This window comes from Leucoraja erinacea, chromosome 5, assembly GCF_028641065.1.
Source record: "Leucoraja erinacea ecotype New England chromosome 5, Leri_hhj_1, whole genome shotgun sequence".
In the NCBI taxonomy this organism is placed as follows: domain Eukaryota; kingdom Metazoa; phylum Chordata; class Chondrichthyes; order Rajiformes; family Rajidae; genus Leucoraja; species Leucoraja erinaceus.
In genome coordinates, this window is record NC_073381.1 from 48,039,164 (window position 1) to 48,183,342 (window position 144,179).

The window sequence follows — 144,179 nt, forward strand, 5'->3', positions numbered from 1 at the left end:
CGCTTATCCGTGTCTTCCAGGGATGTTGCCTGAACCGCTGTGCTATTCCAGCACTCTGTGTTCTACAGAAGATTCCAGCATCTGCAGTTTGTTGTGTCACCCAAAGTTCTCAATGCTCTTTATCTATTTTGAGCAGTGGTGGACCAAGGATTCCTACAAAACAATGGCAATGCTACACCATGGCATTGAGAGCTTCCTTAAATATTTTCCTCTGCCCATCTGCTAAATGCTTGCAACAATGGAGCTCGCAAAAGAGTGTTTATTCCAGGAGCTGGTGCTAGACATGAAAATAACATTGCTTGCTCATCAGTACCAAAACGTAGTTGAGGCATTAGTTGTAAGGAAATTATCTGGGCCAATAAACCTATTAAGGCTCTAAGGCTGGGCCAATAAACCTATTGGCTTATCCTTGGAGAATCTTGTGGACAGAATTGCTGACAGAATTGGTGACTCATCTCCAGCGTTTAAGGTATTTGTTGGTGGTAGTATGTGCCAAATGGAGGCCAGGGATCAATGCGGTCCAATAGACCATAAGCTTGATGACAGCTTTAGAGGTCTTGATCTATAAACAGTCTTTTCTTCAGACAGTCAAAAGTGAATTCATCGTCAATGTTTGTCTCTACTGACAATGAGTTCCTCAAAATGGGAAGTACTACATCTTGTGCAAGGGTTCCTCAAAATGGGAAGTACTACATCTTGTGCAAGGGTTTTATTGTGGACTTTAGTTGTCTGAGAATGGCATTTTCTTGGGGCAATCAAATTAGAGAAGGATAGTTTGTGGTCCCTCTCAATTGACAAGTCAAAGTATTTTATGAAGTCAAAAGCAGCTGTGGCCTTGTTGATACTACTCCTTGCATGCCTCTTGGAGTTGTTGTATATAAAAGATCATATCTCTGGTGCCTCTAGATGGACAGAATGCACACTATGGACCCAAGAGCAGGTTTTAGAGGAGGTGGCTGGATACCGATTTGGTCATGACTTTTACTGTGACGTCTCTCTGTAGTTACCATGATTGGATTTGTTGCCTTTTGTGAAAATGGTCAACATCATGGTATCACTGATGGCCCCAGGCATCTTCTCCTATTCCCAGATACATACACACAGAGCCACCATCCTACTCTATGACATTCAATTGAATTGTTTCAGTCTATCCTTGGACCACAAAGGTATGAATTAGACACATAAAGCTGGAGTAACTCAGCAAGTCAGACAGCATCTCTGGAGAAAAGGAATATGTGATGTTCGGGTCGTGACCCTTCTTCAGACTGAGAGTCAGGGGAAAGGGAAACGAGAGATATAGACAGTGATGTAGAGAGATATATAATAAATGAATGAAAGATATGCAAAAAAAGACAGCGTTCTCCAGAGATGCTGTCTGACCCGCTGAGTTACTCCAGCATTTTGTATCTACATTTTAAACCAGCATCCATAGTTCCTTCCTACACATGATATGAATTAGAGCTATTTTGTAAATGCACTTACGTAAGAACTAGAGTGTTTTTTCCATCGGCAAGTATGAGTAACAGCAGTCAAGATTGTACCTCAAGAAGATAAGAAATTGTTAAAAGCACAAATAAACTGATTGTTATGTAAAATGATCTATATTAGCTAACAACAGAGAAGGAGACATTTTAGCCCATTAAGTATATGCTGGTTTATAGAGCAGTGCCATTTCTCCACTAAATCCCCCTGTAACCTATTCTGCTGTTGTTCCCATTTGAAATAAAAGAGAATGCAGGATATAGCCATTAGTATGATATCAGGAGAGTCTGGGAGCCATACAACTCTGCATCCTCACTTAATAACCACTAATTCATGCATTGTTGGTTATGAACAGCTAAATGTTTATTAATAGGTTTGATAATCGTTTTTCCATTAAAAATTTGCTTTTATTGACAATTCTGTGTTTACAAACGAATCCTATATTAAATAGGATAGGAACATTGAATTAAACCAAGCCCTGAAGGTACAACAGTTCAGAGAGTTAACATATAAGGTGCTTTGGGAGTGTATTCATGACAATCAGTCTGCACACATCAGAAAACCTAATTGGTCTCTTCATGATTATGAAAGGTTGTGATGATGAAGATGTGAAGACTGTCTTCATTTATATGTAAAAAGAAAATTACAGATTATAAATGTAAGATGGGGGAGAGTGGTGAGAATTTGAGAATAAAATGTAGACGTTTTGAATTGTCTTTAAAGGAGGACTAGATAGGAAGAATGGCTATGATGGAATAGGCCATGCAAGGTTATACTGACAGAGTTCGAGGAAAGAGATGGAAGGAGCTGGTGTGAAACATAAATCCTTGTACTATGTGACTAAGCTCAGTCCTATTTTCATGCTGTATGTTCAATGTATATTTTACATAATTATTACTGTTTGTGTGAGTTTGCTGCATGTAAAATTGGCATATTAAAATAGTACTTTATTGTTTGTTCAGCCCTTTGTGATGATTTTCTTGAATATTTTTCTGCACAGTTGCCATAATTCTCTTTTCCAGATACCTCAGAGTGTACTACCCTCCACTTGTGTCTTTGGGGGGTTCCACATACTAATCGCATCTCGAACAGCCAGAGCAGACGCAAGTATATCTTTTGCTGTGGATATGGAGCAGCTTCTCATTAAGGCCACCAATGCTACAGGAACAATCTGAAATTAGCACAAACCATCACTAACACGTATAAAGAATGACATACCAACTCTTGGTGACATAAACACTTTCACAGTAAAATTAATGGTAATTGTAGAAGGAAATGCTTCAAGATAAATTTACACTTGAACTGCTCCTTTTCTTTTACCATTTATAGTCTTTCAATTACACTTGAGACATGTTGTATGCCCATAATTGATAGGCCAGGGCATTGAATATAAGAGTCAGGAAGTCATGATGCAATTATAAAATACTTTGTTTAGGCTGCATGTGGAGTATTGCGTGCAGTTCTGGTCACCTCATTTACAGGCAGGAAAGGATATGGAGGCTTTGGAGAGGGTGCAGAAGATACCTGGATTAAGTACAAGGAGAGTCATAGTCATAATGCATGGAAATAGACCCTTCTGCCCAGCTAGTCAATGCCGTTCAAGGAGCCCCATTTACACTTGTCCCATCTGCCTGCAATTGGCTTACATCCCTTTAAACCTTTCCTATCCGTAATTTGAGGTTGGACAAACTTGGATTATTTTCTGTGGAATGCCAGAGGTTGAGAGGAGACCTGAAAGTATGTAAAATTAAGAGAGACTTTGTTAGGGTAAACAGTCAGAACCTTTATCCAATATGGAAATGTCAAAGATGTACAGGGCAGAGCTTTAAGGTGAGAGGGGCAAAGTTTAAAGGAGATTTACAGGGCAAGATTTTTACAAGGAGCGTAGTGGGTGCTGGAATAAGGTGTCGGGGTGGTGGAGAGGAACATGCAAAAGGGGCATTTTAGAGGCTTTTATAAGGACACATTGACATGCAAAAATGGAAGTATTTGGATCATGTTTAGGCAGATGAGATTAATTTATCTTGACATCATGTTTGGCATTGGCATTATGGGCCGAAGGGCCTGTTCCTGTGCTATACTTTTCTATGTTCTACATTATATTGTTTCCCATGTTTCCGGATCTAATTGTTGTTATATGAAGTTCTATGAAAAATTCTAAAACTGTTAAGGGTTAACATTATGCATCCAAAAATATGAAAAAATTGTATTGTCATCTACCCAGTTTTGCATTAAACATTCCAAGGTTCAAGTTCCGTCTAGATAAGCTTCCCGACCAAAGTTTCTCACATACTTTATTGCATCAAGATAAAATGATGTTTAGTTTCTGACTAGCCAATCTAAGGTAGTCAGAATGTCAATGTAATACCCATAGCAGTTAAATTTTGGCTGCTTTTCATCCCTGGGGCTTGTTTTCAGAGATAAAAAAATGAAGACTGTCCAAACTTGTTTGACATTGGTTCTTTATATCTCAGTGAACTGAAAGTAATTTCCTTTAAATTTGTCTGGCCTAGATCCAAATCTTAAGCCTCAGGCATTCACTCTTAGCTATAGGTCTAGTCCATTGTTAAAATGTTCTTTTTTTACTTCTTTCAGTTAATGATAATAAAGAAAACTGTAACCCCCAGTAATTTGAGGGCATGGCTTATTCACCAGCAGTCCTAAACCTAGTGTTATGCAACCTGTGTACAATACTTTCGCGTTCATGGTTTATTGGTTAATGCTGGGGATAAATATTTAGGTTTGGACTATGATACACGGAAGTGAATGCAAATATCTTATATCAAAAGAGACAAGTTTATTTTTGATTAAGCATTCAGGCAGTTAGAGAGATATTGATTTGTTTGCTTTCGATATTCATGACATGCACGAACAGGTAAACATTCATTACGTAGTAATAGACGTTCCACATGGATTAATTGTCTACAGGATGCTGATATTACCAACATGCCAGCAACAGGGAAATGGTAAGAATCCAGCAAAATCAGAGCAATCAATTCATACTTTAACCCAGATTTCCAGTGTCTGTGGGTCAGTTTCTGAGAACAGGAACATTCTTGGACTAAAAATAGAAAAGGCTGGGAACATTCAGCAAGTCAGACACAGCATCTCTAAAAAAAGAAACAAGTTCTGGCAAAGGATTTCTGGCCTGAAACATTACATCCTTCCCTTCTTCTACAGCTTCTCGCATTTTCAGTTTTTATTTCAGATTTCCTCTATCTGCATTTTTCTGACTTTTAAACTTCTGTAGAACTGATTTCCCCCCTTTAGAGTTTATTATCCTTACCTTGCTCATAGATGCCGCATGCTGAATATGTTCTGAAATGTCCACATTTTTTACTTTTTCACTTAATTCATCTGTTTCATAGATAGATTTTAACAAAGCCTTAAAACATTGAGATTTGGTTTGGACAGTAAATATCTAAAAGGAGAAAACAGCGTAAAAAACATATGCACACACAGACGCACCCACCCACAATGTGCAGAATGTTAATTGTGCACATGTATGTTAATTGACACTTATCATGATTGCCACTATTTACTGAACTTCAGAGTTTTAACTTACCTTTCTAAATTCATAGAAATGATAAATGTTAGCATTGGGAAATACCATTTTCTCTTATCACCTGTTGTTATCACTCCGTATGATCAGACCTCAAAGAACAGGGGATAGATAGAAACATAGAAAATAGGTGCACGAGCCTGCACCGCCATTCAATATGATCATGGCTGATCATCCAACTCAGTATCCTGTACCTGCCTTCTCTCCATACCGCCTGAACCCTTTAGCCACAAGGGCCACATCTAACTCCCTCTTAAATATAGCCAATGAACTGGCCTCAACTAACTTCTGTGGCAGAGAATTCCAGATTCACCACTCTGTGTGAAAAATAATTTTCTTATCTCGGTCCCAAAAGTTTTAAAGGATTTCCCCCTTATCCTTATACTGTGACCCCTTGTCCTGGACTTCCCCAACATCGGGAGCAATCTTCCTGCATCTAGCCTGTCCAACTCCTTAAGAATTTTGTAAGTTTCTATAAGATCCCCCCTCAATCTTCTAAATTCTCGTGAGTACAAGCAAAGTCTATCCAGTCTTTCTTCATATGAAAATCCTGACATCCCAGGAATCAGTCTGGTGAACCTTCTCTGTACTCTCTCTATGGCAAGAATGCCTTTCCTCAGATTAGGAGACCAAAACTGTACGCAAAACTCCAGGTGTGGTCTCACCAAGACCCTGTACAACTGCAGTAGAACCTCCCTGCTCCTATGCTCAAATCCTTTTGCTATGAATGCTAACATTCCATTCGCTTTCTTCACTGCCTGCTGCACCTGCATGCCAACTTTCAATGACTGGTGTACCATGACACCCAGGTCTCGCTGCATCTCCCCTTTTTCTAATCGGCCACCATTCAGATAATATTATCTGAAATGCATTTCGTTGTCTCTGTACTGTACACTGACAATGACAATTAAAATTGAATCTGAATCTGATAATAGTCTACTTTCCTGTTTTTGCCACCAAAGTGGATAACCTCACATTTATCCACATTATACTGCATCTGCCATGCATTTGCCCACTCACCCAACCTACCCAAGTCACCTTGCAGCGTCCTAGCATCCTCCTCACAGCTAACACTGCCCCCCAGCTTTGTGTTACCCGCAAACTTGGAGATGTTGCATTCAATTCCCTCGTCCAGATCATTAATATATATTATATATAACTGGGGTCCCAGCACTGAGCTTTGCGGTACCCCACGAGTCACTGCCTGCCATTCTGAAAAGGATCCATTTACTCCTACTCTTTGCTTCCTGTCTGCCAGCCAGTTCTCTATCCACATCAATACTGAACTGCCAATAACATGTGCTTTAAGTTTGTATACTAATCTCTTATGTGGGAGCTTGTCGAAAGCCTTCTGAAAGTGCAGATATAATATATCCACTGGTTCTCCCTTATCCACTCTACTAGTTACAAAAAATTCTATAAGATTCATCAGACATGATTTACCTTTCATAAATCCATGCTGACTTTCCAATGATTTCACCACTTTCCAAATGTGCTGCTATTCCATCTTTAATAACTGACTCTAGCCACTACCGATGTTAGACTAACTGGTCTGTAAATCCCTGTTTTCTCTCTCCCTCCCTTTTAAAAAAAAGTGAGGTTACATTAGCTACCCTCCAATCCTCAGGAACTACTCCAGAGTCTAAAGAGTTTTGAAAAATTATCACTAATGCATCCACTATTTTTGGGGCTACTTCCTTATGTACTCTGGGATGCAGCCTATCTGGCTCTGGGTATTTATCGGCCTTTAATCCATTCAATTTATCTAACACCACGCAGATTATTTATGTCTTCCTTAGTGAAGACAGAACCAAAGTAGTTATTCAATTGGTCTGCCATGTCTTTGTTCCCCATGATCAATTCACCTGTTTCTGACTGCAAGGGACCTGCATTTGTTTTAACTAATCTTTTTCTCTTCACATATCTGTAATGGTTATTAGTAGCTCAATGGTGTTCGATTAGGAAACAGGGAAGTGCGACGAGGGATGTGCGACCATTCAATTTACCTAACACCACTTCCTGACTAACCTGGTGAGCTAAAGGCTTTGACATTGACATGGTGTGTTTCACAACCTAGGGATCAATAATGAGGTAAGGGTTGGTGGAGATTTAGTTACAAATCTCTGTTCATGCTGTGGCATCCAACTCCTCACCAGGCATATTTATTTGGACAGCATAACAGCCAACATAACAGCATAACAGCATCCATTGTTTGTATTCCTGTATTCAATTAGACATTTTAAGCAAGGAAATTCAAACACTTGCCAAAATGTACCAGAATAAAAATGCAGAAGTAACAGACATGAGATCCCATTGCTTTTATTATCCATAGTATTCTTGGACAAAGGATTTAATGAGAATCTATTTTTATTGTCATAAACCAGCTAGTATTTAAATTTGTGAGCCATTTGTGATCATTAAAGTAACATAGTTTTCCTGTTTTTTCAGCTTACCTGGAGGATGTGCAGAGCCCGGCCAAATAATTTGGAGTTACTAACTTTGAGATCAATCATGTAATTATGATAGACTTTCCCTTTCAAAATATGTGCACTTGTACTAATTGCATTCAGCATCCATTTTGTACACAGTTCACGGTGAAACATCTGTGACAAATGACAACATTCTTAATATTTTTTATGTAGCAGTAGTATACAGAATGGTTTATATGAATGGGTAGAGGCAACATTTCTTTTACCTGAACATAGCTCCCTTTGTACTTGGACAAAGTCATGGGCCAAACGACACTGACTATGATGGAAAATAATTCCCTTAGCTGTTGCTATCAATAAATTAAAAAAATGGAGATGAAACATAAGAAAGCATAGACAAGAAATGACAATCAAACTTAGTTTTAGTTCATAGATACAGCGCGGAAACAGGCCTTACGGCCCACTGAGTCCGTGCTGTCCAGTGTTCCCCGCAGACTTACACTATCCTACGCACGCTAGGGAAGATTTACAATTATATCAAGCCAATTAACCAACTAACCTGTACGTCTTTGGAGTGTGGAAGGAAACCGGAGCACCTGGAGAATACCCACGCAGGTCCTGGGGAGAATGTACAAACTCCATATAGAGAAGCACCCGTAGTCTGGATCAAACCCAGGTCTCTGGCACTGTAAGGCAGCAACTTTACCGCTGCGCCATCATGCCACTCTTAAGCAAACATTTTACACAGTTACTCACAATTCTTTAAGGTGATTTGAGTTGCAAATGTCTCAGGCATTTATCAGTTGTAACTTGTCCTGCCTTTTATTTTTCTCTCCTCAGTTCCAGTGACAGAAGAAGCATTTTGCTATTTGAATTATTGAGTATTAATTTTATACTTAATGTTTGCATCTCAGTAAAAGAAGTGAAAGAATTTAGGTTCAACTCTGTCTTACCCAGAATGGTATCTAACTCATCTTTAATATAGCAAGAAATGCTTTTGGATGAGTTTTCACAGAATCGCTCAATCACACAGTGGTTACAGCATAGAAGGAGTTCATTTGCCTCATTGTGCCAGTTCAATGTAAAAGTAATCCAGCCAGATTCACTCCCTACCTTCATTCAATAGATCGGCAATATCATTCTTTCAGATACTTATCCAACTCCCATTTGGATACTACAATTGTATCTAGCCTTCCCTATAATCCCTGGCAGTGCATTTTAGACGATGACCCATTGTTAAGTGAAAACGCTTTTCCTTGTGTCATTTTTGTAATCACTTTCTTGACCACTTCAATATGAACAGTTTCTCTCCAACCACTCTCTCTATACCTTTCAAAATATTAAGTATCATATCTACTGCACTTTCTTACGTTCCAAAGAAAACAATCCCACCTTCTCCAGTCTGTCTGCATAACTCAAGTCCATCATCCCTGGAATTATTTTATAAATCTTTTCTGCATCCATTCTCAGCATATCTTTCCTGAACTGTGGTCTCCAATTCATGAGGAACCAACCATGCACTACTATGGAGGGCAAACAAGATTTTACCTATACCACACATACTTGATATACAGTGCATTCAGAAAGTATTCAGACCCCTTCACTTTTTCCACATTTTGTTATGTTGCAGCCTTATTTTAAAATGGATTAAATTCTTTTTTAATCATCAATCTACACACAATACCCTAGAATGAAGAAGCGAAAACAGGTGTTTAGAAAAATTTGCAAAATAATTAAAAATAAATAATTGAAATATCACATTTACATAAGTATTCAGACCCTTTGCTATGACACTCAAAATTGAGGTACGGTTCATCCTGTTTCCATTGATTATCCTTGAGATGTTTCTACAACTTGATTGGAGTCCACCAGTGGTAAATTAACCATATAATATAACCATATAACAATTACAGCACGGAAACAGGCCATCTCGGTCCTACAAGTCCGTGCCGAACAACTTTTTTCCCCTTAGTCCCACCTGCCTGCACTCATACCATAACCCTCCATTCCCTTCTCATCCATATGCCTATCCAATTTATTTTTAAATGGTACCAATGAACCAGCCTCCACCACTTCCACTGGAAGCTCATTCCACACCGCTACCACTCTCTGAGTAAAGAAGTTCCCCCTCATATTACCCCTAAACTTCTGTCCCTTAATTCTGAAGTCATGTCCTCTTGTTTGAATCTTCCCTATTCTCAAAGGGAAAAGCTTGTCCACATCAAATTAAATTGATTGGACATGATTTGGAAAGGCACACCTGTCTATATAAGATCCCACAGTTGACAGTGCATGTCAGAGCAAAAACCAAGGCGAAGGAATTGTCCGTAGACCTCTGAGACAGGATTCTGTCGAGACACAGATCTGGGGAAGGGTATAAAACAATTTCTGCAGCCTTGCAGGTCCCGAAGAGCACAGTGGCCTCCGTCATTCTTAAATGGAAGAACTTTGGAACCACCAGGACTCTTCATAGATCTGGCTGCCGGCCAAACTGAGCAATCGGGGGAGAAGGGAACCCAATGACCAAGAACCCAACGGTCACACTGACAGAGCTGCAGAGTTCCTCTGTGGAGATGGGAGAACCTTCCAGAAGGGCAACTATATCTGCAGCACTCCACCAATCAAGCCTTTATGGTAGACGGAAACCACTCCTCAGTAAAAGGCACATGACAGCCCGCTTGGTTTGCCAAAAGACATGACAAACAAGATTTTCTGGTCTGATGAAACCAAGATTGAACTCTTTGGCCTGAATGTCAAGTGTCATGTCTGGAGGAAACCATGCCAATCAACTGGCCAATACTATACCTATGGTGAAGCATGGTGGTGACAGCATTGCACTGTGGGGATGTTTTTCAGCGGCAGGAACTGGGAGACTAGTCAGGATTGAGGGAAAGCTGAACGGAGCAAAGTACAGAGAGATCCGTGATGAAATACTTCTCTAGAGCGTTCTGGACCTCAGACGGGCAGAGTTTCACCTTCCAACAGGACAATGACCCTAAGCACACAGCCAAGACAACGCAGGAGTGGCTTTGTGACAAGTCTGTGAATGTCCTTGAGTGGCCCAGCCAGAGACCGGACTTGATCCCGATCGAACATCTCTGGAGGGACTTGAAAATATCTGTGCATGGATGCTCCCCATCCAACCTGACAGAGCTTGAGAGGATTTGCAGAGAAGAATGGGAGAAATTTTCCAAATACAGGTGTGCCAAGCTTGTAGCATCATACCCAGGAAAACATGAAGCTGTAATTGCTGCCAAAGATGCCTCAACAAAGTATTGAGTAAAGGGTCTGAATACTTACGTAAATGTGATATTTCAGATTTCTTTTTAATTACTTTGCAAACATTTTTAAATGCCTGTTTTCACTTTTTTATTATGGGGTATTGTGGGTAGGTTGAGGATTTAAAAAAAAAAAAAAAATCATTTTAGAATAATGCTGTAACGTAACAAAATGTGGAAAAAGTAAAGGGGTCTGAATACTTTCTGAATGCACTGTATGACAATAAACTCGACTCGACAATATTGCCGTTGTAATCAAACCAGTGTTTTGTAAATCATGACTTCCTTAGTCTTTTATTTTATGCCTTTGTTCAAAATCACAGGATGCAATCTGCGTTTTTAATCTTCTCAACCTGCCCTGCCACTTTCAATCAACTATGCATGTACAGTCCCCGATCTCACTCTACCTATTCCCTTTAACAATTATGCCATTTGTTTTCTTTACCTCCCCATTCTTCCTGTAGTCTTCAGTCACCTATCTGCCCATTCCAGTTCAATTTGGTTAGTTTATTGTCACATGTACCGAGGTACAGAGAAAAGCTTTTGTTGTGTGCTGACCAGCCAGCGGAAAGACTATACATAATTGTCTTTCCACCAGCATAGTTCTATTTTGATGAAATCTATTACTATCCTCTCCATGGTTCATAATACCTCCAATCTTGTGACATATGCAGATTGGGAAAGATTGCCCTCTAGGCCCAGGTTAAATCACCATTATATTTATTAAGAAAAGTTCTGCCCCTGGGGGACTTCACTTTCCTCCAGTTCAAGAAACAACTTTTCACAACCATTTATTGCTTCCTATTACTCAGCCATCTTATTTTTAGCTATTTTAAATCCATGGGCTTTTAAGATAAATATTGAATACTTTTTTCAGAAAGAAGGTTCAGAATTTCCTTACATGACTTGCTAATTTGAAATGCATGTAATCTGGTGTTATGCTTGAGGTTAAGGTAACAAGATGCTGATGCCTAGAACGTTTTAAGGAATCATATTATGTTTAACATTCCACAAGTTTTTATTTTCTTCTCTTTCCTGGTAACTGATGCAGGTCGGTGATTTTATATGTAGATGTGGAATTGTAGCCATTGGTATTACAAATATGTAAACTGGTTTGAGGCAGAAAGAGTCTGTGATTGCCTCAGCCATTAGGAGCTAACATACCAGGCGAAATGTCTGAGTTTAATTGATTTCATTTCAGTTTCATTACAGTCTCGTGCCCAGAGTAAGCGAATTGAGGACTAGACTACATAGGTTTAAGGTGAAGGGGAAATGATTTAATAGGAATCTGAAGGGTAAGTGGGCGGCGCGACTCTCGTCAGCAGCGGCATCTGCAGTCCGTCAGTCTTTTTATTATTTTTGTCTCGTTTTTATGTAGTTTTTATTATTTTTTTTGTCAGGGTGTGGGGGTGGGGGGAAACTTTAAAATCTTTCCCCTGCAAGGGAGACCGGACCTTTTCTTGTTGGGTCTCCGTTGTCGTTGGGGCTGGGCAACGTGGAGCGGCCTCCAGCAGGAACGACCTGGGGCTCCAGTTGCGGAGCTGCGGACTACTCACCGTCACGAGGCTGGCCGAGTCCGGAGCGGGTGGAGCGGGTGGAGCTGTGGTGGAGCGCTGCTGTGACCCGACCCCCGGAGATTCGGAGGCTGCAACTGCGGGTCTGGCGGACGGCAACACTGGGAGCCCGCGGGTCCCTGGTGGGAGACCGCTTTTCGGGGCTTCCGCAACAGCGACTTCTCCCGCCCGAGTTGCGGGGTTGAAGAGCACCTGGAGCGGGGCCTTACATCACCGCCCCGCGCGGCTTGGAATGGCCGCAGGACTTTGCGAGCGCCCGCCGGGGGCTCCAACAACAAGACCCGGTGTGCGACCTTGCATCACCCGGCGTGGCTTTAATGGCCGCGGGAAAATCACCATCGCCAGCCAGGGGCTTTGACTTTGACTCTGACATCGGGGGGGGGGGAGTGCAGTGGAGAGATAGGTTTTTTTGCCTTCCATCACAGCGATGTGATGGATGTTTGTGTAAATTGTGTTGTGTCTCGGGTCTTTTTCGTTTTGTAATGTATGGCTGCAGAAACGACATTTCGTTTGGACCTCAACGGGGTCCAAATGACAAATAAATTGTATTGTGTATTGTGAACTTTTTCACACAAACTGTGTGGGTGTATGGAACAAGCTGCCAGAGGAGGTAGTTGAGGCAGGGACTATCCCAACATTTAAACAGCTAGACAGGTACATGAATAGCAAAGGTTTGGAGGGATATGGGCCAAGCACGGGACTAGTGTAGCTGGGACATGCTGGCCGGTGTGGGCTAGTTGGGCTGAAGGCCCTGTTTCCATCCTTTATCACTCTATGACTCTATGATCAATCAGGAACTAAAAAATAACATTGTGTCCATGCTTTATCCGAGCAATTAACTTTATTTTTTACTATCAATCACTAGCTAGGTGTGAATGAAATTAAGTTCACCAAAAATCACATTTCTATTGTCAAAAAGCTCCCCAGTTTTACATATTTTCTAGTATTCTTTAACCTTCTAACTGTAGGCGTTCCAGTACACTCTGCTCTTTCTATTTCATATCATAATTAGAGCCAGAGCACTTGATTTAACTGCCTGAGACATATTACCTAAAGCTATTTATCTCCCTGATTTGTTAACATGTTGAAAATGTTCTCAAAACCTATCTTTGCATTCAACCTAACTGATCAATGACGGAACAACTGCTGGCCCATTTTATAGTTTTCAATCTGGTTCCACTCTCTCTAACTTGCCCAAGGAGTTTCCTATGTTACAGTTGTGACAGCTGAGAAAGGTGAAGGATATACATTTAACTAGCAGATTTTCCTGTTTGTCAGCACATTCTGTATAATTTCATTTCCAAGGAAGAATATGACAGTGAAGTTTTGTTTTGGTCTAAGATAATGATTTAAAATATTTATAGAATGTTCCGTGGAGAATTCCCTTCAGCCTTGTGGCAATGCAAGTAGGTGAAAAGAATGTAAGCTAGAAATGGCCAGAGCATGCTGTATTTTAACCCTACAGTTGGGATTTTTGCCTCACCAAGCTAGGATTATGCATGGGAGCTTCTTTTTTCTAGGACCTCCTGTGAGCTTTACATCTTCTTGTAGAAACAAAGAACTGCAAACACTGGTTAAATACGCAAAAGGACACAAAGTGCTGGAGTAACTCAGCAGGTCAGTGCTTTAGATCTGAAAGGTTGATTTTGTTTCTCTCCACAAATGCTGCCTAGTCTGCTGAGCCTTAAAAAAATACATTCTGTTTTAATGCAAATTTCCTGCACTGCAGTATTTGATTTTCATTCCTTTGACATTGCTTTCGTGAAATATTTTGGGAGACATGGCTAATGAAATGCAGTATTCAAATAGAAGTTGCTGGTTTTGTAATTTTTGTTTGTGCTGTGTATAGAACTAATTCGGCAAAATGTACTATAGCACAGCTGTGAAACCATCACAACATTTGATATGTAATGCTCCACCCATTAAGACATTAATATTACTGTAAGGAAAGAGATTATGGATTTTTTTTAAATTATCACTCAGGACTGAACAATAGTTTACAAAATTATAAGTAACTGTGACCACATAACTTTGTGCGACGGGATATTCAACAAGTTTTACACTTCGCAACTATGTATTTCTTTTGGGCTCGTACTTGTTTCCATCTTTAGCGGTTGTCCAATAATCTGCCTATCAGGGAACCCCCTTGCCTGAGGTCATCTGTCGCCGGCTGTGAGTTGTCCAGCCCTTTCTTCTCTCCCAGTTTTTTTTTTCCTCCCTGCATTCAGCCTGAAGAAGGGGCCTGACCCAGAACATTACCATGTTCCCCAGAGATGCTGCCTGACCCGCTGAGTTGCTCCAGCACTTTGTGTCTATCATTTGTTTAAATGTTTGTTACATAGTCATGTTACAAACTCCTGATAGATATGTAAAATGTGGCTACTCACAGGCATGTGTTGTTCTGCTGTTCCATGTGAGATTGCAAACAAATTGAAAGTTGACTCTTTCACCTGACGTGCAAACTTCTCAATCTGTGCACCATCGTCTTCAAAGGAACAAGGAAATGCCAGAAAATCAGTCCAGTCCAGTTCCAGTCAAAGTGCAGGTGAATAAAAACATAAAATGACTTGTTTTATTCTGAAGATTTCTCATTACCAACCGTCCAAGGTGAAGACAAAGACAACAGTGTCGCTCCTGAGGATTGTGGGAAGTATTGTCTTCAGGAAATGTTCATGGGAGACAGCAAATTCTGGTCCCTGGATTTGATTTGAAAGTTTATATAACGGTTAGTTATGACTGTAAACTAATTCAGGTGGATAATACATTTTTTGTGTATATGTGGAGAGGGTGCATAAGGAAGCTGTGTGGGGTAACTGGTTAGCACCAGAACATGGGTACATCACGATGAAGGTGTCAGACGCATAGTTTGTGCTCCTGTTCATCAATATTTCATATTCCAATCACCTTCTGTCAAGAGCAACCGTAAGCAACATGGCCAAAAATAGAAGCTACAAGGTGATTTGCTAAAGTTGCATGTGAAATATCAGGGAGAACCAGAGGCACATGGCAATTCTATTACTCATTGACTGCATATGGATGTAGCTGGTAAGCTCAGCATTTATTGCACATGCCTGGTTGCCTTTGAGATGGTGATGGTGAGCTGTCTTGACTGTTGCAGCTTTTCTCTTGCAGTGAAGCCCTGTCCCACTTAGGAAACCTGAACGGAAACCTCTGGAGGCATTGCGTCCCACCCAAGGTTTCCTTGCGGTTCCCGGAGGTTGCAGGTGGTTGCCGGAGGTTGCAGGTAGTGGAAGCAGGTAGGGAGACTGACAAAAACATCCGGGAACCGCACGTAGACCTTGGGTGGGGTGCAAAGTCTCCAGAGGTTTCCGTTCAGGTTTCTTAAGTGGGACAGGGGCATTACTCCAACAGTGTCATGTATAGGGAGTTCTGAGACTAGGATCCATCAACAGTGAAGGGAAAGTAACGTATTTCCAAGTCAATGATGGGGCACCTTCAGAAGGCACCTGTCCCATGCTTGTTATCCTTGCTGGTTCAGACAGAATTAAACAAAGCCCTTTGAGAAGGAGGAATGCTGAATAAGAAAGGAAGGCTGTTTATTTCCATGGGGTCTTGTGGAACATTTTTACACATTATTATCATACAAAAATAATTAAAACATATTTCTTGGTCATTGTCCAGCTGAAGCATTGGTAAACCAAGATAGAGAAAGCAGGGCACATTTCTTTTCCAATTGTACCATAAAACTGTTGTAAGGATCCTACGTACAGCTCAAAATCAATACTTGAATATTGAAAGGACCTGGGACCACTGCTTGAAATGGACAGTCACACTCTCAATCAGCTGCAGTTCACTTTTAAAATGCTCATATCTGGAGCAGCAGCAATCCTCTTCTGACAGTGGGCAATGATATCATTGCCAGCTGGCTAATTAAGTTAAAACAAGCCCCTAACTTGTCAGCTGCTTATGAAGTAGAAATCTTAAAAATACCTACCAGTGCTGACATGTCACCTTCTTTGTTTGCCATTTCTTTGAAGCCATTATAGATGAAACCACGCACATGATCGGCATCTGCAAGAACAAAATGATGGCAGCAATGTTTATGGAATGGAGAATGGTTTAATTATCATTCTGCCAATGTTGTTACTCTAATTCTTAAAGCATGGAGCTACTGTATATACAGTGGCAGCAATGGAGGTGACAAAAAGACCATGAATTTCGATCTCAAGAGCTCAGTCTGTCAAAATCCATGTTTCTTGTGCACAATCGAACAGATAATTAAACCAGTCTCCTGAATTGAAGCAGAAATGGATCAATTGGAGAATCCATGAACCACGTCATAAATGTTATGAAAAAATGTGGATTATATCATGGGACAGAATAATATTTATTTGAGAACAAGGCAAGGCATTAAATGTTATGCTATGCATTAAATGTGCTCTTTATAACATAATGCATTGTTAGAGATTTCCTGCCAGATGGCATTGCTGCATCCTCACCAAGGTCACAAATGAGAGCTCTCCATTTCTTTTATTTTTTTTAGTAAAAAGAAGACTGTTTCCTGCTCGAAAAGCAAGAGGCCTCCAAATTCTTCAAACCCCAATCAATCTCAGAGTAAGGCACCTCCTAATTTATCCAAACTAAGGAATTGTGAATTGAGGATATCAACTATTTTCTGAGTAACATTCGGCTTCATTAGATCTTTTCTAAACCTTTGCCCTTTGCACTTATTTATTTTGACTGTGAGCATTTATTACTCACCTCTAATTGCTTTAGACTAGAATAGCCATTCAGACAGTAGTTAAGACTCAACCTTGATAGTGTGGGTCCAGATTCACGAGTCAATCAGGACTGTAAATGTGGCAGATTTTCTACCCTCTAGTGTGATATAGCATCAGATTTTTGTTTTTCCCCTCCAATAATCTAATGGTCATGTAATCAACTTTACAAATGTTTGCTTCTCACTCCAGAATTATTTCCTTTAACTGGTGATAAATTCTTAATTTACCACTGTGTGACGTGACTTCAAAGAGACAATCCAAGGAGAACATTATATATTTCCCTCAAGAAACATAGAAACATAGAAAATAGGTGCAGGAGTAGGCCATTCAGCCCTTCGAGCCTGCACCGCCATTCAATATGATCATGGCTGATCATCCAAGTCAGTATCCCATCCCTGCCTTCTCTCCATACCCCCTGATCCCTTTAGACACAAGGGCCACATCTAACTCCCTCTTAAATATAGCCAATGAACTGGCCTCAACTACCTTCTGTGGCAGAGAATTCCAGAGATTCACCACTCTCTGTGTAAAAAATGATTTTTTCATCTCAGTTCTAAAAGATTTCCCTCTTATCCTTAAACTGTGACCCCTAGTTCTGGACTTCCCCAACATTGGGAAACTCCTGTGAATTGTCTGCAAACTCCAATAAATTCCTTTTAACACAGAAACATAATTTGGAAGTTATTTTCATTTTGCTCAGAATTATATGGCAGTATTATGGCCTTTTTTGGTCTATGAAATGTCCTCTAGCCAAAGACTTGGTTCTGGAACAATGACAATCCATCTTCATTGTTAATTCTGACAAGGAGCTGACTAAATGGCTATTAATTCATCATTACTTGGTCGAAATTATCAAACTCCTTGTCTAACAACTGTGAGGTACTTTCACCATAAGTATGTCAGTAATTCAAGAAGGCTCACAATGACCAGCCCAGTGCAACTAGGAAGGACCATATCATAATGTTGTCGCCAGAGATGTCTATATTCTGTGAATGAATAAAAGGGAACTACTGAGGATGATGCCTCTCATCTGATCTGGATATGTCAGGATGGGTTTCCGGTGAGCAACTCAGTCTTTACCTAGTTTAACTTTCAACTCGAAGAATCTGCTTATTGCAAGTATTTTTCCTTGCACAATTTACTGCCTGAAGATAACAGCAAATATATTTTAGGCTTATAAATGGGCAAAGACATATTTTCTGGAAACATGGAACTGAAAGAACCAAGTGAGAGCTAATGACTCTATCTGGAGATTTGGTAAACATTTTCCTTTCATTCATCCCACTTGGATCATCAGAATTTTCTTTCACATTCAACCACTCGCCATTTTGTAAACTGTGTGTTTGGTTTGTTATGCACAAGACAAGCCATCAAATACCGACACTCATTTTGATGTGAGATTAGATTTACCAAAGAAAGGTACCACAAAACAAAGAACTGAATTGGATTGTAAATTTGCATTGTAAACATTTGACATTTTGTAATCACTACAATGCAATTTTGAAGTATGGCAGTATTGTAATTGAATTTCATGTCCACAGCAGTCTATAACGCAGCTTCTCTTTTGCTAAACTCTTGGTTTACTGTACATCTGCTTAATGCACAGAGAGTATTTGTATTGAAATAATGTCAGCCTTCCTCCCACAACTGACATGGGTTATGCCTTTCTCGAAGAGAGACACTATTTAGAATCCGCCTTTCACTTTAACATCATTTCTTCCATGACTCCTAAAGGCAATCTCGTATCAAAGAGTGATAATTTTCAGCGCATTGGCTTTTCTTCCTACCACTACTTCTTTTCAAAAGTAGTCCTGATAAAATCACAGCAGAGGTCCATTTACCTGCTCCAAATGTTGGTACACATTCACTTGCATCGATGATTCCCATAATACCAAGTGACTTCCATCCAATGTAATATATATGACCATTCTGTTGTAAGCTAAAAATATGACCAAATCTGTAACATGTTCCAGCAAATCAAAGAAAAGCAATATACTGTAATTAGATTAGTTGTTTTCAAACCTATCTGTGGAGAACACCCATAGAAAAAGACCACACTCCTCAAGATTGTCCATTCAGAATGTATGGGCAGCAACTCAAATTTAAAAAAAAAGTGGTACCAGTGCAGAAAATAATGTTTCAGATTCAGCAAATGTGTTAAAAAAAAATCAGAAAACTAGCATATGGTTAAAGATCTGTTGGCACGTTTAATAAAGTTTGAAAATAATTTATGAGATCTAGTCTTCAGGGGAAATATGGATGAAGCACTTATTTTCCGAAATATTTTCAATGAAACAATTGCTTTTGCCCTGCGCTATATAGTAATAATTCTGACTGTCAGCAATTGAATGAATAACCACAACATTTATTTTGATGTATAATATCCTCCCAAATCCTCTGAACAAGTCTACGTTCTTCTTGAGGAATGCTGTGCGACCTTTTACAGTCGGAAACACACAGCAATGGGGTGCAATACTGACATCAAATTCAGACGTTGTCACACTCAAAAGCCCATATAAATACATGTCAGTCTCTGGCTTCCTCTTGACTGATGTGAGTGGCCAACAGGCCTTAGTTCTTGGGATCTCCATCATTCAGCAAAGGTGCATTTGCTGAGGAGCCACCATGTGTAATGTCACATCAATGACGTGTAAGAACCAGGATGATAATCGAACAGTGAGAGGGAAGTAGCAAAGGGACTAAGGATAAGAAGTAAGGAGTGGCAAACATTAAAAGCCATCCAAGGCCATTTGCCTGCCCTGCTGAGTTTCCAATATTTACTGTATATGTGACCTAACCTTGCAGACCCTCATTTTTATTCCTGGTAGGATTCACCACAGCCACCAACAGAAAAGACTTTAAACACCGACTGTGAACTTTTTTCACACAGAGAGTGGTGAATCTCTGGAACTCTCTGCCACAGAGGGTAGTCGAGGCCAGTTCATTGGCTATATTTAAGAGGGAGTTAGATGTGGCCCTTGTGGCTAAGGGGATCAGAGGGTATGGAGAGAAGGCAGGTACGGGATACTGAGTTGGATGATCAGCCATGATCATATTGAATGGCGATGCAGGCTCGAAGGGCCGAATGGCCTACTCCTGCACCTAATTTCTATGTTTCTATGTAAATGATAATTGTTCAATAAAGTAGTACATAATTTGAAAATTGAAAGTAATTTCTGGAGCTTGGTTAGTTACCATTGCAAAAAAGGTGATTTTTTTAGACATCTAAATTGTCACAATCTTTTCAAGAAAAATAATGAAAAATTAGAAAAAAAGCACAGCAGGAGCTTGTGGCAGTTGCATCTCTTAAAATTACAGTTAGGTTATGGACAGTGCAACTCTTTTGCATGGGGTTAACTTATAAAAAAACATATACTGTATAACCACTGGATGGCAGATGTGCTTCTATGAAGGCTTTCATTTATTGTGTTGCAAACAAGTTATTAACCAGAAACGCAGTATCTAATTGCTGTTCATGGTCCATCAAATTTGCGCATATACAGAACAAATTTGCATATTAGTTTAGTTTGTTTAAAGATACAGAGTGAAAACAGGTCCTTCGGCCCAGTGAATCAATGCTGATCACCAATCACCTCTTCACACTAATTCTATGTAATTCAACTTTCTCACCTACTCCCTACACACTAGGGGAAATTTACAGAGGCCTTCAACCTACAAACCTGCACATTGTTGGAATGTGGGAAGTAGGGCACCCAGAGGAAGCTCCCTTGGTCACAGGGTGGACATGCAAACTCCACAGAGACTGCACCCAAGATCGGGATCAAACCCGGGTTTCTGGCATTGTGAGGCAACAGCTCCACCAGCTGCGTACTGTTCCTTAAAATATTACACGTCTTAAACTGGAGATGAAGTTCATTCAGACATAGAATTTAAATAAGACTGCGTTGGAATATTTCATCCTCAAAAGCATGATTGCCGCAGCTGGTCATAATATCTATCCTCTGAATATCCTGCAGCTTAATTGATTGAGGGAGCTTATTGATTTTATATAAGCATTAACAAGTGGCTGGGGGAATAATTTATTGAAAGGAAGTTTTTCTGCTGTCCTTACCTTGCACCAGCCTGGTTCACCAAAGCAGCAAATGTCTCACTGTGAGAATATGTGATCGTCAGGTTTTCTTCATATCTTCTCAGTAAATCCAACAAGCATCTGAAAAATTACAAATGGCAAAATGCACAAAATAAAGATTTTACAAGAACGTATTGAGTTTTATTCTTTCAATATAAAAGAAAATATTATCAGCTTCAAGTCAAAGGTAATATTGGAAATAGATACAGCATCCTGGAACAACTCAGCGGGTCCGGCAGCATCTCTGGAGAAAATGAATAGGTGGCATTTCGGGTCAAAACCCCACTTCAGATCCTTCTTGTTCTCTCAAAATCCATAAACAGAACTGCCACAGCAGAACCATTGTTTCTGTGTGCTCCTGCCCCTCCCTAAATTATTTCCACGTACTTCGGCTCCATCCTAGCCCCACTGGTCCAATCCCTCCCGACCTATGTCCAAGACTCCTCACACGACCTTCATCTCTTCCGTTTTCCAGGCCCTCATTCCCTCATCTTTACTATGGACATAGAACATAGAAACATAGAAAATAGGTGCACGAGTAGGCCATTCGGCCCTTCGAACCTGCACCACCATTCAATATGATCATGGCTGATCATCCAACTCAGTATCCCGTACCCGCCTTCTCTCCATACCCCCTGATCCCTTTAGCCACAAGGGCCACATCTAACTCCCTCTTAAATATAGCCAATGAACTGGCCTCAACTACCTTCTGTGGCAGAGAATTTTAGAGATTCACCACTCTCTGTGTGAAAAATGTTTTTCTCATCTCGGTCCTAAAAGATTTTCCCTTTATCATTAAACTGTGACCCCTTGTCCTGGATTTCCCCAACATCGGGAACAATCTTCCTGCATCTAGCCTGTCCAATCCCTTAAGAATTTTGTAAGTTTCTATAAGATCCCCCCTCAATCTTCTAAATTCTAGCGAGTACAAGCACATTCAAGAGTCTGAAGAAGGGTTTTGACCCGAAACATCACCTATTTATTTTTTCCAGAGATGCCTGACCCGCTGAGTAATTCCATCATTTTGTGTCTATCTTCAGTGTAAACCAGCTTCAGCAATCCCTCCCTACACGTTAATACTGAGAATGCTGCCCATTGAGACTGTGGAAATTGAAATAACTAAATGTGTTCACTATTATTTGCATTGTTACAATGAGGCCCATTTCAACTTGAAGAACATCTCATCACACCAAAACTATCGGACCAAACCAAAGTTTATGTTTTTGAAAAAAAAATAAATAGCTTGACATTGTTATTTTTTTTGCCAATGGCATATGTTTCTAGATGTATGAATGATGGATGAGCAAGAATTTACTGTAAAAAAAAAGACACAAACTGCCAGAGTAACTCAGCAGGTAAGGCAGCATCTCTGGAGAACATGTATACGTGACGTTTCGGTTCGATTGGAGTTAGAGGAAGAAAGTTGGAAGAGTGATGCGAGTGGGACAAATCCCGGCCGGCAAATGACAGGCACATCTGTCCCGTCCCCCCAACACTCTTCCAGCTTTCTCCCCCTTGCTACAATGTCTGAAAAGGGGTCCTGACCCAAAATGCTGCCTGTCCATGTTCAGGAGTAATGTGAAGAAATGTTGAAACATCTGGGGGCTGCAGGACTGTTGGATTTCAATCCATCACTAATTACCCAGGCCTGACATAAGTAGAACTTTGACCTTTCTTGTTCCAAACCAATATTAACACCAGATATATAGATTATGAGAGGCTAATCCTCCCAAAACACAAACCTCACATGACCTTTCTGTTCCATGCCGCAGATGTTGAAAAACAGGCCCAGTACCCAGCACCTTTTAGAGCTGTTGACTTTCGGGTATTTGTAATATACAGGTGCCAGCTGAAGAGATTTTGAGCCTCATTTTGATTGCTGCTCTATCAGTACATTGTCAGAATAACAACTAAAATTCTTAATGGGTCTGTCCCAGTTAGGCGACTTTTTGGGCGACTGCAGGAGACTATGCGGTCGCCACATGGTCGCCACATGTTCGCGGGAGGTTGCCGGGGAGTCGCCTTCATTATGGTCGCTGCAAAATTTTCAACATGTTGAAAAATTAGCGGCGACCAGAATTAAGCCCCCATGGAAAATAGTGAGAATTCTCGTGCCGTAGGTGCGGTGGTAGTGGGTTGCCAGGAGGTCGAAGGTTGTCGTAGGTTCTCATAGGTTGTAGCCGGTGCTGACCTGTGAATTGGCTCATTGGGGAAGAAAACCGTAAACAGTAGTTTTCAGAACCAAGGATAACCGACTGTTATGTTACTGTCTGCCGAGCTGCACAGCTGTGTATCTCTGGCTTCTTAAAAGTTGTCTCCACTACTTCTCCCCCCCCCCATCTCTTAAAGGACTTACGTGACCCTTCCCGTGCACTGTGCTTTCACCGTCTTAATTACAGAGCCAACCTTCCTGTTCATCGCGGTGTGGTCTGTATCACATTGACTTTGCATCGTGTGAATTTCACTCAGACAGCGCTCCCTCTGCTTGCCCTGTCCCCCGCCTGCAATAACGGGCTGGTGAAGGAAGCGATGTGTGTGTGTTCCACTCGGACAGTCGCCGTTCCAGTCGACTGAAAAATCGCCTAAGTGGGGCAGGCCCATTAGTGATGAAATATATAGCACAAAAACAAATGGAAAATTGTGTGGTGCTCATATTTCATATATTATAGAAGCTCCTAAACATATTGAGAACTGAATCAATGAAATAGCGACACCCATACTAAATTATAGAGCTACCTTAATAGATTTGCGTTCACATTTTCTTCCTATCAATGGTACATATTAGAAATTCCATCAATATTTTCAATTATCAATGGCACATGCTTGAAACTTCATTATACATTCACATGAGAGTCAAGAGAAGGAGCATAGATTTGAAAAATTATCTTTAGTATGTTTTATTTTATATTGCAGTCTGGAGAATGTCCTCTATTGCCTTGTGGGAATGCTTTTGGAGAATATGTCCTTTGAAATGCAGTCGGTGACATTTCACCCCACAATGTCCGAGCCGACGAACATTTCAAGTTAAACTAATCTCCTCTGCCTGCACGTGATCCATATCCCTTCGTTCCCTGCATACTCACGTGCCTATCCAAAAACCTCTTAAATGCCACTCACACATGGAATTTTTCTTTGTTATTAATTTTATTTTTAATATAAACTGATGATTCTTCACCATTTCTCTAATAGAATCACTGACCACATAAAATTAAAAAAATCATCCATTTTGGATGCTCACAGCAGTATTAGCAACGGTATGATAAAGGCAGAGACAAAATGCTGGAGTAACTCAGCGGGACAGGCAGCATCTCTGGAGAGAAGGAGTGGGTTTTGTTTCGGGTCGAGTCTGAAGAAGGGTCTCGACCCTAAATGTCACCCATTCCGTCTCTCTAGATATGCTGCTGTCCCGCTGAGTTACTCCAGGATTTTGTGTCTACCTCCGATTTAAACCAGCATCTGCTGTTCTCTCCTACACATGTATGATAAAGGATCATCAGCTTGAAGTTGCAAATCTCTTTCTTTTTCTGCATGCTGTGATTTTACAGTTTCTCTATTTTTGTTTCAGGTTTCCAGCACCTACAATACTGGATTTTGATTTTCTCAGCCTCTCCTCTAATGGCCCCGTCTGCTTGCTTGATGAAATTTAGCAACTCTGCACATTTGCACATTTGCACATTGGAGAGAAATTCTCTACTGATAAGACTGAGAGAAAAAATCCAATGTGTTATCCCATTCTCTTTCACATATTAGTTTTAGTTTTTAGTTTAGTTTAGTTTAGAGGTACAGCCTATATCAGGCCCTTCGGCCCAATGTGTCCGTGCTGACCATCATTTAGGTATGTTACAAAACCTACCTGAATCGTCATTGGGAATCTGCCCAAAGCCATGTTCGCGATTTTGGCGCTGTTTGGAGGGGGCGGGTTTAAAACGCGATTTTTACTAGGCTGTTCCAATCGCAGATGTTCAGCCTAGTAAATCATTAACGAAAAATCGCTGCAAGACCCGGTCGCAAAAGGTATTATTAGTTTTATAGGTCTCGAATAATAGTTATAATAGTTTTAAAATTACTGTCTCACTCCGCAACTTCTCGCAGCCCCAGGGTTTTATAAAGCAAACAATTAAAGGTATGTACCTTATTTTTACATTAAATGGGGCATGTATATAACCCTGTATATAAAGTTATCTATAGCGAGTAGTTCATTTTGGGCTTTTTATATCCCGCAGTATTTTTCTCGGCATTTGAGGGCACTAATCCAGCGCAATGTGAACGTTCTAAACCAGCACGTTCACAGAAACCCACTAGAAAGCCGATTTAAATGGGCATTTATTTACAGCAATTGAACACTAAATTCCTTCCATTTGGCCTATAAATTAATGTAAATTAGATATAAAAATCATGTTATATTGTGAATTATTTGTGAATAATCTTTGGACACTTAGGCTATTTAAAAATGTTAATCTTTCCTTAAGAAATGGGCTTTTGACTATCCAAGATCACAGCTTTTTTGTAATGTCCATTGAAAATCAATAGGGAACAAGATGCTAATTTCCGAGTATGAAAATGGCCATAACTTTTTTAATACTTGAGATATGAAAGTGAATTTGGTGTCAAATTAAACTTATTGTTATGCTTTATCTGATGGGATAAATTGCAGACTTGATTTTTAAAATCTCAAAATTTTGTAACATTGCTACATCATTCACCCATTAATACCAGTTCTATGGTATCCCACTTTCTCATCCACTCCCTACACTGGGGACATTTTACAGAGGCCAATTAACCTACATGTCTTTGGAATGTGGGAGGAAACCAGAGCCCCTGGAGGAAACACATGCGGTCACAGGGAGAAGTGCAAACTCCACATTGACAGCACCCGAGGTCAGGATTGAACCCGGGTCTCTGGCACTGCGAGGCAGCAGCTGCGTAACTGTGCAATCCAATCAACCAGCTGGGCATTCTCTCTTCATTTTTAGATATTGCAGGTGCAAGGAACATGCTCTTGAGACGGCAGAGGGATATTTCAAATAAGAAGCAATTTTATTGATTAATTGGAGTATGTGGGTTGAGAATCACCTGTGTGTGATGGCAGTGTTGTTTTCCAGAGCCTCATGTGCAGCCAGGAGCACCGTCTCCAGCAGGAGTTTGGTGGCACTTCCACCTTTCATCCTGGATGATCCAGTAATCCCTTCAGGCTGAAAGATAGTTCACAGAGATTTATAGCAATGACTGCGTCCTATGCAAATATCTATCTTGCAACATATTTACTGCTCCACAACATGATTTGTGCGTCACTATATAGAACATAGCACTGAGAACAGTATGGCATAGTGATGTGCCTTTGCTTGTTCTCCCGTTCTGAGACAATCTCTTTCTTTAGACAGAATGGAAATGTTGGTATGGCACCTACACAACAATGGGATATGTAGAGGAATAGTGCAAAAACTAATGCGCTTCATTATGATTAACACTAATCACCACCATAGCTTAAAAAGAAAATATGATTTAACTTCAATGCTGCAATTTATCCTGTGTTGCAGTCTCGGAGTCAGTGAAGGGGTTGGGAGAGATGGTGCTAGGGTGTAGCTGAGAATCTTCAGAGTGCTTGTAGAACCTTCTGTATTTAGGGCTGATGACCCAAGGGATGATACGTACATGAGCACGAGGAATAGGAGAGCTGAAAGAGAGATACTTGAGAGGCATCAGATATAATTGTGCCATCTTATTTGCTGCCATGTGCTGGGGCAGCAGGGCGAAGGCAGCGGACGCCAATAGGATCAGCATCCGGAAGGCTGGCTCCATCCTGGGGGCGGAGTTGTAATCAAGGGAGGTGGTCTTGGAGGCGAGGGTGCTCCTCAAACTGCGGGAGCATCTTGGACAATATAGCTCAACCCCTCCATGACACGCTGGTGGCATCAGACTGGTTCCACCAAGATGCAGGGATGAACAGCACAGGAGAACCTTCTTCCCTGTGGCTATCAAACTGTTCAACTCCTCCCCCTTCTGTCGTGGGGTAGACTGAAACTGAAGGACAGTTCAGGGGGGTGTTGGAGGAGGTTCACTTTGAATTTTTTGTCATATGTGATTTAAAGGATCCCAATCTAAATTTTTAACGAAATTGGGAAACTCTTGTGTGATGGATTACTGTAAATTCTTTCTTATGAAACCAACTCTGAAATGGAATACAAATGGTTCTGCTATAATGTGAAGTTCCTTAACACTAAATGGATATAACACGAGTGATGAATTAAGGAACATTGCATGCATTATGTGGGCTGAATTTGTTATAATACCATTTTGATTGGGAACTAGAGAAACACTTAAAAGTTATTTTGGAAATTAATAAACAAAAAAAATAGCTGTCTTGGTTTTAAATAGTGTAGGGGGGAAACCTGCTTCCATGTAACCTCCCTGCAGTAATCATACAACATTGTCTCTCAAGGATACAGCTGCTACTTTGACTGTGAGTGGTCATTGAAACTGACAAGCAATCACTTATTTTGACACTTGTGCAGGATGCTCTATCAAACAGTTTAATATACAGCCTTTAGTATTTTTATTGTGTAGCAAAATAAATCTATTGCTATTGAAAAGACCTTTGCAAATTTGAAACTCTCTATCCCCTAACCCCCTCACCACCATTGACACAATTGTTTTTATAGCGCTGTATTTTATTATACACGGTTTCATTGGAACTGTCACTTTAAAGCAGAATTATCTGTACTCCCGACTCAAAGCTTCAGCTGTTCATTCCCTTCACAGATCCTGCCTAACCCGCTGAGTCCCTCCAGCACTTTGTGTTTTGCCACTTTCACTATAAATTATTGAACAAGTTCAAAGTAACGATGGGAGCTATCTTCAATTCTCAAAGTCAACTCTGCAGTACAACTAGAAAAGGAGTAGTCCTAAAGAAAAGAAAATTAATTAGAATTTTCTTTTCTTTAGGACTACTCCTTTTCTAGTTGTACTGCAGAGTTGACTTTGAGAATTGAAGATAGCTCCCATCGTTACTTTGAAATTGTTCAATAATTTATATCGGTTTTCTAGCAGAAAATAATTGAGGGGCCATACTTACCCCAACAGAAGGGTTGATAATAAATGCCTTCTGTATGTTGTGAAGTTCCTGAAGTCGTTCTGCCACTTGAAGAAATGTCAAGTGCCATCCCTCTATTTTGTCAGGTCTTTAAAAGGAAATGTTAAATAATATTCTCAGCACTGTCATTCATTCAAACAGGAGTGAATATTTCAAGGATCTCATTTATTACGGTACTTTTTACATCATCCAGTGTTTAACTAGATAGTCCAAATTATGGATTTTTAATGGATTTAATTTTAAAATTAAAAATGGGTGGGTCCTTCTTGATAGGCAGATGGTTGAAACAAAGGCCAGAGATTAAAGCAGAAGGGTTGAGACAGACGGCTTGAAGTGTTGGAAATTGTGAAGCCAGAAAAAGGAATCTAGGAGGAGAGGGAGGGAGAGAGAGAGGGGTGGGGGAAGGGGGGGTCTCACATCTGCTCTAATCTCTGGCTTTTGCTCCAACCATCTGCATATCAAAACCCCATCTCCCTTGTGTCTGTCTATTCCCTGCCTCACTTTGTCCTGCCTCTCCTCTCTCCCAGCTTTCTTTTCTCTTCCCAACAATCAGTCTGTAGAAGAGCCCCGACCTGAAATATCACCTATCCATTTTCTCTAGAGATGCTGCCTATTGAGTTACTCCAGCACTAAGTCCTTTCTTGTAAACCAGCATCTGCAGTTCCTTCTTTTGACAGTTTCCTCCAAACCAGCTTTATCATACTTGACCAACATATCTCCTCGCTATTCTTCTGCTTTTGTTCTCCTATCACCCATCCAACTACCTCACTCATACCTGTCTCAATTCTCCCAAACTTCCTGGCAGGGGTCCCTGAACTCAAACATATTCAGCAGAATCATATTTCTAGGAGCATAGAAGACAGTAATGGAGAAAATTCATCTATAAAAGAGATTGCAATCACAGCTGCATAGCAATAAAGAGGAAGAAGATTAGACTTTATTGCCTCCATTGTAGTGAGAAATGTGGGGAATTCACTGTGGTGGATGTTTATATTAACTTTTTTATAGTTGTATGTCTTGTTGCTTTTTTTTAGTATGGCGGAATGTTAATTGAGTTCCACTGTACCTTTTAATAAGCGAGTTTGCTATTCCGAAAAACGCAAGGAATCATGGGATTTGTCAAAGTTCATTCAAGGGAAAAAAAGCACACGGGGGTGCCAGGTAGCGGGAGAGCAGGGTGTAACAGCGAGAGAGGGGGGGCAGATGCGAGGGGCGGAGACAGGGGGACAGCCTGGACTGGCGGAGAGATGCTGAGAGGTGGGAGGTGGGGGAGAGGGGGGGGGGGGGGGGGGGGGGGGGGGGGGGGGGTGAAAGACGTGAATTTTTGTGTTTTGCTCACAGATGTGTTTAGTTTAACATTCCGGGTGCCAGGGTTTGCACGTTGGTTGCAGAGGGGGGGCAATGCCCCCCAGACCTTCAGTCGCGCGAGCCACATTCTGTACACAGCGGCCAGTTAGCGACACATAATTTAAAAAAACTAATTGAAAATAATAAGCCAGAAAATCAAGGAAGCATTTTGAAGCTCATGGAATAAGGGAACGGCTAATGTCGGGTTGACGGCTTCTCTCCTGTTTATTGAGCCCAAAAACTGCAAACGTGGTCGAAGCATTTGACATCCATAAGCACCGACCACAAACTCTAACTCCCATGCTCTAAAGCCTTTCATTCAACATAACCAACCCATAGCTGGATTACAAACGCGCCACATCCTTCCTACTATGTTTTGGCCATTGCAGTTATAGAGGAAACTGACCCAGGCGGGGGATGGGGGGGATTGTCCCAGCGCCGGGGAGTTCTTGCGGAGATGGGATGTCTGGGACCTGCAGTTAAGCCGTGATAGCGAGTTCCTCTCTCCACATCTCTCTCCCCATCCGTCTCCCCATCCGTCTCCCCATATCTCCCTATCTCCCCATCTCTCTCCCCGCTGCCTCGCCTTTACCCGCAGACAGGCGTCACTCTGTAGGAAGGAACTGCAGATGCTGGTTTACACTGAAGGTAGACACAACGTGCTGGAGTAACTCAGCGGGACAGGCAGCATCTTTGGAGAAAAGGAATAGGTGACGTTTCGGGTCGTGACCCTTCTCCAAAGATGTTACCTGACCCGCTGAGTTACTGCAGCATTTTGTGTGTATCCCTGTTGATGACTGGTGCTCAGCTTTCGCCGGCACCGAGGGGGTTAACCGACAGCCACTGGATAAGGTGAGAGGTGCAGCTGACGGTCCCCGGCCCGTTGGTGAACGGGTTCCTCGGGAGTTGGAGCAGTGTCGGAGACCCGGTTCGATCCCGACTATGGATGAAAAACAGGTCTGTATACACGCAGCAGTTCAGGGGCCGAGAATGTTTCTCTCCGGTGACCTATGTCTGGGCATGCGCAGTCGGAATACCGAACCGGGATTCCGCTGGGACAATCCCTCTAGGGGCGCTGCACTGGCAGAAGCCTCTACCTACAGCCTGTCTGTTATTTCAATCTTTTAAAAAAATTTTTAGTTAGTCTAAAGTTTTGTGTTGGGGGAAACTTTTACTTTTCTATGTGGGGGAGGGGGGCAGGGTAAGGGGGAAACCGTTTCCCAGTCTCTTCCTGGCGAGGACGTGACTATTTCTCAGAGTCGCGTCCTCGCCCCCCACCTCGCGGCCTACCAGCTGGATCGGAGCGGCCTTTCCTGCCGGGGACCGGGAACCGGACCAGGGCTGCTACAGCGGCGGCGCAGCGCTGGAGTCACCGCGGAGCGGGCGATGCCTACCTGGGTTGCCGTTTGGAGCTCCGGAGCATTGAGCCGTTGCCCCAACATCGTGGAGCTCTGGTGCGGAGAGCTTCCAACGCGGGCGGCGCTGAACAACATCGTGGAGCCCTTGGCCGCCTTGCAGAGGGCTGCCAGCAGCAGTCTCCACCCGGCGCGGCCTACGGACTTTAGAAGCCGCCGACTCCGACAGGAGGGGGCCGACTCTGGTGTCCACGCCGCTGAGGGCGTCCCACAGCCCCGATGTCGGACTTACAACACCCCGCGAGCGGTCCTGGACATCGGGCCGCCCGTAGCTGCAACTGCGGAGGGCTTGGGGAGGCCCTGACCACGAGGAACAGTGGAGGAAGAGACTGACTTTGGTGCCTTCCCACACAGTGGGAAACTTTGATTCTGCTGTGTGGGGATGTTTTATGTCAAATTCTATAGTGTGTGTTCTTTATTTTTTTATTGTATTGCTGTATGGGAATTTCATTTCACTGTGCCATCTGGCACATGTGACAATTAAATGTATCTTGAATCTTGAACTGGCTTATTTGTACACATGATGATAAACTGATCGTTGAACCTTTAAACTGTCACCTGACATTATAGAAGGGCACTCCCTGATCCTGAAAGAAGATATCAGGTGCCCTTTATCTGGAGATCTGAAGATCTGCAACAATCAAATGCTGAATAAATTACGTGTAAGAAGGAACTGCTGGTTTACACCAAAGATTGACACAAAATGCTGGATCTGGCAGCATCTCTGGAGAAAAGGAACAGGTGACGTTTCAGGTCGAGACCCTTCATCAGACAGAATATTTTATAATGGGTGATTAAATGTAATGCAAACCTACAGATATTTTGTACCTTGCCATATTAATTGGATTGAACCCCACCAGAACAGGAGTAAACTTGTCCAGGTTGTTCATGCAGAAATCTAGTTGACCAGCAACAAATGGAGCCTGTAAGCATGAAATGGAATTCATAATAGTGGATTGACACCATACTTAACCACTAAGCTGCAAGGTACAAATACGCCGCTGTTTTTTAATATATAACTTCACAAACTCCCTTCTGCCTTAAAAATAAAACATTCACATAAGAGTTTGGCAAATATAATTTTCTACATTATCTGCCCATGCTTTTATGATGTGACACCCATAAAGCTGTGCTTATTTTGTTAATGTTTAATTTGAAGATAAAAATGCATAATCAATTAAACAATCATACATGTTTTTAATTGCTGCCTCTGCTCATTATTTTATACATAAAGTAATCATTTTTTGGCAAATGGGCAATAGAATTCAATGCCAAAAGACCAGAGTAATGCCAGTATTGGAGAAACCAAAAAATCATCTCAAACCAAAAATACGCCCAGTGGCATAACAGTAGAGCTACTGCCTTACAGCGCCAGAGACCCGGGTTTGATCCTGACTACGGGTGCTTGTCGGTACGGAATTTGTACGTTCTCCCCGTGACCTGCGTGGGTTTCCTTCCACACTCCAAAAACATACAGGTTTGTAGGTTAATTGGCTTTGTATCAATGTAAAATTGTCCCCAGTGTATGTAGCGAGGCGTTAATGTGGGGGGATCAATGGTCCGTGCTATATCTCTAAACTAAAACTAAACTAAACTAAAATATGGAAACTGTATTTATGGACTTCAAAGGGATAGCCTTGTTTGACAATTACATTTATGGACAGAAAGCAGAGATGGTGCTATTGTGGTGTGGTGTGCCTAACGGCAGCAGCTCGGCTACAGTTGTCCGTCTTTTTTTTTTGTCCTGTTAAATTGTATGTTTTCAGCTTAGTTTTTAAATTATTTTTTTTGGCTGTGTATATGTGGGGGGGGGGGGGGGGGGGGGGGGGGGGGGGGGGGTGGAGGAAACCATTAATGTCTTCACTGTACGGGGACCCGACTCTTTTGGAGCGGGGAGAGCTGTGGTGGCGCTCGGCTGCGACCCGACTTCGGAGCTTCGGAGGCTCCGGCTGCAGGCCCGGTGGACAGGAATATCGGGAGCTCCAGGTCCCTGGTGGGAGACCACTTATCGGAGCTCCCGCAACGGCAGCTTCTCCCGCTGGATTCGTGGGGTTGAAAGGACACGGAGCGAGGCCTAACATCGCCCGGTGCGAGTTAGTGGCAACGGGACTTACCATCACCCTCTGGGGGCTTTAACATCGGAGCCCCAGTTCGCTTAGACGCTGCAGTTGGAACGATGGTTGGTCTGCTTGAACCGCTGGGTTTAAAGGACACGGAGCCGGGGCCTAACATTGCCCGGCGTGGCTAAATGACCGCAGGACTTACCATCGTCCACTGGGGGCTTTAACATCGGAGCCCCAGTTCGCCTAGACGCTGCAGGTGGACCGCGGGTGAAGAATAAAGGGAAGAGATAAGACTTTGCCTTCCATCACAGTGAGGGTGTGTTGAAAACACACTGTGATGGATGTTTATGTAAACTGTGTTAAGTGTGGGTCTTGGGTTTTTTTGTAATGTAAAAAAACTGTAGTAAATGTAATTTTGTGCAAACCTAGGTTTGAATGACAATAAATAGCATTCCATTCCCTTCCCAGACACTGCCTGATCCTTCAGCACTTGGCCTTTTGCAAAAGGTAACTGAGAATAGACAATGCTCCAGTTATTGATGTAATTAAGTTTCAAAAACAAAGTCATGAGGTGTCACAGAAATAATCTACACTAGACTAAGTGGGACCCGTTGGGTCCCAGCATCACACGGGAGGGCTGGTCTCCCAACGCAATATTCCACCTCTCTACCAATTCCAATATTGGTGGCCAGTGGGGAGGGGGGGGGGGCTTTATGGAGCGCTGGTATGGGTGTTGTGGGCTGAAGGGACTGGTTTCCTGAGGGCTAGTATGGACATTGTGGGCCGAATGGATTCTTGGGCTGGCAGCTCAGTCACTCAAGCCTGTTGTGCTGGCAGCTCACTCACTCATGGCTGGTGGGCTGGCAGTTGACTCACGGCTATTCCTTGAAATTCCACTTCAAGCAGGGTGCAAGGCCACCACATTCAAGTGCAGTTTCATACCATTTCAAGCAGGGTGCAAGGCCACTAAAGACAGCGAGTCATGACCTCTCCCTCCTCCATCTTGCAGAGACCTTTGCCATGGCCAATCTTCTGGGTTTTATAGTCCTTCCCCCCCCCAACGAGAATGTGCGTGTGCACTTCATAGCGTGTTTGACAGGAGAGAGAATCTCAACATTTTTTAAACACTAATAATTCTTTTATATTTCATCGATAGGAAAAATCCTCGGCACCTGATGAGCGGAGGGGGACTCTGAGTAAGATGGCCAAAAATCACAGCCGTACGTGGTAGTGTTTTTTCTAAAATCAATATAAAGCGCAAACCAGAAGTGGTCAAGATTAGACTTTTAATTATATAGAAGGCAAGGCAACTTTAATTAGGCAAGGCAACTTTAATTAGGCAAAGCAAATTTAATTAGGCAACACAGCTTTCGCATTTCCAAACCAAAGGCAACACAGCTTTAGCATTTCCAAACCAAAGGCAACACAGCTTTTGCATTTCCAAACCAAAGGCAACACAGGGTTAGCATTTCCAAACCAAAGGCAGCACAGCTTTAGCATTTCCAAACCATATTTTCGCACCACGTTAAAGGCACTGACAGGTCAGTAAAACCACTCACAGTTTAGTAGACATGTGTTCAGTGTTATTCACAGCTCTGACTGAGAAATGTGACCCCCTCGCTCCCCCATCTTGCAGAGACTGACTGAGGCACTCAACACTTCCAGGTTTGTTAAAATTCAGTCACATTATGATCATACCTCCCACAATGTTCCTTGACAAATGATCTTAATTAACTCTTTCTTTGTGCACAATACTAGATCTGAAATAGCCCGTTAACCCTTTGGTTCCTTAATAGAAGGTTCGAGAAATAACCTGTGATAAACTCAATGAATTTGCCTATTAATTTAGTTTGGCCAGTCATCAGGTTCAAGTACTCGAAGACCATTTTCTTACACTTTTCACATGCACAACGACCTTCTTGATTTATACCATTACCTATATTACCACGGTTCAGAGGTCTTCGCATACCTCCTACCAATATTTTCTACTCTTTGCATGCTTTCACTTTAAAATGGTTGCTTTGAAAGGCCAACAATTAGAACCTGATTTAATGGGGTTTTGTTGAAAAATAAACCAAAGATCAATTACTTCAGTCTGCATCTTTCAGTTTATCAAGAAGTCATAGCCTAGGTCTGGAACAGGGGGCTCCTTGTCCTGAGAATTATATGCATGAACACATTCAGTATGTTGGCCAATAAGCAGGGCCGGATTTAGATGAAGAGAGGCCCTAAGCTGTTCCACTTGTGAGGCCCCTCCCAATCCCCCCACCCCACAACTAGAGGAAGATGGTCCACCAGATTGATACCGATTTGCAGCCGAGCAAATGAGATAAGGGGCTAGAAAGCTGCGCTTATTTATTTATTTATCTATTACCAGTGCTGGTGTCTAGTTATTGGCTTAAAACACAATTATTCTGAAATGGAGGGCAAGGAAAATTACTGAAGGTTTGTTTAGAGACTACAGTGCGTTGTGACAGCATATGTAAGAAAGGCCTATGACTGTGTCAAAAATATGATACACCTTGCAGGGCTCTCACTTAATTTTTTTTCTCTGTTGTCAGCCGGGCAACTTTGGCAGCTTTTTAAGTTGCCAAATGACAGTTTAGGTGGTCATTTAAGATGGTTTGCATGACACGTGCGATAATGTGCTCGGACGAAGTGCGTAGTTACCAGTCGGAATTATGTTCAATGAAGCATTCACATATTATTTCTGCTTCAAATAAAGTCGCAAACTAAACATATTCACCAATCAAGACATGATATATACCACAATGACATGCAGCAAAATTATAATACAGTATCTCAAATATTTTTAAACATTGCATGAATGCAATTTCTATTATTTCTTTCCACTTCCAAACAAAAATGTGGTTGGATTATTCAGTGTATGATCAACCTCGGTGAGATCAAGCGCAGGCTTGGCGATCGCTTCGCACAACACCCCCACTCAGTTCGCAATAACCAACCTGATCTCCCGGTGGCTCAGCACTTCAACTCCCCTTCCCATTCCGAATCCGATCTTTTTGGCCTGGGCCTCCTCCATGGCCAAAGTGAGGCCCACCACATATTGGAGGAACAGCACCTCATATTTGCTTGGGTAATTTACACCCCAGTGGTATGAACATTGCCTTCTCTAATTTCAGGTAGTCCTTGCTTACTCCCTCCTTCCCCTCCCATTCCTAGCTCTCCCACAGCTTACTGTCTCCGCCTCTTCCTTTCTTTTTCATGTCCCTCCCTCGACATCAATCTGAAGAAGGGTCTCGACCCGAAACAATAGACAATAGATGCAGGAATAGGCCATTTGGCCCTTCGAGTCAGCACAGCCATTCTATGTGATCATGGCTGATCATCCACAATCAGTACCCCGTTCCTGCCTTCTCCCCATATCCCCTGACTCTGCTATTTTTAAGATCCCTATCTAGCTCCCTCTTGAAAGCCTCCAGAGAACCTGCCTCCACCGCCCTCTGAGGCAGAGAATTCCACATACTCACCACTCTCTGTGAGAAAATGTGTTTCCTCATCTCCGTTCTAAATGGCTTACTCCAAATTCTTAAACTGTGGCCCCTGGTTCTGGACTCCCCCAACATCGGGAACATGTTGGAGAAACTCAGCGGGTGCAGCAGCATCTATGGAGCGAAGGAAATATTTATTTCCTTCGCTCCATATATGCTGCTGTACCCGCTGAGTTTCTCCAGCTTTTTTGTGTACCTTCGATTCTCCAGCATCTGCAGTTCCTTCTTAAACATCGGGAACATGTTTCCTGCCTCTAGCGCGTCCAAGCCCTTAACAATCTTATATGTTTCAATGAGATACCCTCTCATCTTTCCAAACTCCAGAGTGTACAAGCCCAGCTGTTCAATTCTCTCAGCATATGACAGTCCCGCCATCCCGGGAATTAACCTTGTAAACCTACGCTCCACTCCCTCAATAGCAAGAATGTCCTTCCTCAAATTAGGGGACCAAAACTGCACACAATATTCCAGGTGTGGTCTCACTAGGGCTCTGTACAACTGCAGAAGGACCCCTTTGCTCCCATATTCAATTCCTCGTTATAAAGGCCAACATGCCATTCGCTTTCTTCACTGCCTGCTGTACCTGCATGCTTACTTTCATAGATTGATGTACAAGGACCCCCAGATCCCGTTGTACTTCCCCTTTTCCAGTCGTCTATTCCTTCACTCCATAGATGCTGCCTCCTCCATGGCCAGAGTGAGGCCCACCGCATATTGGAGGAGCAGCACCTCATTTTTCGCTTGGCAGTTTACACTTCAGCAAATTGAAATAAGCATGCCACACTTACATCGAGTGCAGCATCAGTTGTGTGTCTCAAATGTAAACATTGATTAGAGCAACAGATGTTAAAATATTAGAGGAGATGGTTAATCAGTTTCACAAGCCAGAAGTGTGTGGGTGGAATCCCATTATGCAAGAGATTTCAAATAAACTTGAAATGTGAATGGAGAATAAGTTGTAACTTTATAGACTGGGCAATGTCCTAGTGGGGTGGAATGAGTTTGATTTTCATCTCATTGATTTAATTTACAGTAATAATCCATCCTCTTGCATTATACAAAGCACTTACATTTTAACATGGAAGAATTGGTACTGAGAATATACTGTACCAAAGGAACATTGGCAGCATATTTCGGAACTTTCAGAAAGAGCTTGAAATCCACCCTACTTACTGACAATCCACATGAAATCCCAATGAACAGTACTTTCTTTTTCATTTTGGTAATCTGCAAATAAATATTAAAATTAAGGATGCAATGTAAATAATAAATCAATCACTTTCAATTGTATTGTATTTTCTTGGTCGACATTCTGACAACAATTAAATGGTTAGAAAATGATCTTCAAAAACATAAATAGCTCAGGAAAAAAATTAAAATTAACAGTTTTTCAGAACAAGGTTTACAATTGTAATTGAAAAAGCACTCATGAGAAATGTAAGTCTGATGCTAATTTTGCAATATCTATTTTATGTTCAGTCAAAAGCATAAATATAAAAAATCACTCTATGGCACTTGGCTGGTTAAGAGCTACATTTTTTATGTGCGTCATCTCATTTTATTTGAAAAATGCTGCCAAATGTATCGTCAAAGATAATTCGCCAAATATAAAGGCATAAAACAAAGGAGCATTACAACCAGGTTGGGATTTCATCTTAGATCAGGAGAATTGTGCAGCAAAATAACATAATGAGTAAATTGTTAGAGATTGTTAGACATGGAGCATTTTGCAGGAATTATGTGGGTATTAGATATTAATAGAAAGGAGAACCAGTCTTAAACCCCTCTCGCCCTGTAAACTACAAGCAATAATCAGGTTTGAAATTAAAACATCAGCAATGTAAATGGACAATAGTCTGAAGAGCACAGGCATCTACCTAACAACAAAAGAGTTCAGTCAAGATAAATGGTTTGTAAACTGACATGACCCAGAGACATTCTCCTAATAGGCAAGAGGCAACTGTGGCTGACAAAGGAAGTTAGGGATGGTATAAAACTAAAAGAGCAGGTGTATAACATAGCAAAGATTAGCGGGAAGCTAGAGGATTCGGAAACTTTCAAAGGACATCAGAAGGCAACTAAAAGGGCAATACAGAGTGAAAAGATGAAGTACGATGGTAAGATGGATAGTAAAAGTTTATTTTGGTATGTTAAGAAAAAAATATTAGTAAAGCCAAATGTGGGTCCCTTGAAGGCAGAAACAGGTGAAATTATTGTGGGGAACAAAGAAATGGCAGAAGTTGCACAGGAACTTTGGTTCTGTCTTCACGAAGCAAGACACAAACAATCTCCCAGATGTACTAGAGGACAGAGGATCTAGGGAAACAGAGGAACTGAAAGAAATTTGCATTAGGCGAGAAATAGTATTGGGTAGACTGATGGGACTGAAGGCTAATAAATCCCCAGGGCCTGATGGTCTGCATCCCAGGGTACTTAAGGTGGTGGCTCTATAAATTGTGGAAGCATTGGTGATCATTTTCCAGTGTTCTATAGATTCAGGATCAGTTCCTGTGGATTAGAGGATAGCTAATGTTATCCCACTTTTCAAGAAAGGAGCGAGAGAGAAAGCGGGGAATTATAGATCATTTAGCCTGACATCGGTGGTGGGGAAGATGCTGGAGTCAATTATTAAAGAAGTAATAACTGTGCTTTTGGATAGCAGTAAAAGGATTGGTCCATCAGCATGGATGTATGAAGGGGTAATCCTACTTGACTAATCTTCTGGAATTTTTAGAGGATGTGACAAGTAAAATGGATGAAGGAGAACCAGTGGACGTAGTGTATCTGGACTTTCACAAAGCCTTTGATAAGGTCCCATACAGGAGATTAGTGAGCAAAATTAGAGCATATGGTATTGGGGATAGAGTATTGACATGGATAGAGAATTGGTTGGCAGACAGGAAACAAAGAGTAGGAATAAACGGGCTCCAGTCAGAATGGCAGGCAGTGGCGAGTGGAGTGCTGCAAGGCTTGGTGTTGGGGCTGCAATGATTTACAATATATATTAATGTTTGAGATAATGGAATTAAAAGTAACACTAGCAAATTAGCAGATGACACGAAGCTGGGGTTAGCAGGTTGCAGGGTGACTTGGACAGGTTGAGTGAGTGAACAGATGCATGGCAGATGCAAGATTATGTGGTAAATGTGAGATTATCCACTGGTGGCAAGAACAAGAAGGCAGATTATAGAAACATGGAAAATAGGTGCAGGAGTAGGCCATTCAGCCCTTCGAATCTGCACCGCTGTTCAATATGATCATGGATGATCATCCAACTCAGTATCCTGTACCTGCCTTCTCTCATCCCCCCTGATCCTTTTAACCACAAGGGCCACATCTAACCCTCTTAAATATAGCCAATGAACTGGCCTCAACTGCCTTCTGTGGCTGAGAATTCCACAGATTCACCACTTTCTGTGTGAACATTTTTTTTCTCATCTTGGTCCTAAAAAACCTCCCCCTTATCCTTATACTGTGGCCCCATGTTCTGGACTTCCCCAACATCAGGAACATTCCTGCATCTAGCCTGTCCAACCCCTTAAGAATTTCACAAGTTTCTATAAGATCCCCCCTCAATCTTCTAAATTCTAGCGAGTACAAGCTGAGTCTATCCAGTCTTTCTTCATATGAAAGTTTTGACATTCTAGGAATCAGTCTGGTGAACCTTCTCTGTACTCCCTCTATGGCAAGAATGCCTGTCCTCAGATTAGGAGACCAAAACTGTATGCAATACTCCAGGTGTAGTCTCACAAAGACCCTGTACAACTGCAGTAGAACCTCCCTGCTCCTATACTCAAATCCTTTTGCTATGAATGCTAACATACCATTCGCTTTCTTCACTGCCTGCTGCACCTGCATGCCTACATTCAATGACTGGTGTACCATGACACCCAGGTCTTGTTGCATCTTCCCTTTTCCTAATCGGCCACCATTCAGTTATAGTCTAATTTCCTGTTTTTGCCACCAATGTGGATAACCTAACATTTATCCACATTATACTGCATCTGCCATGCATTTGCCCACTCACCCAACCTATCCAAGTCACCTTGCAGCCTCCTAGCATCCTCCTCACAGCTAACACTGCCCCCCAGCTTCGTGTCATCCGCAAACCTGGAGATGTTGCATTCAATTCCCTCGTCCAGATCATTAATATGTATTGTAAATAGCTGGGGCCTCAGTACTGAGCCTTGCGGTACCCCACTAGTCACTGCCTGCCATTGTGAAAAGGACCCTGTTTACTCCTACTCTTTGCTTCCTGTCTGCCAGCCAGTTCTCTATCCACATCAATACTGAACCTCCAATACCTTGTGCTTTAAGTTTGCATACTAATCTCTTATGTGGGACGTTGTCGAAAGCCTTCTGAAAGTCCAGATTTAACACATCCACTGGTTCTCCCTTATCCACTTTACTAGTTACATCCTCGAAAAATTCTGTAAGATTCGTCAGACATGATTTACCTTTCATAAATCCATGCTGGCTTTGTCCAATGATTTCACCACTTTTCAAATGTGCTGCTATCCCATCTTTAATAACTGATTCTAGCCGTTTACCCACTACCGATGTTAGACTAACTGGTCTGTAATCCCCCGTTTTCTCTCTCCCTCCCTTTTTAAAAAGTGGGGTTACATTAGCTACCCTCCAATCCTCAGGAACTACTCCAGAATCTAAAGAGTTTTGAAAAATTATCACTAATGCATCCACTTTTTCTGGGGCTACTTCCTTAAGTACTCTGGGATGCAGCCTATCTGGCCCTGGGGATTTATCGGCCTTTAATCCATTCAATTTACGTAACATAACTTCCCGACTAACCTGTATTTCACTCAGTTCACTCCGTTCCTCCATCTCATTTGACCATCTCATGTCCCCTGCTATTTTCGGCAGATTATTTATGTCTTCCTTAGTGAAGACAGAACCAAAGTTATTCAATTGGTCTGCCATGTCTTTCTTCCCCATGATCAATTCACCAGTTTCTGACTGCAAAGGACCTACATTTGTCTAACTAATCTTTTTTTCATCACATATCTATAATGGTTATTATTATCTCAATGGTGTTAGATTAGGAAAAATGGAAGTGCGACGAGGCCTGGGTGTTCTTGTACACCAGTCACTGAAAGTAAACATGCAGGTACAGCAGGCAGTGAAGAAAGCTAATGGCATTTGGAATTGGTGGAGAGGTGGAACATTGCATTGGGGAATATTGCATCACACGGCCTGGTCCTCCAATGCCATATTTTTGCACCAGCCCCCATGGGAAACCTGGTTCCGCAATACAATCTGTTCCCCAAGGAAATATTCCACCACTCACCTGTTCCCCCAATGCAACGGTAGGAGCATTCTGTAGTAGGGGGACAGGGACGAGTTCAGGCGGGAAGTGTCCTGCAGCCAGGGAGGGGGACGGCTTCAGGCTGGGCATGTCGGGGCTGGTGGGTGTGAGTGTGGGGGATGGGGGGTGTGTGTGTGGGGGGGGGGGTTGAGGGGGGCTGTGTGTGTGGGGAGGGGGAGGGGTGTGTGGCAGAGGAGGGAGATGTGGGGGGGAAGATGTGGGAGAGGGGGATGTGGCGGAGGGGTGGGGGAGGGGTGTGTGGGGGAGGGTGTGTGTGTGTGGGGGAGTGGGTGTGCGTGGGGGAGTGGGTGTGTGTGGGGGAGGACAGCCCGCCCATGAACACAGCCCACCCTCGCCCACGAATACAGCCCACCCCCGCCCACGGAAAACAGCCCACACTCCGCTGCTTCAGCTTTATTCTCGGTGGTTTCTGGACGGGCGTCTTCTGGACGGGCGTCTTCTGGACGTGCTCACGGACTCTGCCCAGACTCCGGGGATTTATTCTCCAGCGGGTGCCGGAAGGGGCGTTACCTTCATGGTGACTGAGAGGTGAGAAGACCAATCTGCGGATCTCACGATTTTTTAAACCTTCATAACTTTTGGAATCTGCGACCGATCGGAACAAAACATGGTGCACTTGGAGCAGAGGAGAACGGTGAGTAAGGTGGCAAAAAAATCCTAGCGATATAGGGTACCATTTTTGCACAAATGTAAAAGCAATGCAGACCGGAAGTTGTCAAGATGAGAGTTTTTGTAATAGTATAGATAGATAGATAGATAGATATAAAATTATAAAAGGACTGGACAAGCTAGATGCAGGAAAAATGTTCCCAATGTTGGGGTGTCCAGAACCAGGGGCCACAGTCTAAGAGAAAAGCAGAGGCCATTTAAAACTGAGATGTGAAAAAAACGTTTTCACCCAGAGAGTTTTGAATTTGCGGAATTCTCTGCCGCAGAAGGCAGTGGAGGCCAACTCACTGGATGAATTTAATGGAGTTTGATGGAGCTCTTGGGCCTAGCGGAATCAAGGGGTATAGCGAGAAGGCAGGCACGGGTTACTGATTGCAGATGATCAGCCGTGATCACAATGAATGGCAGCGCTAGCTCGAATGGCCGAATGGCCTCCTCCTGCACCTATTTTCTATGTCTATGTCTATGTTACATAACACATAACACCTGGGCTACATCAAACTAGGCATTAGATGTGTTCAGTTTGATTTATTTTACGCAATTATCACAGAGATCGAGGGAGGTTCCAGACTTGACTGATTATTTTATCACTTAGCTCATCAAACATGGTCTTTGGCAGATTTGTTCTGTCTATCCATAACTGGGATATTTATGTATCTAGAGAGTCAGCAATCATGACGGGGTGGGAGATTACAACCTTCACGTAGTCCGCCCTGTTTTGACGAATGCAATCAACCTGGCGTGCACAATCAATTAAGATCAAATAGAACAAGTTGTCCTACAACTTTAGGCTGTGCACACCATATGCAAGAAGAAGAAGAAGCAATCATGACACTAGTTTTGTGTGAAACTAGCTCCTGGAGTAACAAAATGCTGGAGTAACTCAGCGGGACAGGCAGCATCACTGGAGAGAAGGTTTTGGGTTGAGACCTTTTTTCAGACGGAAGATTGTTTGTCTATCTTCAGTTTAAACCAACATCTGCAGTTCCTTCCTACTAGTTTTGTGCGTCTGGAGTTTCCGTGTTTAGAAGCTTTTAGACTATTCATGTGAATTATATTGTCCCAGCAAAGGTGTTTTTAATATTCAGAAGGTGGACAAAAATGCTGGAGAAACTCAGTGGGTGAGGCAACATCTATGGTGCGAAGGAATGGGCGACGTTTCAGGTCGAGACCCTTCTTCAGATGTATTCAGATGTATTTTTTGTCAGTTGCGATGTACTCTCAACGTAAATATGTAATTGGATGAAACCATATGTCTGCAGCCAAAATATGGCACCAAACTGGCATTATAACTAATTAAATGGAATTCAAACACCTGCTGTTACCTTTGATCTTAAGAACATAGAAACCTGATGTATTTTGTGTTCAGAAAGATTCTCCCATGTTTCTGCAGTTTCTATAATAGTGCCGTCCAAAATGCCTGCTGTGCTGAATAAATACTTTTAAATTTACAGCTGGAGTCTCTATGTGGTTCATTCACAGTTACATAAAGACCAACTACAATATCATTAGATGATATAACTTACTGCTTTTAACATTTTAATCCCAGTTTCTGGATTATCTTCAGGTAGCTCTTGAGAAGTCATGAGAGCTCTGTGGATCAAACAAAACAACACTGATTTTCTGCAGTAGATGTAACTTTTTAAATGTAGTTATAGTTATAGTTGCTGCTTACTTGTCTCCTCCAGCAATGATGTAGTCATAGATTTTTGTTTTGGACAAACTATTGAAGGAAGACTGAAAGCAATAGAAATGGATAAGGTCACTTACATTAGGTCACTTTAAATTACACACTGAACAGATACTGAGAGTAAAATAAAGCAGAAGAGTTAGCACTGTATCCATACATTTAACTTTTGGTGTAGCAAAGGCAAATCAAAACAGTCTGGTGAAAGTTTCCTTGGCCATGGTGGCACAGCGGTAGAGTTGCTGCCTAACAGCATTTGCAGCGCCAGAGACGCGGGTTCAATCCCGACTACGGGTGCTGTCTATACAGAGCTTGTACATTCTCCCCGTGACCATGGGGGTTTTCTCCGAGATCTTCAGTTTAGAAACATAGAAACATAGAAAATAGGTGCAGGAGTAGGCCATTCGGCCCTTCAAGCCTGCATCGCCATTCAATATGATCATGGCTGATCATCAACTCAGTATCCTGTACCTGCCTTCTCTCCATACCCCCGGATCCCTATAGCCACAAGGGCCACATCTAACTCCCTCTTAAATATAGCCAATGAACTGGCCTCAACTACCTTCTGTGGCAGAGAATTCCAGAGATTCACCACTCTCTGTGTGAAAAATGTTTTTCTCATCTCGGTCCTAAAAGATTTCCCCCTTATCCTTAAACTGTGACTCCTTGTTCTGGACTTCCCCAAAATCGGGAACAATCTTCCTGCATCTAGCTTCCTTCCACACTCCAAAGACGTACAGATTTGTAGGTTAATTAACTTGGGTTTGTATACTTGGTATAAGTGTAAATTGTCCCTAGTATGTGTAGATAGTGTTAATGTGCGGGGATCGTTGGTTGGTATAGGCCAAAGGGTCTATTTCTGCACTATATCTCTAAACAAAAAAAGGAAGAATCAGGCAATCCCAATAAGTAATAATGGCATTGAGGACAAATTAAGAGAGTATGTATAAGAAATCTTCCTAGACCAATATATTGAAGAATCAACCGTAATAAAGCTACTTTTGATGAGTTTATTTAAGCAGTCATCTTGCCATGAATATATGGGTGGCATTGAATGGTTTACCAGGTTGAGTCAAGTAGGGGGTTCAAAATTGGATGAAAAGTTATAAAAATAAAATGAAAATTTGGGCGGGTATGGTGGCGCAGTGGTAGAGTTTCTACCCTACAGCGCCAGAGACCCGGGTTCAAACCTGACTACGGGAGCTGTCTTATGGAATTTATCTGATCTCCCCGTGACTGCGTGGGTTTTCACTTATTGCCCCGGTTTCCTTTCACAGGCGTTCACTTTTGCAGGTTACTTTGGCTTTGGTATAAATTCTAAATTGTCCCTAGTGTGTAGTATAGTGATAGTGTATGGGGATCGCTGGTCAGCATGGGCCCAGTGGGCCGAAGGGCCTGTTTCTCTTCTGATGAAAAGCATTGTATAGAAAGATTATAAAAAAGAAACAAAAATATTTGATAGAGCCGGAATAATAAAGAAATAAAATTGAAACACAAATGGATAATGCTAGTGATAGAATAATTATAGCCAGACTGAAAAAATGGGGAGATGAAATAGACAATACACAATAGATAATAGGTGCAGGAGTAGGCAATTCGACTCTTCGAGCCAGCACCGCCATTCACTGTGATCATGGCTGATCATCCACAATCGGTACCCCGTTCCTGACTTCTCCCCATATCCCTTGACTCCACTATCTTTAAGAGCTCTATCTAACTCTCTCTTGAAAGCATCCAGAGAATCAGCCTCCACTGCATTCTGAGGCAGGGAATTCCTCAGATTCACAACTTTCTGGGTGAAAAAGTTTTTCCTCGTCTCCGTTCTAAATGGCCTACCCCTTATTCCTAAACTATGGCCCCTGGTTCTGGACTCCCCCAACATCGGGAACATGTTTCTTGCCTCTAGTGTGTCCAATCCTTTAATAATCTTATATGTTTCCATAAGATCCGGTGAATTCAAAATTCCAGTGAATACAAGCCCAGTCGCTCCATTCTTTCATCATATGTTAGTCCCGCCATCCCGGGAATTAACCTGGTGAACCTACGCTGCACTCCCTCAATAACAAAAATGTCCTTCCTCAAATTAGGAGACCAAAACAGCACACAATACCCCAGGTGTGGTCTCACCAGTGCCTTGCACAACTGCAGTAGGACCTCCTTGCTTCTATACTCAACTACTATTGCTATGAAGGCCAACATGCCATTAGCTTTCATCACTGCCTGTTGTACCTGCATGCTTACTTTCAGTGACTATATGCTTACTTTCAGTGACTGCATGCTACTTTCAGTGTGATAATAAGTGAGTAGAAATAGTAAGTCATACATACAGCAAGTAGAAATGCTAATCTTCCTGAAGTTCCGCATCCGCTCAGCACAATCAGGTTATCTTCAGCATCCTGAAAATATATATCAAAATATTTGTTTAAAGAAAAAATCATTCATACATTTAGTAGTGGCAAAGTACGAATTCACAAATCTGCTCAGATCTTCAATTCCCCCGACTCTGACGATTACTGTATATCAGTAACAAATTCCATTGAGACTTAAAGCCCCTAATCTTTTGTTCATTAAGATGAGACCTATTTTTGTAGACAAAGTGATCCTAATAATGTTCAAAATTAGTTCCAAATTAATAGCCTCTATTGGGAAATCTGTATGATGATGTTAGGGATTCAAAAAAACAATTCTCAAGAAATAATTAGGGACCAAAAATTGAGCATTAACACTTTTTCTGTGGACTCCTGCCATCATGGAGAGTGGAGATTGAAGAGGAAATGAACACAAGGCAATTTTGGGTTAAGGGGGAATGGTTTCTGGTATGGACAGATTTGGAGCAGAGATTGGGACAAATATGAGGAGAGAAAAGAGGATGTAATGAGGGAGACAATCAGAGGGTTAGTGAGAAGAAAGGAATGAGGTAGGTCAGAGAGCTCATCATGGATACTGAGCAACAGTTTGGGAGAGGATTGGAGGTGCGGAAAATAGGAAGCTGATTTGTGGACCAGGGAAGTGGAATTGGTTGTGAAGACATTAGGGTGCAGGGCACGTTTGGGAAGAGGAGTTTGTGGAATAGGTTAGATTGTTGGGGTTGAAGGTTTCAAGGTCAAGGTTTCAAGGTCAGTTTATTGTCACATGTACCAGTTAAGGTACAGTGAAATTTGAGTTGCCATACAGCCATACTAAGTGAACATATATTTGGCACCTGGAAAAAGGTATCACTGTATTGTACTTACTTCTAATAAATAAATAAATACATAAAAAGAGTGAACAACAAGACACACAACCACGTAAAGGTTTTATTATTTAAAATTTGTTTTAATTTATTTTTATTAGAAGCAATTGTACAAGGATAAGACGATCGGCATAATAATTATACAATTATTGTACAGCTTCATTTTTAACCTTATAACCTAAATCAAAACAAAAAAGAAAAAAGAAGTTTTGTAACTTTATACAGGAAGCAAAATAATAGGTTGTAGTCACTTCTTGGAGGAGACATTTATCACAAATAGGAGAGGCATTTGGGAAGATCTTGTTCAATTTGGACTTTGAATAGTAGAGTCTGTGTAGTATTTTAAATTATATCAGGGAGTGCCTAACATTAAGAGAGCAATAATGTATGTATAGAAGGCTTTCCTCCCAGCTATCCTTTGAGATTAATAAACCCAATTCATCTTCCCAAGCATAAGCCTAAGCATTTCAGAAAATGGGATGTGTGCAGTTAAAAGGGTATTGTAAATGTAGGATATTAACTTACTTGTATCCGCCTGTCTATTCATGCATTCGTCTAATATATCTGGGCCCATAGAATGACAGTCTTGTGTATGTGTTTTTGCATAGTCTCGGATTTGAAGATACCTAAAAAAATTACTTGCTTTCAAATGATATTTCTCCTGTAATTCTTGAAACGCGAGGAAAATCCCCTTCTCGTAAAGATCTCCTAGCGTTTTAATTCCTGAGTTTTTCCATTGTGCAAATGCCTTATCTAAAGTAGACGATTTAAACGAGGGACTGTTAGCAATTGGTAAAAGGGAAGAGAAATTGCTCAGTTTGAGACTTGATTTCAACTGTTTCCAAATTCGTAGGGTGCTATGTATTATCAGATTTTGCTCACACGTTGATTTATTCAGATGTAACATAAGCATCCACCCCATTCCTCACTGTGATGGAAGGCAATAAAGTTTAATCTTCATCTTCTTTGATTTCTCGCTGTCGGGGCAGTCAAACCATCCGCAGTCGGGGCGATCAAAGCCCCTGTCACTGACGATCGAAGCCCCCGTGGGGGTGATCAAAACTCCCGCGTTGGGACGGTTGAAATTCTCTCCGTGGCATGGAGCTCCCGAATTGGCCTCTTCTTATCTGAGACCGCGGGCTTCACGGTTAAAGTCTACAGGTCCCGCAGTTGGAACTTCGATCCCCGGAAAAGGTATCGCAAGCTCCGCGATGTTAAAGCCCCGCAGACCCCCGCCGCTTGGAGCGCTGGGTCAGTCTCTAGGAAAGGCTACCAACTCCACGATGTTCTGCCGCAATGGGGACAGAGATATGATACGGAAAAAAATTGCATCTCCATCGAGGTAAGAGATTGAAAAAAAGTTTCCTCCAACCCCCTCCCCCACCCTCCACATAAAACAAACCAAGGAACACTAAAACATACTTTTAACACATAATAAAAAATAACAAAAAAAGAAAGGACAGGCGGACGGTAGGGGAGGCAACCACTGCTGATGGCGCCACCCAGGGTAAAGGAGTAAGTGAGGTTGACCAAGGAGTGGTTTGTGGGAAGTTGGGGAACTGATCGATGAAGGGTACTCAAAGAAATGACCAGAACAGGGCTGAGATCATTAAAGGGAGGCAGTTAATGGGGAGGCCAATCACTGACAACGGCCCAGGTGGAATGAAGTGGATCAATAATGAGTTATTTTGTATATGAGGCCTGCGCCATTTCCATTGTGTGTCATTCGGTGTCTGTGTCCATGGCAACAGAGCCCACATCTATGGATACCTATCGTGTAAAATAACTCCAACTGAAATCCAAAGCAGACTACCCATATATAAACATATTGAATACATTCAGTAATCAGGATTAAAGTTAAACCTCTGTGAAATAGAGTTTAAATAGAATGTTCCACCTTTATCCCTTCCTTTCTTCTTGTGAAACATACACATTTCATTTTCTTTGTGGAGTAACTCAGATGTACAATTTACTGTGGGGTATATTTGATGATTTAATGCTTCCAGCATGGAATGTGACAGAAGCGCAGATTGGAAATTTGAGTACATAGGTTACTGAAACTGGTTCACAGTGCAGGCCATTTATAATCCGTTCAAAGTTATTTGACATCAAACCAAATGAACTGTGAATGGTATGAACTGCTCTCTAAATTGCACCAATGTACTATTTTCTGTGCATTATTCAGCATCAGCAGTGTTGGATTGTAATATTTAGCTCAAAAAACATTTATATATAAAGCCTTATGTTATATTTCCCAATAAAATGACCAGAGTTTATTTTGTCAGAATTGATAGTAAATTTGTTGAGGCTCAACAATTATCATTTCATCACCTACCCTCAGCTTCTCTTGAACTTGCTTGGCAGTGTCCTTCAAAGCCGTTAAGATGGATTCACTGTATAGTGTCTGTCAGTAACACAAAATAAATATTGGCCAGTTGCTGCATATAGTAAAGATTAATTCATAAAGAACATGCAGGAGTGACTATGACAAAAGCAGTTTTGCTGGAAGAACTCAGTCAGTCAAGCAGCATTTGGGGAAAGAGAAACACAATTTACACTGGTGGTTAGCATGGAATCATTTTGTACCTTATAGTTTGTTGCTGAGTCTTCTTCCTTCTGAAATATTTCTTCATCACATTTTTTCAACAGTTGTACAATCTGAACTGAATCTGATAGATCTATATCCTGTGTTATGGGGTTAGACCTCTCTGTGATGGGGAGTGTGTCTTCATATTCTGTAAGCTGCAATGAAAAGAACCAAAGGAAACATCTTTATATTGCTGACCATCCTCAGGAGATGGCAAATATGTATTTAAAATTAAAGCAGTAATTGGATTTGGAGTTGACTGTCGGTACGATCAGTAAGATTTCTAATCATTTTGGTCCACAATCAAAAATATACCAGTCACCAGTCACGATATTTCTGGATGTGAATTCTTTGTCCAAGAATTCACATCCAGAAATATCGTGACTGGTGACTGTTCTATACTTCTATCTCAAGTTTATGTTTCTTTCATCTATCTATATTACTAAATCTCTGATCTTGACCGCTTTTGGCCCACTGTGCTGCGATTTCCAACAGAACGCCGCCACCTACGGCCGTCATTTTTGGCCACCTCGCTCAGAGCCCCCCTCCGCCTTATGGGTGCGGAGGATTTTCCCCATTGATGACAAATCAGAGAGATATTAATGTTTTTTTTTAATATCACCATTCTCTCTTCTGCCCCTGCTGGAGGGAGGGGGAGGGACTATAAAACCAGGATGTGGTGTGCCTCACTCAATCTCTGCAAGATGGATGAAGCCAACGGCCACGTCGCTCTGAGCTCTGAATAACTGAATAAATGTCTACACAACTGTGAGTACCCTTAATGTGCTTTGAAAATGAAAATATGGTTTGTTTGAAGAAAAAGGCATTGCCTGCAAATGGTTGTTTGGGTGCTTTGGCTTGAAGTTGAAAGGCAATACTTACTGCAAATGGTGGCTTCTGAGCTTTGGTTTAAAGTTGAAAGGCATTACTTACTGCAAATGATAGCTTGGGAGCTTTGGCTTGAAGTTGAAAAGCACTACTTACTGCAAATTATGGCTTGGGTGCTTTGGCTTGAAGTTGAAAGGCAGTACTTACTGCAAATGGTGGCTTGGGTGCTTTGGCTTGAAGTTGAAAGGCACTACTTACTGCAAATGGTGGGTTGGGGGCTTTGCTTGAAGTTGAAAGACACTACTTACTGCAAATGGTAGCTTGGGTGCTTTGGCTTGAGGTTGAAAGGCACTAGTAACTACTTACTGCAAATGGTGGCTTGGGTGCCTTGGCTTGAAGCTGAAAAGCACTACTTACTGCAAATTGTGGCTTGGGAGCTTTGGCTTGAAGTTGAAAGGCACTACTTACTGCAAATGGTGGCATGAAGCGGAAAGGCACTACTTACTGCAAATGGTGGCTTGGGTGCTTTGGCTTGAATTTGAAAGGGACTACCTACTGCAAATGGTGGCTTGGGTGCTTTGGCTTGAAGTTGAAATGCACTACTTACTGCAAATGGCGGCTTGGGTGGTTTGTCTTGAAGTTAAAAGGCACTACTGCAAATGCACTTTCTTCCTGTTTGCACTGTATATTGATTTTAGATAAAACGCTACCATTTACGGCTGTGATTTTTGGCCATGCACCCTGCTTTAAATGGAATTTCAAGGAATAGCCGCGAGTCAACTGCTCGCTCACCTGCCGTGAGTGAGCTGCCAGCACATCAGGCTTGAGTGACTGAGTTGTCACCCCAATAATCCATTTGGCCCACATGTCCATACTAGCCCTCAGAAAACCAGTCCCTTCGACCTACAATACCCATACTAGCACTCCAGAAAGCCCCCCCCCCCCCCCCCACTTGCCACCAATATTGGAATTGGTGGAGAGGAGGAATATTGCATTGGAGGACCAGCCCTCCCGTGTTAACATGGGACCCAACGGGTCCCACTTAGTCTAGTATATTACTAATACTCTCATCTTGTTTGTTTGTATGCGTGCGTGTGCGCGGCGAGAACCCCAAACCCTGCCAAAACCGTATGCAATAGCACTAAAAATTTGGCCCACCTTAATCACCATTGGCCTGGGATGTAAATGAAACAAGTTTTGTCCGTATTGATGTTGTATTTTACAGGTCATTGACGTTTTAAACGTTACAAAAATCACTTTTCAAACCACTTTTCCAGTTGCCCGGCCCGTCAGCCGCGTTCGACGTCACAATGACGTCATAATGGGATCCCGAATCTCATTTACATTAAAAAAATCACAATTTAAAAAACATTTTTTTTACATAATACAAATTGCTAAATTAAGATTGGGAAGTACACATATGATTGCCATAAAAGATGAAAGATCATAAATAAGTTTGAAGGAATAAATAAATATTTTTTTAAATTCATGTTAAGAATTTGTAATGCACAACATAAAACAAATTGGTTGCTGGCAGTATTTTAGCTCAGCACATCATTAAAAACTCACCAGAACCTCACATCAGTGTGGGTGAGATTTACGGAGTATTTTATCGTCGACTGATTCATAAATACCTCAAATTTATCTCAATCTTCATGTGGAGGAGAAGGCTGCAAATAGCACATTGATAGCGCATTGGATCACAGCCAACAATTCTGTGTTTTTCACATTAAATCACATGGAGCAAAATCTCAAAATTGCTGTCATATTTATTGTATAATGACAGTGAAAGCAATCTCACTCTCCTTGCTATCAGAAACTCTGGACCCATAAAACTTACCTGGATGTAGCTCATTCTTTACATGGGGCCCCATTGATAATGAAAACATACTGACACCATGTTATTCATACAGAGCTCAGTCATACGAAGATGGCTGCCCAATATGCAGGATTACATTGGACACCAGCTGTCTGGCAACTTTAGTGGAGGCTTGAAGTCCTCTCCAGCATACCCCTATGCAGAGAAAGAGTGCCAAAGAATGTAGGTCATCCGCAGGAATTGAGATAAAAAACCTACTGCATAAAACAGTTGGAGCATTAGGCAGCACTCCAGACATGTATCAATAAGTTGGACTGATCTCACAACGTGCAGTGTGATCAGCTCATTTGTGCAGATGCATTGTTAATGTGGAACATTATCGACTTGATGCCAGGTGTAATGTATTCATGCATATTCATGGCTATGTTAATGAGTTGGTGTTCAATATAAGCAGGAAATGTTGGGTAATAAATCCCTCTCTGATCCAGGCAACTTGCGTGTCAGTTGTTATTCATTCTGCCATCCGGAATGTAACAAAATTGGAGACGAGGATGGGATAGAGTTTGTGAACTCATCCTTTAAATACAGTGCAGGACTGTTTTGCAACATGCAGTATTGTTTAACATTTTAAACAGTAAATACGGAGTTGTGTCGCAGTTGTTTGAGAGCTGGACACGATAGGCCACAGATCCTTCTTTGCAGGGGACTGTAGTTTAAAATGGCAGATGGAAAAATCGTCGAGAGTTTGTCAGGCTATCTCCATGTGGTGTCTACGTGGCAAGATTTCGTCCTTGGGATTGTATGAGAACTTTTTTTTTTTGTCAAGTTCCTCAAGCTGAATAGCCTTTGCACAGCTAGGTTTTAGATGAATTGTTACACTAGAACAGACAAGAAATCAGGGTTTTTGAACGGACTTTAAACAAAAAGAGAACGACACGATGGTAGCGTCCACAGGCTACATCGGAAACCGTGGCACTTTTGACAAGAGTAGAGAGCCGTTCAGCTCCTATATGGAGACAGCAAACATGTTTTTCACGGCAAACAACATAATGGAGATTAGTGGTGAAGGAGAGATAGTGGCTGAAACAAATAAGGCCGTCTGTGAATGCATGAAAGCGATTCTGCTCATGGACATCGGTCCTGAAATAAACGGCACATTCGTGAATCTGCTTGCGCCCATAAAGGCAAAAGACATTATGAAGAAGTTGGAGGAGCATTTCAACCCAAAACCGCTGGAAATTGCGGAAAGCTATAAGTTTGGCACCAGAAACCAGAAGCAGAATGAGACAATCAATGAGTACGTTGTTGCCTTGAAAAACTCAAGTTTACACTGTAACTTTGGAACCTTTCTCGGACGCGCACTACGCAACAGATTTGGTTGTGGTCTAGTGGAAGAACAAATTCAGTCAGAACTCATGAACACTCCAGATCTCACATTCGAGAAAGCATGCAAGATTGCTACCACAATGGAGATGGCATCAAAGAATGCTCACGAGTTTCGTCCACCACGGACTGCAGTGGCCGTTTACAGTCACAAGGCAGTGCCTATGGCCAAACCTAGAGGCGCTAAACCAAAACCAAAATATGGTGGGGAGCCGAGTTCAGCCAGTTGTTATCGTTGCCATGGTAATCACTCATTCCAATTTTGTCAGTTCAAAATGACCAAGTGCTATAACTGCCAGAAGAAAGGCCATATCGCCTCAGCATGTCGGACCAAGCTTAAAACAGGAAATCAACAATCTGCGGGAATCAAGCGACACCAGTGAGGAGTTCACAACTTGGAGATGAACCCAGATTAGAAATGAACTTGGGTTGTACACCATTTATGCAACCAACATCGATAAGCCTACAACCAGCCAAGGCAAGGACTTTTGAACTAAACTATTGATTAATGAACAGTTAATCGATATGTGTATTGACATGGCAGCGGATTGTTCGGTCATGAGCAGAGACCTGTACGAAACAAAGTTCCCACAGATACCATTGTTTGAGAGTAAGGTCAAGCTGAGAATGTACTCGGGCGACGTTTTGGAGACATCTGGACAAATTAACTGTAAAGTTCAGCATAATGGTCAGTCAGTAACACTGCCCATCATAGTGGCCAGCTACAGAAATAAACCAACCCTCCTTGGAAAGGATTGGCTGAGCAGAATAGAGTTAGACTGGAAGAACATTTTCAGCGTCAATTTGTCCAAATCACGTCTTGAAAACGTCATAAGCAAACATGCAAATATTTTTGCTGACAGTTACACGGGAATAACAGGGTACTCTGCACACATTCAACTTAAGCAAGATGTGAAACCTGTGTATTGTCGACCAAGACCTGTACCATATGCACTAAAGCAACAAGTGGTGGTAGAACTCGACAGATTAGAGCGCAATGGAGTACTCGTGAAGACAGACCAGAGTAACTGGGCAACGCCAATTGTAGCCGTACCCAAGGCCGACAAAACTGTTCGACTATGTGGTGACTACAAAGTCACAATCAACCAAGCCGTTGATGAGGAACAATATCCTTTACCAACCTCGCAAGAACTGTATGCAGAACTTAGCGGAGCAAGAGTCTTCACTAAACTGGATTTGTCTCACGCTTATGCCCAACTCAATGTCGATAAGGAAAGTCAGCTCCAAAACCCAACAATGTGTCAGAGCTACGATCATTCCTTGGGATGGTACAGTTCTATGCATGATTCCTTCCAGATTTAGCAACTGTGCTAAAGCCATTACATCATCTGCTACAAAAAGATGTAAAGTGGACTTGGGGAAAGGAACAGGAACGTGCATATGACATCTGCAAAGAAAACTTGACAAGTGACAAACTCCTTGTTCACTACGATATGACACGCGAGATGAAACTTGCTTGTGATGCTTCAAGTTATGGTGTAGGTGCAGTGATCTCCCACGTAATGAATGACGGACAGGAAAAGCCTTTTGCTTTTGCATCCCGCACCCTTTCACCGAGTGAACGCAATTATGTACAGATAGAAAAGGAAGCACTCAGCATTGTGTTTGGAATTAAGAAATTCCATCAGTTTCTTCTCGGCAGATCATTCACCCTAGTGACTGATCACAAGCCACTACTGTGATACTTGGTCCCAAGTCAGCTATACCTTCCATGGCGGCATCAAGGATGCAGCACTGGGCAATTTTACTGTCTCAGGAAGACTACATGGTTGAGTACAGAAGCTCCAAGTGCCACGCCGTTGCAGATGCATTGTCCCGGTTGCCCCACAAGAACTCTGACATAGGAAGTGAGAACTCAATCTACACACTGCAAGTTGTAGATGAAGACTTTCCAGTGACTGCAACAGAAATTGCAACAGAAACTGAGAAATACACTGTGCTGAAGTGGATCTATGAACAGACATTGAACGGTTGGACTGAAATCAATCGATTGAACTCAGTTCTAAACTCAGAGCTGAAGCCTTTCCATAATCAACACCATGCTGTACCTGCTGTAGATTTGGGAGGAACAACAGCAGCAACAGATTAGCAAGAGATAGGACTGATTGGCTCTAGCCCAAGTGGGAGGAGAGGGGTGCAAACAGTTGAAAACTGAGGAATTTGCTCTGTAAATTGGTAAATCAGGCAATTTATCAGTCAATTTAAGCAGGACAGCTCTTTGCGAGCGGCAGTGAGTGAGCGGCCTTGTGCGGGAAGTGCCCTGTGAGAAAAGTGTGAGTCTTTGGCTCGAGAGTCTTTGGAGAGGAGACCATGCAATACGCTTGAGAGGGAGACGAAAGAAGGAGATGTCAGGCAAGCTGATTCAGTGTGATGCTTGCAGTATGTGGGAGGTCAAGGACACCGCTGGTGCCTCTGGCTGCTACAAATGCGAAAAATGCATCCAGGTAGAGCTCCTGAAGGGCCGTGTTGGGGAACTGGAGAAGCAAGTGGATGACCTCCGGTTCGTACGAGAAACGGAGTCGTTCCTCGACAAGTCCTACAGTACGATTGTTACTCCTAAGGTACTGGAAGAGAGAAGGTGGGAGACAGTGAGAAAGGGAGGGAAGCATGGAATGCCAACGTCCCCCCCGGTACATCCCCCGGGTGATGTACCTCTTGTAAACAGGTTCATCCGCTTAGAAGCTGTTGGGACAGAAGACGTGAGCGGCGGACTGGCCTGTGATGCGAATAGGGCTGTTGAGCCAAAACCAAAAAGGCCTAAGGCAGGCAAGGCCATTGTAGTGGGAGACTCCATCGTGAGAGGTACGGACAGGGGTTTCTGCGGCAACAGACGGGATGCGAGGATGGTGTGCTGCCTTCCCGGTGCCAGGATCCAGGATGTCACGGACAGAGTGCAGAAAATCCTCAAGGGCGAAGGTGAACATCCGGAAGTGGTAGTGCATGTCGGCACAAACGATGTCGGAAAGAAGGGGATGAATATTCTGCAGCGTGACTTTAGAGAGCTCGGAAAAATGTTGAAAAGCAGGACCTCCAGGGTTGTTATCTCCGGTTTGCTTCCAGTTTCCCGTGCTGGCGAGAGCAGGAACAGGGAGATACAGGACCTGAACGTGTGGCTGAGGAACTGGTGCACGGGGCAGGGATTTAGATTCTTAGATCACTGGGATCTGTTTTGGGGTAAGGGGGAACTGTACAAAAGGGACGGATTGCATCTTAACAGGTGTGGGACCAGCATTCTGGCAGGCAGGTTTGCCACTGCTACACGGGTGGCTTTAAACTGAATAAGGGGGGTGGGGTGTTGAATGGGACAGTGGAGGATGGAGTTAAAGGGAAAGGGTTTCTTAAATGTGTGAGCGTAGAGACCGAAGGGTGTAAAATGAGGGTAGAAGAAATAGGTAGCAAGGTGAAAAGTAAAAGTGGCAGGCAGACAAAACCAGGGCAAAAATCAAAAAGGGCCACTTTTCAACATAATTGTGTAAGGGGTAAGAGTGTTGTAAAAACAAGCCTGAAGGCTTTGTGTCTCAATGAAAGGAGCATTCGTAATAAGGTGGATGAGTTGAATGTGCAGATAGCTATTAATGACTATGATATAGTTGGGATCACGGAGACATGGCTCCAGGGTGACCAAGGCTGGGAGCTGAACATCCAGGGATATTCAATATTCAGGAGGGATAGACAGAAAGGAAAAGGAGGTGGGGTAGCGTTACTGATTAGAGAGGGGATTAATGCAATGGAAAGGAAAGACATTAGTCTGGAGGATGTGGAATCGGTATGGGTAGAGCTGCGAAACACTAAGGGGCAGAAAACGCTGGTGGGTGTTGTGTACAGGTCACCTAACAGTAGTAGTGAAGTTGGAGATGGTATCAAACAGGAAATTAGAAATGCGTGCGACAAAGGCAAAACGGTTATAATGGGTGACTTCAATCTACATATAGATTGGGTGAATCAAATTGGCAGGGGTGCTGAGGAAGAGGATTTCTTGGAATGTATGCGGGATAGTTATCTAAATCAACATGTAGAGGAACCAACGAGAGAGCAGGCTATTTTAGACTGGGTATTGAGTAATGAGGAAGGGTTAGTTAGCAATCTTGTTGTACGTGCCCCCTTGGGCAAGAGTGACCATAATATGGTTGAGTTCTTCATTAGGATGGAGAGTGACATTGTTAATTCAGAAACAATGGTTCTGAACTTAAAGAAAGGTAACTTTGAGGGTATGAGACGTGAATTGGCCAAGATTGACTGGCAATTAATTCTAAAAGGGTTGACGGTGGATATGCAATGGAAGACATTTAAAGACTGCATGGATGAACTACAAAAATTGTTCATCCCAGTTTGGCAAAAGAATAAATCAGGGAAGGTAGTACATCCATGGATAACAAGGGAAATCAGGAATAGTATCAAAGCGAAGGATGATGCGTACAAATTAGCCAGAAAAAGCAGCATACCGGAGAACTGGGAGAAATTCAAAGACCAGCAGAGGAGGACGAAGGGCTTAATTAGGAAAGGAAAAATAGAATATGAAAGAAAACTGGCAGGGAACATAAAAACTGACTGCAAAAGTTTTTATAGATATGTGAAAAGAAAGAGATTAGTTAAAACAAATGTAGGTCCCTTGCAGTCAGAAACAGGTGAGTTGATCATGGGGAACAAGGATATGGCGGACCAATTGAATAACTACTTTGGTTCCGTCTTCACTAAGGAAGACATAAATAATTTGCCGGAAATAGCAGGGGACCGCGGGTCAAAGGAGTTGGAGGAATTGAGTGAAATCCAGGTTAGCCGGGGAAGTGGTGTTGGGTAAATTGAATGGATTAAAGGCCGATAAATCCCCAGGGCCAGATAGGCTGCATCCCAGAGTACTTAAAGAAGTAACTCCAGAAATAGTGGATGCATTAGTAATAATCTTTCAAAACTCTTTAGATTCTGGAGTAGTTCCTGAAGATTGGCGGGTAGCAAACGTAACCCCACTTTTTAAGAAGGGAGGGAGAGAGAAAATGGGGAATTACAGACCAGTTAGTCTAACATCGGTAGTGGGGAAATTGCTAGAGTCAGTTATTAAAGATGGAATAGCAGCACATTTGGAAAGTGGTGAAATCATTGGACAAAGTCAGCATGGATTTACGAAAGGTAAATCATGTCTGACGAATCTTATAGAATTTTTCGAGGATGTAACTAGTAGCGTGGATAGGGGAGAACCAGAGGATGTGGTGTATCTGGACTTCCAGAAGGCTTTCGACAAGGTCCCACATAAGAAATTAGTATACAAACTTAAAGCACAAGGCATTGGGGGTTCAGCATTGATGTGGATAGAGAACTGGCTGGCAAACAGGAAGCAAAGAGTAGGAGTAAACGGGTCCTTTTCACAATGGCAGGCAGTGACTAGTGGGGTACCCCAAGGCTCAGTACTGGGACCCCAGCTATTTACAATATATATTAATGATCTGGATGAGGGAATTGAAGGCAATATCTCCAAGTTTGCGGATGACACTAAGCTGGGGGGCAGTGTTAGCTGTGAGGAGGATGCTAGGAGACTGCAGGGTGACTTGGATAGGCTGGGTGAGTGGGCAAATGTTTGGCAGATGCAGTATAATGTGGATAAATGTGAGGTTATCCATTTTGGTGGCAAAAATAGGAAAGCAGACTATTATCTAAATGGTGGCCGATTGGGAAAGGGGGAGATGCAGCGAGACCTGGGTGTCATGGTACACCAGTCATTGAAGGTAGGCATGCAGGTGCAGCAGGCAGTAAAGAAAGCGAATGGTATGTTAGCTTTCATTGCAAACGGATTTGAGTATAGGAGCAGAGAGGTTCTACTGCAGTTGTACAGGGTCTTGGTGAGACCACACCTGGAGTATTGCGTACAGTTTTGGTCTCCAAATCTGAGGAAGGACATTATTGCCATAGAGGGAGTGCAGAGACGGTTCACCAGACTGATTCCTGGGATGTCAGGACTGTCTTATGAAGAAAGACTGGATAGACTTGGTTTATACTCTCTAGAATTTAGAAGATTGAGAGGGGATCTTATAGAAACTTACAAAATTCTTAAGGGGTTGGACAGGCTAGATGCAGGAAGATTGTTCCCGATGTTAGGGAAGTCCAGGTCAAGGGGTCACAGCTTAAGGATAAAGGGGAGATCCTTTAAAACCGAGATGAGAAGAACTTTTTTCACGCAGAGAGTGGTGAATCTCTGGAACTCTCTGCCACAGAGGGTAGTTGAGGCCAGTTCATTGGCTATATTTAAGAGGGAGTTAGATGTGGCCCTTGTGGCTAAGGGGATCAGGGGGTATGGAGAGAAGGCAGGTACGGGATACTGAGTTGGATGATCAGCCATGATCATATTGAATGGCGGTGCAGGCTCGAAGGGCCGAATGGCCTACTCCTGCACCTAATTTCTATGTTTCTATGTTTCTATGAATTATCATGTGAGCAGGGATGCGTTAAATGGGGTTACAGAGTGGTTGTACCAGAGTCTTTGAGAAACAAAATTAAGAATGAACTTCATGCCGAACATCCTGGCATAATAAGCATGAAGGAGTTTTGTGTATTGGCCTAGTATTGACAGTGACATCGAGTCACTGGTGAGCAAAAGTAGCGTCTTCCAAAATTGCCGGAGTAAAGCACAAAAAACACAATTGCAACCCTGGTCATGGCCAAGTAGATCTTTTCAGAGAGTTCATGTAGATTTTTGTGAAAAGGGTAATGATCATTTTCTGGCACTAGTAGATAGTCATTCCAAATGGATTGAGGTTAAGCATATGGGGTCAAGTACTGCTACAGAGTGTACCATAGATGAGTTGAGATCAATTTTTGCATGCCATGGTTTACCGGAAGAACTTGTTTCTGATAACGGGCCACAGTTTCATTCAGAACAGTTTAAAGAGTTCATGCAGCGGAGTGGTGTAAAACACCCACTTGTTCCCCCATACCATCTAGCCTCCAACTGGGCGGTGGAAAGGTCTGGTAGAATTGTCAAAGATGCACAGGTTTTGAGGGGTGGTTCAAAGCTCAGCATGAAACATGGCTTGGCTAGTTTCTTACTGAAGTACAGAACCACACAACACACACCAACGGTTTACTCACCTGTAGAACTGTTGAAGAAGAGAAGGCTAAGAATATGCCTGGCTAGTTCAACCTAATTTGGCCTTGAGAGTTGAGCAAAACGAGTTAAGTCAAAATGCCATTTTGACTCCCACAAAAAGGAGAGGTACTTCAAGCCAAATGAGCAGGTTCATGTTCTCAGTCCTCCCAACAAGTCCAGTCGAGACAAATGGGATGTTGGGAAAATAGTGAAAGTGTGTGGAACAAAAAGATACTTAGTTGAAGTTGGAGATAGGATCAAAAGTGTTCATGTTGATCAAATGATTCCAGCCAAAGAAGAACCACAAACTGAACATGGTCCTAATCCCTGAGTTTTTATCTGAAAGTGAGTTGGACGCGACCACTATGATTGAAACACAAAGTTCCGTTAGTACAGACAAAGAAACAGATTTCTCTGGTCAAAGTCAGGGTACTAAAACAGAGCCAAACAAGCCAACAGTTGAGTCAACACCTAAACCTGTTACACCTGTTACTGTTAGACGATCAGGCAGGATCTGTAAACCAGTAGTCAGATTAGGTTGGTAAATTAAGTAACGCACTGTATAAGTAAAATGAAAATGTGTAGATATGTAAAATAAATATATTATGTTTATCATTTAAAATTTCATAAATACTGGTTTAAATCAAGTATCACAACAACAAAATTGTAAATGAGTACTTAGATTTAATACTTTAAAAAAGGAGAGCAGTGTAATGTATTCATACATATTAATGTATATGTTAATGAGTTGGTGTTCAATATAAGCAGGGAATGTTGGGTAATAAATCTCTCTCTCATGATCCAGGCAACCTGCATGTAAGTTGTTATTCATTTTGCCGTCCGGAATATAACACTATGTTTCTGAACCACATCAAAAAGTGCCCAGTTTAACACTGGCATTCCAATGCTTAAACTCGGGCGAGATTTAGGTGCCTGATATTTGGAATGATTAAATGCAATTAGAGTTATCTGAGTTCAAAGTTCAGGCACTTGACTTTATTGTTAGGCAGTACATGTAGAAGTTGTTTTGATGACTGGTTGATAAAATTCCCTCGTAAAGCAGTGTTTGATTAATTGGATTAGAATTTATGCTGACTAAGTACACTGACATGTTAGCATACAATTTCTCTGCCTGCTGCTTCACTGCAAAATACAGCAGGTCAAAATCTGTTCTCTGTCAAATTAAGTAGGGATTTCTGCTGCCATATCCTTGTACTTAACAAGGAGGAAGACTTGTGTTATTAGAACACTTTCCATGGCTCTGGGATCCCAAAGCTGCTTCCTGTCAAAATGAAACTTTTGAAGTGGAGTAATTGCTGTAGAGTAAGCAATGTGTAGTGATTCGTACAAAGAAAATTCCAACAAAGAACGAGAGGATAACAACCATATAATCCGTCTCTCAGTGATGTTGGTTAAGGGATAAATATTGGCCAAGGAACTTGGATTAATGCTACGGGTCTTCTTGAAGTATTGCAATGAGATTATTTATGCCCATCCGTGCAAGCAATCAAGGCCTCAATTTTATTCTCATCTGGAAGATGGCAACTCTGAAAACACAGACTATCCTCAGAACTAGAAATCTTTAATTCTGACTCAGCAGTGAGGTTACTATGAATTGAACCACGGTGACACATTTACTCTCTACTAATACAGGCAATAAAATGTATTTACACCATACAATCAACTTTTTCCAGAGGAAATCCCTTAGTATACATAACAGTAGAATCTTGACCTGGAGACTGGTGATCTCTAATAACTGAACTGCTTGAAATAAATAATGAAAAAATAGCTTATACACAGCCAATGACATGCACAATTTATTTGTTAAAACAAACAAGAGCTTCCTCCTTTACTTAATTCCTGTTAATTCTGCACCTGAAAATGTAACTAGATTGCAAGCAGAGAGGGTTAGTTATAGAATTACCTACCTGGTTTCGGTGCAGAGATTCAATATCATGCTCAAATCTATTTTTCTTCATCTTACTACAACCTTCCAGAGATCAGAGTTTTAGCCCAAGTTCCAAATTCAGAGGTTTGCAAACAAATATTGTCAATGTAGAGCTGCTTCAAAGTTGACTTGGAAAATGGTGAAACTAAATTTGATTTTCCAAATACCGCGACTTATTTTGCAAATGGGGGTCAAAATCCTACTTAATGATTAATCAAGAATTACATGTTAATCTATTGAGTCATAGTATGCAGTAACATTTAGTGATAATGCAGTATGGATTTGCAATATTAATTTGCAGTCTGCCCAACTGCAAATTAAATTATTTTATGCATTTGTCTAAAAGTACATTTTGCTCAGCATTTCTTGATTGAGAAGGGAAGCAATCCAGTGAAACAATCCACAAATTGTTTGCTCAACTATGTTCCAAAGTTCCAGAAAAGAATGCTTGTCGTTTAGGATTAAGTTGCAGGCAGTAGTGCAGCAGTTTCAATTATCTGACTTTCAGTTGGGATCTGAAAGGCTTTAAAGCCACTGCACCAACTCTCTTTCAGGTTCTCAACCAGGTCTTCCAAATTTCTTCTCCCCTCCTATAATCAGTCTGAAGAAGGGTCCTGACCCAAAAACGTCACCTATCCATGTTCTCCAGAGATGCTGCCTGGCCCACTGAGTTACTCCAGCACTTTGTGTCCTTTTGTGTAAACCAGCACATACAGTTCCTCATTCCTACATCTCAATCTCATCCCCTGGATCAGCAATCTCAACTCCCAGCTTGACTACGATAAACCTCGGGTCAAGAGAACAGAAAAATCATCAAACAACACCTATTTGATACACTTTTGTATGCATCAGAGAATATCTAAGCTATTTGGCTGCAAAATTCCCCACATTGACAAACTGTACACTGCAAGAGCCAGGAAGCGAGCAGGTAAGATCATCTCTGACCCCTTTCACCCTGGCCACAAACTCTTTGAAGCTAAACTAAAAATTAAAATGTTTTATTATTAATGTTTAATGTTTTATATGTCATTCTTAATTGTTACTGTTTATCGTGTTGTTACTTGCGAGCGGAGCACCAAGTAACACCAATTTTACTTCGGAGTCACGTGAGTGACTACGTGAAGAACCCCGCTTACGACGCATGCGTGTTATATCGCTACGCGCATTGCAACTCGTCATTGTTGGGAGGAAGGACGTTCCTCCCAAACGGCAGGGTTTTCGAACCTGCAATAGAAAGGTAAGGGAACGTCGTTTATTTCCTTACCTTTTCCTACAGTAAGGTTGTTTAAAGCTGGCAAGGGAGGAATCTGCAAGCAGCAGGTAGCCAGCAAACGGCTACTAGCATGATAGTCCCTTAGCGGGAGTTGGTGCAACTTCAGCTGGGGGGGGGGGGGGGGGGGGGGAAAGAACGCCGACAGGAGTACCCCGCAGTGGTCAGCCTGACATCTCGGACAACAGCCCAAGGACCTGCGCTACGGGGTCCGTGGGGCTGCGGGAGGAAGGACGTTCCTCCCAAACGGCAGGCTGAGAACCAGCACAGGTAAGAGAATTTGTCCTTACCTTTTCTTTATAGACGTCGCTGCCGTTTCTGAACAGCAGCAGGCAGCCAGCAATGGACGTCAGTGCAGAGCCACAGACATCACTGCCGTTTACTGAACAGCAGCAAGCAGCCAGCTACGGACGTCAGTGCAGAGCCACAGACGTCGCTGCCGTTTACTGAACAGCAGCAGACAGCAACGAATGTCGGCACCAGCATCTCCCATAAGGGAGCAAGTGCCAAACTTCACCCTAAACGGGTAGAGGTGCCCGTGAGTACCGGGACCGTGAGGAGTGGCATGATTTTATCGGGCGGCCGGGAGCGACCAGTGGCTGTAGGCATGGGGACCGGCTGCAGGAGAAACCGCGTGCGACTAGTGCCCGAGAGCACCAAGGTCGGCAGGAGCGGTCGTATAATTTAAAGCACCCGCGATCGACTAGTGCCCGAGAGCATGAAAGTTGGCTGGAGCGGTTGCTGGAGGAAATTCTCCATAGTGGCAGGCCCCGGGATATGGAGGATCGCCACAGTGGGCAAAATATAAGTCCCACAGCAGATTCCCATAAAGGGCTGCATGAAATATCATACTCCTCTGAGGAGGGTATTGAAGGTCTGACTGGGTCAGAATCTGAGCAGGTGATGGAGCCACCTTCCCCTATTGAAGGGGAGAAAAACAACCTACTGGACATGGCGGGCCAGTACTTCCAGCAGGAACAAACGGGGAAGGATCTCGAGGCCAGGATGGCTGCCAGTATTGAATATATGTCCACCCATCAACTTCAAGCCAATACTTTTGCTGAAGTGTTGGCAAGGCATTTACCCCCGGGCAATTGTGGTGCTCTTAATGTAGCCAGTGTCAACCGGTGCATTTGGAGACATGTTGGGCAAGCCATTAGGAGTCAGGATATTAAATCCAAAATGCCCTGAAAGGTCTCACGGCGGGCATAACAGCCTTGGCCCGCACGTTAGAAAAGGTGGACGTGACTAGTGACCACAAGGATGCCTTAGCACTATTCTGCAACGTGCAGTTTGAACGGAATAATATTAGAAAGGGAACTGAATAATATTAGAAAGGGGGCCATTCAGCCAGCTCTAGATCCTAAGTTCGCTATACTGTGTAAGCAAAGGGCTATAAGACCTCAAACCCTGTTATTTGGGGGAGACCTGTCCAAACAGGTTAAAGATTTGGATGAGGAGGCCAAGACTTTGGGGCTGATTAGAGCATCCAAAGGATATCTGGGGAAAGATATCAACCTTATGGGCCTCCTAAGAAAGGTCGTTTTTTATACTAATAGTGCAAGGAATTGGAGAGAGGCCAGAGGTACCCAGCAACAGCGTCATTTTTAGGGTTTCGCCCGGGACGACCACTGTGGAAGATGCGAAAGCCTCTACTTCAGCATCTACCCCAACCTCAACCTCAACCTCAAGGCCCTCCACAACCACGAATGAAAACAAGAAATTAACTCAGTTACCACCGATAACCATGGAGGTAGGTGAATCTGGGGCTCCAGAATTAATAGGGAGCACGGAAGTTGGAGGGACATTGCAACTTCATTTGGAAGCATGGTGTAATATAACTATGGACAGATATATCCTTAGCAGTATTAAGGGATATCTGATAGAGTTTATACACAAACAAAACCCTCTAGTACAACATACACCGGACAGAATATACATGCTTACTAAATTGGAACAAGCTAAAGCTCACATAGAACGACAAAGATTATTCACTAAAGGAGTAATTGAACAAACCAAACATGAACAATAGGAATTTGTCTCAAACATATTTATTAGAAATAAGAAAAATGGGGGTTGCCGTATTATTATTGATTTATCAACGCTTAACAATGTGGTGCAATATGTTCATTTTAAAATGGATACTTTTAGCACTGCTAAAGAGTTAGTTTCAGCAGGCTACTTTATGGCAAGTATTGATCTTAAAGATGCTTACTATACAATACCCATCAGAGGTAAATTTCTTAAACCAGCTTTGGCATTGCCGCAACAACAAAAACATAGAGTAATGGCATAGTTGGATGATATACTTATTGTGGGAAAACTTATGAATTGGCATGTCAGGCAGTGGTTGCCACAAAACAATTGTTTGAAGAGCTGGGATTCATTATCCATCCAATTAAGTCAAAATTGACACCATTAACACATTTAATATGTTAATGACTTTACCAATAGGGAAAGCCACAGAGTTACAAAAGGATTAGAGCACTCAAAATTAATAGAGGCCATTTTTGATCGGCCAATGGAGCTAACAATTGAAGCCATAAAAGAATTACAATGGTGGGAACACAATGTTAAGTGTTGCTCCAACCCAATAGTTATTAACAACCCGTCTGTGGTATTACAAACAGATGCCAGTGCAATTGGTTGGGGTGCAACTGATACCATCTCGAGCTGTGTGGGGAGATGTAATATACAAGAAGCTAACCTACTTAACACTAAGGGTATAAATTACTTAGAAATGTTAAGTACGTTTTATGGGCTAAAAGCTTATTGCTCAGGAATGAAATAGCAGCATGTTAGATTGCAGATAGATAATACCTCGGTGGCGGCATATATAAATCATATGGGTGGAAATATATCAACATCTTGTGATGAATTGGCAAACTCAATTCGGCAATGGTGTGTCCAAAGGAAGATTTGGTTATCGGCTATGTATCTACCAGGGATACTAATTCAGTGGCAGACACCAGGTCACGAAAATTTATTGAAAATACTGAATGGATGTTGGATAGAACGGTATTTGCTGAAATCACAGTAAAGTATGGAAGGCCGGATATTGATTTTTGCATCCAGGTTAAATCACCAGTTACCGAGGTATGTATCATGGGAACCAGATCCTGGGGCAGAAGCTACAGATGCATTCTCACTGCACTGGGGGAAATGGTTCATTTATGCATTTCCTCCTTTTCTGCCTAATCAATCGGGTACTAAGGAAAATTCAACAGGATTCGGCATCTGGGATTCTCATAGTACCTGATTGGCTTACCCAACCATGGTTCCCGGTGATACAGGACATGGTGCTGGAACCATGTATAACTTTAAGACATAGTCCTAAGTTGCTGGTGCATCCAGTAACTCAGGATAGCCACCCATGCCATAAAAAATATTGATTTATTGGGTTGTAGACCCTAAAAGACCCGCTACGGGACATGGGGCTATCAAAAAGAACTGTGGACATGATCACAGCAGCACAAAGAAGGTCTACACAAAAACAGTATTTAGGTCATATTAGAAAATGGACTAATTACTGCCATAATAACCATCTGGACCACAGAAATAAGGATGTTCCGGCGGTGCTAGAGTTTTCTCACCAGCCTGCACTATGAAGGACTTAGTTTCAGCACTGTGAATAGTGCCAGAAGTGCATTGTCAAGTTATTTGTGGCAAGGAACAGAAAGACAATCTGTGGGATCACATCCTCTGGTAGTTAAACTTTTAAGAGGCATCTTTAACACCAAGCCACCCAAAACAAGATACAACCAAATCTGGGATGTAAGTGTGGTCCTGACCATGCTAAGGAATTTGTCGCCGGCTACAGCATTAACTCTGGACAAACTAACTAGGAAAATGGTAATGCTGATGGCGCTGGTCACAGCACAAAGGGTCCAGTTATTGCCTACCCGGAGGACGAACGCCTCAGTATAGTGAAGCACGTTTTGTTATACATTGAAAGGACAAAGGCTATCAGAGGCAAGGAAATGGCTCTTTTAATCAGCCATAAGAAACCGTACTGTAGAGTGTCAACTCAGACCATTTCACGGTGGCTGAAATATGGGTTAAGAAAGGCGGGAGTGGACACTAACATATTTAAATCTCACTCCACGAGGGCTGCAGCTACATCCGCAGCAAAATGCCTTGATGTATCCATGGACCAAATCCTCAGGACTGCAAGATGGTCGTCGGAGAAAACATTTCAGAAATTTTATAACAAACCAGTTAGGAGTATAGGAACATTTCCGGGAAAAATTTTAAGTTTTGTATGATAATTTATCCCTGAAGAATACAAGGGTTATGATTTAAATTAATAAGTTATTATTTATCATTTACGTTAAATAATTGGTATGAATGTTTTGAATATCATTAACAATTTCTCCCAAACTACCAAGGCAGTTGTGGAACATGGACTCGTTCCACGGCATGAGGTCACAGAGCTTTGAAATCTTCACGTAGTCACTCACGTGACTCCGAAGTAAAATAGTAAGATTAATCGAGAACTTACCAGTTTGAAGTTTGATCTTTATTTTATGAGGAGGAACGTTGAGGGAATACGTGCCCTCCGCTCCCACCCTCGTATGGTCATATCTTAAACTGGTATCTCTTTTATAATCTTACTATCTTAGGTCATTATGGTGTATCTGTGACCTCACACCGCTGCTTTGAAGGATGACACGCATGAGTCGTAAGCGGGGTTCTTCACGTATTCCCTCAACGTTCCTCCTCATAAAATAAAGATCAAACTTCAAACTGGTAAGTTCTCGTTTAATCTTACTATTCTTTATGTGTGTATATACTTGGCAAATAAACATTTTCATTCTTCTTAGTCATTCTATTTTCATGTTTTACCCAGTAGCCCGATACAGGGTAAAGCATGAAAATAGCAGCCCCACCCTTTTCACCCATGTTATTTGTATCTGATCATTGCAAATCTAAAAATACAGCTATATTGAACCATGAATTAGTATGTGAGTGAGAAGTAGTGCATTTTCACAGCCAGCAAACTGCTTCCTGGTGTGCAAATTGATTTATCTTAGAGGGATTACAAAAGCAGCTTCTGCAAGATTACCAATGCAGTCCATATCTGTTTGAAAAGCCAATGTGATTTTGCTGGAAAGGGATTTAAGATGTCAGTCTTTAAAGCTCATATTGAAGACATTAAAATCTAGCTGTTGTATTTACATAGAAAATATATGACCTTATTGAAATGTCATTATAGTTATACTGTTTGGTTATGTGACAGATGGTGAACTTTATAGCTCTATATTTAATATAGTAGCACAACTGATATCTGATAGCAATTGTAATTTCTCTTCTTGCCATGTGCTCTATGCCTGTCTTCTTGCTGCATGCTTGGCTGGAAACAAGATTGCGCTGCAGGTCATGGATCAGGGTTGCATAAGCTGCGCATTGCATGTTCGCCCTGCTGTTGCAAATGTGAAAACTTTCAAGGCACTCGATAACTAGGGAAATGACTTGAAATATGTTCATCTCCCCGGTGATTGAATTAATCTGTATGTTTCTGACATTGACTTTCAACCAAAATAACTTGAGTAGCTTCAATAAAAGTGGAGTGAAGAACAGGTAATGCCCGAGGTCCCATTTCTTGGAAATGACATTCTTAATTAGTACGGGTGTCAGGGTTTATGGGGGGAAGGCAGGAGAATGGGGTTAGGAGGGAGAGATGGATCAGTCATGATTGAATAGCTTAGTAGGCTTGATGGGCTGATGGCCTAATTCTGCTCCTATCATTTATGATCTTATGACACCAACAGGATTGAGTAGATCCATAGAAAACTAATAATTCAGCTGACAGACAGCATTGAATTTTCTGTTACTGACACGGCCAATGGACCGAACAATGGCAACTACAGTAACAACAGCAGCAGCTCAAGGCATAGGCGCATCAAGAATTATTGCTTATGGATGGTGGCACTATTGCAATGGATTTGAGCAATAATCAAAGCTGCTTTCATGCACTTAGCCAATTTGCAGAGACAAGGAATAAGGTGGGATCCGAAGGCTCTGTTGATCTGTGAATAAATGAAAGGCACTCCTGACTTAATGGGTTCTAGCTAAGCAGTTGAATGACCGTGATTTCAGTGACTGGTGGGAACACTTCTGTAATGTTCAGTTTAGTTTATTGTCACTTGTACCAAGCCTTTGTTTTGTGTTAACCACCCAGCGGAATGACAATGCATGATTACAATCGAGCCATTTACAGTGCACAGATACACGATAAGGGAATAAGTACAAGATAAAGCCAGTAAAGTCTGATCAATGATAGTCTGAGGTTCACCAATGAGGCAGATTTCAGGACTGCTCTCTAGTTGTGGTAGGATGATTCAGTTGCCTGAATATGGAAGTGTGTATTTTCACTTTTATACATTTTGCCCGATGGGAGAGAGGAGAAGAAGGAATGGCCAGCGTGCAACTCATTCTTGATTATACTGCTGACCTTGCTGAGGCAGCGTGAGGTTTAAATTGAGTCGTTGGTTTGTGTGATGGTCTGGGCTGTGTCCACAATTCGCTGCAATTTCTTGCAATCTTGGATGGAAGCTGTTCGCAGACCAAACAATGATGCATCCTGATAAAATGCTTTTGATGGTGCATCTGTAGAAGTTGGTGAGAATTGTTGGGGACATGCCAAATTTCCAAAGCCTTCTAAGGAAGTAGAGGCATTGGTGTGCTTTCTTGGTTGTTGCTTCAATATGGGTAGTCCAGTAGACGTTGTCGGTGATATTGAGTCAGAGGAATTTTAAGTTTTCAACCATCTCTACTTCCGCGCTGTCAATGCAAACTGGGGTGTGTGTACCGCTTCACTTACCTGAAGTCGATCATTATCTCCTTTGTCTTGCTGACATTGAGAGAAAGGTTGTTTGTCTTGACACCAGGACACGAGGTTCTCAATCTCATTCCTGTACTCGGTCTCATCATTATTTGCAATCCGGCCCACAATGGTAGTGTCGTCTGCGAAGTTGTAAATTGAATTGAGTGTGTGGGGTCAGCAAATGGGCTTTCACCAAGGAAAGATTCTTACATTCTCAAATTTTGCCCAGTTCCACAAATATGCTGTGCCTCCTTGCTTCACACAACTCCCTTCCAAAATTCCATGACTGAATTCATTCACTCTGTTTTCAAGATCAATATCCTTTTACTCAAAATCACGATTTACTCCTTCTATGACTGTGATCATAATGTTACTTTTGCATGAATTTTGCTTTTAACACCAACATCATATCTCCAGTATCTAAATCACCTGCACCACTACAGTTTGGGGTTCTCCTTGCTGTCTAAATTACAAAAGCAAATCCCTACTAACGATCCCCTCTCATACTTTTACTCATTCCATACTGAGGTCCCTCGGTATCTAACCCTTCCCTTTAATATCCACAAATTGCTTCTCAGTCATCACAGCTGAAGACATTGAACTGATTGTACATTGAGATATTGAAAGGTCTCGATGCAAAATGTCACCTATTCCATTTCACCAGAGATGCTGTCTGACCTGTTGAGGTACTCCAGCATTTTGTGTCGAGCTACGGTGTAAATCACCACCTTCCTTCCTAAACATTGAACTAGCTTCCATGTGTTTTTTTTATGTCATTGTTTTTTTTACCTCTTTTCTGGTGAATATGGGCCCTAGATCAGTTGTTTCTTCAAAGAGGCCACATTTTTTTTTGGCTCTTTTTGCATTTGAAGACTCTTTTTTCATGGACTATGTTTGTAGCAGCTAGGCATTCAGTGGGCTGCTGGTGTTGTGTTGCAGCTCATGTTATTTGGACATTAATGTTCTTATTTGGACATTAATGACCTTGACCGCTGACAACACGGCCTTGATAAGAACCACTTGCAATGTTGACAAACACTGTCACTTGTAGTTTGCAGGTTAAATTTCATAAAATGAAATGGTGCCAGAGTAGCAGACTATCAGTTTACACTGGGGAGAATTATTGAATGAGCATCAGTCAATGGATTTATGCATATCAAGCTGCAATTTCAACAGACATCTGTTCTACAGGTATGTAAAGCTTCACAGTGCACCAAGTGATCCATTGTAGGTAAGATGGAGGCAGCTGAGTACAAATTCCTAACAATTCGAGTCAATTGGGACAAAGGTATGAAGGGTATAAATATTCTGGTTGAAAACAATTTCATCAAAGGAAATGTTGTTGCTGGATGTTATTGCTGGTCAGCACAATGCATTCTTATTCCTAGGTCAAATCTAGTGTAAATCAGTGAGATGAATCTTGATGGTTAGAAAGATCTTAAGTGAAATATATTCTAGCAGTCGCAACAGGAGAAAGTGGACTACAAAACTGCCTTCACTGAGGGATACAATTCATCTAACTCACTCACAGCAGCAATAATGCAGCAGGTGAGGCTAAAACATTAACCAGGCAGAAAGGACGGTGGCCCCAAGAGCTCTCTGTACATCAATGCTATTAAGTGTCTTGCCATTAACTGTATATTTGCCCCATACATTCAACCTCCCAAAGTGCAACACATCATACTTGGTCAGATTAAACTCCATCTGCCATCTCTCACCCATTTCTCTAGTTGGTCTATATCCCACTGTATCCTTTAACAGTCTTGATCACTGTCCACAGCTGCACCAATGTTGGTGGTAAATAGTCATAGCGAGTCATAGAGTGATACAGTGTGGAAACAGGCCCTTCTGCCCAACTTGCCCACACAGGCCAACGTGTCCCAGCTACACTAGTCCCACTTGCCACGTTTGGCTCATATCCCTCCAAACCTGCCCTATCTATGTACCTGTCTAACTATCTCTAAAATGTTGGGATAGCCCCAGCCTCAACTACCTCCTCTGGCAGCTTGTTCCATACACCCACCACCCTTTGTGTGAAAACATTACCCTTCAGATTCCTATTAAATCTTTTCCCCTTAACCTTAAAAAGGTGTCTGCAAACATAGTAACCAACCCATCTACATTCATGTATGTATCACAAAACAATAGCCATCCTAGCATAGATCCCATGTGGAATTCCATCAGCCACAGACCTCCAGCCAGAATAACACCCTTCCATCAAAACCTAAGTCTTGTTTATAGAAGTCTTGCTTCTCCATTTTGTAAGAAAGTCTTTTAGAAGCCATGGAAAACATACTTTCATAAGGGATTTAAGTACGACTTCAGGAAAATGACATTTGCATATACCAATTTCAAATTCTGCCTGAAAATTATATATTGACTTTCCATTTGACTGCGTAGCAGCTGAATGTTGCATTACTTAATCATTAATGACATTAAATTAAACCCAAAACCCAGCACCAGCCTGAGAATTTAGGGCAGCCAAATAATCTGTAAGCAATTTGTGCTGACATTATGAAATATCTTATTCATATCAACATTTCTGGTAAAATTATTAAAGAGAGAAATATGGTTCTGTAGTATTCCTCTGATTCTCTGTTCAAATTAAGATTAGTTTTAATTAATTTGCTCCAAATCCACTCAGATGAAGAGGTGAATTAATGAAAGAAAGAGAAGGAAAATATTAAAGTCTTTTGACATTCAATATCAATATACTGATTACAATGTTCACAAACGGTGGCCTTGGAGTAACCTACTTAAATTTATGCAGAACATGATCATTTGTGTACCTCAATTTAAAAAGCCATTAGCAGCGAAATGTAAAATTAGTGGCCTCCTAATGAGAAGGTAAAAGAGATGGATCAGATTAGTTCTGTTCTTACAGTCTTCCACAAACTATAAATTAATTATGAATGCATTTAAGATATTGGTCACTTTAAAGGTCTGATTTATTAACAGGCGTACTCAAAATATCCTTTTGCCTTGCTTTCTGTGCAAACTGTACTCATTACCTTCCCATTTCCTGGCTTACCACTACGTTTTTATTGCAGGAATAAAAAAATATAACATAGATAGAAACATAGAAATTAGGTGCAGGAGTAGGCCATTCGGCCCTTAGAGCATGCACCGCCATTTACTATGATCATGGCTGATCATCCAACTCAGTATCCCGTACCTGCCTTCTCTCCATACCCTCTGATCCCTTTAGCCACAAGGACCACATCTAACTCCCTCTTAAATATAGCCAATGAACTGGCCTCAACTACCCTCTGTGGCAGAGAGTTCCAGAGATTCACCACTCTCTGTGTGAAAAAAGTTTTTCTCATCTCGGTTTTAAAGGATTTCCCCCTTATCCTTAAGCTGTGACCCCTTGTCCTGGACCTCCCCAACATCAGGAACAATCTTCCTGCATCTAGCCTGTCCAATCCCTGAAGAATTTTGTAAGTTTCTATAAGATCCCCTCTCAATCTCCTAAATTCTAGAGAGTACAAACCAAGTCTATCCAGTCTTTCTTCATAAGACAGTCCTGACATCCCAGGAATCAGCCTGATGAATCTTCTCTGCACTCCCTCTATGGCAATAATGTCCTTCCTCAGATTTGGAGATCAAAACTGTACGCAATACTCCAGGTGTGTTCTCACCAAGACCCTGTACAGCTGCAGTAGAACCTCCCTGCTCCTATACTCAAATCCTTTTGCTATGAAAGCTAACATACCATTCGCTTTCTTCACTGCCTGCTGCACTTGCATGCCTACTTTCAATGACTGGTGTACCATGACACCCAGGTCTCGCTGCATCTCCCCTTTTCCTAATCGGCCACCATTTAGATAATAGTCTGCTTTCCTGTTTTTGCCACCAAAATGGATAACCTCACATTTATCCACATTATACTACATCTGCCAAACATTTGCCCACTCACCCAGCCTATCCAAGTCACCTTGCAGTCTCCTAGCATCCTCCTCACAGATAACACTGCTCCCCAGCTTAGTGTCATCCGCAAACTTGGAGATATTGCCTTCAATTCCCTCATCCAGATCATTAATATATATTTTGAAAATAGCTGAGGTCCCAGCACTGAGCCTGGCGGTACCCCACTAGTCACTGCCCGCCATTGTGAAAAGGACCCGTTTACTCCTAATCTTTGCTTCCTGTTTGCCAGCCAGTTCTCTATCCACATCAATACTGAACCCCCAATGCCGTGTGCTTTAAGTTTGTATACTAATCTCTTATGTGGAACCTTGTCGAAAGCCTTCTGGAAGTCCAGATACACCACATCCACTGGTTCTCCCCTATCCATGCTACTAGTTACATCCTCAAAAAATTCTATAAGGTTCGTCAGACATGATTTACCTTTCGTAAATCCATGCTGACTTTGTCCAATGATTTCACCACTTTCCAAATGTGCTGCTATTCCATCTTTAATAACTGACTCTAGCAGTTTCCCCACTACCGATGTTAGGCTAACTGGTCTGTAATTCCCCGTATTCTCTCTCCCTCCCTTCTTAAAAAGTGGGGTTACGTTTGCTACCCGCCAATCCTCAGGAACTACTCCAGAATCTAAAGAGTTTTGAAAGATTATTACTAATGCATCCACTATTTCTGGAGCTACTTCCTTAAGTACTCTGGGATGCAGCCTATCTGGCCCTTGGGATTTATCGGCCTTTAATCCATTCAATTTACCCAACACCACTTCCCGACTAACCTGGATTTCACTCAATTCCTCCAACTCCTTTGACCCGCGGTCCCTGCTATTTCCGGCATATTATTTGTCTTCCTTAGTGAAGACGGAATCAAAGTAGTTATTAAATTGGTCCGCCATATCCTTGTTCCCCATGATCAAATCACCTGTTTCTGACTTCAAGGGACCTACATTTGTTTTAACTAATCTCTTTCTTTTCACATATCTATAAAAGCTTTTGCAGTCAGTTTTTATGTTCCCTGCCAGTTTTCTTTCATAATCTATTTTTCCTTTCCTAATTAAGCCCTTTGTCCTCCTCTGCTGGTCTCTGAATTTCTCCCAGTCCTCTGGTATGCTGCTTTTTCTGGCTAATTTGTACGCATCATCCTTCGCTTTGATACTATCCCTGATTTCCCTTGTTATCAATGGATGCACTACCTTCCCTGATTTATTCTTTTGCCAAACTGGGATGAACAATTTTTGTAGTTCATCCATGCAGTCTTTAAATGTCTTCCATTGCATATCCACCGTCAACCCTTTTAGAATTAATTGCAAGTCAATCTTGGCCCGAGTGGATAAAGGGGAACCGGTGGATGTGGTATACTTGGACTTCCAAAAGGCTTTTGACAAGGTGCCACATAAGAGACTATTGCTAAAAATAAAAAATTATGGGATTGGGGGTAATATATTAGCATGGGTAGAGGATTGGCTAACAAATAGGAAGCAGAGAGTGGGGATAAATGGTTCATACTCGGGATGGCAACCGGTAACTAGCGGGGTTCCGCAAGGGTCGGTGCTGGGACCCCAGTTGTTCACAATTTATATAAATGATTTGGAGGAGGGAACCAAGTGTAATATATCAAAATTTGCGGACGATACAAAAATGGGAGGAAAAGTAGGGGATGAGGAGGATAGGAAGAGTCTGCAAAAGGATATAGATAAGCTAGGTGAGTGGGCAACAACTTGGCAGATGAAATTTAATACTAATAAATGTGAAGTCATTCACTTTGGGAAAAAAAATGATAGGGCAAGTTATTTTCTAAATGAGGAGGAGCTGCGTTGTAATGCAACGCAAAGGGATCTAGGGGTATTAGTACATGAATCACTGAAAGTTAGTATGCAGGTGCAGCAAGCAATCAGGAAGGCCAATGGAGTTTTGGCCTTTATTGCTAGGGGGATTGAGTATAAAAACACGGAGGTCTTGCTGCAGCTGTACACAGTATTAGTGAGACCACATTTGGAATACTGTGTACAGTTCTGGGGTCCATACTTAAGAAAGGATGTACTAGCCCTGGAGTCAGTGCAGCGAAGGTTTACAAGATTAATTCCTGCAATGAGGGGATTGACATATGAGGAAAGGTTAAGTAGGCTGGAACTCTACTCTTTGGAGTTTAGAAGAATGAGAGGCGATCTCATTGAAACATATAAGATCGTGAGGGGCCTTGATCGGGTGGATGCACCGAGGATGTTCCCAATGATCGGGGAAACTAGAACTAGGGGACATAGTTGCAGAATAAGGGGGGGCTCTTTTAAAACTGAGATGAGGAAGAACTTCTTCACCCAGAGGGTGGTTAATTTATGGAATTCACTGCCCCAGGGAGCAGTGGAAGCAGAAACTTTAAATATATTTAAGACTAAAATAGATGGTTTTTTAGCTGCCAAGGGGATAAGGGGCTACGGGGAGAGGGCAGGGATATGGACCTAGGTATGGTTAGTATAGTATAGTAAGACCTGAGTGATCTCCTGGACAAGTGTCGATCGCCTAGATTGGGGTCGGAGAGGAATTTCCCGGATTTTTTTCCCGAATTGGACCTGGGTTTTTATCCGGTTTTTTGCCTCCCCCAGGAGATCACGAGGTTCTTGGGGTGGAGAGGGGTGATAGCGGTATAAAGGGGAGGGTAGTGTCTTGTGTTCTGTGTCTTGTGTCTACTGTTTGTGGGTAAGTGTGTCTGTTTAGTGTTCAGCCATGAGCGAATGGCGGTGCGGGCTCGATGGACCTGGTGGTCTGCTCTCGCACCTACTTTCTATGTTTCTATGTTTCTAATTCATGTCTCATACCCTCAAAGTTACCTTTTTTTAAGTTCAGAACCATTTTTTCTGAATTAACAATGTCACTCTCCATCCTAATGAAGAACTCAACCATATTATGGTCACTCTTGCTCAAGGGGGCACGTACAACAAGACTGCTAACTAACCCTTCCTCATTACTCAATACCCAGTCTAAAATAGCCTGCTCTCTCGTTGGTTCCTCTACATGTTGATTTAGATAACTATCCCACATACATTCCAAGAAATTCTCTTCCTCAGCACCCCTGCCAATTTGATTCACCCAATCTATATGTAGATTGAAGTCACCCATTATAACTGTTTTGCCTTTGTCACACGCATTTCTAATTTCCTGTTTGATACCATCTCCAACTTCACTACTACTGTTAGGTGGCCTGTACACAACACCCACCAGCGTTTTCTGCCCCTTAGTGTTTCGCAGCTCTACCCATACCGATTCCACATCCTCCAAATTTATGTCCTTCCTTTCCATTGCGTTAATCTCCTCTCTGACCAGCAACGCTAGCCCACCTCCTTTTCCTTTCTCTCTATCCCTCCTGAATATTGAATATCCCTGGATGTTCAGCTCCCAGCCTTGGTCACCTTGGAGCCATGTCTCCGTGATCCCAACTATATCATAATCATTAATGGCTATCTGCACGTTCAACTCATCCACCTTATTACGAATACTCCGTGCATTGAGACACAAAGCCTTCAGGCTTGTTTTTACAACTCTCTTACCCCTTATACAATTATGTTGAAAAGTGGCCCTTTTTGATTTTTGCCCTGGTTTTGTCTGCCTGCTGTTTTTACTTTTCACCTTGTTACCTCTTGCTTCTACCCTCATTTTACACCCCCCTGCCTCTCTGCTCTTGTACCCATCCCGCTGCCACATTAGTTTAAATCCTCCCCGACAGCACTAGCAAACACTCCCCCAAGGACATTGGTTCCATTCCAGCCCAGGTGCAAACCGTCCTGTTTGTACTTGTCCCACCTCCCCCAGAACTGGTTCCAATGCCCTAAAAATTTGAATCCCTCCCCCTTGCACCATTTTTCAAGCCACATATTCATCTGCAATATCCTCCTATTTCTACTCTGACTGGCCCGTGGTACTGGTAGTAATCCAGAGATTATTACCTTTGAGGTCCTACTTTTAAGTTTATCTCCTAGCTCAATAAGGTAGATGGCGCTCCCGCTACAAGACTGAAAGAATGGACCGTTAGGTAAGTACTTACCCACAGGTTCGAGTTTACAAACTTTGCTCCTCTTATCTCCTAGCTCCCTAAATTCATCTTGTAGGACCTCATCCCTTTTTTTACCTATATCATTGGTGCCAATATGCACCACGACAACTGGCTGTTCACCCTCCCCCTCCAGAATGTTCTGCAACCGTTCAGTGACATCCCTGACCCTTGCACCAGGGAGGCAACATACCATCCTGGAATCTCGTTTGCGGCCGCAGAAACGCCTATCTATTCCCCTGACAATTGCATCCCCTATTACTATTGCCCTTCCACTCTTTTTCCACCCCTCATGTGTCGCAGAGCCACCCATGGTGCCATGAACTTGGTTGCTGCTGCATTCCCCTGATGAGCCATCTCCCTCAACAGTATCCAAATATAAAATGCAGCTTGTTATATTAGGCTAATAAATTTAATGCAGAAAAATGTAAATTTATGAAATTTGGTGGGAAGGATGAGGAGAGAAACTATAAAGTGCATGGTGAAATCATAAAGCAGATGCAAAATACTAAAAACTATAAAATAAATCATTAGCTAAGCCCTGCAAAGCAAAATACATTGAAGAGTGGAAGGTCAAGATCCATAATGAGGGTTAAGAAAGATCTTTTGGGAATGTTACTGGGATATGGGACTTCAGTGAAGACCCTAGAGAATCTTGGCTTCTTTAGAGTTGAGAAGGCCGCTGGGTGATTTTACTTCGGAGTCACATGAGTTACTACGTGAAGAACCCGTCCAGCATGCATGCGCGACGTGAGCGTTCACGCAGATGCAACAGCGATGAACGGGAGTACGGGCGCTCCCGCTACAAGACTGAAAGAATGGACCGTTAGGTGAATACTTACCCACAGGTTCGAGTTTACAAACTTTGCTCCTCTTTGTTGCTCCAGGGGAAACTGGAGAGAGCAAAGCAGAACAGAGGGAAGCGGCCCCCGTTTGACTCCAGGGAAGGAGCGTTCCGTAGTGGAGGGGGGAGAGGCGGCACTGGGACCACGCACGCTGTGGTCCACAGTCAGGGTACTGAGCCGATGCCCAGTCCGCTAACAGCTGTCTGACCAACAGCAGCGGACTGGAGGGAAATTCAAAAACCGGCTGGTAATCCCTGCGTTCTCCCGACAAAGAGACTGGGTTGGGAACATGAAGAACTATCACACTTGGTAGTTATATACCTAAAGTATTGAAGGATAAAAATTGAATTAAGAAACCTACCACCAGTTCAGCATGCACCCCAAAGGGGTCTACTCTCCCACTAAAAAAGAACATGGGGGACTAGCTAACTGGAGAAGATATACAAGGGGTCATAAAGAAGCCTAATATGAACCTTTGGTACCAAAACCCAAAGATGGTGAATGTCGCACCATCAGTAACTTAACCACGAGTATTTTCACAAGGTTACACACTTATGGAAACTTGTAACTGCTAACCATGGGTTTCCAAGGATACTTTATGGTAGACATCAACTTAAAAGATGCATACTATTCAGTACCCATTCATAAAGATTTTCGGAGATACCACAATTTACCTGGTAACTATGGCAGTATAAATTATTAACAATGGCTAATATGAGCCAAAACTGTTTCCAGATATTCAAACCAGCCCTGACACTATTAAGGAACATATCGTCATGGCATGTCTCTATTAACGATATTAACGACAGACAAATCCATGGGAATAGCTAATCAGCAGCATTAGCTACTAAAACATATTTAGCCTGGGCTCTATCATACAATCCAGATAAATCTACGTTGACACCATCCACAACTATTGACTATCTGGTATTCAATTAACTCTACCCACTCATCTATAACATTGCCATAAGGAGAGTCAGCGTATGACACAACCTGTAAGAATTAATGTTAACAATCAACCAACCATTCAACAAAGTGGCTAGAGTAATTGGGAGTTAGTAGCAGCATTACCAGCTACTTAACTTGAAACTTTCCATTAGAGCTAAGGTGCTAGTGTTTAAACTAAATACCCCATACCCAGAACATGGTGGCAAATGGACTAATCTGGAGTCGTCATCACTATAGACATTGGGCATAAAACCTAGTTGGAAATATTGAGTACGTTCTATTGGTAAAAGCATATTATTCAGTGGTGCACCATTTTTCATGTTCGTTTATAAATTAACAACATCATAGTGGTGGCATATACCAACCACTTGGGTGGAATAAAATCGATATCATGTGACAATTTATTTAACAATTGGTAACCGTATGTCGTCAAACATATTCGACCATCAGCAAACTTACCTACCAGGTGAGTTAAATACTGTAAACAGACATATTAAACCAAAGTATTTGCTGAAATTACAAAGCAATATGGAACACCAGATATAGATTTCCTTGTATTTCAACCGATGTATGTCGCATGAAACCTAACTTTGAGGCAGCGGCAATGAATACATTCCCGCTGAACTAGGGGGGGGGTGAATCTAATCTCTATGTTCTCCCCTTTTTTCTACCTCATCAGTCAGGTACTACGGCCTCATCAGTCGGGTACTACGCAAAATACAGATGGACTCTGCTTCAGGTATTTTGATAGTACCCAACTAAACCCACAGTCATGGTTCCCAGTGGTCCTCGACATGGTCATCAAAACCCTAATGATTTCCCAATAGCCCAGACTTATCAACTCACCCAGTTTCAGGCATAAGCCACCCATGCCACGATAAATTAAACTACTGGGTTGCAGATTTGAAAAGACCATTACTGGGCCTGGGTTGCAGAATTGGGAAGATCACTGCTGGGCCTGGATTGTCAAACAGCACTATCGACACGATGATAGCATCCCATCGCATATCCACTAGGGAACATACTTGACGAACATCAAGAAGTGGGAAGATACTGTTCAAATACAGGAACTACATATTCAACTACAACAATACCTGTACTGGAGTTCCTGGCAGGTCTTCACCACAATGAAGGACTCAGCTACTGCGCCATCAACATAGCCAGAAGTGCTCTGTCAGTCTACTTAACTCAGGCACCAGGACAACAGGTCATAAGGTACCACCCACTGGTGATCAGGAGAGGCATATTCAACTCTAATCCCCCAGACCTAGGTACTCCCAAATCTGCGATGTCAGTGTGGACCTGACATACATTAGGGGATGGTCACCAGCCAGGCCCCTCACCCTGGAACAGCCTACCCTGAAGACGGTCATGCTGATGGCCTTGTCTCAGCACAAAGAGTCCAGTTCCTCCATCTACTACGATTGGACAATATGGTTATAACATAACCGTGTTACATTTACCATTCAGGGGCTGGTCAAACAGAGCAGACCAGGAACATCAGGTCCAGTCATGGAATTCCGGGCATACCCACCTGAACCACGGTTATGTGTCATGACCCACTTATTGAACTACATCAACACAATAAGAAATCCTCGAGGGAGAGAAAAAGCCTTATGGGTCAGCCACAAGAAACCTCATGGTCGGGTGACGAGCCAAACTATCTCAAGTGGCTCAAGCAGGTACTGGGAGTGGGTCACTATGTTAAACGAACATGCACTGATCTACAGGGAGTTGCTGGAGTAAATACTAACGTGTATAAATCTTACTCCACCAAGGCAGCATCCACATCGGTGACTAAGAGGATGGATGTGCCTATGGACCACATCCTGGCTACAGCGGGGTGGTCTAGGGAGTATACGTTCCAAACATTTATAACAAGCCGCTGGCAGAACCTGTATCGTTTGCAGAAAAAGTATTAGAATCTGCAAAAAATATATAATTTAAGCCCGGGGGAGCATTTTGGTCTTGTTATTGTTAATAACACCATTATTGTTTTACAAACAGATTCATGGTTAATGACGATAACATACTTCCTCCCTCAAATGACTTCGGCAGCGATTGAAGTATGAACCGTTACACGGTTTGAAATCACAGAGCTTTAAAATCTTCATGTGGTCACTCACGTGACTCTGAAGTAAAATAGTAAGATTAAACGAGAACTTACCAGTTTGAAGTTTGATCTGTATTTTATGAGGAGTTACGATGAGGGATTAAGTGCCCTCTGCTGCCACCCTCAATTATAGAGATCAACTGGTAACTTAGTTCTCCTTGTCTTTACTATATTTATTCAATTATTGTGTTGTTTCTGTGATTCCACATCGCGCATGCGTGCCGGACGGGTTCTTCACGTAATCCCTCATCGTAACTCCTCATAAAATACAGATCAAACTTCAAACTGGTAAGTTCTCGTTTAATCTTCCAATTGATAGCGGTTTACATTCATTTTGGCCTTTGATGAAGTAAGGAAGAAGAATATAGTATAGATGTTGGTAAACAGAGGATACTGAATGGTTTCAAACTGAAACGTCACCTATCCAGAGATGCTGCCTGACTTGTTGAGTTACTCAAGCAATTTTGTGTCCTTTTAGAAACATAGAAACATAGAAAATAGGCCCAGGAGTAGGCCATTCGGCCCTTCGAGCCTGCACCGCCATTCAATATGATCATGGCTGATCATCAAACTCAGTATCCTGTACCTGCCTTCTCTCCATATCCCCTGATCCCTTTAGCCACAAGGGCCACATCTAACTCCCTCTTAAATATAGCCAATGAACTGGCAACTACCTTCTCTGGCAGAGAATTCCAGAGATTCACCACTCTCTGTGTGAAAAATGTTTTCCTCATCTCGATCCTAAAAGATTTCCCCCTTATCCTTAAACTGTGACCCCTTGTCCTGGTCCTTTTATGTATTAACCAGCATCTGCAGTTCTTTGTTTCTAGAATATTTGTCATGATGTGTTGTTATGCTTTGTACCCCACATGTTGAAGTTATTACAGAAAAGAGAAGTAAATGAACAATTAAAATAAATAAATAATTTAGGATAAGAGGAAGTGTGGGTAATTGGAGAGCTTTATCAAAGAGACAGCACAAGCTTCCTAGGCCAGAAAACCACCCTGTGCATTGTGCAATTCAATGATTTTAACGTAACTTTAGCCATCAAATTTGCCTTGTTTCTTTCTCTTGAATCAGTGGAATCTCTTTGGTCAGAGGGTCTTGGAATAACCATATAACAATTACAGCACGGAAACAGGCCATCTCGGCCCTACAAGTCCGTGCCAAACAATTTTTTTTTTTTTTTTTTTTTTTTTTTTTAAATGTTTTATCCAGCCAGTGGCTGGAATATATTCAAGACCATTTCAGCCTGAAGGAGTATACCCCAGTTGTCACTGATTTCATATAGAAACGCATTGAAGACTGAAATCCGATAAAGACAATTACGGTGTATCCTAACCAGAAACCTTGGTTGAGTAGGAAGATTCACATTCTGCCAAAGTCCAGACCTGACGAATTCATCGATGTCAGGATGCTATTCATTTATTACAGCTCAGTCTTTATGAAAAGACAAATTACTTAATCTCATCCCTAAGCTTCTGGACCTTGACTTAGGGGCCTCCATCTGCATCTGGTTTCTAAAATTCTTGGCTGGCAGACCCCAGTTGGTTAGAATCCATCGTAACATTTCCTCCACCCACCCTCCACACTGGTGGTCCTCAGGGTTTTGTGACGTTGCTAAATGAGGCATAACTCTATAGTTCAGCAAAAGGTTTACCAATTAATGTCTTATTGTTAAACATGAACATGTACATAGTAGGTTACACAGAAAAGCTGGAGAAACTCAGCGGGTGCAGCAGCATCTATGGAGCGAAGGAAATAGGCAACGTTTCGGGCCGAAACCCTTCTTCAGACTGATCAGGGGTGGGGGTGGGTGGGGACAAGAAAGGGAAAAGGAGGAGTAGCCGGAAGGCTGGAGGGTGGGAGGAGACAGCAGGGGAGCTGAGGAAGGGGAGGAGACAGCAAGGACTAACAGAATTGGGAGAAGTCGATGTTCATGCCCCCGGGGTGCAGACTCCCCAAACGGAATATGAGGTGCTGTTCCTCCAATTTCCGGTGCTGCTCGCTGTGGCCATGGAGGAGACCCAGGACAGAGAGGTCAGAGGCGGAGTGGGAGGGGGAGTTGAAGTGCTGAGCCACCGGGAGGTCAGCTAGGTTATTGCGGACCGAGCGGAGGTGTTCGGCGAAACGATCGCCCAACCTCCGCTTGGTCTCACCGATATAGATCTGCTGACATCTAGAGCAGCGGACGCAATAGATGAGGTTGGAAGAGATGCAGGTAAACCTCTGTCGCACCTGGAACGATTGCTTGGGTCCCTGAAAGGAGTTGAGGGGGGAGGTAAAGGGACAAGTGTTGCATCTGCTGCGGCCCGCAAGGGAAAGTGCCCGGGGAGGGGGTGGACCGAGAGGGAAGGGAAGAATTGACAAGGGAGTTATGGAGGGAGCGGTCTTTGCGGAAGGCAGATATGGGGGGAGATGGGAAGATGTGGCCAGTAGTGGGGTCACGTTGGAGGTGGCGAAACTGACGGAGGATTATTTTTTTAAATGTTTTATCCAGCCAGTGGCTGGAATATATTCAAGACCATTTCAGCCTGAAGGAGTATACCCCAGTTGTCACTGATTTCATATAGAAACGCATTGAAGACTGAAATCCGATAAAGACAATTACGGTGTATCCTAACCAGAAACCTTGGTTGAGTAGGAAGATTCACATTCTGCCAAAGTCCAGACCTGACGAATTCATCGATGTCAGGATGCTATTCATTTATTACAGCTCAGTCTTTATGAAAAGACAAATTACTTAATCTCATCCCTAAGCTTCTGGACCTTGACTTGGGGGCCTCCATCTGCATCTGGTTTCTAAAATTCTTGGCTGGCAGACCCCAGTTGGTTAGAATCCATCGTAACATTTCCTCCACCCACCCTCCACACTGGTGGTCCTCAGGGTTTTGTGACGTTGCTAAATGAGGCATAACTCTATAGTTCAGCAAAAGGTTTACCAATTAATGTCTTATTGTTAAACATGAACATGTACATAGTAGGTTACACAGAAAAGCTGGAGAAACTCAGCGGGTGCAGCAGCATCTATGGAGCGAAGGAAATAGGCAACGTTTCGGGCCGAAACCCTTCTTCAGACTGATCGGGGGTGGGTGGGGACAAGAAAGGGAAAAGGAGGAGTAGCCGGAAGGCTGGAGGGTGGGAGGAGACAGCAGGGGAGCTGAGGAAGGGGAGGAGACAGCAAGGACTAACAGAATTGGGAGAAGTCGATGTTCATGCCCCCGGGGTGCAGACTCCCCAAACGGAATATGAGGTGCTGTTCCTCCAATTTCCGGTGCTGCTCGCTGTGGCCATGGAGGAGACCCAGGACAGAGAGGTCAGAGGCGGAGTGGGAGGGGGAGTTGAAGTGCTGAGCCACCGGGAGGTCAGCTAGGTTATTGCGGACCGAGCGGAGGTGTTCGGCGAAACGATCGCCCAACCTCCGCTTGGTCTCACCGATATAGATCTGCTGACATCTAGAGCAGCGGACGCAATAGATGAGGTTGGAAGAGATGCAGGTAAACCTCTGTCGCACCTGGAACGATTGCTTGGGTCCCTGAAAGGAGTTGAGGGGGGAGGTAAAGGGACAAGTGTTGCATCTGCTGCGGCCGCAAGGGAAAGTGCCCGGGGAGGGGGTGGACCGAGAGGGAAGGGAAGAATTGACAAGGGAGTTATGGAGGGAGCGGTCTTTGCGGAAGGCAGATATGGGGGGAGATGGGAAGATGTGGCCAGTAGTGGGGTCACGTTGGAGGTGGCGAAACTGACGGAGGATTATTTTTTGTATGTGATGGCTGGTGGGGTGAAAGGTGAGGACTAGGGGGACTCGGCCCTTGTTGCGAGTGCGGGGATGGGGAGAGAGAGCAGTGTTGCGGGGTATGGAAGAGACCCTGGTGCGAGCCTCATTTATGGTGGAGGAGGGGAACCCCCGTTCCCTGAATAGTGAGGACATTTCAGATGTCCTGGTGTGGAACGCCTCATCCGTGGAGCAGATACGGCGTAGACGGAGGAATTGGGAGTAGGGGATGGAGTCCTTACAGGAAGCAGGGTGGGAAGAAGTGTAGTCCAGATAGCCATGGGAGTCAGTGGGTTTATAGTGTATGTCGGTTAGAAGTCTATCACCTGCAATGGAGATAGTGAGGTCAAGGAATGGTAGGGAAGTGTCGGAGATGGTCCAGGTGTATTTCAGTGCCGGGTGGAAATTAGTGGTGAAGTGGATGAAGTCAGTCAGTTGTGTGCGGGTGCAGGAGGTGGCACCAAAGCAGTCGTCGATGTAGCGGAGGTAGAGGTTGGGGATGGGGCCCTGGTATGTATTGAACAAGGATTGTTCGACGTAACCTACAAATAGGCAGGCATAGCTGGGGCCCATGCGTGTGCCCATAGCTACGCCTTGTATTTGGAGGAAGTGGGAGGAGTCGAACTCGAAGTTGTTGAGGGTAAGGACCAGCTCCGCTAGGCGGAGGAGAGTGTCAGTGGCTGGGTATGGGTTGCTTCTCTGGTCGAGGAAGAACCGGAGGGCTGTGAGACCATCGTGGTGGGGGATGGAGGTGTATAGTGATTGGACGTCCATGGTGAAGATGAGGGGGTGAGGGCCTAGAGAATTGAATGCGCGGAGACGACGGAGAGTGTCTGAGGTGTCTTGGACATAGGTAGGGAGGGATTTAACCAAGGGTGATAGGATGGAGTCAAGGTATTTGGAAATGAGTTCGGTGGGGCACGAACAGGCGGAGACAATGGGTCTTCCGGGACAATCTGGTTTGTGGATTTTAGGGAGAAGGTAAAATCGGGCTGTGCGGGGCTGGGGAACGATGAGGTTGGAGGCTCGGTCGGGTAGGGCATTGGAGTGGATGAAGTTGGTGATGGTGCTGGAGATGGTGGCCTGGTGCTCGTCAGTGGGGTCATGGTCCAGGGGTAAGTAGGAGGAGGTGTCCGATAGTTGGCGCGTGGCCTCAGCTTTGTAGAGATCGGCGCGCCAGACTACCACGGCACCTCCCTTGTCAGCGGGTTTGATAACCAAATCTGGGTTGTTGCGTAGTGAGTCGATGGCAGAGCGTTCCTGTGGTGAGAGATTGGAGTGAGACAGGGGAGTGGAGAAGTTGAGGCGGTTGATGTCGCGACGGCAGTTATTGATAAAAAGTTCTAAAGCCGGAAATTGGCCACGAGGGGGGTTCCACGAGGAGGGGGTGCGTTGGAGACGGGAAAAGGGGTCATCAGTGGGGGGCGAGGACTCCTTCCCATGGAAGAAAGCTGTGAGGCGGAGGCGACGGTAGAAGCGCTCCAAGTCGTGGTGTGCGCGGAATTCATAGTACTTGTCGGTTCTGTTTTTCTTTGACAATTATCATTGATCTCTTACCTGCACCATTTGATGCTGGTGTAAAGTAAGGGTGTGCTTAATTCAGTTTAGTTTCATAATGCACTCACATAGAAACGAGTGAAAACAAGGCTGTTTTTGACTCATTCCTCTAGGAGCTATGTCATCAAGAAGTGGATCACAATTTTTCGAGGGGATGTTCATTTGCAGTACTGAATCCAAAAATGTATGACCACAATCTATTTCAAGTGCAAATACATTTTCAATTCCCTTCTCATGATAATCAATGTGTACTCTTTGGAAAGATTTCATCTGTCATTTCCAACTCTGTAAAGGTTTCTTCAATGGCTTAGCTCTGCAATATTGACATGGTACACTAATTTTCTACTTCTTCAGATTCTCTTCTTATCCCGGACCAAAAAACAAAGGTTACTTGCAAACATTTAAACGAGGAGCAGGGGTAGGCCACCCAGTATCTCAAGCCTGCTATGTCATTAAATAAGAGCATGGCTAATCTAACTTCAACTCTGTATTCCTAATTATCCTGGTAAAATATCAAGCTCTTGCTTATCAACTTCTCTTTAAATAATATTAAATAAACCCAGCTTACACTGATCTTTGAGACATTGTTCCAAAAACTCATGTGGGCCAAAGGGGAAAAATGTCTCAGCTGGACAACCCCTTATTTTTAAACAGTAAATCTAGTTCCTTATTCTTTCACATAAGGAAACACCTTCTTCATATCCATTCTGTCAAAACCCTTCAGGACCTTCAACTTCACAATACTGCAATGTTCTGGTGAAGCTTTTCCAAAATTTGTCTTCTCAACATTTTTCGGTATGTGTCCAAATTTAACACAACTTTCTTCTATCAAGAGGTCATATCATCATGTTTCATATTTCTATTTGGATTTCTAAATATATTTCTATTTATATTTTTGTATATATACATTTTAGAATGTGTTCTTAGCTACATCCAACAGTTGGCTACATCCAATTGTTTCTGAAAAATCATTTCAACCAATTAAAACCAGTTTCCCAAAATCTGAATTGTAGTACGGTAGCCATGATAATGTTTCCACAATTGCAATCAAAGTGAAAGGCCATTCTATTAGGAATCACACAATACACAATACAATACACAATACAATTTATTTGTCACTTGAACCTCATAGAGGCTCAAATGAAATGTTGTTTCTGCAGTCATACACACATGAAAAAAAAAGACCCAAGACACAACACAATTTACACAGACATCCATCACAGCGCATCTCCTCCTCGCTGTGATGGAAAGCAAAAAAACTTATCTTTCCCCTGCACTCCCATTCCCCTCCCGATGTCAGTCAAAGCCCCCAGTGGGCAATGGCAATTGTCCCGCGGCCATTAAAGCCACGCCGGGCGATGCAAGGCCACGCTCTGGGTCTTGTTGTTGGAGCCCCCGGCGGGCTCCAGCAAAGTTCCACAGCCGTTGAAGCCGCGCCGGGTGGTGATGTAAGGCCCCGCTCCAGGTCATCCTCGACCCAGCGACTCTGGCGGGTGAAGTCGCCGTTGCAGAAGCCTCGAAAAGCAGTCTCCCACCAGGGACCTGCGGGCTCCCGATATTACTGTCTGCCAGACCTGCGGTAAGCCTCCGAATCTCCGGGGGTCGGGTCACAGCAGCGCGCCACCACCGCTCCGGACTTGGCCAGCTCCATGATGGTGAGTAGCTCCGCAGGTCCGTGACTGGAGCCCCAGGACGTTCCTGCTGGAGGCCGCTCCACGTTGCAGCCCCAACAACAACGGAGACCCGACAGGGAAAAGGTCGGGTTCTCCGTGCAGGGGAAAGATTTTAAAAGTCACACACACACACACACACACACACACACACACACACACACACACACACACACACACACACACACACACACAATAAAAAAAATAATAAAAACTACATTAAAACAGGACAAAAAATAACTGAAACCTTTTCATTCCATAAGCAAACTCAGATGATCCTTTTTCCATTTTCATGTAATTCTTCTCACTGTTTGCCAATGTACCTTGACCAAAACATAGAATAGCTCTTACTCCATTAATCAAAGCTTCACGCACTAGTTTCATTAAACTACCTCTGCTTTAACCTTTTCCAGACAGGTCAGCTATGATTGACAGACATTCACTAGACTTTCTGCAATGGCATCTACACCATTTGTGATTCTCTTCGTCTTCACCTTATTAGGCAATAGACAATAGGTGCAGGAGTAGGCCATTCGGCCCTTCGAGCCAGCACCGCCATTCAATGTGATCATGGCTGATCATCCCCAATATTGCAGACATTTCCACTGTTCCGTTCACCTCTCTCCATCTCTGCTACTTAAAACATGCTTGGCTTTGTGCTTTTCAGGTTCTGCATTTTAATCTATAATACCAACCTGGGTTACTGCAAACATTTCTTATTCATTCCTAATTTATGTCTAAGTGTGTTCATGAAACACCTCTCGTGAACATATATTTCATGTCTGACTTCCATTCTCATTCCTTGTCTTTACTCGTCAATGTTAGTCTATTGTAGCCCATTAATGTAATCAGCTGTAACCATTGGTAGTCCTAATTGATGATGTTGAAACTCAGTAAAGATTTCATCTAACACAAACCCTTCAATAATTTTCCCAAATATGTTTTTGAGTTCACTTTCCTCAATAGTGTCACTAAGCTGAACTGACTTTGATATCCTTGGCCCTGCTGAGCAAACTCCTGCTTGGTTAATGCAAATGGTGAGATTTAATCATAGTCTTGTCTGAAGTCATTCATAGTTATTGTGTAGACATCCTCTTTGTAGTCACTTACTGTGTAAACTTCAATTCCATGAAGAAATAACTTTTGTGGAATTGCTTTGATTCCTGATCTTGGCTTTAGATTTGAATGCTGTGGGCATGTTTCCTTTTGGCTGGCAGTTAAAATATTTGACTATTTTGAACTATGCTTGCATGTAATGGACAATTTTCAATATATTCACAAAAGCAATTCACACCTGTTCTTGTTCACGTGCGTCATATTCTATTTAGAACTACAGCCTTTACTATCACTGTGACTATAAACTCCATGTATATTTGTAAGTTGCATTTTATCATTCCTTTGTGACATTTGTGCAAGTGTCACATTTATTGCATGCAAGGTCAGAAGTTATGTTCTTCAATTAAATTTGCTGATTGATTAAATCACAAACCATCTTGTCATGCAGTATATGACCGAAAAAGGTGCCAAAGTTGTACACCACAACAGGCCTTTCAATTAAATAATATAAGGTACACAAAAATGCTGGAGAAACTCAGCGGGTGCAGCAGCATCAATGGAGCGAAGGAGATAGGCAACGTTTCGGGCCAAAACCCTTCTTCAGAGTTTAGGCCCGAAACGTTGCCTATCTCCTTCGCTCCATAGATGCTGCTGCACCCGCTGAGTTTCTCCAGCATTTTTGTGTACCTTCAATTTTCCAGCATCTGCAGTTCCTTCTTAAACAATTAAATTATATACTTGCTTTCACCTGCTTTCTGATTATTAGCTTGATTTTTACAGCCTCCATAGTAACATAGTCCAGAAACTAATCTAGTAGGTTTTGATAAGATACAAAAAGCATAATATTAGCATGCAAGAGATTAAATGAATGCAGATGAGGATAAGAATGGAAGTGAAGAATCATGCTTGGAATGATTAAGTCATGATAACACAAACAAAGGCCATTCTGCCTATTGTGTTCATGATAGATCCTTGTAGAAACATGTATTCAGTACTATTTGCCTACTCTTTCAATATGGTCCAGAAAAATATTAAGCACCCATTGACTTTAGTTTACTCTGGTTTAGAGATACAGCATGGAAACATGCCCTGCGCCCACTCAATCCATGTCGACTATCAATCACCCATTCACATTAGTTCTATGTTATCCAACTTTTGCATCCACTCTCTGCACACTAGGGGCAATTTACAGAGGCCAATTGAGCACCCGAAGCAAACCGATGTGTTCACAGGGAGAATGTGCAAACTCCATGCAGACAACAGCCGAGGTCAGGATTGAACCGGTTTCTCTGGCACTGTGAGGCTGGAGCTCTACCAGTTGCACCACAGTGATGCATTTTTCCATTTGAAGAATTACCAAAAGTATATTCACAACCATCGCAAACAAGTGAGCTCCAATTTTTGATTAAAAATTAGTTTCCTTACACCTTTTTTGTGTCATACAGTACCTGATAATCTTAATGCACTCGTCACCTTGAGGGGAATCTCTAATGATGCTGATCAGATGCTTGCGGTTCTGGCTAATTAAGGAATAATTGACAAATGTTTTCTGCCTCTCATATGTTAAATGCTGGAAGTATCAACCTGAATTACAATTTCCCATTCTGTCCTCAAAATGCAAATGCAAAGAATCCTGTTAAATATTTGCAAAATTTCTAGTGGAAATAGAATAAAATTGCATAATATCATAGTTCTTCAGAAAAATCATCTTGTTCTCTTTTATTGTCAGAGGACAAAAGGGACATGAGATTATGGCTTCATCTCACCCATTTTAAGTTGCTAATAGTTATTTGCAGCATGAACATTTTCACTAATAATACAAACCTGAGTCGCAGAATAAAGTACTATGAACTATGTGGAAAATTGCAAATCAATTATTTAAGAACTCAACAAAAACCTTACAAAAATGTAGCAATCATCTCATCAAAACCATTATTTTTATGGAGCCGGTGCAATATTCCCACATGGGCATCAAACCTACGCATTGAAGTCTGGGCACAGATATTCTCAGATCCTTGGAGGTAAAAATGAAATTTGACCTCCTGGTTGACATTGATATTTTAAGATCGATAACGGTAGGTGTCTAAAATGCGCTGCCAGGGACGGTAGTGGAGGGAGACATGATAGTGGCATATGGATATGCAGGAAATTGAGGGATATGGATCATGTACAGTCAAAGGAGAATTGTTTAGCCTGGCATAATGCTTGGTGCAGTTATTGTGGCCTTAAGGCCAATTCCCATGCTGCACTATTCTATGTTCTATATCGGCTATCTTAGACTAAAGGCTAGGAGTCTGTTACAGTTAAATGGATGGAACATAGAAGCGTACAGCATAAGAATAGGCCCTTCGGCTCACAATATCTATGCTAAACAAGATGCCAAGACCACGCTTATCTGCCGCACATAATCCATATACCTCAATTCCCTGCAGATCCATGTGCCTATCCGAGATGAGAATAACTTTTTTCACACAGAGAGTGGTGAATCTCTGGAACTCTGCCACAGAGGGTAGTTGAGGCCAGTTCATTGGCTATATTTAAGAGGGAGTTAGATGTGGCCCTTGTGGCTAAGGGGATCAGGGGGTATGGAGAGAAGGCAGGTACGGGATACCGTGTTGGATGATCAGCCATGATCATATTGAATGGCGGTGCAGGCTCGAAGGGCCGAATGGCCTACTCCTGCACCTAATTTCTATGTTCTATGTTTCTATCTATGCAACTTTTTAAACCTCCATAAAGTTATCCCACAGCCCCCTGCATACTCATTCTCAATCAGTTTTGTGAGACTAAAATGTTAATTAGATTGGAAGAACATGAAGCCAGTGATTTCAGACGGAAAGTATAAGCTGAAATGATTGTATTTATATATACATTATCTGATTTGCCTGGACAGCATACAAAACAAACCTTGTCACTGTACCTCAGTACACATGACAATAATAAACAAACTTAAACCTCATGTAGGGTGCATGGCTTAGTCAACTAACATGAAATATTATCCCATAATTATACAACATGAAGATAACAAAATGTTACTCTTGCTCTGATCAGCAAAATGTAAATGCTACCCGTTTTCAGTTCAGCAATCCATGGCAGACTGTCTTCCTTTGTAGCATTCTATCATTTCAACATTCCTGCACTTTGTGTTATGCTAGACAGTAATAAAGAAGATGAATGCCGGCAATTCAGACTGAAGATTCAGTCAATTTGTTTTATGCGCTGGTGTTGTGCACATTGGTTAACTATATCGGTGATCTCTCAGGAAGGAGGTGAAGCCCAAAAGGGGGGGGGGGGGGGCTTTCTGTAGAGCTAGTATGGGTGTTGTGGGCTGAAGGGGCTGGTTTCCAGAGGGATAGTATGGACATTGTGGGCCAAGGATTCTTGGGGTGTCAGCTCAGTCACTCAAGCCTGATGTGCTGGCAGCGCACTCACGACTGGTGGGCTGGCAGTTGCCTCACGGCTATACCTTGAAATTCCATTTCAAGCATGGTGCAAGGCCACCAAATTCAAGAGCAGTTTCATACCACTTGAAGCAGGGTCCAAGTCCACCAAACTCAAGTGCAGTTTCCTACCACTTCAAACAGGGTGCAGGGCCACCAAATCCAAGTGCAGTTTCATACGACTTCAAGCAAGATGCAAGGCCACCAAATTCAAATGCAGTTTCATACCATTTCAAGCAGGGTGCAAGGCCACCAAGTTCAAATGCAGTTTCATACCATTTCAAGCAAGATGAAAGGCCACCAAGTTCAAATGCAGTTTCATACCATTTCAAGCAGGGTGAAACCACCATAAAACCACAATAAAACCACACAAACCACCACATAAACACCACATAAACACCACACTCACAGTTCAGTAGACATTCAGTGTGTTCAGTTGATTCACAGCTCAGACAGAGTCGTGATTACCTCCCCCATCTTGCAGAGACTAAGCCACACCCACACTTCCGGGTTTTATAATTCCTCCCCCCTCCCACCAGAAGGGGTGTGGCCTTCATGGCATGATTGACAGGAGAGAGATTCTCAACATTTTTTAAACACTAATAACACTTTTATTTTTCATTGAGGGGAAGAATCCTCGGCACCTGATGAGCGGAGGGGGACTGAGTAAGATGGCCAAAAATCACAGCCGTAAGTGGTAGCGTTTTATCTAAAATCAATATACAGTGCAAACAGGAAGTTTAGACTTTTACCTGACCTCCCGGTGGCTCAGCACTTCAACTCCCCCTCCCATTCCGTATCCGACCTCTCTGTCCTGGGCCTCCTCCATGGCAAGAGTGAGCAACACCGGAAATTGGAGGAACAGCACCTCATATTCCGCTTGGGGAGTCTGCATCCTGGTGGCATGAACATTGATTTCTCTCAATTCTGTTAACCCTTGCTGTCTCCTCCCCTTCCTACCTCAGCCCTCTGGTTCCTCCTCCTCCCTTTTCCTTTCTTCTCCCTGCCTCCCCCCACCCCCTATCAGTCTGAAGAAGAGTTTCTGCCCGAAACGTTGCCTATGTCCTTCGCTCCATGGATGCTGCTGCACCCGCTGGGTTTCTCCAGCATTTTTGTGTACCTTCGACTATCCAGCATCTGCAGTTCCTTCTTAAACAGATTAGACTTTTAATCATTCGTCATTTCAAACCAACCACCACCACCAACAACCATTTGCAGTGCTTTATTTCAAACCAACAACCATTTGCAGTGCTTTATTTCAAGGCCTTGAGCATCTTGTACTTGCAGATGAGAATGGAGGAGACAGCAGAATAGACAATAGACAATAGACAATAGGTGCAGGAGTAGGCCACTCGGCCCTTTGAGCCAGCATCGCCATTCAATGTGATCATGGCTGATCATCCCCCCAATCAGTACCCCGTTCCTGCCTTCTCCCCATATCCCCTGACTCCGCTATCTTTAAGATCCCTATCATGCTCTCTCTTGAAAGTATCCAGAGAACCGGCCTCCACCACCCTCTGAGGCAGAGAATTCCACAAACTCACAACTCACAAAAAGTGTTTCCTCGTCTCCGTTCTAAATGGCTTACCCCTTATTCTTAATAAAGTTCAGAATACAGTTTGCGGTATAGAGAGAAGCTGGGGATTATTTTTGCATTTCAGGATAATTTTGGAATTGCAAGTAGATTTGCCAAGTATGGGGAGAATCGATTTCAAGGGAAATTGGCGGGAGACCGTGATTGGTCTTTGAGCTAGCACAGACTCAATGGGCTGAATGAACCACACGCACGCACACACACACACAGACACTTCATGAAGGCGGGAGCCAGGGAAAGCGGGGGAGCTCCATCTGAAATTCATACCCGCGATGAAGAGGAAGGTAAAGACATCTGCACAGTGTACGGTAAGTCCTTTAGAGAGTGCGGAGAGGGGGGGTGGGGGGGGGGGGGGGGGGGGGGGGGGGGGGGGAGAGAAGGGGAGAGAGGGGATGAGAAAGGGGGGGAGAAGGAGTGGAGACACTTTTAAGAAGTCAGCAAACGTTTAATAAAGTTTGGAGAGCATTTAACCTACCGGTCGGTTTTCCTTGGACCTGAAAACTCTAATGAGCCAATTAAAATGCTCGGTCAACGAAGGAGATTGCCTACGCCTGCCCTTGACTGCCTGTAACTACATAGCGACCCCACTCCATTGCACTACGAGTTCAAAAGAACCATGCCGACCAATTTTTACTCGCAGAAAATATTTCAAAATGCTGAAAATTTTTCCGCGACCTAGCTGAGGCCGAAAGTAAGCGGGAACTCCTCGAGCATGACGGAGAGTTCCAGTGACCTCATAGGGCCTCCTAGGACCACGTGTTGACCATGCTGCGAGTTTGAGTCGAGGGTGAACTCTTCTAAACATGCAGATTAGGTCGCCGCAGTGGGACAGCCCCTTAAAGGGGCTGTCCCACTGCGGCGACCTAATTGGCGAGTTTAGAAGAGTTTAGGAGAGTTTGAAAAAGTGTCATGTTGAAGACCTCCTTCGACTATTTAGAAGACCTCCTTCGACCTCCTTCAACTATGTTGAAGATTAGCTTCGACTAGCTTCAGGAAAATTGGACACCGAATAGTGGAGAGTGAAGACGACCTCCTTCGACTTCCCTTCGACTATGTTGAAGACTATCTACGACTACCTTCGATTACCTTTGATTACCTTCGATTACCTTCAAATACCCTCGATTTCTATGTGTCTATGATTACCTACGAATAACATGCCGACCCACTATGACCTACTTCGACTAAACCTACGAGTAAAAAAAAAAAAATTTTTTTCCATGGCAACCTTTTTTTACTCGCGGGCATTTTTCAGCATGTTGAAAAATACGCAGCAACCTAGCTGAGGCCTCGAGTACGCGGGGACTATTCGCGAGCATGAAGGAGAGTTACAAAGACCTCCGAGGACCTTGTGTCGACCATGCTGCGAGTATGAGTCGAGGGCAAACTCTTCTAAATTCGCCAATTAGGTTGCAGCAGTGGGACAGCCCCTTTAACGTTTAAAATATGACATAGCTGCACATTCCTTCTCTCATTTCAAATTCTTATAACCAGTGAGTGTATTTAGTTTCTTAGGCATCAGAAACATTTTGCATGTCCATGAGGATTCGCTTGAATTTCTACCTGGGAAGGCAATTGCTCTGCTCTCGACTGTCTGAACCTACAGCGAGTAGTGAACACAGCCCAGCCCATCACAGGGTCATTACTTCCTTCCAGCCAATCCATCTTCACGATGAGTTGCATCAGGATGGCTGGACGTACCGTCAAGGATTCACTTCTTCGGACTGAGAGTTAGGGAAGGGGGAGGTACAAAGATAAGGAGGTGTAAGGTGTGAGAACGAGACATCAAAGGGGGTGGAGATCAAGGGAAATGTAGAATAGATCATTGTTAGCTAGGAGAAGGTAACAACAAAGCAAACAGAGATCAAATGTAACTTCCCCGTCATTATCTTCTCCCTCTAGGCGAGCCTTACACATACTATTAACTCCACCTCATTCGGTTATTCTGAAATTTTACTTCAATCGTTTTTGCAATGCTTCAGATTGCACTACGATCTTGCCATAATCTGCTGCTTTGGATTCACCATTGTATTTATTTATTATTGCTTTTGTTATTTGTTATTACTGTATTATATTATTTACTCTGTATGCTTCGGGTGGACAAGGAACTTCATTGCATCCTGTGCATATGACAAAAAACAAATCTATTCTAATTTATCTATATCAACTACCATTTTTGCTGAATTGCAGTCTTTAACTTTGTGGCTATTTATTAATGAGATATTTTGCACCTTTGTGCTTAAATGCTCCCAACTTATAATTAGAATGGTGCTTTCAAATGAGAAATTTGCCAAGAGAAGGATATCATATGCATTCCTCAAAATGGAGATCAAAATATTCCAACTTTAAAAAGAAATACAGTTGATTGAATTCCGTTAAGTGCAAAAGTAATTTGGCAAGGAATGTCATACTTCAATCAGGAGTCTGCTTGATCAGCACCTTAAAGTAATGAGATTGAATGGAAATGGAAGATGCCCTAACCCCTGAACAGATAATGCAATGGACCCAACAACCGTTGGAAAAAAACCAAAGGAAATTCTTGATTGCATGGATGCACCAGTTTGATTTGTTTTCAGTGTGTACAGGGGTGATGCTAGCATCACACAAAATAAAACTTCCCTAAGTTTCAAGATTAAATACCTATCGTACAAAAAGAACTTCAATTCCAGCCATCTTCCATATTTTCTGTCATTATATCATTCTATTTTTTTTCTTAAACCATTGTTACTCTTTTGCCTGTTATCCTATAATATATATAGCTCCAGATCATAATGTTTGGTTTCAAATCTTTTAATAACCTATTTTATATATTCTGGTCAGCCTCCACCCAAAATAATAACAATCTGGATAGTTCAGAATGAGAGAATGGGAGAGTGAAAAATTCAAACCTGCCTATGTAAAACAAAAATGCTGCTTTTGATCTACAGAGTAACAGAATGCACCGATACATTCTACAGCACATTTGATACTGAATCAAGTAATATTTTTTTTCTTATTGTCCTGGTTCTGTTACAATGGTTAATTATATTTAATTTAATGTACTGGAGAAAAGTTTTTTCCAGAGTAATCCAATGCCTGAGGGTAGTCGGGAATTGCTGGCAAAGCTTAGGATAGGTTTTAGACCTGCTGAGTGTTTACAGCGTCACAATGGATCACGACATATTTGAGAAAGAGTGAATCTGTGTTATTTAGAGAGAAGTTAAGAAAATGTGCTGATGCCTGCCATTAATTGTGAACTTTAGGATGCATCAAGAACTCTGCCTCAATATACAGTGAGTGGTTTGAACAAATTGGGTCCAAATAATGAAAGGGTAGAATTTCAGTTGAAGTCCGTGTGAGAACAATAGAATGACCAGCTCAGAGGGACAGTCATCAACCTGTTCGATTAATTATGCTTTCTAATCAATTCTTGATTAGTACCGGTGTCAGAGGTTATGGGGAGAAGGCAGGAGAATGGGGTTAGGAGGGAGAGATAGATCAGCCATGATTGAACAGTGGAGTAGACTTTATGGGCCGAATGGCCTAATTCTACTCCTATCACTTATGACCTTATGACCTTATAACAATAGTTGCTGCCTGACCTGCAGAGTACATCCAGCATTCTCATGCCCATTCTCCGGAAGTGCCAGCTCCTCTGCTATCATGATTCTGAACCGTCCTTCCATATGCCAGAGTACAGTCCACTTCAACGCTGCCCCATTGTGGACATCGGACATTGTCCAAGACTCTGATGCGCTATAAGGCTGAGAACTATATTCCATACTCATTATTTTCCCCTTTGCTCTACCTATTGTAATAGAGTTTGCCTTGATTGTATTTCAGTATAGTATGATCTAATCTGCATGGATAGCAGGCAAAACAAAGCTTTTCACTGTACCTCAGTGCATGTGACAACAATAATTCTAAACCTAAGCTTTTTGTTTCAGGTTTCCAGCAATTACAGCGTTTTGTACCTTTCCCCCTCTTTAACACTTCTTCCCTCCCTCCTCAATTCTTATTCATTTCATCTGTTTATATCTCCCTCATACAGTTCAGCTGAGCATGACCAGCATCCGCTATTCTCCCTCAGTCACTAAGATGGAGGTGAGTCCCTCATCTGCATCATTCATATTCTTTGGCCCCCAGCTTATTACCAACATTTCTCTTTGCTCTCTCCATTATTGCTCTTTGTAACCTAAAACACTTTTGTTTCCAACTCCATTGGTCAGCATAAAGTTAATTGCCCAGACTGTTTGTCCTGCTTCTCTCACCACAGATACTGCCTGACATGCTGAGGATTTCCAACATTCCCTCTCTTTATTTCAGATGAAAAGATGGGGTGGGAGATTGCAACCATCATGTGGTGCACCCTGTTTCGACGAATGCAATCAACCTGGCGTGCACACCTGAAGATCAACAGAACAAGTTGTCTTAGAACTATAGGCTGCACACGCCATACGCAAGAAGAAGAAGATGAAAAGATCTGCTGTTGCTTTGTCAGGCCTAACCTGGAACAGCTTCAGTCAGCAGAAATCTCAAGGTACATTCAGGAAGATCCACTGAAGATGTTTGGAATCAGCACACCAGTGACAGCAAGTTCAAACTTCTTAATGTAATTCTAGATGATAGTGCCAGCAATTCCCAGCTAAATTTGGCCCATGTGCTTCTTAGAAAATGTATGCTTAGAACCATTGAGGTTTACAGTTTGGCATGAGACTACTTGGATAGTAGATGGATTCAGCAAAAACAACCTGATCTAAGTAGTAGACACAAAGACCTGCAGATGCCAGTTTACCAAAAAAGATACCAAGTGCTGGAGTAACTCAGCAGCATCTCTAGAGAACATGGACAGGCATCATTACAGTTTTGGGGCCTGATGTCCCAGATTGAATATAGTATAGCAAATTGTGTCATGCACTTTGGTAGTCGGAATAAAGGCGTAGATTATTTTCTAACTGTGATGATTGAGCATTGATTGAGTGGTCGATTGATAATCAACTGAGAGTCAGATCTTGGTGGAGTGCAGTAGGTTTTGGTCAGTTCTCTGATATTGGTGGAGATTGTTGTCAATGAGCATAAACAGGGTTCATATTGCAAGGGGAGGTCAGTGATATAGTGGAAAGACACACAATGCTGGAGTAACTCAGACTGAAAAAGGGTCTCGACCTGAAATCTCACCCATTCCTTCTCTCCAGAAATGCTGTCTGACCCACTGAGTTACTCCCGCATTTTGTGTCTATCTTTGGTGTAAACCAGCATCTGCAGTTCCTTCCCACACAGGGGACCGACAGTGATTGAGAGAGAGGCTCAATTTTTCCATGGACTTCTGATCAGGCCATGTTAGAATCTGATTTTGGAGTGAAAGCTTTTCTAATCCCACATCTCAAATTATTAACTTTGTGAGCTGATTAAAATTCCTGCAAAATGTTTAAGCATTTGAGTCAGACATCATAAAGTGTGCTGCTGTCTATTTCCAACTTTTCTCATGTGGTAATTCTTCCTCTGAATTTTCATCTCTTTCAGTTGTTTTTCTGTATCAGTCGATCCCCGCTGATAATTCAGCCTCAATGATCCCGACAGACAAGAGCTGCGGGATGCTATTCCCACTTAGTACTTCTGACAGGGAGCCTGCCTGCCTGTCACACACTGTACCTTTAGACACTTGTGATGCATGGCTCTCCGAGCCTTCATTTAAATGCCATTAAAATCAAATGTGCGTGTGTTTCCGATATGTGCTACCACCCAGTGAGGCTCCATGCAGCAGGTTTGTAGGCGTGTGGTTACCTCTTAGATACTAACATGCATGGTGAATACAGATGTGAACATCAGAAGAGTGTAGAGAATCTTCAGAGAGATGGAAGTAAAACTTATCAGACAATGTAGACACCAGGAAGCGAATGTTTTGGTGGGATGGACCAAAATCTGTACTGAGCCTTTTGTTAACATTGTAGTTCCCTCAACCTTCTCAAAAGCTTGTATTCAATTATAAAATGTCACTCGTTTCCCGATAATAGAATCATCAAAAATATCTCATTGGGAGGAATAATATTTTCTCCCCAACAACAAACATGTCTATTTAATAATTATTATACGTTCCACTATAAAATAATAAAAAATAATTTGAACAAACATGTTAATATTCCAGATATTATATAGAAGTTACATTTAGCATAAGACTACTTAGACCAGAGTATTGGAGTAACTCAGTGGGTCAGGCAACATCTCTGGAGAACATGGACAGGTGGCGTTTTGAGTCAGGATTGTTCTTCAGACTGATTGTAGTAGTGGGGAGAAGCTGGAAGAGAGGTGAAGTCACGACAAAGCCCCACAAAGCCCAGCAAGTGATAAGTGGACACAGGTGAGTGGAGCTTTGTTGGCAAATGGTTGGACAAAGGCCAGAGATGAACAGAAAAACATGTGAGATAAAGAGATAAGGGTAGAAGAAGCGTGAAATGTGACCAATCGTACATTAGGTGACCAATTCGCTGATTTTTTGCACTCGGTCTGTCAAAGTTTGTCTGGAAGGAAGTAATGAGCCCGTGATGGATTGGGTTGTGTTCACTATTCTTTGTAGGTTCAGGCGGTCAAGAGCAGAGCAATTGCCATAGCTGATTAATTCCTCTTACTAATTCCTAACTAATTCCTAACTAACTAATTCCGCTTCCCATCGCCATCCAGCCATTTCTGTCCTGGGCCTCCTCCATTGCCAGAGTGAGGCCACACACAAATTGGTGAAAAAACATCTCATATTCTGCTTGGTTAACTCACCACTTAATGGTATGAACATTTAATTCTCTAATTTTCAGTAACAAACCTCCTCCCTTTCCTCCCGCTTTGCCCCCTATCTTCCCTGTGCCCCCCCACCTGGATGGCATTCATTTCTGCTTTTCTCCTTCATCTCTGTCCCCTTCCACATTTATTCCTTGTTTTGGCTTCACATTTCATGCCTCTTCTATCCTTATCTCCTTATCTCACACTTTTATCTTTTCATCTCTGGCCTTTGTCCAACCATCTGCCAATCAAACCCTCCTCCCCTGTATCATTTGCCAGGATTTGACCCGCGCCCATCTCTCTTCCAGCTTTCTCCCCCCCTACTACAATTAGTCTGCAGAAGGGTCATAAGATCATCTGATAGGAGTAGAATTAGGCCATTCGGCCTATCAAGTCTACTCCATCATTCAAACATGGCTAATCTATCTCTCCCTCCTAATCCCATTCTCCTGCCTTCTCCCCATAACCTCTGACCTGTACTAATCAAGAATCTATCTCTCTGACTTAAGTATGTCCAGACTTTGCCTCCATAGCCTTCTGTAGTAAAGAATTCCACAGATTCATACCCTCTGACTACCGACATTCCTCCTCATCTCCTTCTGAAAAGAACTTCCTTTAATTCTAAGGCTATGACCTCTAGTCCGAGACTCGCTCACTAGTGGAAACATCCTCTCCATATCCACTCTATCCAAGCCTTTCACTATTCTGTATGTTTTAATGAGGCCACCCCTCATTCTTCTAAACTCCAGCGAATACAGACCCAGTGCCTTCAAATGCTCATCATATGTTAATCTACTAATTCCTGGGATTATTCTTGTAATCTTCTCTGGACTCTCTCCAGAGCCAGCACATCCTTCCTCAGATATGGTGCCCAAAATTGCTCACAATATTCCAAATGTTACCTGACCAGCGCCTTAGAGAGCCTCAACATTACATCCCTGTTTTTGTATGAAAGCCTTTTCAAAATAAATTGTTTTTGCTTTCTTTACTACTGATTCAATTTGTGGATTAACTTTTTTGTATCTTTCCCAACTTCCTTTGCATCTCCGAATTCTAGATTCTCTCCCAATTTAGAAAATAATCTACCCCTTTTTCATCTTCTTTTTTTTGTTTCAATATTGTGTTATCTATTGAGTGCTGTGTTTACAACCTGTGGTGCTGCTGCTGCAAGTAAGAATTTATTTGTTCCATTTGGGAGCATCAATATTACTAAAAGTCTGATCTTGACCACTTCCTGTTGTTCTGTATATTGATTTTAGAAAAAAACGCTGCCACTTGCTGGTAGCAAAATTTATTGAGATTTAGCGAGTTGATGATGCAGGGACCATTTTGTCTTGTTTCATGGCAGTCGGTGCTCTGGGATGATGGGAGATTTGAAGGCATGATTTTGTGAATCTCCTTGTAAATTGCAATAAGTCAGCCTGATGCTGCGGAGCTCTATGTATATTATTCACGCTTGATTTGCGCTTGTAGTCATTACATACAAAGCGGGCTGCTCGGCGTTGTACTTTTCCAGGGTGATCTTGTTGTTGTTGAAAGAATCCCATATGGCCTTGCCCTATCTCAGTCGCGCTTTCTGGTATTTCCGCACCCCTTTCACCTCACCCATGTCACCATTCCTGAAGGCCCACTTCTTCTGGTTGAGAATGGTCCTTATGTCACTGGTGACCCAGGGCTTGTTTTTGGGGAGACAGTGTACAGTCTCCACAGGGACAACGCTATCCACACAGAACTACTATAGAAGTAGAATAAGTAGTACATGACTGGTTAACCATCACGGTGGTTCAAAGAAGCAAATTAATTCCTCTGCCTCCATTACCAGTAATATCAATTTAGCTTTGAAACCTCTAAGCATCGGCAGTGATCAGTAAATACATTGGCAGTCAAAGGATGTCGTGAATTCTGTCATGAACATTTAACCTTTTAGCGAAATTGGCTAAGGGACTGTAATTATAATTGTTAGTGACCATTTCACACTGCAGTCACAGGCCGGCAATCTCACCTTCAGGCTTTAACATTCAATCAATGCATCAGAGCCAAAGGGCAGAAACCCCACAGAGATCTGGAACAATTTACTTAATGATGTTTCTCAGGCACTGTAATTTAAAAGTTTACCCTCAAGCAGAGGTGAAGCTATTATCTCTGCCGGATCTGGACAGGTGCAACCCGCAAAAGTAATAATCTCTGTTCCATAATATTTTCCGTCTGTTAGGCAGGTTCAGTAATTTAAAGCTGAGTTCTTGATGCCAGCTGAAGGATTTGATGATGCATCTCACAGGAGAGATTGTGCAGAGCTGCAGAGAGCCCAGTTATGCTGTGGTGTGCTCCATTTCAAGCATTGCCAACCTCCTGAGATGTCCCAGGCACACGCAAATAGTTGGTCAACTTTTAGATCTAACTCAGGGAGCTCATTATAGGTCATATGCGAAAATCAAAAGGACATGGACATTTAAATGGAGTATCCTAAATGTTGGGGGTGGGAGGGGTTAGATGGTAGAGTGGAGGATTGGGAATTGGGGTTACTTTAGTTGTCTTTTAAGGAATGCTGCACCTGTTTTTCTCAACTCGAAACATCACTTATTCCTTTCTTCCAGAGATGTTGCCTGACCCGCTAAGTTACACCAGCTTCTTGTGTCTATCTCCTGTTTTTGTGGTATAGCTATCATGATCTAATTTTCAAAAAACTTTGGGATATTAAAGGGGCTGTCCCACTTGGGTGACCTAATCTGCGAGTTTAGAAGAGTGTCTTCGACCTTCAAACTCACAGCATGGTCAACACGTGGTCCTTGGAGGTCCTATGAGGTCACTGGAACTCTCCTTCATGCTCGAGGGAAGTTCCTGAATACTCGTGGCCTCAGCTAGGTCGCTGAAAATTTTTCAGCATGTTGGAGTGGAGAGGGGTCACTATTTAATTACAGGCAGTCGAGGGCAGCCGTAGGCAATCCCCTTCGCTGACCGGGCATTTTGATTGGCTCATTGGAGATTTCAGGACCAAGGAAAACATACCAGTAGGCAAAACGCCCGCTAAACTTTATTATACTTCTTAAAAGTGTCTCCAATCCTTCTCCCCCCGTTCTTTCCCCTTCTCTCCCCATCGCCCACTCTCTAAAGTACTTACCGTACACTGTGCTGCCATCCATTTACCTTCCTCTTCATCACGCTGAGAGTGCTCCCCCGCTTTCCCTGGCCCCCGCGTTTGCGATGTGTGTGTGTGTGTGTGTGTGTGTGTGTGTGTGTGTGGGGGTTGACGTTGCAGTCTGTAATCCGTTTGTGTGAAGTGATCTGTAGCCGTAGTGCGTCCATTTTGTTCACCAAAGACCGAACGTTGGCGAGGAAAATGCTGGGCAGAGCTAGTTGGTGAGGGTTTAGCTTTAGCCTAGCCCGCTTCCCACGTCTTTGTTTACGGTCTCTGCGCCGCTTCCGGGCACTTCCTGTCAGAGGAGCTGGCACGTTAGACCACGGTGTCCTGGTGATCTCCGGCGGTAGTTGGAGGTCGTCTAATTTACTGACTGTACAGAGAAAACCGAGATCCAAAAGTTCTTGTGTGGGCCATACGATGTGTTCACACGACTGAACCGAGTGAAAAGTACTGAAACTAGTAACCAGAATACTACTAATTTGTGAAAACTGGAGAGACGCAGAGCCTCGCGTTGTGCACGAGACGCCATCTTGATGCACTTGATGCTTTAAACTTCTCAGTTTAAAGCAAAATCATGCCTCTCCCTCATAGACCTTTTACCAAACGTACTAATTTTACACCTGCATTAGCTGGGTGCAGATGTTGCACTCCAGGCTCTGTCCAACATTTGGATACTTCTGCAACAGCCAGAGGGATCAGCGTAGTATTGACAGACATCCCAGCTGCTCTACACATTCATGCACAGAAACTGAGCATAAATGGCATGATGTCAGTGGTCTTCAGCATCACGTCTTCTGTTGGGGAAAGAATGGCCACATGTGTGAAGGATGAAGTGTGACATTTAACTGAAATGTTGGCAGATCTTCCCTAAAAGTGAACATGCCATGAATGCAGCATTGAACAGCATACACTAGCCTTGGCCAATTATGTGGAGCTAAGCCTCAGCAGATCACTTTCAGCAAGAAAGTATGCAGACACAATAGAAGAGATGATGGTCATGGAGGCATGAAATTAAGAGCATTCACTTCCCAGTCATTGAACCCAATTCATTCCAATTGATCCTAATCAATCTGTAGCCTCCATGCTAATTTGTACCTTGCTGTCCACATCTATACCTGCACAGATCGAGGTAGAATTGTATCTGGTCAAGTCCCAACAGACTGTAGAACTAGCGAACACGGATCAAGAGGAACTGAGCTATCAGAGCGTGGATATGAGCAGATTGGCTCTTTCTCTGCCAAAGTGCATTAAGAAGAGGACATGGAAAGATCTAAATTTAAACAACAGTGCATATGCATTTTGATCAATTGCTTGGGGTAGGAATGTTAGAGTTTTGTTTTATTATTAAGTCATAAAAATAATGGGAGTAATTTCCTTTGGAAATGCCAGTATGATGCCAGTAGACATGTAGGAATGGGGGAATATTGGTGAACAGGAGTAGGCTAAAGGGCCTGTCCCACGGGCATGCGACCTGCATGCGCCAAGCGCGACCAAACCGGAAGCGGGGGCCGCACAGAGGTCAAGTGATCCCCGTACAGGGCTGGTCCCACCAGCATGCGACTGCATGCAGCGAGCGCGACCAAACCGGAAGCAGGGGCCGCGCGGAGGTCGAGTGAGTGACGTGAAGTTCGAGCGAAGTCCGCAGGACGTTCGTGCATGACGTACGGCGTCCAGACGCTGCGTACGGTGTCAAGAGGCTGCATGCGCCGTCGAGACTCTGCGCACGCCCGTTGAGGCGGCTGCGGGCTGGTAGGCCATTGCCGCGCGGAATTTTTGAACACGGTCAGTTTTTCGGAGCCCCGAGCGATGTCGGGACCAGCTCCGCACAAATCCATACGGCTCCGGCGATCAAAGTGGGACCAGCCCCGTGAGGCCGTACGGCTCAAGCGATCACGTTAGGTCGCGCTTGCCGCATGGTCGCATGCTCATGGGACAGGCTCTTAAGAGAGGTGACACTGTATTTTGCATTTGATGGCTGATGAGATTGAGGTATGCCATATATAACTAAGTTTGCCCCAGGTATTTCAGTGGGAATGTTCGCTGGTAGCTGCATGATATTCTATTTCCTGTCCCAGCTCCTCCTCCTTGACTGCAGTGGATAGACTTGGTGGCTTTGTGTGACAAAATACTTGGTGCAGTGTGAAGGCTGCCAGTTAAACCATATCCAATGTCATGGACCACAGAGGTGGCTGGCAGCAACTTCGCACAGTTGCCACTTATCACTGGTGCAGAATCAAGAAGCCATTCTGTGCTGTGGATGTGGTGTCTAATATTATTCACATACTTTTGGATCTGACTTCAATGCATATGCCACACCACAAGCTTCAAAGTTTTGTCACTTGAAATAGCTGGCAAAAATACTTCTGAAATCTTATTCCAGTCAGAAGATATCAATCATAAATAACTATAAGAAGTTGTTGTAGACAAAAATGCTGGAGAAACTCAGCGGGTGAGGCAGCATCTATGGAGAGAAGGAATAGGTGACGTTTCGGGTCGAGACCCTTCTTAAGAAGTTGTTGGTCCCCTTGAAATAGTGTCGAAAGCGGTGTCTTTTTTGTTGACTGATATGTGGCCCTCTAGAGGAGGCATCGCCTGGGGTATTACATATCTGGAATAAAATTAGAATTGACATCAAATGATTGTTGCACATTGATTGAAGTCATGATGTACCTGCTCTGTATTCTTCCAGTGGCTATTTCTGTATTCACCAACAGCCTCATCAACAGTGTATTTATTGCTCCTCTTCGGATCGTTTACCTTGTCATGGTGAAGAGGCTTCACGTATCCTCATGATTCCGAGAGCGATGCCGTCGGAAGCACCAGCTTTCTGGTAGGGCCACCCATGGCGGTAAGGTCGAGGATGAGGGTCCAGACTGAGAATGATCCAACCTACAAGACCTCAACGGCGGACCAGGCGGACAAAGTTATCTTGAACTCAACGGCTGTGAAGGTTGCAACAGATCTATCAGCTCCAATCGCTTTGGTTCCCTTGCCATTGGAATAAGTTGATTGATTTGTGAAGGACCGTGTGCTTCTTGGAGTGCAAAATCAATTACACATTAAACAAACACACGCACAGGCGTCTTCGTCTTCGATTTATTGCTCACAGCCAGCTTCAAGGCACATGCACTGCCAACAAGGGGCATGCACCCAATATCTCAGCCAGTGTGCTTCTGTGATCTTATATGTTATAATTTTATGATTATAGCTGCACAAATCCACACGGTACTCTGGGCTGCTTCTCTCCTGTATGTAGGTCACAACAGAGCAAAAGGGCCCTTCCAAACTTGACCTTGACTGTTAATTCTGGGATGTCAGCTTTGGACAGCAGGTTTGTAGATTATCCTAACAAAAACGAGGAGGTACTATTCGTCAGAATAATTCTGTCACTGAGGGTTGCAAGGAGAGCTCCGATTATGACTCCAAAATTTCAGTCAATTAGGAGAGGCAGTGGTTTCTGCAGTGATAAGCACTCCTTCAATGATAGGGAGGCTGCAGCTGATCCATCAACAGCGAATGATAAAAATAGTGAACGGAGGGTGGTAGAGTGGGTGAGGGCAATCATGCAGTTATGAACCAATGCAGGACACTGTGAAGGGCATTGCACATCACCTGGGGTACAAGAGAGTTACATTTAGCTTTTAGGGCTAAAGGAATCTAGGGATATGGGGAAAAAGCAGGAACGGAGTACTGATTTTAGATGATCAGCCATGATCATATTGAATGGCGGTGCTGACTCGAAGGGCCGAATGACCTAGTCCTGCTCCTATTTTTCCATGTTTCTATGTACTGTTTATAATGTTGTTCTTTCAGCCAGGAGGTCTGAGCATTGGAGTTGTGCAGGAGGGACTGAGCCACACATGAGTGTGTGATGGATGAAACCAACACAGGGAGGCAATTGAGGCAGATTCTGTGGGAGAATAGTTTGAAGTCAGAAACTGATAGATAGTTAAGGGAGCATAGAACCTAGAACAGTAGAGCACAGGTGCAGGCTCTTCAGCTGATGATGCCTGTGAGCACTGGATGGCCAAATCACTGGATGGATTTAAAAGATAATTAGATAGAGCTCTAGGGGCTAGTGGATTCAAGGAATAAGAGGAGAAGGCAGGCACGGGTTATTGATTTGGGACGATTAGCTATGATCACAATGAATGGCGGTGCTGGCTCGAAGGGCCGAATGGCCTCCTCCTGCACCTATTTTCTATCTTTCTATGTTTCGATCACCATGATGCTAATTTAAACTAATCTAATCTGCCTTTACATGGCCCATATCCTTTAATTTCATGACTGGTCTATTATCTGTCTGAATGCCTCTTAACTGTGCCATCATATCTGCTTCCACTATCTCCCCTGGCAGTGCATTCCAAGCTCCCACCACCCTTTGTGTAAAAGAAGTCTCACAAATCTCCTTTAAACTTTCCCCCCTCTTATCAGAAATCTAGGCCTTCAAATATTTGACTTTTCTGGCCTTGGAAACTACCTATCTCTGACTATCTATACTTTTATGCCTGTCACAATTTTATACACTCCCTTCAGATTATCCCTCGATCTCTGATGCACCAGAGAAAATAATCCCTCCTTGCAGCTAATATTCTCTGCTCCAGGCAACATTCTCTTTTGCACACTCACCAAAGTCTCCACATCCTTCAAAAATAAGTAGTGCTAATCAAAACTGTACACAATCCTCCAAATGTGGCCTAACCAAAGTTTTATAGTTGCACCAAAACTTCCTAACGTTTATACCCAGTGCTCCAACCGATGAAGGCGAGCATGCTCAATTGTTTCATCAACACCATCCATTTGTGTTGACATTTTCAGGGAGTGATGAACTTGCATTCCAACTTCATGAAACATAAATCGCCACAAACAAAGCCATATTGACTGTCCCTAATTAATACATACACCTCTAAATACAAGTAAATTCTTTCTTGGAAGAATCCTCACCAATATCTTCCCAATGACTGACTGACATAAAGTTTATAATTTCCTGGATTATCTCTACTTCCTTTCTTAGACAAAGGAACTAACATTGGCTACTCTCCAGTCCTTCTGAACCTCAGCTGTGGTGAGAGAAGATACAAAGATCTTTGTCAGGGCCCTTGCAATCTCCTCTCTTGCCACTCTCAATAACTTGGGATGGACCCCATCAGGCCCTGGGGATTTATCCACCTTAATGCTCTCCAAAATTCTCCAACTCTTTTCTGATTTCAAACTGCCCTTCCACATTAGTCTTCCCCCATACTGATCTCACTGTCCTCTGTACCCTCCTCGTTGGTGAAAACACACCAAAGTACTTGTTTAGTACCTCATCCACATCTGCTGACTCCAAGCATAAATGTCTTCATTTATTCTTGAGTGGTCCAACCTGGTTCTTCCTGGTTACCCTCTTATTCTTAATGTATGTAAAAAGATCTTTGGATTTTCATTCATCTGACTCACCAATGACTTTTCATGGCCCCTTTTCACCCTTTTAGTTGCACGTTTGAGTTCTTTCCTGCTTTCTTCAACGGCCCTGTCTTATTTCCTTTCTAAACCTTATATTTGCTTCTTTTTTTAACCAAATTCACAATTTCTTTGGTCGTTCAAGGTTCCCTTATCTTACTGTCCTTACCCTTCTTCTTCTTCTTCACTGGAACATACTTTATTCACTCAGTGTGTAGAACAATGCACTCATTCATAATTCATATTTAGCATTTAAATATCCAATCAAATGTAAAAAAAAGACATTAAATCAATATATTCTGGGCGAATGGCAACACAAAGCAATATTTAAACAATTAAAATAAAACAGAAATGTGATGCTTTTGAATTTTAAAAGATTTTCATTAATTAAAAGGAAATTGTGATCCATTTAAAATATATAAATCAGGGGATGGGCAGTATGATTAATAACTAGCTTTCTTCTGCATTATTTCTGCTGACACCTACATATGTGAATAATTGGCATGGTACGGTTGAATAGATCTATTTTGATGCTTTTTCCTGAGATATGTGGCTACTTCATTGATTGCTTGCCAAAGAATCAATCAACACATTGCAGTATTACCATGTGAACATTGCAGAATGTGAAATAAATAGTTTCAGACTAAAATATGACAATCAAAATAAAGCATTGCGTTGTTGAGGCAATAAACCTTTCTTATTTTAGGTGTCATAAAACAACACAGTTTGGGAGAAATAGAAAATGCCATTAATTGTAGAGTGAGCCAGGATCACTCCGCTTATTGAAACAGAGAGTCAGCCATAGAGTCACTGTATCCATTTGGGTGGAACAGTGGTGCAACTGGTAGAGTTACTATTTTTTTGTGTTCTGCCTGTGTGGAGTTTGTATGTTCTCCCTGTGACCGCATTAGTTTCCTTTGGGTGCTCAGGTTTCCTCCCACATCCCAAAGACTTGGTTGGTAAGTTAAATGGCTGCTGTAAATTGTTCCTTGTTTCTAGTGAGCGATATAATCTGGTGGGGGTTGATGGGAATCTGGGAAAATCAAGAAAAGGGATTACTATAGGATTAGTGATGGAAGTGAATGGTTGATAGTCAGTTGGTGGGCTAAAAATCTGTTTCCATACTTTATATGATCAATATGGTGAGAAAAGACAAGAATTTGCATTCATAACCACAATATGCTCAAAGTGCTCTACTTATAATTGTTTTTTTTTTCAAACTGGTTCCTTTTTTTTGTTTTGAGATACAGCATGGAAACAGGCCCTTAGGTCCACCGTGCCTGCACCGACCAAAGATCACCTGTACACTAGTTCTATCCTATATACTAAGAACAATTCACAGAAGTCAAATAATTTACAATCCTGGTGTCTGACACTGTAAGGCAGCAACTCCACCGCTGCCAGTATGCTACCCTCTAACAGGGGTCCCAAGACTTAATCAAGCCGACAAATGTACAACTTTAGATCTACGCTTACCATATCTCCAGAAGTTGAATGTTATGGCCTCTTCAATATTGACATTGCTGGTGCTTGTGCAGATACAGGAGAACCTCATACTCTGACTCTTTCTGACTCACCCGAAAGACACCATTGCATCCTTTGTTTGCTGCAGTTAGATTAGGGTGGACAATCCACTGCTGCATCTTAAGCCTGAAAGGAGGTTGCAGAATGGAGAGCCATAACTCTTGTTGTATAACGCAAGGTTCCTCAAGATTCAAAACATTATCGCTGCCACTCTTGTGGAAATGCAGCCTCCTCTAGGCTGCCCTGCTATACCTCCTGTAGCTGTTAGGGCCACAGCATTGATGATTGCAGGAGCTTAATTCTCAAACAGCAGCTTTGATTCCTTCACATTTAGCAGTCCTTGGCACTTGCTCATGTCACCACTGCAATCGCCTGAAGCATTGGCAGGATGTGTAAATATCAAGGCCCATGCGGTTAGAATAATTAATTAGTAGACTACACGGAGGAAGTGTTCACTGCAGGCAAGGTCAAGGCAGATACAGGGGAGACTTGACAATAGGTGCATCAAGATGTTGGCTGAGATGAGGGGAAGGAGCAGAAAAGGAATGTAAACATTTATTTCTTCTTTCGACTGTAATAGCTCCACCTTTGATTGGAGGATTGTAAATGATTGAATAAGTGAAGTTCCGGTCAGCAGTGAGTTAACTTGTTATTCTGTGTCTGAGCTCAAGATTTCACAAATTGGCGGATGGGATCGTGGATTCCCCAGCTTTAATTGGTTGCGTAGATAAGGAATTCTACAGAGGCATGGAGAAGGTTGTATAACTTTTGGTCAGGGAAGATATCAAGAAAGAAGGGGAAACCCAGTGATTAGGTTAAATTTGTGAAGTTGATTTTGTGAAATGCACATATCAGTGTATATGCAACATACATGCCTGATGCCCTTATTTTATTGTTATATAAAAGTAAACTATCAGACAAGATTGTAATAAATTCATACCGTTTGTATTATATTCAAAAATGCCAACAAGGTGATAACTTTTTCATTAAGGAAGGAGAAGTTGTAATAGCGCCATGTTGGAGGATTGTAAATTATTGCATAAACCACAGTGCAGCTGTGCAGTGAAGTTCCGGTCAGCAGTGAGTTAACGTATTATTCTGTGTCTGAGCTCAAGATATCACAATGACGTGTCTACATTTGCAGCATAATGGATGAATTGAAACTTTTACCCAATGTCAATTGTTATTCCAATGCTGGTTACTGAGCCCCAAACTACTGACAGCTGGCCAATGTTGCCAACATAAGTACAGTATATCACCACTCAAGGATTGATCACATTGACTAATGGCCAATACCATTGACAAAAGTACTATCTAAAATAAATAGTCAAAGTATCTCTGGAGCATTATACAACTTACATTGCTTTATATCAAAAATACCTCAAAAAGAAGGAATTTGAGATGCTGGTTTAGAAAAAAGGGCACAAAATTCAGGAGTAACTTAATGGGTCGGGCAGCATCTCTGGAGAACATGGATAGGTGATGTTTTGGGTTGGGAACCTTCTTCAGACATTGTAGGGGTGGAAAGGAAGTTGGATGAGAGGAGGAGCAGGATGAAGCCTGGCAGGTAATAGGTAGGTACAGGCAGGGGGTAGTTTTGAAAGGCAGATTTGTTGGACAAAGGCCAGAGGTGAAAAGACAGATGGTATGAAACAAAAATATTGAAGAATTGGGAATCGTGAACATTGAATTCCCCAATTTTAGGTGACATAAACCCTCCTAGCTCTCTCTTCCCCCTTCTCTCCAATGTGTCCCACCTGGACTCATACCTATTTCTTCCCTGGCCTTTTCTTTCCACCTACATTCCTTAGTCTAGATTCACAATTCCCAACTCTTCACTCCTTTTGTCTTACATCTTCTGTCTTTTCATATATGGGCCTTTGCCACCATATATATGCCTTTCAACCCCCCCCCCCCGCCTCATCTGTATCCACCTATCACTTACCAGGCTTTGTTCTGCCCTCCTCTCTTCCAGCTTCCTCACCACCACTTCGCAATCAGCCTGAAGAAGGTCCTGACCCAAAACATCACCTATCCCTGTTCTCCAGAGATACTATCTGACCTGCTGAGTTACTTTAGAACTCTGTTTATTCTTTTCAAAAAAGAAGAATTGTACCAAGTTCCATTGTTGGACTGCAGCTGACTGTAATATTCCTTTGAAATGGAAATCATATATTGTGCCTTTGCACTCTATTTGTTAATCACCTTTCCACTGAACTGCATTATGACTAATTCATTTCCCTTGCTTTTATTCACAATGTCTGATAGAGTTGAAGGAAGATCTGCTTTCAACTACAGTATATTTCATTGAAACTGGACCATATTCCAACAATTCTGATCAGGAATAGTTTTACGAGTGTACATTTCCCTACCCTGTAGTATTGTGGACGTTAGATTATTGAGGTTATTTAAATGGGAAGTCAGATCAGGGAACAAAGGGCCACAGAAGAAGAGATGAGACCTGGGGCAGATCAGACATGATCTTGTGTAGGAAGGAACTGCAGATGCTGGTTTAAACCAAAGAGACGCTGGAGTAACTCAGCAGGAATGGTGACATTTCAGGTCGAGACCCTTCTTCAAACTGATAGTCAGGGGAGAGGGAGATACAGAGATAAGGAAGTTTAAGGTGTGAAAACAAGACAATGGGGATGGAGTTCAAGGAGCATGTAGAATAGATCATTGTTAACCAGGTGAAGGTAACAACAAAGCAAACAGAGATTAAATGTAATCGGGGGCAGTCAGACCGGTTGGAGAACTGGGGGAGGCGATGGAGAGAGAGGGAAAAGAAGGGTTACTTGAAGTTAGATAAGTCAATATTCATACTGTAAGCTGCCCAAGTGAAATATGAGATGTTGTTCCTCCAATTTGTGCTGGGCCACACTCTGACAATGGAGAAGGCCCAGGACAGAAAGATCAGTGTGGGAATGGCAGGGGAATGGAATGGAAAGTGTTGAGCAACCGGGAGATCTGGCAAGTTCAGATGGACTGAGCGGAGGTGTTCAGAGAAACGATTGGTGAGTCTGCACTTAGTGTCACTGACACACGAGTCCAAGCGCAGGCTTGGCGATCATTCCGGTGTTTTTATGGTATTATGTAGGAGTGGTTAAAAGTAGAATTCTATCAAATCTATGGAATTACTAGATCTGGCTCCTTCGATTTCAGCATGACAAAAGCTACAGAGTGCTGGAGTATCTCAGCAGCAGGTCAGGCAGCATCTCTGGATCATTCAGTTCAAGTAGCGATGCAAGTTACTCAGGTCATAGAGTAATAGAATAATGGAAACATACAGCATGGAAATAAGCCCTTCTGCCCAACTCATCCATGCCAACCAATATGCCACATCTAAACTGGTCCCATATGCCCATGTTTGGCCCATATCCCTCCCAATTTTCCCTTTCAATATACCTGTCCATGTGGCCTTTAAATGCTGTTATAGTACCTGCCTCAGCTACTGCCCCAGGCAACTCACTCCATATACCCATCTGACATTGTGAAGATATTGCCCCTCAGGTTCCTATGAAATCTTTCTCCTCTCATCTTAAACCTATTCCCTCTGATCATTGATTCCCCTACCCTGGGTAAAATACGCTGTACAATCACCCTATCTGAATCCCTCATGATTTTATACACGTCCATAAGATTACCTCTCATCATCCTGCGCTCCAAGGAATAAAGTCCTAATCTGCTCAACCTCCCCGTATAGCTCAGGCCCTCGATTTATGGCAGTATTCTTGTAAATCTTTGCTGCACTCTTTGCAGCTAATGACAGGTGCAAACTGAAATCTAATATCTGGGTATTTTTTCAACAATCCTAAAGAAACAAGCTAAATTCTCAGCAATAAAATATCTGTGCATGTGTAGTGGAAGTTTAGGGTCAGGTAAACACTTCCATCTACTCTTTGCAGCAAGATAAGCCAGCCTAATTAATGCACGGAAGGTAGCAAGGGATTTATTTTGTGTAGGATGGAACTGCAGATGCTGGTTTAATCCGAAGATAGACACAAAAAGATGGAGTAACTCAGCGGGACAGGCAGCATCTCTGCAGAGAAGGAACAGGTGACGTTTCAGGTCGTGACCCTTCTTCAGTCTGAAGAAGGGGCTCGACCCGATATGTCACCCATTCCTTCTGAGATGCTGCCAGTCCCGCTGAGTTACTCCAGCTTTTTGTGTCTGGCAAGGGACTACTTTTATCCCGCTGACTTTTGCAGTAGGTGCTACAGGTTTTATTTGTTTCATAAATATAAGACCACCCATACATTGCTGCTGCGTTGCATTTAATAAAACAAAACCACAACCTAGTAACAGCAAGGCTTTCCTGTTGAAATCAAACCCTGCACATGCCTGGTTAGGCTGAAGATTAATTGTGTTTGCTGTCTTGCTCGCAGCTGACCTATTTTTACTTCACAGGAACCTTCTATTTAGAAAATGAAAGCAGACACTGGGGAGATTTAACATTTACAGAAAATGACTGCCGAGCTGGTAAAATGGATGGTATCAAGAGGCAATTATAATTGTGTATGAGCATTGTTAGAAGGCTGCAGGTAAGGTGTAAGAGAGATGGGGAATCCAGCAGCTCAGAGGGAGGCTGGGGAGTGAGCAGACTGTAGCTGATGCTGGAACGATGGACTGTTGGCCATTAGTTTGTTACTGTCTACTCCTGTCTCTGCAAAACTTTAAAAAAATAAACATTTCAGTATAACGTGTGAGCATTTATTAGCAGTCACTATCAAGTCTAAATGAGCGCCCCCCCCCCCCCCCATCCCACCCACCCCAAATTACCCAATTTGATAATTCATGATATTGATCAAAAAGCAAAAATAATGAAAGATGTCAAAATCATAAAAGTTCCAAAATTCTAACTGTATGGAGGTGTGGGTTTTACATATACATACTAGTATCTTACTTTTAGACTTACTTTTGCCCCTGCGGTTCCATGACTTGGTGAACTACAAGCAAATAGCACGATCATACCTACCCTAACCAATTAATTTATTTTTAATGTGGCCATTATTTATGTCACTAAAATACATTTTTATTTTTAAAAGTTAGATGCTGCCATTGAAAGATTTTGGATGGCAAACAAAGGAATCTTAATGGGATTGTTGTTCATCTTAACAAACCATTAGATACCTTTAAATTCCCAGCTGTTATCTAATTCTCTGCAGCTCCAGCTTTAACTACTGCATTAAATCATTACATTTGTTCATCAGTAACCAAGTAAATTAATTCCAAGACATGAGACCTTTAATATCACCTTCATATTTTTCAAATGTGATGTATCATAAAATCAATGAATCAAAGAAAGCAAGCATTAAAAAAATCACATTTATGACCTCATTTTCAATGGTACATGATGAAACATATTTAGTATCTGACATTGTGGCTTGCATGTATGTCAATCAAGTCAATCCCTTTTTTATTATGCCTTTGGCAAATAATAACTGTTTAATATGGCCATTCCTCACTACAGAGACAGGAGTAGCCATCAATTAACGGCGAATGTGTTTTTAATGTATCAAAAACCTGATAAATTGAACCTTCTGAGAACAGGTTGTCCATGAGCTCCTTTCTGAGATTCACGATCATTGGCCAGTAATGTGAATCCGAGGGAAGGAATTATCTTTGAAGAAACGTCGATTTCCCTTAGGTGGGTTGTGGTCTTGTTCCATCTGATGCAGACCCACCTGAAGCCAACATGTATTATACGAACAGAAGGAAGTGTGCCACCAATGTCACCTGCAAACTCAGACCTTTTGGGCTTCACCTCCTTCCTGAGAGATCACCGATATAGTTAACCAATGTGCACAACACCAGCGCATAAAACAAATTGACTGAATCTTCAGTCTGAATTGCCGGCATTCATCTTCTTTATTACTGTCTAGCATAACAAAAAGTGCAGGAATGTTGAAATGATAGAATGCTACAAAGGAAGACAGTCTGCCATGGATTGCTGAACTGAAAACAGGTAGCATTTACATTTTGCTGATCAGAGCAAGAGTAACATTTTGTTATCTTCATGTTGTATAATTATGGGATAGTATTTCATGTTAGTTGACTAAGCCATGCACCCTACATGAGGTTTAAGTTTGTTTATTATTGTCACGTGTACTGAGGTACAGTGACAAGGTTTGTTTTGTATGCTGTCCAGGCAAATCAGATAATGTATATATAAATACAATCATTTCAGCTTATACTTTCCGTCTGAAATCACTGGCTTCATGTTCTTCCAATCTAATTAACATTTTAGTCTCACAATACTGATTGAGAATGAGTATTCAGGGGGCTGTGGGATAACTTTGTGTGGAGTTCTTCTCATGGAGGTTTAAAAAGTTGCATAGATAAAGTGAATAGTCACAGTCTTTTCCCTAGAATAGGGGAGTGGGGAAAGATTTAAAAGGGACCTAAGAGGCATTTTTTCACACAGAGGAAGAATAGAAATGCAAATATTGAAAGAGCTGTCGCTGTCAGAGGAAGTGTCGAGGCAGGTACAATCATGGGATTTAAAAGATACTTGGACAGGTACATGGATTGGATATGAGCCAGGCTCAAGCAAGTGGGATTAAATTGTTTGGACAAGTTGGTCAGCATGGCTGAGTTGAGCTGAAGGCCCTGTTTCCCCTAGATAGACACAACAAGCTGGAGTAATTCAGTGGGACAGGCAGCATCTCTGGAGAGAAGGAATGGGTTTCGTGTCGTGGCCCTTCTTCAGACTGTTCCCACCCAAGCTTGCCTCTTTGTAGGGTATGTTGAACAATCCCTGTTCCAGGGGTAAACAGGCCCTATCCCCGAACTCTATCTCTTCCAACGAGAGTCCTGTTTCCCCTGTTCTTTAGCTCCATGAGTTTCCTTATGTCAATGATAGTCATTGACCTTTCATTGTTCTTGCTTTATTCCTCACCCTACTATATGCTCTGACTTCATCAAATCCAATGGGCAAAAATGAAGGATGACATGTATATTCTGGTTCAGGAGTCCCATGGAGATCAGGTAAGTTTTCTGTCCCCCCCCCCCCCTCGAAGGACTAACATGAATCTCTTGTGGGGTTATTTATATTTTCTGATTGTCAGAGTAAGTTACCATGCCTGGTAGTGGGCCATTCTCCTGCAAAACCTTAAATCTCCAGCAGAAGTTGAAGTAAACAAACCCTTATGCTGAACAAGTAAAATAAGTGAGATATCGGTTCTGGAGAAAAGCAGACCATGGTACCAAAGGCACTAAAACATATATATTAAATTATTCATATCTATTTAGACTAAGGATCTAATTCCTGGGAGGTTGTCAGGACTGTCAAAATAAGTATATGGGAGAAAAGCAGACCATGGAAAGGCACTAAAACATAGATAGATAGGACTGATTCCTGGGATGTCAGGACTGTCTTATGAAGAAAGACTGGATAGACTTGGTTTATACTCTCTAGAATTTAGAAGATTGAAAGGGGATCTTATAGAAACTTACATAATTCTTAAGGGGTTGGACAGGCTAGATGCAGGAAGATTGTTCCCGATGTTGGGGAAGTCCAGGACAAGGGGTCACAGCTTAAGGATAAGGGGGAAATCCTTTAAAACCGAGATGAGAAGAACTTTTTTCACACATAGAGTGGTGAATCTCTGGAACTCTCTGCCACAGAGGGTAGTTGAGGCCAGTTCATTGGCTATATTTAAGAGGGAGTTAGATGTGGCCCTTGTGGCTAAGGGGATCAGGGGGTATGGAGAGAAGGCAGGTACGGGATACTGAGTTGGATGATCAGCCATGATCATATTGAATGGCGGTGCAGGCTCGAAGGGCCGAATGGCCTACTCCTGCACCTAACTGCTATGTTTCTATGTTTCTATGTTTCTAAAAGAGTTCTCTGAGACATCTGGGTAAAAAAAAAGAGATTTGGTGAGATAATTGATTAAGCTTTCCTCTTTGTTGTTAGACTTGATGGAGCTGTAGGTTTGGGGAATGGTTTCACTCCAGAGATTAGAATCCAAGCCAAGACTGCTGCTCTGGACTAAAGTTATGCTGCATCGAGCTTTTCAGCTGAGGTGTTAAATACCTTTCAGTTGAAGGTGAAAGATCCCTTGGCTCTGCTTGGAGTAGCAGATGAGAGTTACCTTGGCTTCGTCATTATATCAATAGATCATCCACCATTACCACAGCCATCTATCTACTCATTAGCTCACTGCTGTCAATGATAATTTGGCTGTTCCACTTCCAACATTTCATCAGTGATTACATTTCAAAATCTATTTCTATTAGACACAATGGAATGCTGTAAAAGGCATCTGATGAATTTAATTTCATTTTCACACTCACTCAATTTTGCAGCACATGATGAAGGCTTGAGGATCACCAGAGAAGGGAAGCCAGAACCTGTCCTCTTTTTGCTTCACTTGCCAGTCCTTGAGAAAATATAAAAACACCGAATGAGTGGTGTGTGGATGCAAAGGTAAAACAGCAGCAAGACTACTGTCGCTTGCTTCTTGTGAATGCACATCCATTTTAAAATGGAATTTAACTTTTCATTTAGGCCACGAACATGTCAGCAAAATCTGAATGTAATAGCTCAAAATCTTCTGCACTCAGAGCAGGCAACTCCTTTGAGTTAAAAGCCAGGACATTGTCCCCTCATTGACATATCCTGGCATCATGTCTACATGTGTGGCTGACTAGAATGCTTGGAAAATGTCCTGCATCATTTAAGGATCTGGCAGACGACAGGTATGCTTGTGAGACAGGATGTTGTCCTCAGAATTTAGCCTTATTGGTCCTGTCTTATGTGCAGTAAGAATCGTTTTCAACCCCTGGTTTATTGTACACATGTTGAATTCTGGACAGGAATTCTTATGTACGTATAGATACCATATCTAATCTCTGAATGCACTTTTATGATTATACAAAAAGAAAGCATCTTACTCTGTTAGGAGTTATTCAACCTTGTTTAGAGATTTTTTACTGTGTTACTGCAGGAGCTAATGAACTGTTCTCAATAATATGGTAAGCGCTCATCACAAGTGAAAGAGAAAAGACGCTAATTGCTAACTTAATTGGCTATTTTATGTTAATCTGGCTCAGTGAAGTCATTGGGGACAATGTATGAATTAAGAAAAAGAAGGGATTGTTGACAGTGTGCCAAAAAATATATGTGCCAATAAACAGCTTTAAATTTGTTTTATTTTATCTGTCCAAGATATCAAATCAGAAAATTAATATTTAAAGACTGAAGTGTAGTATGAAGTGTAGGTTATTAGGTAAAGGTGTGATGGGAGAATGGAATTTGATGAAGGGTAAGATGCAGAGGCTCCAGAGATCTCTGTACAAAGTATCTGATGGATCCTATGGGATGTTTCCAAGGCAGACTATTAAAAACCATATGACAGTCTGAAACCATATGCTAGATGCCTCATCACCAGAACTCACCAACAAGCACCTGGTTGGCAGTGAGAGGAGTGCTCCCCATCAGGCCTTTCCTGTATGGTCACTCTCCCAACACACACAGCTCTTGAGAAGGCTGTGGAGATGGTGGGACAACCATACGCAGAATTAAACATACGTAGAATTCAAGGATTCAGATCAATGAATTGAGGAAGCACATGCTGAAGAGCACAAATAACTATTAAAGCAAAATATAAGTAAAATGCAGAAAATCTATCAACTGTTAATAAAGTAATAATACGAATTGTAATACATTATGTGTTCTATATATAATATAATAATAATATTATTATTATTTCTGAGTATTCGATTCTCCTGACTGGCTGTCACCCACACACACGACAGTCCAAGCTCTCTCTCCCCCTCCTGGTAAAGCTCTCTTCAATCTCTCCCCAAAGGTGAAGCTCTTTTCTCTCCCCAAAGGTGAAACTCTGCTCTAATGGTAGAGAATATAGCAAGCACTATATATAATGTTTTATCTTTCAGAACAACAGGTGACTATGTGTCAAACTAGCTATCCCCTTTGGTACCATAATGGCGTGAGTTATGTGTCCCATCAGATGTCGAGCTAGTCTCGGGTGTCTCCAGGTAGGCAAAGCTTATCTTAGTGACCTCGCAGGTGACCTCATGATTTACTGGTCCCTTCAAGTTAGCCTCAGCATTCTTCGAAAATATCTACTTGTTTTCCTAAGCAGGGTTTGAAATGTGGTGCTATTAATTTAGCTGACAACTCCATTTTAGCTGACATAGTCTGTTTAACCCTAACATTACAATCACCCACCTCTTTGAGGACTGTAGATTTACAAAGAAGGTCTCGAAAAGGTTGCAAGAGTTCTTGTTGGGATTTGTTCTGAGCACCTGCCTAACAGAGGATTCTCTGACCTACAGGTTGTTCCCTGGGACACATAGGGAGGCAAAGATCACACCATGACTCAGGTGTGTTCAATTGTCATATGTATTGGCACTGGTGCAATGAAATTCTTACTTGCTGCAGCTTAACAATCCTGTTAATACAATGAGACACGGATAAATAAGAAGATCACGGTGAAAGATGCATTTTATTCTGCCCGAAACCTGTTGATCTTTCAGTGCAATGATTTGTCCATGAGAGGATATGGCAACCTGAATAGTTCTCGGCTGCAGGTGTATGTGATAAGAGATGCTCTCACAATCATGGCACCTGCATTGTGGGAAAGCACATCAAAACAATGAAAAGAAAATCAGACTCATCCTTCAAAAATATGAGAAATTCTTTACCATCTTGCTGTCACTCTGTTTATTCCAACATAATATCCTTAATATGTAAATTTCCTTCTTTAGGTGTTCCTTGCATTCTGTCCACCTGGCTGTTTCAATTCTCTCATCATAATGTATTGTCTGCTTTCCAAATCTGTATATGGCAGTTGCTGTGGTTCTGAATACCTCCATGATTAAGGGACTCTTAGAGCTTAGCAAATGATAAAATATATGGGAGGAGGGGAAAAATAAATCATTACATAGCCATATAAATTGATAATATTGTTGACGGTGATTATTCGCTGTGAAATAAATCATGGTTTATTTTCTCAGTTAGAGCTACGATGTGACATATGGAACGGTTTATTGCCACAATGCCGTTAATGCTGATGAATTGCACATCATTTGTTTAACAGCAAGTCATTAACTGCAAACATAAATATGTTAAACTTTCTAATCTGATAAATCTGATTCAGCAACGATCGCGACTCCTGACTATGAAGAAATTCAATTGTCGAGTGGCAGCAGCATAGATCCATACCATCAGAGGCACCAAGGATACTTATCCTACTGGGAATGCAGCAGATTATAGTAGGTGATGGCCTAACCACTGAGAATCTCCAGCACCAATAAATGCAGGCCTCACCCCACCCATCACCCTCACCCCCTCATCAACACCATTCCACGATGGTGCAACACAATTGTAAAAAATAATTGTTTCAGGACTGGACGAGGGTTGGTCAAGATTATAAATAATGATCTCCTTTTCTTTTTTATTTTATTTTATTTTCTCTATTTTCTCTCTCAACTTTCTTCATTTACTCGTTTTCTTTCTTCACACACTATATATTTCACATCCTTCTATCCTTTACTATCTAACTTATTTTTCTTATTCTCATCTTTTTTCAATGTAACAAAAAAAAAGAAGTTGTACATAAAATGTATTATGAAAATATATATTAGGCACTTTGGTGCCATATGACTGTACTTACTTCTAATAAAATAAAATATAAAAAAAAAGAAAAAAACACCATTCCACGGGCATCAGCAGTTCCGGCCGAACTGCTGGTGGATCATCATGAAACCCTTTTTCAATGAGCTTGGGCTTTTTCGGAGAGCGAGTCATGATCCAACTCTTGAGTCCATGGTTTTCATTGTCCAACCATGTGTTTAAATGCTCATAGCTCAGTGCATCTAATTTAATTAAACCCACTCATGCTGATTATGTAACGGGTCATTGTTGAGGGTATTAATCATCTCTCGGACGGCACATGTAGTTACATTGTCTCTTCAGTGGCCAAAGTACTCTTCATTCAGAGATCCAGTTGAAATCAAATAAGACTTGAATTTATATAGTGGCTTTTAACAACAACTATTGATATAGTAGCTTTAGGTTGTTATGTTGACTGAAGGGGTGTTCTGACCTCAGGCCATTCAAAGCATTTTACAGTTTAAAATGCTCTGAAGCATAGACATTATAAGAATATGGATATTGAGCAATAATTTCAGGCATTACAAGATCACCTTTGGTAGAGTGCATGTTTTTACATATACTCAACCTTTTACTTGAATTGGCTGAGTTGAATATTAAGACTCTTCCTATTGCCATTAAGCATGATGATAAATATTTTCCTTCCATGGATCTACAGATAAATTACATAAGTCAAGGTATATTAACTAGTCAGTATTTTATTTCTTCTACTGTGTTGGTATATACATGTAGAATATTTTACACGGGAATCTCATAGAAACATAGAAAATAGGTGCAGGAGTAGGCCATTAGGCCTTTCGAGCCTGCACCGCCATTCAATATGACCATGGCTGATCATCCAACTCAGTATCCTGTACCTGCCTTCTCTCCATACCCCCTGATCCCTTTAGCCAGCATTAATTGTTGAAAAAGGACAATCTAGTTTAACGCTGTGTGATTGTAGAAACTATTAATTAGAGGTCGTGTTTAAGAGGGAACTGCAGATGCTGGAAAATCAAAGGGAGACTAAAATGCTGGAGAAACTCAGTTGGTGAGGCAGCATCTATGGAGCGAAGGGAATAGGTCGTTGTGGTTGGTTATATATTTACTCTTGATCATAAGCCATATCTCTCATATTATGTTTTCTAAAATATTTTATACTCTTTAGTGATTATGTAGTCAATATATTATATTTCATATAAGGAAGCACAACCTGGACTCTAACCTGCTGCTGACCTTCTACCGCTCGTCCATCGAGAGCCTGCTGACATACTGCATTACAGCATGGTATGGCAGCTGCACCATGGCAGACAGGGAGAGGCTTCAGAGGGTAACCAGGACAGCGCAGAGGATCATTGGCTGCCCTCTCCCCTCCCTGATGGACATCTACACCTCCCGCTGCCTTAGCAGGGCAAAGAAGATCATCAAAGACAGCTCCCATCCTGCGTTTGGACTGTTCGACCTGCTGCCCTCTGGAAGGCGCTATAGGTGCATCAAATCCAGGACAAACAGACTCAGGAATAGTTGCTTTCCGAGAATTATATCTACTATAAATTCAAATTCACACATGCACTGACTACACTGCCCAACACGGACTTCCATCTGTATATATGTATATATGAATGTAGCGCCGCAGAATTTGTGCACCTATTCCCCCCCCCCCCCATCTCCCTTCTGTTTTTTTGTTTTTTTCTGTTTCTTGTTTTTTGTGCTAAATTGTATGTATGCACTGAGTACGAGCAGCTTTCAGTTTCACTGTACATGTATAGTGACAATAAATGGCATATCTATCTATCTATAATTGTGCTGGTGACAACGATTTGCTTAAGCACTAATACATTTAAAGAATAAAGCTTTGTGTGCATAATATTCTTACAGAACTTTGAGTCATTACGGTTAAAATGTAAAAAATTAGTTTTGCTAAAAATAGTATCCACCAGGAGGCAATCGAGTGTTACTGGGTAAAACATGGAGATTAGGACAGCATTAAATACCATAGGAATGAGTCACCCACATAAATAATCTATTTCCCCTCATATCAGAGATGAGTTAATCTCTGTCCGTCTAAACTGTTAGCTACTCTGAAAGATGTTGTATAAAATATGCATTTGTTCATAGTTTCATGCACCCTGTCGCATATGCAGAAAATAGCATCCTCCACAACTGGACATTAATCTATTACACATGTTTTCACTCCTTTCGGTATCATTAAACATTTTGGCATCTGAATCAAGACATCACAATCACAAATATTGCATTCCGAGTCTAAATAGTAATCATTTATTTTCAGTAATATTATATAATACATGGAACAATACATATGTGAAACTGATAAAATAAAAGGTGAAAACAATTTAAGATGTCACTTATGAAGCACTTTTGCAGGCTTTGGATGTGCCAAATAATTTTGTGACCAATGAACATAGAAGTACAGCTATGAAGTTCAGAAGTACAGAAGTACAGAAGTATAGAAACTGATCTTACAGCCCACAATGCCTGTGCTGAATGCAACGGCAGGATAAACTAATCACATCATATTACTTTGGTGCCTTCCCACACAGTGGGAAACTTTGATTCTGCTGTGTGGGGGTGTTTTATGTCAAATTCTATAGTGTGTGTTCTTTATACCCTTTCTGGCTTAATCCCTCCCTTCACCACCTCCAGTTTAAATTCCAGTTGGAATATTTTGGAGGACCCAAGAACCAAGAACCAAGAATTTACTAGGGCGGCATGATGACACAGCGGTACGGCCTTACTGTGCCAGATGCCCTGGTTCGATCCTGAGTATGGGTGCTGTCTGCACGGAGCTTGTACATTCTCCCTGTGACCATGTGGGTTTTCCCAGGTGCTCCAGTTTCCTCCCACATCTTCAAAGACGTACAGGTTTGTAGGTTAATTGGCTTCGGTAAAGATTGTAAATTGTTCCTAGAATGTAGGATAGTGCTAGGGTACCGGGATCGCTGGCTGGTACAGAATCGGTGGGCTGAAGGGCCTATTTCCGTTCTGTATCTCTAAACTAAACTAAAAACTAATCTGCCTGCTTATGATCCATATCCCTCCATCCCCTATGAGATACAGTTGTTGAGCCATCACTCTGGGAAATGGAAGAGGCATTGAATACTTCCATAAAAAATCTAATTGGTAACAACCAGATAACCTGTTTTTGTAATATTGCTGACAAATTATGAGAACATTCTATTTTAATTATAATTAAATTAAATTAATAATTATAAATTATAATCACAAATTAATATTATGACGAATAATAGTATTTAAAAAAAATATTGCGTTAGACATAATATCCACCAGAGAGAGTAAATTATGCTTTGGTCTGACATTTAGTCATAAAGACAATATTTCAAAGGTGAAGATATTCTTAGGTTTCATAATGATGTACGGGCCTAAATTCTTGAGCTCAGGTCTCTGGAGTGGCAATTAATCCCATACTGATACAGATACCATACTATGATACTGAGATATTAACGAGCCATAGCTGACACTAGTTTCAATATATTTGCACAATTATACAGAATATTATCTGTTCTTCTCACACTCCAATGTGAAATGGAGAGGTTTCTAAAAAAAAATTAAGATAATAATTCCTCATCTTGATTGCCCTTTCCCATATCTATCATCTTAATAATACAGAAAATCAGGTCAATGGAAACATGTCATAGGTTTTATTCCTTGTTCTTATTAAAAATTATAGGGATTTGTGTCAAGTAACTTTAACTCTCATACGAGCATAAAAATAGCAAAAATAACATGGTTGATAATCCAATTTATGATCTCTGGCTTTGAAAATGCAAAAGTTCCACAAATGTTTGTGTGCCACATTGTAATCATCTCTAACTTGTTATTTTCCAGAGCTGTTCCTATGTTTAGAGTGTTACAGTTTTTATAGGAACAATTGATTGCAAAATGCTAAGCTAATGACCGATCGGTTCAATTTGTTCTGCCGTTGTAATGGGCCAAGAGATAAGCACTGACTTTGTTTTCTGTTCATTAGCCTTCAATTTCAATTTGTCTTTTGCAATGCTTTCCATAAACAACTAGTTGTGAACTTCAGCCTCTGATCCTTCCCAGAGATCAATAACTTTAGCAAATCTCACAGTGTTCATATTTAGAAGCTGATACTTTGTTCCATCTCCACATGGATCATTCATGCTACACACTTGAAAGTACATATTGATCAGTACTGAGAAGGATAAATTTCCTTGCAGGTATAGAGCTGTTCCATTATCTTGTGGTACTAATTTAAGCTTTCCTCCTTTCATCATTATAAAAATGAGCACGACAATGATAACCTTCCTGTTTTGTGATATTCAGACTCTCCCAATAAATCAAAACACCAGCCAGTTCCATGGCATTCACATCAAGAAATAACCACACTTAATATCTCAGCAAGAGTTCCATAGCGAGCATTGAAAAATAGGCTGTGACATCAAGCAAATGTTGGAACTGATTTGTTAATAGTTGTATTAGGTGAATTGTTGCAATCTCTGAACAGCATTCGGTTGACTGTAAAGCTTACAAAATCCAGAGAAGTATCATCCTTGGTTTCATCAAGTCAGAATTTATTTTCAAAAACATTTGTAAATGTTAATGCTCAGATAGTGAAATCAAATCCCTTCCATAACCCTTCAAATGCTAATAAATACAAAATTTCTCCCAATAAAATTCCTCTGAACAATAACAATCAGTCTTCAAGTAAATAATATTGTTTTAAAAGAACAGACAGAACTTTGGAATGGATAAGTTGGGTCAAAGGATTGCTTTTATGCTATATGTCTCTATGACTTTTTAATCGACTCCACAGTCAAAAAGACCCAACAGAGAATGTACTTCCTGCGGCAGCTGAGGAAACACAATCTGCCGCAGGCAATGAGCGGCCAGTTTTACACTACCATCATAGAGTCTGTCCTCACCTTCTCCATCATGTTCCGGTTCGGCTCAGCCACCAGGCATGACATCTGGAGGCTGCAGCGCATCATTCGATCAGCCGAGAAAGTTATTGGCTGCAAGCTTTCCCCCATTGACGAACTGTACACTGCAAGGGCCAAGAAGCGAGCGGGTAAGATCATCTCTGACCCCTCTCACCCTGGTCACAATCTCTTTGAAGCACTTCCCTCTGGGAGATGACTCCGAACTATCAAATCGCCACAGCCAGACCCAAAAACAGCTTCTTTCCATGAGCAGTAGCTCTACTCAACAGCCAACTCACATGTTTAAATTATAATATTTTATTTTTAATACTGCTGTATACCGTATTTTTACCATGTATATCATGTTTTTGCCACGTACGAGCAAAGCACCGTCAAATTTCTTGTATGTAAACATACTTGGCTAATACATTTATTCTGACTAACATATCGACTAATAAAAAGCAAACACGATCACAATTAAGGGAGAGAGGTAGGGGAGAGTAAAATCAACTATGTGCAGAAAGACATGTTTAAACATAGAAACATCGAAAATAGGTACAGGAGGAGGCCATTTGGCTCTTCATTGTGATCATGGCTGATCATCCACGATGCCTGCCTTCTCCCCATATCCCTTGATTCTACAAGCCCCTAGAGCTCTATCTAACTCTCTTTTAAATTCATCCGGTGAATTGGCCTCTACTGTCTTCTGTGGCAAAGAATTCCACAAATTCACAACTCTCTGGGTGAAAACGATTTTTTCTCATCTCAGTCCAAAATGGCCTCCTCATTTCAATTTTAAATGGCCACCCCTTTATTCTTAGACTGTGACCCCTGGTTTTGGACTCCCCCATCATTGGGAACATTTTTCCTGCATCTAGCTTGGCCAGTCCTTTTATAATTGTATACGTTTCTATAAGATCCCTTCTCATCCTTCTAAATTCCAGTGAATACAAGCCCACGGTTTATCAGAAGTAATTATTTGCAGATCACTGATCTACTGAATTGGAAGAATTGTGGGAATTATGCTGATTTATGTCATGAAACGAAAGATGAGATAGTTTGAGCTGAATTCTTGCATCCTGTAGTCTGGCAACTTGACACGCAAGATTTTCATCTGTAGTTAGTTAATGAGATGTGGGATGTGTAGCTCAAAGTTTAACTGGTAGCAAGCGAAAATTAGAGTGGACAGCAAAGGGAAGCCATGGAGTCCGCTGACAATAGCCATCAGAGTTTGGCATGAAAGGAATGGGCACGCAGCTACAAAGGCACTGTGGGCAGAAAGGGGTGACTTGGTAAGTTACCAGAAACTCATCTGCACGTTGAGGACTGAGAACGAATCTGCAGTCAGGAAGGGGGTCTCTGGCCAGAGTTTAGTATGAGCCATCTTGATAGTCAGTACGCTGACAGTCTACTAACATCCATCTTCTGACCAGAACATTGATGTTACTGGACTGTCAGCGTACTGACTATCAAGATGGCTCATACTAAACCCTTAATGATAGAAGATATTGAAGGTCAACATTGTGTTGTTATTGTACATTTTGCAATTTAAGTAAAGATATGTTATCATAGGATAAGAATTGCTGGTAGAAACAAAGAACTGCAGAAACGGGTTTACAAAAGAAGACACAAAAGGATGAAATAACTCAGCTGGTCAGGCAGCATCTCTGGAGAACATGGACAAGTGATGTTTTGGTTTGGCACCCTTTTTCAGGCAGATTGAACAGTGAGAGGATGGGGCGGGTCGGGGGGGGGGGGGGGGGGAGGATGGGGGGGGGGGGGGGGGTGGGGTGGGGGGTGGGGTGGGGAGAGAGGTTGATACGGGTAAGGAAAGTTTTTTGATAGGCAAATAATTAGACATAGGCTAGAGATCAAAATCCAGAAGGTGATATCCTGCTATTCTTGGTATCTGGTTTTAGAATTCTTTGTATCTTGTTATTTGTTACATTCCTGGGTCACTTTTGTACAACCACCTGTAATTCATTCTGAGCACATAGTAAATCTAGGTAGATGAAGCGACACCCAGTGGTTAAGCTACGTTATGCAGAACCCTCGTCAGCAGTTGGGACTGTCACGTGACAGGGTTTTTTTGCGAGGTTGAGTTAGGAGGTGTGTTCAGTTACCCACTCACCCATTCACCCACCCACTCACTCACTCACTCACTCACCCTCACCTCACTCACCCCCCCCACTCACCCACCCACTTTACCCACTCACTCACCACACTCACTCACCCTCTCACCCACTCACCCACTCACTTCCCGCACCCACTCACCCACCACACACACTCACCCACTCACTCACTCATTCACTCACCCACTCACCCACTCACCCACACCACTCACTCACTCACTCACCCACTCACCATCACTCACGCACTCACCCACTGACCTACTCACTCACTCACACCCACTCACCTTCACTCACCCACCCATTCACTCACTCACCATCACTCACCCATCCACCTTCACTGACTCACTCACCCGGTACTCACTCACTCACTCACTCACTCACTCACTCACTCACTCACTCACCCACTCACTCTCACTCACTCACCCAACCACTCACTCACCCACTCACTCACCCACTCACTCACCCACTCACTCACTCACTCACTCACTCACTCACTCACTCACTCACTCACTCACTCACTCACTCACTCACTCACTCACTCACCCACCCACCACCCACTCACTCATTCACCCACCCACTCACCCCATCACCCACTCACCAGTGCTCTTTGCAACAACAACAACTGAAAACCATTTCTCTCGACTAAGTGCACGTATATTTCAAATGCTGTTTTGATGATAAAATTATTTTTTCTAACCGCTTGGTCTCGCTACATAGACTTAATATAATATTTGTCCCTCATCAGTTTTGTGTTCTTCAAGTAAATACAGTGCACATGCTTTTCATTTTAATTCTCTATTTAAATATAAATCAGGACAGCATTAATGCATTAATGCGAATTATGACTATTGTTTCTGCATCAACTAGCTATGAAATAGTTTAATCAAACAATAATGCTGAGTAATTTCTAGGCCATTTAAATGACCAAACTAAATCGTCTTATATTTGAAAATTCTAGTTGGTGATCAATAGAACGGAAATAAAAAGGATGAACATTCTCATACAATTTAGGTTTTTAATGCATAGATACAGGCTTTCATCCAGTCGAAGTTCCTTATTCTCATAATGTTCCTCAACAGCCAGCAATATGTATCCAATGTGGTTTGATTGGTTGAAAGATACTGCATGGAAACAGGCCCATAGAAATGATCCATCAAGTCCTCGACAATTACCCGTTCTGTTCTTCTATGTTATCCAACCTTTCCATCCACTCTCTAAAAACACTAGGGGCAAATTTTACAGAGACCAATTAACTTACTAACCTGCAAGACTATGGGATGTGGGAGGAAACCAGAGCACCGGGAGGAAACCCAGGAATCAAAGGGAGAATTTGCAAACTCCACACAAACAGCACCCAAGGTCATTATCAAACCTGGTCTTTGGCGCTGTGAGGCAACAGCTCTACCAACTGCACCACTGTGCTGTTCTTAAATGGTGAGAAAAGTACAGCAGCTAACTAAAAAGGATATATTGGCAAGGGACACTCAGCTAACCATTAATATCAAGATAAAGACAAATCTAATACCACAAAACCAGAAATGGGTTAAATTAAGAAATGTAGAAATAAAGTATAGTAGATGATAGTTTACAAAAAAAGATTCAGAGAGCTAGAGTAACTCGGTGGGTCAGGCAGTATCCACGGGGAACAAGGATAGATGACTTTTCCTCTCTTCAAGCTTTCTGGAACAGACAAAAGGTAGAAGATTCATGCAAATCCAAGGCATAGCTATGACCATGCACATGGGCCCCAGCTACGCCTGCCTCTTTGTATGGTACGTCGAACAATCCTTGTTCGAGGCGTACAGTGGCCCTATCCCCGAACTCTAACTCCGCTACATTGATGACTGTATTGCTGTGTGAATGTCTAATACAGGGAAAGATCTCTGCAACCAGCTAAGGGATTCTGTTGTAACTGGCAGCGAAATAAAAATAGCAGGGAGCCACTTAGAATAAATCTGTAAATATGAAAAAATGTGAAGATTTTCTTTTGTATAAATCTTCCCATTCTTTTTTTCTAAAGCCCATCAACCCTTTTATGATGTGTTATAGTGTCTGGCTTAAGCCCTCCTTTCACCACCTCCAGTTTAAATTCCATTTGGAATATATTGGAGGACCAAGAACTAAGAACTCTCCCTCCCATTCTAAATCTGAACTTTCTGTCCTGGGCCTCCTCCATGGCCAGAGTGTGTCCCACCGCAAATTGGGGGAGCAGCACCTCATATTTTGCTTGGGTAGTTTACACCCCAGCGGTATGAACATTGACTTCTCCAATTTCAGGTAGTCCTTGCTTTCTTCCTCCTTCCCCTCCCCTTCCCAGCTCTCCCAAAGCCTACTGTCTCTGCCTCTTCCTTTCTTCTTCCTGTCCCCCCCCCCCCCCCCCAACTCCACATCAGTCTGAAGAAGGGTCTCGACCCAAAACGTCACCTATTCCTTAGCTCCATAGATGCTGCCTCACCTGCTGAATTTCTCCAACATTTTTGTCTACCATCAGTCTGAAGAAGGTTCCCAACCTGAAACATCACCTATCCATGAAGGTTCCTAACCTGAAACATCACCTATCCATGTTCTCCAGGGATGCTGCTCGACCCACTGAGTTACTCCAGCACTTTTTTGTCTTTTTTAATGGGTTAAATTAACATGCCACCAGGTAATGAAGCAACAGTTTCCAACACTAAGGATGACTATCTATTCATTTCAGATGTCCTTACCTTGGGTGGATAAAAGATTTGGGAGGATAAAAGATTTAAAAGGGATATATGGGGTAACTAGTTTGCTGATGGAATATAGTTACTCCTCTTGTTATGTTACCTATTAAAAGCCAATACTTAGTCTTAAAATAAACCCTGTTTGTAGACAAACCTGCTGGCCAACCTGACTATATCAACACAATTATGTGTTGGAAGAGAAAAATACCAGCTGTGATTCATTTAGCAGCATAACGATTCTCAAATAGTAATGCAGTTTTTCCAACTTATCAATAATCAAATGAAGAGAGATATTCTGCTGACATTGAAAATATTTACAAGAGTATGATAGTGCAGTGATCGAGGGAAACAAATGTATTTCAGAACTTATTTGAGCACTTCGAATATCAATGTGCAAAATGAAGGTGGAGTGGTTAGAAAGGTTGGTGTATATTTTTACCCATCTGGGATTTGAGTTCAAAACAGTTGTGAATCTGTGGAATTCTCTGCCACAGAAGGCAATGGAGGTCAATTCACTGGATGTTTTCAAAAGGGAGTTAGATTTAGCTCTTAGGACTAAAGGAATCAAGGGATATGGGGAAAAAACAGGAACAGGTTACTGATTTTAGATGATCAGCCATGATCATATTAAATTACGGTGCTGGCTTGAACGGCCGAATGGCCTACTCCTGCACCTATTTGTTTTTCCTAAAACCTGACATGGCTAATGGGATGAAAGTAGTGTCTCTCGACCAGTTACAAAGACACTAGATAAAAACAATTTTAGCTATTTCAATCCACTTTCCAATGACTGAGAATGTGTGACATCGAGTTTGACAAGTCAGCATTAAATATTTAAGCCAAGAGGCTCGAAGAATGGCTGGTGCACTAATTTAAGAATTAGGACCATGGGAACATAGTGACTGGAGTTGGTCATCAAGCCACTTGAGTCTGTTCCACCATTCAATAGGTTTGAAGCCATACTGTGATCTGACTTGATTTCTCGCCCCAATGCTTCACACTCTTGAGTAGCAAAAATCCACAATTGTCAGATTCAAAATTAATCACTGACCCAGCATCAATGACCATTTATGAAGGGAATTCTAAACCATTGCTACCCTTGGCGGCTGGAACTGTTTCAAAACACGCACTCCTCAGCAGCATGGATATAATTTTTTTGAATGCTCCCAAATGCTCCATTCATTACCAGTATTAAAGGTTTCAAAACGTCCTAGGTTAGTTTCTAAATTTACAGCAAGCACTGTTAGGCACACAGTACTGTGTCTTTGTTTGGCATTTGGCTAGACCACAGTTGTCCTCAAGTGATTGATTCTCATGGATAATGGAGTGATGGTATATCCTGAAATTTACATATTTTTAAAAATGGTAAAAAAATGAGAAATACACGCAAGAATTGTTAAAACAATTGGAGAATTAAATTCCCCTGCTGATTGGTGAAGCAACACAACAAACTGAATGGATATCTGCAGAGGGAACAAATAGGCAACATTTGTTTTAAACTTCAAAGATGCTGTCTGACCTGTTGAGTGTTGCCAGTGTGTTCTGTTTCTATTTCAGATGTCCAAAATAGGTGGAGGGGCAGGTAGTGTAGAGAAAGCAGGGACTCTGCAGAGGATTTGGACAGGTTGTGAGAGTGGGCAGAGAAATGGCAGATGGAATATAGTGCAGCAAAGTGTGGAGTCATGCATTTTGGTCATAGGAATAAAGGAGTGCACTGGATTCTAAATGGGGAGAGAATGCAGAAATTGGAGATGCATAGGGATTTGGGATGCTGGTGCAGGATTTCCAAAAAAATAATCTGTAAGTCAAAACAGTAGTAAAGAAGGTAAGTGCAATGGCAACATTTATTTCAAGAGGGCTAGAATACAAAAACAGGGATGTAATGCTGAGGCTCCATAAGGCGCTGGTCAGGCTGCATTTGGAGTATTGTAAGCAATTTTGGGCACCATATCTGAGGAAGGATGTGCTGATTGCGCTCTATTGTGCTCTGCTCTACGTTTCTATGATTCCAGAAAGGGTCCAGAGGAGGTTTACAAGAATGACCCCAGGAATGAGTGAGTTAACTTTAGATGAGCGTTTGACAGCACTGAGCCTGTACTCGCTGAAGAATGAGGGAGGAACCTCATTGAAAGGTTTCGGCCCGAAAAGTTGCCTAATTCTTCGCTCCATAGATGCTGCTGCACCCGCTGAGTTTCTCCAGCATTTTTATGTACCTTCAATTTTCCAGCATCTGCAGTTCCTTCTTAAAAACCTCATTGAAACGTACCGAAGTGAAAGGCTTGAATTCAGTGCATGTGGTGAGGGTGTTTCCACATAGTGAGAGTCTAGAACTAGAGATCATAGCCTCTGAATTAAAGAACGTTCCCTTAGCAAGGAGATGAGAAGGAATTTCTTTAGTCAGATGGTGGTGAATCTGTGAAATTCTTTGCCGCAGAAGGGTATGGAAGCCAAGTCAATGGATATTTTTAAAGCAGAGATAGATTCTTGATTAGTACAGGATACAGGGGGTTATGTGAAGAAGGTAGGAGAATGGTGTTAGGAGGGAGAGATAGATCAGCCATGATTGAATGGCAGACTTGATGGGCCAAATGGCCTTATTCTGCTACTATTACATGACTTTATGACCTTATGTCCAGGGTTTACTTACGTTTTTGGATTAACCCATTTCAATTGCCTATTTAAGGAAGATAGAACATAGAAAAGGACAGCATGGGGGCAGCAAGGGCTATCTAAAAGCCTCTTAAACACCACTATTGTATCTGTGTCCACCACCACATGAGGAAGGTTTCTCTGAAGCATTAAAATGTCTTTCATTCTAATAGCATATGATGCTGGGCAAAACCTTATTTGATAAATAATACTGTATTAATGATGCAAACTATTTATTATCATATAAATGTGCCTGCAGGCTCAGAAGATGAAGAGAGACTATACACATTACAGCATTAGATATAACCATATAACCATATAATAATTACAGCACGGAAACAGGCCATCTCGGCCCTTCTAGTCCATGCCAAACACTTACTCTCACCTAGTCCCATCTACCTGCACTCAGACCATAACCCTCCATTCCTTTCCCGTCCATATACCTAACCAATTTAATTTTTAATTATAAAATCAAACCTGCCTTCACCACTTCCACTGGAAGCTCATTCCCCACAGCTACCACTCTCTGAGTAAAGAGGTTCCCCCTCATGTTACCCCTAAACTTTTGTCCCTTAATTCTCAAGTCATATCCTCTTGTTTGAATCTTCCCTGACTCTCAATGGAAAAATCTTATCCACGTCAACTCTGTCTATTCCTCTCATCATTTTAACGACCTCTATTGTCCCCTAGATCCCTCTGTTCCACTGCATTCCTCAATTCTCTACTATTTACCTTATATGTCCTATTTTGATTTGTCCTGCCAAGCACCTCACACTTATCAGCATTAAACTCCATCTGCCATCTTTCAACCCACTCTTCCAAATGGCCTAAATCTCTCTGTAGATTTTGCAAATCTACTTCATTTTCCACAACACCACCTATCTTAGTATAATCTGCATACTTACTAATCCAGTTTACCACACCATCATCCAGATCATCGATGTATATGACAAACAACAGTGGACCCAACACAGATCCCTGAGGCACCCCACTAGTCACCGGCCTCCAACCTGACAAACATCCATCCACCATTACTCTCTGGTATCTCCCATTCAGCCACTGTTGAATCCATCTTGCTACTCCACTATTAATACCCAACAATTGAACCTTTTTAACCAACCTTCCATGTGGAACCTTGTCAAAGGCCTTACTGAAGTCCATATAGACAACATCCACCACTTTACCCTCATCAATTTCCCTAGTAACCTCTTCAAAAAATTCAAAAAGATTAGTCAAACATGACCTTCCAGGCACAAATCCATGCTGACTGTTCCTAATCAGACCCTGTTTATCCAGATGCTTATATATATTATCTCTAAGTATCCTTTCCATTAATTTGCCCACCACTGACATCAAACTAACAGGTCTATAATTGCTAGGTTTACTCTTAGAACCCTTTTTAAACAATGGAACAACATGCGCAGTACGCCAATCCTCCGGTACCATTCCCATTTCTAATGACACGTGAAATATTTCTGTCATAGCCCCTGCTATTTCTACACTAACTTCCCTCAATGTCCTAGGGAATATCCTGTCAGGACCTGGAGCCTTATTCACTTTTATATTTTTCCAAAGTGTCAGTACTTCCTCTTCTTTGATCCTCATTATTTCCTTAGCTACTCTACTTGTTTCCCTTACCTACATAATTCATTATCCTTCCCCTTGGTGATTATCGAAGGAAAGAAATTGTTCAATATCTCCCCCATCTCTTTTGGCTCTGCAGATAGCTGTCCACACTGACTCTCTAATGGACCAAATTTATCCCTCGTTAGCCTTTTGCTATTAATATAGCTGTAGAAACCCTTTGGATTTACTTTCACCTTGCTTGCCAAAGCAACCTCATATCTTCTTTTAGCTCATCTATACTATATATATAGCTCATAGGGCTAACAGAATCAAGGGATATGGGGAGAAAGCAGGAATGGAGCACTGATTTTGGATGATTAGTCATGATCATGTTGAATGGTGATGCTGGCTCGAAGGGCCAAATGGCCTACTTCTGCACCTGCTGGTTTGCTTTGCACAGTGCATCTTCCTGTTACATTGAAGAATTTGCTGGGTCCACATTAATTACCAATTAATCTTTCCACATAAAGTTAGTTCTAGGTTTTAACTGTATAAGTAGTGATTCTGCAATGTGTTAAAAAATGTGTCGATGGAAGAGCAGTCAATTAATGAACAATTTAAGGTGTGAGGACTTTTCTTCAAGTGATAGACATAAAATGCTAGAGCAACTCAGTGGGACAGGCAGCATCTCTGGATAGAAGGAATGGGTGATGTTTTGGGGTGAGACCCTTCTTTGGGACCCTTTCCTTCAAATGATCCACTTTTTGGGGATGTTTAAATTATTTCTTACTTTTAATGTTCTATTTGATAAAATGTTTTCTTTTAATCCTGTTTTTCTTTTGCTCAATGTATTTCTCTTTCTAAATTTGATTTAACTCTAATTTAGGCTTCTTCTCAATCAGAACTCTGGTTCTAATATGATACTTAAATCGCATTGCTTGCAGATGCAAAGTTAAGTATCATTCTCGTACACCAGCTTCTTGTGTTTGCCCCTTTGCTGTCCCAGGGTTAAGCTGGGATATTGCGACACTGTGGGTCCAAGTGAATTCAAGACCTTGTTATCTTGACTGTCTCAGAAAGTGAAGGGTCTGGCAGGATCTGGACCATGGGTGTAAGATCCTAGGACCCTGCCCCAATTCACCTTTCAATAGTTTGCATTGAAAAAGGTCTTTCCAAATGTTTAACATTTCTCTGATAATCAAATGACAGCTGAAAGTAGCAAATTGTGAACATCTAAAAAAGAGCACATTATGCACTGATGAAATTTAATTTTAAATGTCAATGTTAACTAAAGCAAAGAAATCAAAAAAATAAATAAGCCACTCAAGTTCAATTAACTTTTCCATCCTTCATATGAACGGGACCACATTAGATACGTGAGCCATGGCTACAGTAAAGCTGCAGAGCCGAATCTGAGCTAAAGCTGGCTGTCTGGCTCAGCATAATTGAACTCTACACCTAGGCTCAGTTTTGAGTCTGGTGGTAGAGGGGGAGATAAATAACTTCTATCTGATCCAAAATGTTTCATAACCCTGCACTACAGAGAGCAGAAATAGAAGCCGAAGATCCATTGAAAAGTGGAGGAAGGATGCATGGATAAATTGGAGTGTCTGTTAGCTGGACGTCATTAATAAAGACCTAAAACCCCTGTTGCCTTTGTAATCATCTTTAATTTTCACTGGGTTATGATGGAAAAACTCATTTAGCTGAAGATTGCTAAGAATCTTTCTCAGCACTAATGGGAAAGACATGGCATGAACTACGTGACTTCAACAATCTCTGACAATCTATTTGAATTTATAATGCAGCAATTGTATGTGAGCTATCAACCAACTCCAGTGAAGGAACACATCACACTGGGTTGAAGGTCTTGTGTTTAATTAGTTTCATTGCTATTAGTTGACTGCTTAAATCCACCACAGCTTTCACATCTCAAAGCAAATATCATAAGAATTTTAGTAAATGCATTAGTCACACTTATTTTTGAGAGAATATTATTTTGAGAGAATATATTGTTTCCAAAACGTTCTCTTCTAGAAGGCACCTACACGTCCCATCCAGTCATTCACCACATTGGCCTCTGCCTTCAACCTGCTCTATTAATGGTGCTCGTGCCATGATTTGATTCAGGAAGCATTTAATTGCATTGAATGTTCTTTATTTGTAAGCATCAATAGTTTAAGCAAGATTAAGTGACTAAAGCATCATATCTGAGTGTATTCTTATCCTCAAAATAAATCTTCCTTTATCTGCCCTATTCCACATAATAATTGTGGTATCTCCATTCACAAGTGAGAGGAAATAAATTGAATCAGCACAGATTGGTGACTGATCCATCAACGTTTGAATCAAGGCCATGATGAGTTTTGGAGCTGTATGTTTTAGATGAAACCAGTCTGGACATCACTGAGCAGCTTATCGGTGAATGTGCCACTGTGTAATAACACTGTGAATAACATTTTCCATCATTTGAGCATAAAACAAAATGCTGAAGGAACTCAGTGTATCAGGCAGTATCTTCGAAGGGAATAGACAGACGAGTTTCTGGTCAGGACTCATACTCATACTTTGGACCTTTCCTTGTTGAGATTGGGATACACGTTAACTGTTAGCCATGGCTGGATGGATGCCAAAGTTGTAACTGCACAGTTTGTGTAGCGGTGCAGCTAATGGTTAATGAGAATGAGTTATTAGTAGAAGCTGGGTACCTCTGGCTTAACATGATCATGAATGCTTGAGCCTTGTCATTAGCACATCCCACCATCATGGAGGTTTGTTACTGTTGACTGCCTGGCTTCTACTAAAAACTCATTCACATTAGCCATTATCTGGATTTCTTCTTCATCTTAATTCCCGAAAGATTGCTACTTCTTGCTGTCCTGAATGTTAATGGTGCTTTTAGTATTGATAAAGGCATGCTGCATGAGCACCGCCCTAAGTCAGTGCTGCACTCCCAGCTGACTATTGCCTGATCTCGACTATGCGATTATTATTGTAAAGCTTAGCTGCACAGTGAGAAGGTGTCATTCTGACATGGATCTCACTTACATTTTCTATCTTTTCTTTGTGCCAAAACATTTACAACATCCAGACAATGTTGCTCATTGTGCAAATTATGCAGCATCTGTGCTCTCTTAACTTTAACCAGTCCCAGGTGATGACAAATAAATAGATTAAAAAATTATGCAAAAATCAATAGGGAATAGTAATCAATGGCTTTGTCAGCAGGCTTTAATTGGTCCAACCCATTTGATAATAGCAATGTTATAGAAATTTTGTCCATGATATCCATAGCTGTCAATCTCTTCCTCTTCACTGAGGTTAATGTCTAACGTTAACTGAGTCTAACTGAGTTGGATGATCAGCCATGATCATATTGGATGGCGGTGTGGGCTCGAAGGGCCAAATGGCCTACTCCTGCGCCTATTTTCTATGCTTCTATGTTAATTCCTCAGTCTAAATTCACAGGAATTTAGAAGGATGAGAGAGTATCTTACAGAAACATATAACATTCTTAAAGGATTGGACAGGGTAAATGCAGGAAAAGTGTTCCCGATGTTGGGGCAGTCCAGGACCAGGAGTCACAGTTTAAGATAAAGGGGTATTTGGCACTGAGATGAGGAAAAACTTTTTCACACAGAGAGTTGTGAATCTTGGGGGTTCTCTGCCACAGAAGGCTGTGGAGACCAATTCACTGGATATTTTCAAGAGAGAGTTAGATTTAGCTCTTAGGGCTAAAGGCATCAAGGGAAAAAGCAGGAACGGGGTATTGATTTTAGATGATCAGCCATGATCATATTGATTGGCGGTACTCGTTTGAAGGGCCGAATGGCCTACTCCTGCACCTATTTTTCTATGTTTCCGCGTTTCTGTTACAGTCAGCACCAGGTAATGGTCATTAATTCCATCACAGTGCTAGGAACCCTGCTGCATCAAATCAGCTGCTTCAACACCCGTCTGAAGAAGGGTCTCTACCTGAAACGTCACCCATTCCTTCTACCCAGAGATGATGCCTCCCCGAGCTACTTATGCTTTTTGTGTCTATCTCCGATTTAAACCAGCACCTGCAGTTCCTTCCTCAACACAACAACGACTGAGTAGCAGGTGTTTGGGAGACATATTGAGGATGGGATGGAATGACAAATGCTTGAAAGTTTGTTTTCTCTTGGCAATTGGAAAAAGGTAGCAAAAAGGCGACTGGGGGGGGGGGGGGGGGGGGGGGGGGGGGGGGGGCACTTTCAATATAGCAAAAATATCCCAAGGTGCTTCATAAAACTGGAAACAAATAAGAACAACATGCTGAGCCGTGAAATGTTGATTTTAGGGCAGCTGACCAAAAGATTCATGACAGAATGTAATTGGCAACAACCCAAACAGAAAGCTGTAAAATAGAGAAGAAAATCTCAGAGTGGTATAACGCTAAAGGTTTTCTTTTACATAAAAAAATAAACAACATTTATGTTTTATGATCACATTAAATCAAGAGACAAAATGCTGGTGAAACTCAGCAGATCAGGCAGCATCTGAGGAGGGAATGGAGAGATGATGTTGCAGGTTGGGACCTTTTTCCAGTCTGAGGAAAGATTCCGACCTGTAACGTCATCCGTCCTCCAAAGATGCTGCCTGATCCTCTGAGTTCCTTCAACATTTTGTGTTTTGCTCAAGATTCCAGCATCTGTAGTTTCCTGTGCCTCCAGATAATAGGGAGACGTTTGTAATTCTTTATTCATAGAGTTCCTTAACCGTGACATTTTCTTTCACCGCTTTTAGACTTTAGAGATACAGCACGGAAACAGGCCCTTTGGCCCACTGACTCCACGCCGACCAGCGATCACCTCGTACGGATAGCACTATCCAACACACTAGGGAAAATTTACAGAAGCCAATTAACTTACAAACCTGCATGTGTTTGGAGTGTGAGAGGAAACCGGAGAAAACCTGGAGAAAACCCATGTGGTACGGGGAGAACGTACAAACCATGGTCAGGATCTAACCCAGGTACCTGGCGCTATAAGGCAGCAAATCTACAGCTGCACCACCGTGCCTCCACTTATATTCATATACCTTTTCAGAGATGTCAAGTTTATTTATTACAGTTGGTGATCCTACACCTTTAATTGTGCAGAAGATAGACATAAAGTGCTGGAGTAACTCAGCATCTGCAGTTCCTTCCTCCATCTTTAATTGTACAGTTTGATTGGACAACACATTGTACAGGGTTTTGAAACAATTGCACCACACTATTATACACACATAACCTATTTTTTAAAATCAAAGACTGCTGCTTTGAAGGATAAAAGCCATTTGCTGACATGACTTCAAGGTTAACAAGTGCCCTGCATGAATATGAACTTAGATTCTAGTTGACCTCCAGCTGTCTTGAGAGAATTTCTAAATGAACCTTTATGAATATGGAGATCATGGAGATCAAAGTGTCGTGTTGAAATGGAAACTGTATTACTGGTAGAACAGTTAATTTGCAGACCTTGACATA

At 42.1% G+C, this 144,179-nt stretch overlaps 1 protein-coding gene across 1 annotated transcript; it reads right to left on the bottom strand.

Annotated features, from left to right (window-relative positions):
- Positions 1-1,829: 1,829 nt before the first annotated feature.
- gckr (glucokinase (hexokinase 4) regulator) lies at positions 1,830-63,350 on the bottom strand. Its single transcript, XM_055635538.1, has 19 exons — positions 63,158-63,350; positions 50,103-50,258; positions 49,852-49,920; positions 46,612-46,680; positions 44,273-44,334; positions 44,124-44,190; positions 37,758-37,811; positions 31,838-31,932; positions 28,230-28,335; positions 26,231-26,349; positions 21,140-21,238; positions 18,909-19,006; positions 16,281-16,357; positions 14,925-15,021; positions 14,713-14,810; positions 7,740-7,823; positions 7,498-7,647; positions 4,769-4,903; positions 1,830-2,653 (listed from the first exon to the last, which is right to left on the bottom strand). The coding sequence occupies exons 1-19, from the start codon at positions 63,206-63,208 to the stop codon at positions 2,510-2,512; spliced, it is 1,830 nt and encodes a 609-aa protein (XP_055491513.1). The 5' UTR covers positions 63,209-63,350; the 3' UTR covers positions 1,830-2,509.
- Positions 63,351-144,179: the final 80,829 nt, after the last annotated feature.

What these genes read in the sequence shown, in the direction of transcription:
- gckr (XM_055635538.1), bottom strand. Translation starts at nt 63,208, where the DNA reads ATGAAGAAAAATAGATTTGAGCATGATATTGAATCTCTGCACCGAAAC. An exon ending in GGATTTCATGTGGATTGTCA is followed by an intron (nt 31,933 to 37,757) that starts GTAAGTAGGGTG and finishes TCATGCTTACAG; the next exon opens with GCTCCATTTGTTGCTGGTCA. An exon ending in CTTTGTCTTCACCTTGGACG is followed by an intron (nt 14,811 to 14,924) that starts GTTGGTAATGAG and finishes GTTCCTTTGAAG; the next exon opens with ACGATGGTGCACAGATTGAG.